This window comes from Equus asinus, chromosome 2 (assembly GCF_041296235.1).
Source record: "Equus asinus isolate D_3611 breed Donkey chromosome 2, EquAss-T2T_v2, whole genome shotgun sequence".
Classification (NCBI taxonomy): domain Eukaryota; kingdom Metazoa; phylum Chordata; class Mammalia; order Perissodactyla; family Equidae; genus Equus; species Equus asinus.
The window spans coordinates 116,984,587-117,111,925 of NC_091791.1; the positions used below are offsets into that span (position 1 = coordinate 116,984,587).

At 36.7% G+C, this 127,339-nt stretch overlaps 2 protein-coding genes, 1 long non-coding RNA gene and 2 other non-coding genes across 7 annotated transcripts; all 5 read left to right on the top strand.

Annotated features, from left to right (window-relative positions):
* The first annotated feature begins 71,671 nt into the window (after positions 1-71,671).
* Positions 71,672-82,109, top strand: SNURF (SNRPN upstream open reading frame). The gene is made up of 3 exons (XM_044763246.2): positions 71,672-71,815; positions 77,748-77,843; positions 81,974-82,109. The coding sequence occupies exons 1-3, from the start codon at positions 71,802-71,804 to the stop codon at positions 82,077-82,079; spliced, it is 216 nt and encodes a 71-aa protein (XP_044619181.1). The 5' UTR covers positions 71,672-71,801; the 3' UTR covers positions 82,080-82,109.
* A 5,319-nt stretch (positions 82,110-87,428) lies between these two features.
* On the top strand, positions 87,429-93,635 carry SNRPN (small nuclear ribonucleoprotein polypeptide N). The gene is made up of 7 exons (XM_014844412.3): positions 87,429-87,568; positions 88,782-88,933; positions 91,015-91,126; positions 91,590-91,742; positions 92,336-92,474; positions 93,256-93,381; positions 93,469-93,635. The coding sequence occupies exons 1-7, from the start codon at positions 87,566-87,568 to the stop codon at positions 93,504-93,506; spliced, it is 723 nt and encodes a 240-aa protein (XP_014699898.1). The 5' UTR covers positions 87,429-87,565; the 3' UTR covers positions 93,507-93,635.
* A 3,223-nt stretch (positions 93,636-96,858) lies between these two features.
* Positions 96,859-116,078, top strand: LOC139041955 (uncharacterized). 3 transcript variants are annotated; one of them, XR_011498019.1, is made up of 5 exons: positions 96,860-97,320; positions 102,511-110,174; positions 110,616-110,731; positions 111,305-111,451; positions 113,194-116,078. It is a non-coding gene; the product is annotated as an uncharacterized lncRNA (long non-coding RNA). The 3 variants fall into 3 exon arrangements; XR_011498021.1 differs by having other exon boundaries at positions 102,511-102,862; XR_011498020.1 differs by lacking the exon at positions 102,511-110,174 and having other exon boundaries at positions 96,859-97,320.
* Positions 96,860-96,933, top strand: LOC123283654 (small nucleolar RNA SNORD107). Its single transcript, XR_006524330.1, has one exon. It is a non-coding gene; the product is annotated as a small nucleolar RNA SNORD107 (small nucleolar RNA).
* LOC123283653 (small nucleolar RNA SNORD108) lies at positions 98,758-98,829 on the top strand. The gene has a single exon (XR_006524329.1). It is a non-coding gene; the product is annotated as a small nucleolar RNA SNORD108 (small nucleolar RNA).
* Positions 116,079-127,339: the final 11,261 nt, after the last annotated feature.

Here is a 127,339-nt window from a genome sequence, read left to right on the forward strand (position 1 = left end):
ATTTTGAATTTCCTGGAAACAATGTCAGTTCAGAGATCTTATTCAGTGGTACCTGAAATTCTCATCATTTTCTTTCCACCAATGCACAGTTACCTGGGGAAAGGCCACAAGGCACTTTAAGGAAGTCTGGAGAAAGATTAATAGTATAAACTTTTGGTAACGTGTTGGTACCCTTCCTCAAGGGGATCTGGTCTCTCCTTCATTTGAGGTGTTCTGTGTCTATAAATTGATTCAATTCTGGGAATTTGTTGATGGGCTGTGACTCTCATTTTTATAATACAAGTTAGACTATTGTTCACTTGTCCCACATATCAAGTAAGAACTTGGTAGGCTTTCTATCTCTTTCACTTCTAGGAATACCATGATTAACCAGCAAAGGTCACAGGTCCGTGCAAATCAGACTATTATGATTGCTGCTTTGACTCTGAATTCTATTACAGTAACTATGCTTACTTTGCCTTCAGCAGATAAACACAGCCACTTTGCCCCTGCCATGCAGTGATCCAATTACTTGCATCACATTCAGATTTTCCAATTGAGTGGCTGTGGTTTCCACTGCAAATTCTGGCCTAAAGAGAAGAGAATCATGGAACTCTCCAAGGATCATGGAGCTCCAATCACAAACTTAGTTCTCGAAGTATTGGTGAAATATACGTCTTCTAGACTCTCTTGTTGTGGGTAAGTAGGTATTAGATCACAAATCCGCTGCAACATTCCAATGTTCTAAGCTTTTGAATATCTTCCTCTATATTTCATCCATCCTCCAACCCCCTTCCCCTCTATTAGCCACCAATCTGTTCTCTGTATCCATGAGCTTCTTTTTGTTTTATTTTTTCATTCTTTTTGTTTTTTAGATTCCACATATCAGTGAAATTATGCATTATTTCTCTTTCCTGTCTGACTTATTTCACTTAGTGTAATACCCTCAAGGTCCATCCATGTTGTCGTAAATAGAATATTTCATTCCTCTTTATGGTTGAGTAGCATTCTATTGCATATCTATATATACACCACATCTTGTTTATCACTTTATCTATCAGTGGACACTTGGGTTGTTTGCATATCTTGGCTATTGTAAATAATGCTTCAATGAACACAAGAGTGCACAAGTCTTTGCAAATTAGTGTTTTTCTCTTCTTTGGATAAATACCCAGAAGTTGAATAGCTGGATCATATGGAAGACCTCTTAATTTTTGGAGGAATCTACATACTGTTTTACATAGTGGCTGCACCAATTACATTCCCACCAGCAGTGTACCATGATTCCCTTTTCTCTACATCCTCTCTAACGTTTGCTATTTCTTATCTTTTTGATAATATCTGTTTTAATAGGTGTGAAGGAATACCTCATTGTGGTTTTGATTTGCATTTTCCTGATAATTAATGATGTTGCATATTTTTTCAGGTACCTATTGGTCATCTGTATATCTTCTTTAGAAAAATGTCTATTCATATCCTCTGACCAGTTTTTAACCAAGCTGTTTGTGGAGTTTTTTTTTAGTTTTATGAGTTCTTTATAAATTTTGGATATTAACACCTTATCAGATATATTATTTGCAAATATCTTCTTCCACTAAGTAGGTTGCCTTTTTGTTTTGGTAATACTTTCCTCCACTGTGCAGAAGCATTTTACTTTTTTTATTTTTTAATTTTTTCGGATGTACATCATATTTCGAATTCTGTGTACATTACGTCATGTTCACCACTCAAACACTAATTACAGTCCATCCCCTCACATGTGAGCCTAATCACCCTTTTTGCCCTCCCCCCTTCCCCCATGGTAACCACAGGTCCAATCTCCAATGCTGTGGTTTTTTTGTCATTGTTTTTATCTGCTACTTATGATTGAGATCACATGGTATTTGACTTTCTCCCTCTGACTTATTTCACTCAGCATAATACCCTCAATGTCTATCCATGTTGTCACAAATGGCCGGATTTTGTCATTTCTTATGGCTGAGTAGAAGTCCATCATGTATAAATACCACATCTTCTTTACCCATTCGTCCCTTGATGGGCACCTAGGTTGCTTCCATGTCTTGGCTATTGTGTAAAATGTGGCAATGAATGTAGGGGTGCAAGTATCTTTATGCCTTTGTGTTTTCAAGTTCTTTGGATAAAGACCCAGCAGTGGGATAGCTGGATCATATGATAGATCTGTCCTTAATTTCCTGAGGATACTCCAAACTGCTTTCCATAGTGGCTGCACCAGTTTGCACTGCCACCAGCAGTGAACAAGGGTTCCCTTCTCTCCACACCCTCTCCAACACTTCTTGTCTCCTGTCTTGTTAATTATAGCCATTCTGATGGGAGTGAGGTGATACCTCATTGTAGTTTTGCTTTGCATTTCCCTGATAGCTAATGATGTTGAGCATCTTTTCATGTGCCTGTTGGCCATGTGTATATCTTCTTTAGAGAAATCTCTGTACAGATCTTTTGCCCATTTTCTAATTGGATTGTTGGTTTTTTTGTTGTTGAGCTGTATGAGCTCTTTGTATACTTTGGGTATTTACCCCTTATCTGACATATGGTTTGAGAATATATTCTCCCAACTGTTAAGTTGTCTTTTCGTTTTGTTGATGGTTTCCTTTGCTGTGCAGAAGCTTTTTAGTTTGATGTAGTCCCATTTGTTCATTTTTTCTTTTGTTTCCATGCCCAGTCAGACATGGGACTTGAAAATATGCTGCTCAGACCAATGTCACAGAGCGTACTGCCTATGTTTTCTTCTAGAGGTCTCATGGTTTTGGGTCTTCCATTCAAGTCTTTAATCCATTTTGAGTTGATTTTTGTGCATGGTGTAAGGGAATGGTCTCCTTTCATTCTTTTGCATGTTGCTGTCCAGTTTTCCCAACACCATTTATTGAAGAGACTCTCCTTTCTCCATCGTATGCTCTTGGCTCCCTTGTCGAATATTAGGTGTCCATAAATGCATGGGTTTACTTCTGGGCTCTCAGTTCTGTTCCATTGATCTGTGTGTCTGTTTTTGTGCCACTACCATGCTGTCTTGGTTACTATGGCTTTGTAGTATATTTTGAAATCAGGGAGTGTGATACCTCCAGCTTTGTTCTTTTGTCTCAGGAATCCTTTGGCTTTTTGGGGTCTTTTGTTGTTCCATATAAATTTTAGGGTTCTTTGTTCTAATTCTGTAAACAATGTTGCTGGAACTTTGATAGGGATTGTGTTGAATCTATAGATTGCTTTAGGAAGTATGGACATTTTAACTATGTTAATTCTTCCAATCCAAGAGCACGGAATATCTTTCCATTTCTTTGGGTCTTCTTCGATTTCTTTCAACAACGTTTTGTAGTTTTCAGTGTACAGATCTTTCACCTCTTTGGTTAAGTATATTTCTCGGTATTTCATTCTTTTTGTTGCAATTGTAAATGGGATTGTATTCTTAATTTCGCTTTCTGCTACTTCGTTGTTAGTGTATACAAACGCAACCGATTTTTGTACATTGATTTTGTATCCTGCAACTTGTCTGTATTCCTTTATTATTTCTAAAAGTTTTTTAGTGGACTCTTTAGGGTTTTCTAGATATAAAATCATGTCATCTGCAAAGAGTGACAGTTTCACTTCTTTTCCAATGTGTATCCCTTTTAATTCTTTTTCTTGCATGATTGCTCTGGCTAGGACTTACAACACTATGTTAAATAAGATGGTGACAGTGGGTATCCTTGTCTGGTTCCTGTTCTTAAAGGGATAGCTTTCAGTTTTTCTCCACTGAGAATTATATTTGCTGTGGGTTTGTCATATATGGCCTTTATGATGTTGAGGTATTTTCCTTCTATACCCATTTTATTTAGAGTTTTTTTATCATAAATGGAGGCTGTATCTTGTCAAATGCTTTCTCTGCATCTGTTGGGATGATCATGTGATTTTTATTCTTCATTTTGTTAATGTGGTGTATCACGTTGATAGATTTGCAGATATTGAACCATCCCTGCATCCCTGGAATGAAACTCACTTGTTTATGATATACGATCTTTTTAATGTATTGTTATATTTGATTTGCTGGCATTCTGTTGGGGATTTTTGCATCAATGTTCATCAGTGATATTGGCCTGTAATTTTCTTTATTTATGTTGTTCTTTTCTGATTTTGGTATCAGATTAATGTTGGCTTCATAGAAGAAGTTAGGAAGCCTCCCCTCCTCTCCAATTTTTTGTAAGAGTTTGACAAGGATAGGTATTAGGTCTTCTTTGAATGTTTGGTAGAATTAACCAGGGAAGCCACCTGTTTCTGGACTTTTATTTTTTGGGAGGTTTTTTGATTGCTGTTTCGATCTCTTTACTGGTGATTGTTCTACCCAAATTTTCTACATCTTCTTGGTCCAGTTTTGGAACGTTGTATGTTTCTAAGAATTTATCCATTTCTTCTAGATTATCCAATTTGTTGGCGTATAGCTTTTCATTGTATTCTCTTATTATCTTTTGTATTTCTGAGGTGACCGTTGTAATCTCTCCTCTTTCATTTCTGATTTTATGTATTTGAGCGTCCTCTCGTTTTTTCTTGGTGAGTCTACCTAAGGGTTTGTCAATTTTGTTTATCTTTTCAAAGAACCAGCTCTTGGTTTCATTATTTTTTCTATTTTTTTTAGTCTCTATGTCATTTATTTCTGTTCTGATTTTTATTATTTCCTTGCTTCTGCTGATTTGGGGGTTTGTTCGTTGTTCTTTTTCCAGTACCTTAAATGTGCTTTTAGATTGCCTATTTGGGATTTTTCTTTGTTGAGGTAGGCCTGAATTGCTGTAAACTTCCCCTCAGAACCACTTTTGCTGTATCCCACAGATTTTGGCATCTCGTGTTTTCATTTTCATTTGTCTCCAGGAAATTTTTTATTTCTTCTTTGATTTCTTCATTGACCCAATCATTGTTCAGTAGCATTTTGTTCAATCTCCACATTTTTATGGCTTTTTTGGTTTTCTTTCGGTAGTTGATTTCCAGTTTCATACCTTTGTGTTCAGAAAAGATGCATGGTATGATTTTGATCTTCTTAATTTTATTGAGACTTGTTTTGTGGCCTAATATGTGATCCATCCTGGAGAATGTTCCATGGGCATTTGAAAAGAATGTGTATTCTATGGTTTTTGGATGGAATGTTCTGTATATATCTACTAAGTCCATCTGGTCTAATGTGTCCTTTAAGGCCAGTGTTTCCTTATTGATATTCTGTTTGGATGATGTATCCATTGGTGTAAGTGGAGTGTTAAATTCCCCTACTATTATTGTGTTACTGTGTATTTCTCCTCTTATGTCTGTTAATGATCGCTTTATATATATATGTGCACCTATGTTGGGTGTGTAGATATTTACAAGTGTTATATTTTCTTGTTGGATTGTTCCCTTTATCATTATGTGATGCCCGTCTTTGTCTCTTATTATAGGTTTTGATTTAAAGTCTATTTTGCCTGATATAAGTATTGCTACCTCCACTTTATTTTCTTTGCCATTTGCATGGAATATCTTTTTCCATCATTTCACTTTCAGTTTGTGAGTGTCTGTAGGTCTGAATTGTGTCTCTTGTATGCAGCATATAATTGGGTCTTGTTTTCTTATCCAATTGGCCACCTTATGGCATTGATTGGAGCATTTAGTCCATTGACATTTAAAGTAGCTATTGATAAATATGTATTTATTGCCATTTTGTCACTTTTTCTTTTTTCTGGGTGTTTTAGTAGTTCTTCTCTGTTCCTTTCTTTTTCTCTTGCTCTCTTCCCTTGTGGTTTGATGTCTATCTTTAGTAATATGTTTATTTCTTTTGTCTTACTTTTTTTCCTGCTTGTTATAGGTTTCTGATTTGTGGTTAACATGAGGATCCTATTTAATATACTATGCATATAACAGTCTATATTGAGTAGATAGACTCTTTAGCTTGACCTCTTTCTAAAAGCTCTACTTTTTCACTCCCCTCCTCCTACATTATATGTTTTTCACATCATATATAGTCTTTTGTTTAGTGTGTGTCTATCCATAACCCTCTTATCATTGAAATAGGTGCTTTTAGTACATTTGTCTTCTAACCTACATATTATCTTCACAGTTAGTTGATCTGCTGTCTTTACTATATTTTTACCTTACAAGTGATTTTATTGCCTGTTTTTTGTTGTTGTTGTTTTGTTTTTTTGATATTTTTTCCTCTATTTGTGATCATTGCTTTTGTACTTAAATAAGTCCCTTCAGCATTTCTTACAGAACTGGTTTCTTGGTGATCAACTCCTTTAATTTTTGCTGGTCTGGGAAGGTTTTTATCTCTCCTTCCATCCTGAATGACAACCTTGATGGATAGAGTATTCTTCGCTGTAGGTTGTTTCCTTTTAGCACTTTAAGTATGTCGTGCCATTCTCTTCTCGCCTGTAGGGTCTCGACTGAGAAGTCTGCTGATAGCCTGATGGGCTTCCCCTTATATGTCACTTGTGGTCTTTCTCTTGCTGCTTTTAGGATTCTCTCTTTGTCTTTAATTTTAGAAATTTTCATTATAATATGTCTTGGTGTGGGCCTCTTTGGGCTTCTCTTGTTTGGAGGTCTCTGTGCTTCCTGAACTTAGATGTCTGTTTCCTTCCTCAGGTTAGGAAAATTTTCCTCTATTATGTCTACAAATAAATTTTCTGCCCCTTTATCTCTCTCTTCTCCTTCTGGGACCCCTAAAATCCAAATGTTAGCATGCTTGATATTGTCCCAGAGTTCCCTTACACTGTTCTTATTCTGTCTAATTCTTTTTTCTCTTTTCTGTTCTGCTTGGGTGATTTCCTCCTGTCTTTTGTCTAGCTCACTGTTCCGTTCTTCTGCTTCCTCTACTCTGCTATTGAGTCCCTCTAGTGAATTCTCATTTCCAATATTGTATTCTTCATTTCTGATCATTTTTTTTTATATCTTCCACCTCTGCTGATGTGCTCACTGTGTTTATCTATTCTTCTCCCCTTATCTGTGAGCATCCTCATGATATTTTGTTTGAATTCTTTGTCGAGTAGGTCGCTTGTTTCTGTTTCACTTAGTTCTTTTTCTGGAGTTTTGTACTGTTCCCTTGCTTGGAAAGTATTCCTTTGTCTCCTCATTAGGCCTCTTTCTCTGTGTTATTTTCTTTGTATTAGGTGAGTCGGCTATGTCTCCTCATCTTGGAGAAGTGGTCTTATGTAAGAGATGCCTTATGAGGCCCAACAGTGTGCTTCCCTCTAGTCATCAGTCCATAAGAACCAGGAGTGACCTCTTTGTGGGCTACTTGTGTCCTTCTGCTATGGCAGGGGTGTTCCCACTGCAGGTACCCAGGGAGTCTGATCTTTCCTTCCCTTGTCAGCTGTTTGTAAATCCGGTTTAGGGAGCCTCAGCACTGTTGTCTACAAAGTCTATCAGCACACTCTTATTACAGTTGTCCTTTTAATTGGGTTGGTACCCAGTGTAGCTGGTTGCTAGGCTGAGGGGCGTACAGTTGTGATAGGCCTCAGGTCTACAAGTCTGTTGTCAGTTCTCTTAGGAGTGCAGCTGAGTGGGGCTAGCCCTTGGTATGGGGGCACTCAACTGTTTCAGGCTTTGGAAGTTGGGGCTGATCCATTTTATGGCTATTTGTGAAGCACAAGTCTTCTGTGCTGATAAGCCTCACCCCCCACAGGACCACATACACTGTCAACACATTCCTGGTCCATGCACACTTCTCAACCCCCTGGAGCATACCCCCACGCCACACTACAGAGGCCCCCACTTCTCCCCCAATGCCCCCACAGTTCACCTGGTCCTCACACAGGCCCTTCCCCACAGAGGCAGACACCCTTGAGTGCCTGTAGAGGATCAAGGCACCCAGTCAATGCAGGCTGAAAAGTAGTCTGAGGGCTTGCTGTTAGGTGGGGTCAGTCCCTAGAGTGGGTTGCCTGCCCTGGCTGAACTGGAGTATATCTGTGCTCTAGTGGGTGTGGCAGACCCCTGGGCAAACAGTCCAAGGGATGCACCTCAATGGCCCCCACCAGTGTCCATATCAGTGTGCCTGGACCACCTCAGAACAATGGCCCCCACCAATGTCTCAGTCTCCAGAGAGGGCCCTCCTCTCACCAAGATGCCCCCAGAGCCCACCAGGTGAGTCTCGTCTCACCAAAGGACTGTCACCCTTCTCTCTGGTGATTTTAGGTTGCTGCAATGAGTGAGTTTGTGCATGGGCCCTTTAAGACCTGGGTCTTTTTGGCTTTAGGCGATAGCTTTTCTAGGGGTGTCCTCACTGCAGTTAATAGCCAGCCAAGCCAGACAGTAATACCCCTGTCCCAGTTGGGCTGAGTCCTAAGGATGCTTATAGCAGTATCGCCACTGCTCTGGACCTCACTCCTCCGGGGAGGGCTCCGTACCTTAGGGTGGCTCCTGCCTGGCCAGCTGAGAAGATCTGCTGCTCCCAAAGGTGGCTTTTTTCCTCTCCAGCAGGAATTACTGCCTCTTCTGCCTTCGTCAGGACTGTCCCTTTTTTTTATCCAGTTTTCAGCTTTCAATCCACGGTAATTCTTCCAAAAATTGTTGTAACCTGGTTGTGTTCGTGGGAGGAGGCGAGTTCAACGTCTGCTCACACCACCATCTTGAAGAGATCTCCCTCGCAGAAGCATTTTAGTTTCATGTATTCTCATTTATTTATTTTTGCTTTTGTTTCACTTGTCTTTGGAGTCAGATCCACAAAATTTTGGAAAAACTAATGTTAAAGAGCCTCCTGCCTAAGTTTTCTTCTAGGAATTGTATGATTTCAGGTCTTACATTAAAGTCTTTAATCCATTTTGATTTAATTTTTGTGTATGATGTAATATATTAGTCTAGTTTCACTCTTTTGCATGTGGCTCTCCTGTTTTCCCAGTGCCATTTATTGAAGAGATTATCCTTTCTTCATTATATGTTCTTGGCTACTTTGGCATAAATTAATTGTCCATATATATACAGGATTATTTCTGGGCTCTAAATTTTGTTTCATTAATCTGTGTGTCTGTTTCCATGTCAATACTACACTGTTTTGATTACTATGGCTTTGTAGCATAGTCTGAAATCAGGGACTATCATACTTCCAGCTTTGTCCTTTTTTCTCCAGATGGCTTTGGCTATTCAGGATCACTTCGTTCTATACAAATTTTAGAATTATTGTCCAAGTTCTGTGAAAAATGCTGCTGGAATTTTGATAGGAATTGCAAGAAATCTGTAGCTTGCTTTGAGTAGTAAGGACATTTTAACACTATTAATTCTTCCAATCCATGAGCAGGGAATATCTTTCATTTATTTCTGTCTTCTTTGATTTCTTTCATCAGCGTCTTACAATTTTCAATATACAGGTCTTTCACCTCTTTGGTTAAATTTATTCCTAGGTATTTTCCTTTTTGATACAATTGTAAATGAGATTGTTTTCTTACTTTCTATTTTTGATAGTTTGTAATTAGTGTACAAAAAACACCACAGATTTCCATATACTAATTTTGTATCCTGCAACTTAACTGAATTTATTTATTAGTTCTAACAGCTTTTCAATGAACTCTTTAGGGTTTTCTATATACAGTATCACAGCATCTGAAAATATTGACAGTTTACTTTGTCCTTTCTGATTTAGATGTCTTTTATTTACTCTTCTTGTCTAATTGCTGTGGCCAAGCCTTCCTATACAACGTTGAATAGAAGTGGCAAGAGTGAACAATCTTGCCTTGTTCCTGATCATAGAGGAAAAGCTTTCATCTTTTAACCATTGAGTATGATGTTAGCTATGAGTTTGTTATATATGGCCTTTATTATGTTGAGATGCATTCCCTCCAAACAGTCAGGCACAGCATAAAATTTCAGTCAATGATGGACTGCATGTATGATGATGGTCCCATAAGATTATAATGGAGCTGAAAAATTCCTATCACCTAGTGACATTGTAGCCATTGTAATATAGTAGGGCAATGCATTGCTCACATGTCTGTGCTAATGCTGATGTAAATAAACATACTGTGTTGCTAGTTGTATAAAAGTATATTACATATATACAATAAATAATACTTGATATTTATCTTTATTTTAGAATGCACCATTTCTACTTATTAAAAAAATTGCTTTGAAACTGTATGTCATGTTGTGCTAGCAGTAGCCTCATACATCTCATGTTTACTGCATCTCTAGATTGCATCATTTTCTCTTCTGCTTGATTTAATCTTGTCTTATTATGTTCACCATGGCCCCTAAGCATACAAATTCTATGGATAATGTTGCTAGTAAGAGGCCACATCAAGTGATTAACCTGGAAACAAAATTAAATGTGATCTAAAGACTACAAAGGTAGAAAATCAGTGGTGGTTATTGCTCACAAGTCAGTCATGTCCCATTTCACCAGAACCACAGTCTTGAAAAACAAGAACAAAGTGACTGACGCTATTAAAGGATCTGCTACATTGAAGACAATAAAACTAACAAAAATTAGAAAAGGACCTACAGTCATGTGTTGCTTAACAATGGGACTATGTGTCATTAGGCAATTTTGTAATTGTGTGAACATTATAGAGTGTACAGAGGGAAGCAAAATTTGCCAGATCCAAATTTATCTCTTTAACATGAGAATTATTTAGGCCTATTATTTTTAAGAAAAAAAAAAGATTCAGAAACTGTTTCTTGTTACCTCCCCTTTAACTGCCTAAAACAAATCAGATTAAAAAACCTGTCTCAGGAACTGACAGTAACTTTACTATAACATGAACTATGTAGACAGAAAAGAACCTAGAAAAACCTGTTTCTTGGGCTCCCTTCTGTGTTCTGATTCTGTGTGGCCAAACATTTATTTTCCAAATGTTTGCTCTTTTTCACCAACTTGTAAATTGCCTCTCCCCCCTTTGAAGTCCCTGACTTTCCCCACCCCCAACATCTCCTTTGCCTTTAGCTGAAGATGGTATTTAATGTAATGGCTTTAGCCATTTTGGTGAGTTACTCCATTTTCCTAGGTTTCTCCCATGTATACATGGTATTAAACTTTTGTTTGTTTTTCTCCTATTAATCTGTCTCATGTCAATTTAATTCTTAGAACAGCCAGAAGAACCTAGAAGGGTATACAAAAATTTCTTTCTCATCTACGGTACTTAAACAAACCTAGATGGTATGGCCTGGTACACATCTAGGCTATGAGGTACCAATCTTACGAGACAAACATGGTATATGTGTTCTGTCGTCGACTGAAATGTCATTATGTGGTGCATAACTGTGTATCAGACATAGAGAAACTTCTAATGACCAGAACTGAAGACTAGACAACAAAGCGTATCCTTTCCAGCTCTATAATAATCACAGCAAAGCAAAAGGTTTGTTTCTAACGTTGAAAGAAAGGGCTGGACCTGACTACAGTGTTGAATTTACCGCTAGCTCTAGATGGTTTAAATGATTCAAGAATAATTATTTATTACATAATTTGAAAGTGAGTGGTAAGTCTATAAGTGCTGATGTGAAGGCAGCCGAAGAATTTTTGGAAACTCTAGATAAGCTGATTGTTGAGAAAAAATTACTTCAAAAGAGCAAATATTAAAAATGGATGAAACCTCCCTATTCTGGGAACTAATGTCTGAAAGGACTTTCATCCAAAAGGAGGCCAAGTCAATGCTGGGTTTCAAGGCTTTTAAGAACAGAATAATTGTCTTGCTTGGAGGCAATATTGCAGGCTACAAATTGAAACCCTCTGTGATCTGGCACTGTGAGACCCTCAGGGAACTTCAAGCATATGAATAAGCATGCACTACCAGTGTTCTACGGGAGGAATAGGAAGTCATGGACGACCCAGCCCCTTTTCCAAGATGCCTTCCTGAATCGCTATGCCGGCAAAATGGAGAAGTACTATTTGGAGAATAATCTACCTTTCAAGGTTTTGCTTATTATTGATAATACTCCCAGACTTCCTTCTTTTATTGGTGATCCTCATGCTAATATAAAAGTGGTGTTTTAGTCTCCAAACACCAACCCTTATATCCAATCAAAGGATCAAGGAGTTATAGTAGCTTTTAAGGCCTACTATCTGAGGAAGACCTTTGCCCTGGCTATGGCTGCAACTGAGAAGATACTGATACAATTCTGGAATGATTGAAACATCACCCTTGCTTGAGCATGGGGTGATGTCACCAAGGAGTATATGAATGGCATCTGGAAGAAGACACTTAAGAGGTTCATCTATGTCTTCAAAGTATTTGCCAAGGATGAGGAGGTTGCAAAAATAAACAAGGCTATACTTGAAATGGTATGCAAATTTAAGCTGGGTGTGGATAAGGATGGCATTGACGAACTCCTAGAGGTGGTTCCTGAAAAATTGATCAATGAGGAGCTGTTGTAACTGGAAGAGGAATACATTGCTGAAGAATAGGCAAGAGAAAAGGAAACTGCAGAAGAATAAAAGGAAGAAGAATCCTCAAGAAAATTCACTTTGAAGGGTTTAGCAGAAGCGTTTGCAGACCCCTCAACAAGCTCCTTAAAAATTTTGAAAATATAGATCCTAACATCAAAAGGTTTTCATTAATAGAGAGGAATGTTCATGTTGCATTGTCTGCTTACAAGCAAATCTATGGTTTAAAAAAAAGAAGCAGACCACCATGGACATATTTCTGAAAAGAGCGACACTTACTAAAGATGAGCCTCAGACAGGTCCTTCAGGAGTTATTTCAGAAGAAGGCATTGTTATCACAGGAGATGACAGCTCCATGCAGTGCTACTGATGAACTTCTAGCAGCACAAGATGTGAAGGTAAAAGACAGTGATATTGATGGCTCTGACCCTCTGTAGGCCTGGGCTAATGTGTGCATTGGTGTCTTCATTTTTAACAAAAAAGCTTAAAAAGTTAAAAGATTAAAAATAGAAAAAACTTAAAGAAAAACAATAGTTTTGTACAGCTGTACAATGTGTTCTAAGCTGTAATTAAAAGATAGTCAAAAAGTTTTAAAAAATTAAAAGTTTATAAAGTACAAAAGTTACAATAAGCTAAGGTTTATTTATTATTGAAAAAATATTTTTTAAATAAATTTAGTGCACCCTAAGTGTACAGTGCTTATAAAGTCTACAGTAGTATAATGTCCTATACCTTCACATTCACTCACCACTCTATCATTGATTCACCCAGAGCAACTTCTAATCCTGCAGTCTCAATCCGTGCTAAGTGCCCTATCCAGGTATACCATTTTTTATCTTTTATATCATATTTTTACTGTACTTTTTCTTTTAGATATGTTTAGATACACATTTAGATATGTTTAAATACACAAATACCTAACATGTGTTACAGTGGTTTACAGTATTCAGCACAGTAACATCCTGCACAGGTTTGTAGCCTGGGAGCAATAGGCTATACCATATAGACTCAGTGTGTAGTAGGCTATACCATCTAGGTTTGTGTAAGTACACTCTACGATGTTTGCACAATGACAATATTACCTAATGATGCATTTCTCAGAATGTATCCCCTTTGTTAAGCAACCCACTTTGTTGAGACATTTTATCATAAATGGATGTTGAATTTTGTCAAATGCTTTTTTTAAATATTTATTGAGATTATCTTATGATTTTTATCCTTCATTTTGTTAATGTGGTGTATCACAATGATTGATTTACAGACCTTGAACCATCCTTGTATCCCTGGAATAGACCCCATTTGATTATGGTGTATGATCACATTAATGTATTGTTGAATTCAGTTTTCTAACTTTTTTTAGAATATTTGCATCTATGTTCATCAAGGATATTGGCCTATAATTTCCTTTTTTGTGGTGTCCTTATCTGGTTTTGGTATCAGGGTAGTGCTGGCTTTGTAGAATGAATTTGGAAGCTTTCCCTCCTCTTCAATTTTTGTAAGAGTTTGAGGATATGTATTAAATCTTCTTTGAATGTTTACTAGAATTTACCAATGAAGCCATCTGGCCCTGGACTTTTGTTTGTGGGAGGTTTTTGATTACTGATTTAATCCCCTTACAACTAAGGAATCTATTCAGACTTTATATTTCTTCATAATTCAGTTTCAGAAGATTGTGTTTCTAGGAATTTATCCATTTACTCTAGGTTGTCCAATTTGTTGGCATATTATTGTTCTTAGTAGTTTCTTATGATCCTTTGTATTTCTATGGTATCAGTTTTAACTTCTCTTACACTTCTGATTTTGTTTATTTGAGCCCTCTCTCCTTTTTTGGTTAGTCTAGCTAAACATTTGTCAAGTTCATTTTCTTTCCAAAGAACCAACTCTTTGTTTCATCAATCTTTCCTATTCTCTTTTTAGTTTCTATTTCATTTTCCATTCACATCTTTATTATTCCCTTCCTTCTACTAAATTTGAGCTTCACTTTTTCTTCTTTTTCTGCTTCCTTTAGGTGTAAAGTTAGATTATTTATTTAAGATTTTTCTTATCTCTGGATGTAGGCCTGTATTGCTATGAACTTCCCTCTTGAAATGCTTTTGTTTCATCCCATAGATTTTGATATGTTGTATTTGTTTTCATTTTTCTCTAGGTATTTTTTTAGTTCTCTTTTGATTTCTTCAGTGACTCACTGGTTGCTCAGTAGCATGTTGTTTAATCTCCACACTTCTGTGGTTTTTTTCCAGTTTTCTTCTTGTAACTGATTTTTAGTTTTATACCAATGTCATAGGAAAAAATGCTTCATATGATTTCAATCTTCTTGAATTTATTGAGACTTGCTTTGTGGCCTAAGATGTGACCCACCCTGAAGAATGTTCCATGTGCACCTGAGAAGAATGTGTATCCCATTGTTTTTGGATGGAATGTTTTATGTACATCTATTAAGTCCATCTGGTCTATTGTGTCATTTAAACCAATGTTTATTAATTTTTTGTCTGGATGATGTATTCATTTATGTATGTAGGGTTTTAAAGCCCCCTACTATTATTGTATTGGTGTAAATTTTTCCCTTTAGCTCCATTAATATTTTTGTTTTATATATGTTGGTGCTCCTATGTTGGGTGATATGTATTTATAAATGTCATATATTCTTGCTTATTTGAGCCCTTCATCATTAGGTAATGCTCTTTTTTGCTTTTTATTACAATCTTTGTTTTAAAATCTGTTTAGTCTGATATGAGTATAGCTATACCAGTTATATTTTCACTTTCATTTGCATGGAATATCTTTATGTATCCCTTCAATTTCAGGCTGCCTGTGTCCTTACTTCTGAAGTGAGTCTCTTGTGTGTAGCACATAGATGAGTTTTGTTTTTTTGTTATTATTGTTATCCATTAAGCCATTGTATGTTTTTTGATTAGAGAATTTAGTCCGTTTACATTTTAAGTAATTATTGGTAGCTATATACTTAAAGAAATTTTATTGTTTTCTGGCTGTTTTTGCACTTCTTCTCTGTTTCTTCCTTCTTCTCTTTCTCTCTTCCCTTGTGGTTTGATGGCTTTCTTTAGTGTTATGTTTAGATTCCTTTCTCATTTTATTTTGTGTATTGACTATACATTTTTGCTTTGTGGTTATCATGAGATTCATATATAACATCCTATGTATATAATGGTCTGTTTTAAGTTGAAAAGATCTTAAATTTGAACATATTCCAAACCTTTATATTTCCCCCCATGTTTTATATTTTTGATGTCACATTTACATCTTTTTCTTTTATGCATCCCTTAACTAATTACTGTAGTTTTAGTTAATTTTGTTTTTTAACTTTTATACTTGCTTTATAAGTGGTCAATCAACTATCTATACTACAATTTACCTTTTCTAGTTAAATTTTTATTTTTCATGTTTCTTGTTGTTAATTAATGTCAAGTCTTTTCAGCTTAAAGAAGTACCTTTGACATCTCTTGTAATACCAGTTTAGTGATGATGAACTCCTTTAGTTTTTGTTTATCTGGAAAACTGCTAATCTCTACTTCAATTCTGACTGATAATCTTGCTTGGTAGAGAATTCTTGGTTGGAAGGTTTTTTCTTTCAGAACTTAGAATATGTCATATCACTCCCTGCTGGCATGCAAATTTTCTGCTAAAAAATCTTCTGATAGCATAATGGGATTTCCCTTGTATGTAACAAATTGCTTTTAAGATTCTTTATCTTTAACTTTTACCATTTTAATAATAATGTGTCTTGGAGTGGATCTCTTTCAGTTCACCTTAGAACTGTCTGGGTTTCCTAGACCTGGATATGTGTTTTCTTCCACAGATTAGGGAGGTTTTCAGTCATTATTTCTAGAAATATGTTTTCTGCTCCTTTCTGTCTCTCTTCTTCTGCAACCCATATAATGACAATGTTATTCTGCTTGATGTTGTCTCAAAGATCCCTTGAGGTATTTTCACTTTTTTCAATTCCTTATTCTTTTTGCCTCTCTGTCTGGGTGAGTTCCATTGCTTTGTCTTACAAATCACTGATCTGTTCTTCTGCTTCATTCAATCTGCCATTGAACTCTTCTAGTGTATTTTTCAGTTCAGTTATTATATTCCTCTGCTCTGTAACTTCTATTTGGTAGTTTCTTATTTTTCTTTCTCATTGTTGAAGTTTTCACTGTGTTCATTTATTTTTCTCCAGGGTTTGGTAAGCATCCTTATGACCATTACTTTGAACTATTTATCAGGTAGATTACTTATCTCTGTTTCACTGAAGTCTTTTTCTGGGGTTTTGTCTTCTTCTTTCAGTTGGAACATATTCCTCTATATCCTTTTAGCCTGACTCTCTGTGTTTGTTTTTCTGTATTAGATAAATCACCTACCTCTTCTAGTCCTGAAGGAGTGGTCTTGTGTAGGAGATGTCTCATGGGGCCCAGAGTACAATCCCCTCTTGCCACCAGAGATAGGTGCTCAAGGGGCATCCCATGTGTGAGCTGCATATTTCCACCTGCTGTAGTAGGGCCACAGCTGTGTCATGGGTGTGAGTGAGGTTTTCACTCAGCCTAGCTTTGGTGCATGGCTGTGGTATGGGCATCGGCAGGGCTCTCGGTGGGGCATCCCCACAGGTGCTAACAAGTTAGAGGGAGAGTTCCAAACTGGTACCTTTCCATCACATATGGCCTAGGTGCTTTTCAAAATGTTTTGTTCTGCTAGGTCTTTGGACGAGTAAGTCTGCACACAGGACTTTTAATAGTGGATTCTCCATTCCCTATAATTCTATGGTTTTCCTGAACATAATCTGCACTGGTTTTCAGACCCAGGTGTTTTGGAGGCTCATCTCTCATGTGCAGGATCTAAGGATTGGAGTGCCTGACATGGAGCACAATTCCTTTGCTCCTCAGAGAAAAGTTCTGTATTTTTAGATCCTTCCCAATTGCAGATCACTGCATCCAGGGTGGGTATTTTTGGGTGAGACCTTGACTCTGCCTCTCATTTCTGTCTTGATGATACCCTTTTATCTTTTATTGTGGAGGCTCTGTTTATCCAGTTTTCAGATCTTTTGCAGATGAAATTATTCCATATCTATATAGATATATGTGTTGTGTCCATGGGGGGAGATAAGTTTAGGATGGTTCTATGCTACCATTTTGACACTTCCAGGATGTTTTTTCTAAAGGGAAAAGGAATAATTTTGTTTTAAAGTGAATGAATGGCTATTCCAGAATGAAAAAGAAGACACAAGCAAGACAAATACTGAATAGATATAAGGGGGGGAAAGCTGTACAAAGATTGCGGAAAATAAGTTGTGGGAAAGTAATCTTATTTTGCATACTAAGACCTGGCTAAGATTGGGATTGATTTATCTGTAAGATTTTTAAAAATTAATCTTAGAATAAACAGTACAGTGATATAAAACTAGATTTGATTCTCCTCTCTGCTACAAAACCAAAGTTTTCTTAGATTATTGGTCTGTTCTTAGTAAGAAATTGTAAATAAATAAATAAATAAATAAATAAATAAATAAATAAAAATTCCTATACCTATTAAGATTCTGCATGGGAAACCAAGATTTTGTGATTTAATTTCCTGTGCTTCATGGTATCTTTGTCACAATATTGATTACTTAAGAAAACTATCTTCTCAGTATTAAAAGAAGTAGATATTTTACAACTATATAACTTTCTGTATTTCCCTTTGAGATCTGTTAATTGTCACTTTCTTTAAATGGATAACTAAGCATAGTTGCACAGTGACCTGTGATCCTATTTAGTCAAGTGTTCAAACTTTCAACCTTTTGACAACTCCCCAAAATCAAATTCTAAGTGTAGTCTTTTTCATCTCAAATTAACTTTGAGATTTCCCACAGTACCTCTGGAGAATCTCGAAGGGTTTATCTCTTACCTTATAAAAGGGATATGCTAAACTAATTAGATTTATTTGGTATGTTAAATTACATGGGAAACATTGTCAAATAAGAAGTGAAAATAAGGCTTCTTAAGTTACATAAATACAGATTGTATATTACAGATATAAAGATATTACAGATAATACAGAAATTGTATGAATTCATGGAAATTTGTGAATATCTTTTTGTCCAGTTATTATGCTTAAATGTTGTATGCCACAGAAAGAAATAATTTTTCTTGTCAAATTAATTCTCATCAGAAGTTTAACAATGGCCTTTTAAAGTCATTTGTCATTCACATATAGTCATTGTTTTTTGCTTTGATTCTTCTCTGTAATTGGTTGCAATCAGTTATGGGCATGAATGTTTCATAATGAAATAACTGTAATAGCTTTGAGACCATGCTTCTGTACTGAGTAAGAATTTCAAGAAGTAATGAAGAAGCTGACCTACTAACTAAAGTAACTAACCTAAGATCTAGCAGAAAAATAATTAATAACATAGGACTTAATGAACCGATGTGAACAATTACATTTTTTTTATAATTTTGCTTAAACATTGCTGTTTGTTTAATGCTTTGTTTACTATATAGAAATAAAACTTTTTCTCTTAAGTTGCATGTAACTTACAGCAATTTGGTAAAGTATAACTTTGTGAACAAAGATGAAACAATTCCTTTTTCTCCCTAATTCATACCTTCAGAATTTGAAAATTCTTAGTGAGCATTATTTTTATGGGAATATAGGTCTTTGCATAAGTTCAATAAGCCTCTGTTTTCTTCATAACAGCTCCCAATTAGAAACATTAACTATATTACCAAGTCTTTGAATGGAATGTCATATTTGAGAATGAAGCGCATGGGATGAGATGTGAGTAGACAGCTTTAGGAGCTAAGGTTGATTTTAAGGAGCCAATGCTTATACCCACTCTTGGAAAAACTAGCCTGAACCCATCTTATATGGTTTCCTACTATAAAAGTCAGTAAGGAAGTTCACTTCCTGGTATGACTAGGAATCTCAAGATAATAATTTGATCATTGGAAGAGAGGCATTTACCTAAATCTATAGGCATTGCAGGCAACATCTGGTGGCAAGTTCTTGACTTGGCTTCCTAGCTCTGAGATACTGAAAAATCCAATCTGATAATTCTTATGAAAAGTTCCAAAAATGCAAACTCAACAGACCTATATGGTTAGACACTACCCTTGCTGCACTTATGTAAATAATCACACTAAGTTTAATGAGTGCAGATGCATTTTTCAAGATGACTACTGTTATTTTGATTATCTCTGCTTGAATGATGATGACTATAGAGAGACAAATTATATTTCAATGGAAAACTGCAATGTAACTTGTGGGTTCTGTCTTGCACATTTTCCAATCCTTGACAAATCCTTAAGTCTTCCACTTTCTTCCTATGTCTGGTTACAAATTTCCAAACATGGTTTTATTTTTTTCTCCCATCTGACTTGGAATCATTGAGAATTAAAACTTTTCTTTTCCCAAAAGCTGAAGCTGAAGGACTTGATGTAAACTTCAAGGAAATCACCACAATAAATCACATATTGGCAAAAATCCTGCTTGTTCCTGTGTGGGTCACTCAGGAAATTCACCCAAATAGCTAACGTCATCATCACAGACAATCAAACTCCAAATCAGGAAATCCATTGATTGCCACTTCTGTATGCATCCATCTAAAGAAGCTTTGAGCCCAACATCTAGAAATCACAAAAGCTGACCTCTGGGATCTTTTAATATCAATCTCTGTCTTTGTTTTATTTTCATAGAAACTCTTCTTTATGAAATACCTCATGGCTTGCACTATACCACATATCCTCTACTATCAAGTCTTAACAGATGATTAGGCTGGTCCTTAGTAAAAAAAAAAAAGAAACGTGATGGAACAATAAATGGGCTTATATTGTATACAATATAAGGGACTGACAAAGATTCTTCAGATGACCAAACTTTAGTAAGGCTCCTGAAACTTCTCATAGACCCATTTATACAATTCCTTATAAAATCCTCAGCAAGAATCACGCTAAGTTAGTACAGGAAACATCTTACATCTTCCCGTATCTTCTCACACTTGATATTTAATCAAGTTTCTCATTCTCTGTCATTTTCCAGGTTATGTCTGGTAAGCCTGACCTGTCTTCAGCAATAATCCTGTGAGGTCTGTTTAGCCAAAATTTTCTTACCATTCAAGTTTCATCTTAGTAATTTTCAATCGGCTGACTTCCTTCAGGGTCTGTGGCTATAAATAACTACTTGCCCATGCTGTATTCAGAATTAACTCCAGTTAAACACTGAGAACTATTTTACCCCACTACACTAATCCTCAACAAATCTGTTTTTACCACTTTATCTATTGTCCAGCTATGAATTTTCTCTGACAGTAGTCACAATCACCCTAGCCTCACTCAAACTCCCTCTCTTGCATGTTGATTCAGAGGTATGAGGAGATCAATGTGGCCAGGTTGAAGTCTTAAACTTCATCCATGGGAATGACTGTTTTATCTCCTGGTAGAGCATTTCTTCCTCTGGAACTAAGACCTCTAGATCAGCTGATCATAAAATTATAGGAAGAAGCAGCAAAAATTGTGCCACTCCCATTTTCACCACTTGATTCCTGGACCTGAATATAAAGGAAACAGCACCATATATTGGAAGCTGATTCAGAGAATACACAGCCTCCTGGAGAACTCTGCTCCAGTGCTGCAATGTATTTCCACCTAACTGGCTTTGTAACTGAGTCTTCTAAAGGCCTTTATACTATTCTATCAAACCAGCTGCTCCAAAATTGTGTAGAACATGGTAGGACCAGTGAATTCCATAAGCATAGGCCTATTGCTGCAGTTCTTTTGCTGTGAAGCGAGTTCCTTGACCTAAAACAATGCTGTCTGCAATACTATACCAATGGAAAAGGCACTCCATAAGTACACAGATGGTAGTTTTGGTTCAAGTACTACATGCAGAGAAGGCAAATCCATATCCAGAGGAAAGGTATCTTCCAGTAAAGACAAAATGCTTCTTTTTCTATGATGGAAGCAGACTAATATAATTAACCTACTGGCAGGTAGCAGCCTGAACACCTCAGGTAATCATGCTATATTAGGAACTTAGTGCAGCTGTCTGTTGCTGGTAGATTGCACACTTAGCCTTGATGAGTGTACATGAGTATTGTTGAATCCATGCATAACCTCTATCCTTGCCACAATGGCCTCTTTGTTCACAAGCCTATTGGGCAATGACAGAGGTGGCTGGGTTATGAGGCTGACTGTTATCCACTGAATATATTATGCTATACATTTGATTATTGAAATCTTCCTCTGCTGAGGTCACACTTCGGGGAGCTTCCACGTGAGATAAATTTCATTGTTAACAGTTTCTCAATCATGTTCCTTTCAACTCCCTGGCCATAAAGCCATACCATTTGCCACAACCCATGAATCAGTATATAACTGCACATCTGGTCATTTCTTCTTTCAAGCAAAGGAAACAATCAGGTGCACTCCCTGATGTCCTGCCGCTAGGACGATTTTCCTTCACCACTGTCCTTCAGAGATGTTTGAGAGATGGGCTTTAGTGCTTCAGCTCTTCACTTTTAAGTGGTGTCTGCATGTGGTGCAGAACCATCTGTAAAACAGTCTGCATCTTTTCTTCCTCTGTCAGCTGATCATAGGGAACTCTCCACTATGAGATTGGTGTAGAGTAGGAGAGAGCAGGAAGTGTAGCAGGATTAAGGGCCGTGTGCATTTGGCCATTTTATGTAATTATTTGTGAGGAATACATTTTGCTCAAAATCCAAATAGGCCCACTAGGCTTTGTCCCTCTTTCTTGGTTGTAGGAGGACCCAGATGCAAAAACTCACCCTTCACCTTAAAAGGGATACCTGGGCATGCCCCACATCTCTCAACTCTTAGAAATTTCACTGAGGTAGAGGTCTCGGAATTTTAGTCAAATTTATTTCATATTCTCTTACATGCAAATGTGTTACCAGTAAATGTAGAGAAGTTGCAATTCCTGCTCACTAAGTTCTATCTGCATAATGTCATTAATATGATGGACCAATGATGTATCTCTTGGAAGAGAAAAGTGATCAAGATCCCTAATATCTGAATTGACACATAGGGATAGAGAGCTCACATTCCACTGAGGGAGGACTTTGAAAGTGTGTTTCTGGCCTTTCCAGTTGAAAGAAAAATGCTTCTGATAGGTCTTAGGGATAGGTATGGAGAAAAATGCATTTGCGAGATCATTAGTTGAATACCAGGTAGCAGGGTGTTTCTGAGTATGCTCAAGCAATAAAATTGCATTTGGTATAGCAGCTGAAAATAGAGTCACTACTTGGTTAACTTTGTAATAATTCATTACCTTTCTCCAAAACTTATCTGCCTTCTCTGTAGGCAAATTGAAGAGTTTAATGAGAATGTGGTGGGAATCAACCCCCTTGCATCTTGCAAGTTATTGTGGTGGCATAAATCTTTGAAATCCCTCCAAGAAAGCAATATTCCTTCTGATTTACTATTTTCGTAGGTACAGTCAATTCTAATGGCTTACATTTGGCCTTTTCTACCATAATTACCCTCACTCCACAGGTCACAAAACCAATATGAGGATTGTGTCAGCTGCTAAGTATTTCTATTCCAATTACGCATTCTAAAACTGAGGGAAGAACCACAGCATGAGTTCAGAGACCCACTGAATACACTGTGAGATTAATTTTTACTAAAACTTTATTTATATCTTGAAGCCCATAAGTCCATAATCTGACTGGAGGGCTACAGTAATGTTTTAGTTATCCTGGAAACAATATCAATTCAGAGTAACATCCAATAGTCTCTGAATGGTATTATTTCCTTTCCCGCCATGCACATTTACCCTGGTAAAAAGCCATAGCCCTCTTTGAGGAAGGGTAAGAGAAAGAATAATAGTACAAATTTTTGTTAGTGGTCTGAGGCCTTTCCTCAAAAGGTCATGATCTCTTTTTCATTCAGGAGTTCTGGGTCTGTAACTGGCTCAAATAGAAAAATTGATTGAGAAGCTGTGACTCACTATTTTAATGGTTCAAGTTAGACTTTTGTTCACTTAATGTAGAACTTATCTTCTGGTACACATCAGGTAAGAAATTAGTAGACTTCTAATCATTTTCACTTCTAGGAACACTGTGAAAAGCTAGTTAACACCATACTTCTGTTCCAGTAACCCCACCTAGATCACTGCTTTGACTATTCTGTCCATTAGAGTAAAAACACCAACCTTTCTTCTGGCTGTTGAGTAAAGCCACTTGGCCCCTGCTATTCTGGGACCCAATTACTCACACTGTATTTACATTTTCCAGTTGAGTGTCCGCAGTTCCCACTACAAAGTCTGGCCTACAGAGAAGAACAATCACAGGGCTTCTTCAAAGATACTAGAGCTCAATTCCCAAATTTGTTTCACAAAATATTGGAGAAAAGTGTGTGTTCTGGACCCTCCCAGTGTGAGTAAGTAGGTCTGCCATGATGAAAACACTCTAACATTCCAATCTCCCTAAGCTTTTGAATCCCTTCCTCTACAGTAAACCAAATGGTGATCAGGCATTTCCATTTCACTCATGTTGGGATATCTTTTGATTTATGTTTATAAATCAAACATCCCTACAAAATCATAGAGTCCTTTCTAACTATCTATGTATCAACATTAAATGCAGAATCTATGCTTATTTGGCTCAAATCAATAAATTCAGCTGATCTAACTCTATGTTTCTTACACAATTATCCCACATGCTTACTATCCATTCCCACACTATTTCCAAGATTTATGTTTGCATAAATTAGAAAACTCAAGTAGTTATTTTGAGGTAGACCACACAATTTCATGGTGACATTTTGTACTTCACCTTTTGGAGCCTGCTAGTATTTGAGTCTAGTCAAGGTGGCAATTGCATCAGAGGAGGCCATTCCCATTCTCACCCTTGTATGCCCCATCCTGCACTTTTGTAAATCCTTGGCAAATTTTGAATTATTCTAGATTCTACCAATATCTTGTTACAACTCTCCAAATCAACCTTTCAATTTTTTCTCCCTCCTGACTTGGGATCATTGAGAACTAAAGCTACCCTTTTCCCAGAGCACTTCAAGCTGAAGCTGGATGACTTGATATAAACTTCAAGGATATCAATCACCACAACAAATCACGAATGAGCAAAATTCATGCCTGCTGCTGTGTGAACCACTTGGAAAGTTTTTGGAACATCTATGCCATCACCACAGACATTCAAACTGCAAACTAGGAAATCTATCAGATTGCCACTGCTGTCTTGATTCCACCATCTAATGATAGTTTAGCCCAACATCTATAAATCAACTTGACCGACTACCCTCTGGAACCTGAAACTTATTTTTTAACTATTAGTCTTTGTTTTTCTTTTCTTTTTTTAGAAACTCCCTTTCATTAAACGTTTGAAGGTTAACACCATAGAGCATATCCTCTACTATTCATTCCCAACAGATGGTTCACCAGGTCCTTAATGAACAAAAGATAACTGAACAAAAATTGACTTATAATGTTTAAAGAAAAGAAGAATGTCTCTTCTTTTCCTGAACAAGAGAGGGACTGACAAAGATTCTTTGCTTTACCAAACTTTAGTTAAGCTCCTGATCCTTCTCCTAGGCTCAGCTGCGCACTTCCTTGTAAAATCCTTAGCAAGAATCCTAGTTAAGCTTGTTCAGTTTAACAAGAGTCCCTCATCATCCATATCTATTAATTTTTATATCTAATTGTGTTTCTCACCCACCACCATTCACTAGGTATCTGATCAGCCTAGCTTGTCTTCAGCAAGAATCCTGTTAGAAATCCTGTTAGATCACTGTAGCAAAATTCCCATTACCTTTGATGTTTCCACTTACTATTACCACTTCCACTGACCTCCACTAAGCTCTTTGGTTATAAATTCCAACATGCCCATACTGCATTCAAAACTGAGCAAAGTTCTAAACTGAGCTGTATTTCCTTCTATTACAATAAGCCTGTTTTTTCAGCTTTAACTACTTTCCAGCTATGATTGCTTCTTTGATAATACTTAGAAAATTTACTCCAGCCAGAAAAATAATTTCTCTCTTTGTCTGTTGATTCAGAGGCATGATGAGCTCAGTGTGGCTTGGCAGCAATCTTAAGATCCAGTTTGTCTCCTGTTAGAAGCCATCCTTCCTCTGGAACTAAGATCTCTAGGTCAGCAGAACTTAAAGTCATGGGAACAAGAAGCAAAAACATTGTTAGTGGATGAAAGGGATAATATTGAGTGGTACCCTTCTCATTTCCACCCCTTGATTCCTGGACCTGTGAATCATGGCAATCTTAGAAACAGTACTATATATTGGACACTGATTCAGAGCACATGCAGCCTCCTGGAGAACATTGCCCCAGCCCTGAAACATACTGCCACTTGGCTACTGCTGGAACTGAGCCTTAAAATGTCCTTCCTTCATTCTATCTAGCCAGTTGCTTCAGGATGCTGGGGACACGCTGAGACCTATTAATTCCATTAGCATGGGCCTATTGCTACACTTCTCTTGATATAAAATGAGGTCCTTAAACCCAAGGAACACTGTGTGAAAATCCATGAGAGTGGATAAGGCATTCTGCAACTCCACAGATGGTAGTTTTGACATAAGCATTGCATACAGGAAAGGCAAATCTGTATCAAGAGGAAGTGTGTATTCCAGTAAGGGCAAATGTTGCCCCTTCCATGATGGATGAGTGCCGATGCAATCAACTTGCTACTAGGTAGCTGACTGAACACCTGAGGAATGATACCGTATCAGTGACTCAATGTTTGTGTTCACTGCTGACAGAACTAGAACTGGGCCTTGGTAAGTGGAAGTTCATGTTTCTGAGCCCATGTATAACCTCCATTCTACCATTATGGCCAACTGGTTCATGAACCCATTGGGCAATGAATGGGGTGACTGGGCAAATAAATCGACTGGTGCACACTGAAAATGTCTTTTTATACACTCAATTTTTGAAATCCTCCTCTGCACTTGTCACCCTTTGGTGATTACACACATGCAACACAAATATGTTTCTGAATTTTTGTCCATTGAGAGAGCTCTAGCCACATACCTATTCATCAAATTTTATTGTCAAAAATTTTCCAATCATGTTACTTTTAAGCCCTTGACCATCAAGTCTGACCATTGTCCACAGCTGATGAATCAGTATATAATTCAATGTCTGGTCAGTTCTCCTTCCAAACAATGTGAACATCTTGGTTCAATGAACGAAGTTCTGCCCACTGGGAGGATTTTCCTTCATCACTGTCCTTCAGGGATGTCCTAGAGAGGGGGTGTAGTGCTGCAGCTCTCGACGTTCAAGTGGTGCCTGCATATCATGCAGAACCATCTAAAATCCAGGCTTGCAACTCTTATGCCTCCATCAACTGATCTTAGGGCGTTCCACTAAGGAGTCATGGGTGTGGGTTAAGAAAGAGAAGGCAAAGCAGCGGAAGTATGGATCATTGACATTTAGGCCACTTCTTCACAAAACTTACTTGTGCCTTCAGTGTCTGCCCAAACCCAATCCTGTATAGAATCATATTTCATTTTATTTTTTTGCTTTTTTGTGCTTTGCAGATACTATGTTTTTTACAAATTGAAGGTTTTGCTCAACCCTGTATCAGGCAAGTCTATCAATGCCATTTTTCCAACAGCATTTGCTCACTTTGTGTCTCTGTGTTACATTTTAGTAATTCTCACAATATTTCAAACTTTTTCATTATTATTATATTTTTTATGGTGATCTGTGTTCAGTGATCTTTGATGTTACTATTGTAATTGCTTTGGGGCACCACAGACCATACCCATTTAAGACAGCAAACTTAATTAATAAATAGTGTGTGTGTTTTGACTATTCTTCCAACCAGTCATTCCACTGTCTCTCTCCCTATCCTCAGGCATCCTTATTCACTGAGACCCAAAAATATTGAAATTAGCCTAATTAATAATCCCATAACGGCCTCTAAGTGTTCAAGTGAAAGGAAGAGTTGCACACTGCTCATTTTAAGTAAAAATCTAGAAGTGATTAAGCTTAGTGAGGAAAGCATGTTGAAAGTTGAGCTAGGCCAAAAGCTAGATCTCTTGTACCAAATGATTAGCCAAGGTGTGAATGCAAAGGAAAAGTTCTTGAAGGAAATTAAAAGTGCTATTTCAGTGAACATACAAGTGATAAGAAAGCAAAACAGCCTTATTGCTTATATAGAGAAAATTTTAGTGGTCTGTATAGAAGATAAAGCCAGGAAGGGGTAAGCCAGGAGAGGTAAGGAAGCAGAACAAAAGTTTGAAGCTAGCAAAGGTTGGTTCATGAGGTTTAAGGAAAGAAGTCATCTCCATAACATAAAAGTGAAAGGTGAAGAAGCAAGTGCTCATGTGGAAGCTGCAGCAAGGTACTCATAAGATCTAGCTAACAAAATTAAAGAAGGTGGCTACACTAAACAACAGATTTTCAATGTAGACGAAACAGCCTTATATGAGAAGAAGATGCCATCTAGGACTTTGATAGCTAGAGAGAAGTCAATGCTAGGCTTCAAAGATTCAAAATACAAGTTGACTCTCTTGTTAGGGATTAATTCAGCTGGTGCCTTTCAGTTGAAGCCAATGCTCATTTACTATTCCAAAAATCCTACAGCCCTTAAAAATTATGCTAAATCTATGCTTCCTATGCTGTATAAATGGGGGGTTAAAAAGCCCGGATGACAGCACACCTTTATACAACATGGTCCATTGAATATTTTAAGCCCACTGTTGAGAACTACTGCTCATAAAAAAGATTCCTTTTGAAATAGTACTGCTCATTGACAATGCGCTTGGTCACCCAAGAGCTCTGATGGAGATGTACAATGAGATTAATGCTGTTTTCATGTCTGCTAACACAACATCCATTCTGCAGTCCATGGATCAAAGAGCACTTTCAACTTTCAAATCTTACTATTTAAGAAATACATTTTTTAAAGCTATAGCTGCCATAGATAGTGATTCTTCTGATGAACCTGAGAAAAATAAATTGAAAACCTTCTGGAAAAGATTAACCATTCCAGATGACATTAAGAACACTTGTATTTCACGGGAAGAGGTCAAAATATGAACATTAACGGGAGTTTGCAAGAAGTGATTCCAACCCACGTGGATGACTTTGATGGCTTAACACTTCAGCAAAGGAAGTAACTGCAGATGTGGTGGAAATAGCAAGAGAACTAGAGTTAGAAGTAGGACCTGAGATGTGACTGAATTGCTGCAATCTTATGATAAAACATCAATGGATGAAGACTTGCTTCCTATGGATGAGTAAAGAAAGTGGTTTCTTGAGATGAAATCTACTCCTGGTGAAGATGCTGTGAGGATTGTTGAAATGACAACAAAGGATTTAGGATATTACATAAACTTACTTGATAAAGCAGTGGCAGGGGTGGAGAGGATTGACTCCAATTTCGAAAGACATTCTACTGTGAGTAAAATGCTATCAAATAGCATCATATGCTACAGAGAAATTTTTCATGAAGAAAAATCAATCGATGCAGCACACTTAATTTTTGTCTTATTTTAAGAAACTGTCAGGCACCCCAACCTTCAGCAACCACCAACCTGATCTGTCAGCAGCCACCAAAATCAAGCAAAACCCACCACCAGCAAAAAGAATACAACTTCCTGAATGCTCAGATGATGGTTATCATTTTTTAGCAATAAAGTATTTCGTGTGTGTGTGTGTGTAAGGAAGATTGGCCCTGAGCTAACATCTGTTGCCAATATTCCTCTTTTTGCTTGAACAAGATGGTCCCTGAGCTAACGTCCCTGGGACACTACCACAGCATGGCTTGAAGAGCAGTATGTGTATTCACACCCAGGATCCAAACCTGTGCACCCTGGGCTGCCGAAGCAGAGTGTACAAACTTAACCACTTTGCCACCAGGCTGGCACCAGCAATAAGGTATTTTTTGATTAAGGTATGTACATTTTTTTAGACATAATGCTATTGCTAACTTTATAGACTACAGTATAGTGTAAACAAAACTTGATATGCACTGAGAAACCAAAAAAGTCAAGTAACTCACTTTATTGCAATATTCAGTTTATTGTGGTGGTCTGGAACCAAACCCACAATATTTCTGAGATATGCCTGTATGCCACTTCCAATTCATGATGTAGTATTGCTGTGAATGTCCATCTTTATGGTTTGGTTGGTCAGATAACATCCAGTTCACGATGTTAACTCAGGTCACTTGATATCTCGGTGGTCCATGATGAAGCATTCAGTCTCTGCTAAGGCCTGGTAGCAGGCTAAAGTTTGTTCTTATAAGTAGAGTTGTTACCTGTGAATGATAACAGGGCCTTGTTCCAGAAATCTAAATTCCTGTACCGTGATTCAACCATAGGGGCTGCCAGGAGCTCCTAACAGCACCCCTATCTGCCAATTAAACTCCAGTAACTATTGGGTCTGTTGGAATATATGGCTCACATTGTAACGCATCTATAATAACAGCCTGGACTTGTTAAAGAACCTTCTCGCATTCTGGGGCCCACTCAAAACTAGCAGCTTTTCAGGTCACTGCATAAATGGGTTGGAGTCACACACCCAAATACAAGTATGTTTTATCAAAAATCCAAAAGAGGCCCACAAAGAATTATGTCTCCTACGTTGCAGGAGGGTCCAGACGCAACAACTTATTCTAAATCTTAAAAGGAATATCTACACATCCTCCCTACCACTGGACTCCTAGAAATTTCTCTTAAGTAGAATTCCCCTGAATTTTAGTTTGATTAATTCCTCATCCACAGACATGTAAATGTCTTGCCATTAAGTCTAGTTATTATTCCTGCTCACTAGGGCCATGCAGCATAATATCATCAATGTAATGGACTAGTGATATCTTATGTAAGGGAAGAGCAATCAATATCACCACAAGCTAACTTTTAACACATGGGTAGAGAGTTGATATATCCCTAGTTGGACAGTGAAGGTGTACAGCTGGTATTGCCACCTGAAAGGAAACTGCTTCTGGTGGAGCTTATAGAGAGAGATGGAGAAAAAGGCATTTGCCAGATCAATAGCTGCTTATTAAATACCAGGGGATGTGTAAATTTGCTCAAACAATGATAACACATTTGCCACAGAGCAGCAGTTAGTGTCATATTTGGTAAGATATTCTTAATCCACTGTTGTTCTCCAAGAGCCATCTGTCTTCTGCACAGGCCAAATAGAGTTTTGAGGGGTGTGGTGTGAATCACCACCCCTTCATCTTTCAGTTTCTTGATGGTAGCACAAACTCTGCAATTACTCCAGGAATGCAATATTGCTTTTCATTTACTATTTTACTAGGTAGAGGCAGTTCAAATGGATTCCATATAGCCTTTAGCACTATAATAGCCCTCACTCTGCATATTAGGGAACCAAAGAGGGAATTCTATCAGCTGTTAAGTATTTCTATTTCAATTATGCATTCCAGATCTGGGAAATAACCACAGGGTGGGCTCAGGAAAACTCTGGACCGACTGCAAGACAGAGCTCAGGTAAAAACCCATTGATCCTTTGACCCCCATAAGCCCCTCCTCTGACTGGAAGGCCATTGTGATGTTTTGGGTCTCTTGGAAACAATGTCTGTTCAGAACCAATGTCCAAGTAGTCCCTGAAAGTTCTAATTATATCTTTTCACCCAATGCAGTTACTCTGGTAAAGGCCATATTTCCCTTTTGGAAAGTCTGGGAGAAATTTTAACAGTAGTATAATGGTGTCCTTCCTCAAGGAGACCTGGTCTCCCCTGAATTTAAGGGGTTCTAGGTCTGTAAACTGTCGCAAGTCAGAGAATTGATTGGTAGGTTGTGACTATTTTTATGATTCAAGTTAACTTTTTATTCATTTGACCTAGAACTTTCCTGCTTATACAGATCAAGTAAGAATTTAGTAGGCTCTCTATCTCTCTCACTTCTAGGAACATCATAAAAAACAGTCAACACCATAGGGTTGTGCCAGTCAGACTATTCTGATTGCTGCTTTGTCTCTGCTGTCCATTAGGGTAACTACACTTACCTTGTCCATGGTGATTGAGTGATGTCATTGGCCACTGCCACCCTGGAATCCAATTGCTCCCATGCATTTAGATTTTCCAAATGAGTGGTTGTTGTTCCCACTGTAATATCTGGCCTCAAGAGAAGATAAATCATAAGGCTTATCAACAATGCTGGGGCTCCCCTCTCAAATTTATTTCTCAAAGTACTGGTGAAAGGTATGCTTTCTACACCCTCCCAGTGTGAGTGAGTAGGTCTTAAAAGACAAATCCACTCTAACGTTTCAATCTCCCTAAGCTTAAAATGCCTTTATCTACATTAAAACAAGAGAGATGCAGCATTTCCACTTCACTTACAGTGAGCCACCTTTTGAACCATGTCTCAGCCAATGAACCCAACAAACTGTTAGTGCCCTTTCTCATTCCCCAAGCTGCAACATTAAATGTGCGATCTCTGCTTAGTGGGCCTATATCAAGAAATTCAGCTGATCCACTTTGTGTTATTTCCATATTATCTTACACCCTTAATATCCATTCCCACAAATACTCTCAAGATTTATGCTTGTATAAATCATAAAAATCAAGTAGTTATTTTGGTGTGTAGTGCACCTCCTTTTGGGTCACACTTTGTACCTTACCTTTAGGGGCCTGCTAGGACATGAGTCTCATCATAGGTGGGAACTGTTTCACTGTGGGTCAGTCCCATTTTCTTAGGCAATGTGATATTAATCCCCTCAGACTGAGGTAGAAAGGCTGATACTTTATGAATTGGGAAGCTGCCATCACTTGGAGTGGGGATGTTGCTGGTACTAGGGAAGGGGAGAGTACTTCCATTCACAAATAAGATGTCACAATCTAGTGAGTTGATATCCTCAGCTTCATCAGCATTTTCCCACATGAAATCCCAACATACAGGATACTACTCTTTCACAATCAGTGCCCTGGATTTAACAGTAGACACCCTAGGATTTTGGAATTCAACTTTTTGAAATTTATCCAATCAAAGTTTTATTTGTAGCAGTTTCAGTCCTTACAGGAGGTAAGACTATTCCTCAGATCACACTTTGTAATTCTTAGGTCATTGTTGCAATGTTTGAGGTGAGAATTCAGATCTCTAAGTTCATCATTTTCGTTCACCACTTTGTCCAGTGACATTAAAAGGAATGAACAGGGGGCCAGCCCCAAGACCATAAGGGGGTAAGTTTGGTGTGCTCTGCTTCGGTGGCCCAGCTTCAGTTCCTTGGCACGGACCTACACCACTTGTCAATGGCTATGCTGTGGTGGTGACCCACATACAAAACAGAAGAAGACTGGGACAGAAGTTAGCTCAGGGAAAATCCTCCTCAAGCAAAAAAAGGGAAAGATTGGCAACAGATGTTAGCTTAGGGAAAATCTTCCTGAGGATGAAAACAGAGAGGAATGAAAAAATTTCACTATATATCTTATTTTCCCAAAAATGTCTAAAGGTATCATATACAAAGTTATTTAGCTCCTTGATGCTTATAAGTGGTTGATTAGGAATAGCTAATGCAGATTTTTGTGTATCACTATAAATAGTTCATACCATGGACAAATAGTGCTTTGTTTCCTCCTGGAAAGTGAGTCATTAGCATCTTTAAATCTAGTCAAATTGCAATTCCAGAAACCACAGAAGCACGTCATAAAACTCATTTAAATTCTGTTCCCTGGAACCACTCTCAATTCCAAAACCTATATTAGGGTTCTCCAGAAAAAGAATAGTACTTATAGAATAAATAGACAAATAGATAGAGCTAGACAGATAGCTAGATAGACAGACATATAGATAGATTTATTATAGAAGAGATTTATTATAGAAATTTGCTCAGGAGATTATGGAGGACAGAACTCCCACATTATGCCATCTGCTACCTAGACAACCAGGAAATCCAGTGGTATAATTTAGTCTGAGTCCAAAGGCCTGGGAAACAGGGGAACCAATGGTGTAACTCCTACTTCCAAGCCAAAGGCCTGGGAACAAGGGGGACATAGGTGTAAGTCCCAGAATTTAAAGACCCTAGAAGCAGGAGCTCTGATGTACAAGGGCAGGAAAAAACGGATGTCTCAGGTGTAAGAAAGGAAAAGGAATTTGTCCTTCCTTTGTCTTTTTGTTTTATTGGGAACCTCTATTCTGACTGGATGATGCTCTACTTTATTGGTGAGGGCATGAACCTTTATGCAGTCTACTAAATCAATGCTAAGCCCTTCCAGAAACACTGTCACAGGCACACTTAGAAATAAGGCTTTACCAGCTATATGGACTTCCCTTAACCTGGTCAAGTTGACACAAAATTAACCATCACAACTCCACTCCTTGTCAACTTGACACCTATAAGCATCACCTTCAACCAAACTTAATCTTCAAATAAAGACAATAACAAAGTCATAATTCTGCCTAACATACTATAGAAGTATCCTGTTGTACAACCAAAAATACACTAACCCCTTCCACAGAAAAGGGAGTAAAGTTCTTAAGTGAAGCTTACTCTTCCCCTAGATATTCCTTTAAAAAGAGTACAATGTAAAATTAACACTTAAATACTATGATATAAAGTGAATATGTCTCCATATTACATGATAAGGGACAAAAGAAGATAGAAAACAAAGACATTTGCTTAGTATATGTATATATACACACAAAGGTACTCATAACAAAATAAGGAGGAAACACTCATGACAATTAGAGTATTCATTGCTATAACTATAACATATCTATAGCTGGATGCATAACTACCTTCTTTTACTACACATTCTGTATCCCCTTTGCCTCAGCAGCATTTCAGCTAGTCCTGGTTCTTTATCTGGTGAGGTGAGCCAAACTATTATTTCTGAAGCATCTGTGCCATCACTAGTCCTGCTTGGATTGGGTTGTTGTAGTTTTCCATTGCCCTTAATCACAGGACATGGTAATACTAAGAGAAACCATAAGGGATATTCTGTATTCAGACAAACTCTTCCTTACCTTTATTGCAGACTAGTTGTACAATTTCTCCTTGACAGTGACACACATTATTTTCTTCACCAAACTTTGGTCAAGTTCCTGAACCTTCTCCTAGGCCTATCTGTGCAGTTCCCTGTAAAAACATTAGCAAGAACCTTGCTAATTCAGGTTTTCAAGAGTCTCTCATCATCCATATCTGATCAACCTGAATATCTAATTGAGTTTATCATCCTCTACCGTCTGTCAGGTGAAGTCTGATCAGCCTGGCCTTGCTTTAACAAGAAACCTGTTAGGTCAGTTTAGCCAAAATCCCCCTTACATTTCTCTGTGTCTGCTTAGTAATTTTCCATCCACTGACCCCAATAGGCTCCCTTGCAGTAATTTCTCACTTGCTCATGCTGTATTTATTTTGAAAGTGTTTCAATACTGAGGTCTCTTTTCCCGTATTGCAATAGTCCTGAACAAATTCTGGTTTTACCCTTTAAAACTCTGTTTTTTCTTTCATAGTTTAAATGCCACAATTTGGATAGATCAGTATTATCATTGGAGCCCCAGAGCACTCACCCAGGACCTAAGTGTGCACCCTTGAGATTTTTTCTTCACTCCTGACTAATTGTTGTGAGATACTTTGGCAAATCTGACTCCTAAACCATTTGTCTAGACAAATGTACCTTGATTCTGGTAGGGACATATTTTAATTCACAAGATTTTGAAAATATTCTAGAAGCTTTGTTAGTGTACCAGAGAAAGAGAGGAGGGTTAGAGTCCTAGGATTCTCTCTAAGAAGCCAAGTTAAAGTCACAGGCAAGCGCAAGCTCTGTTAGAGTCCCAAGTTTCTCTCTTCATAAGTATTAGGTACCACTAGTTAAGAAGATGGGAACCTCTCAATGGACTTCTTGCACTCCTGCTGACTATATGCTCCACTGAATCCATCTGCTTCCTTTCTTGTTGATGATTTTACTAAGGATGATAGGAACTTCAACGGCCTCTTTGGAAAACTTATGCTCTTTCCAAACTGGCTCTTCTAAAATCTCTCCCTTCCCATCACCTCTGTTCCTGCTTTCTCCTTTTACTTTTTTGGATTGGTTTCCTTGAATCATCTGATACATCCTCCTTCAAATTCTTACCTCCTCTATCCCTCCATCCACTCTGATGGACTCTCCCCTTCTTACTTCAGCCCCTCACCTCCCACAGTCATTGGTACTTTAGGCCCCGTATCCTTCATTGAGGGTTCTCAAGGGATTAAGGACCCACAAAAGAAACCACCTAGGGCTAAAAAAAGAGAAAAATCTTATTAGGAAACAGAACTGGATGTGTTGTCAACTTAGATATGTTGTAGAGCCATCCAGACAACTACCAGATGTCTCCTCAGTACTGCAAAAATTTACTCCACAGCCTCCAACAGATTACCAATCAGGGCAAAGAAAATCTTAAACTTTCTCCCACAAAATTGGTAAATAAGTAACCATAACTTGCCCATTTCCCAGAAACACAATTCAGATAAAAAATATAAAGGGTTATTAAATCAGTGATATTGTATTATTCTGTTTTACTGAGTGAGAGCTAAAATTTTAGAATGAAAGGTATAAGATCTTTGTTTATATCTGTCTGTAAGTCTATGTAGGTTATGTATATGTGACATTTTCTACCTCTGGATGATATTACTAAATTAATTCATAAAATCCCTGAAGGAATTCTATTCAAATTTGCTTAGAGGTAAATGAGTGCTTCTACAAATTAAGTACTTCTAAAATTCTCAGAAATATTCAGAAACTAATCCAATTTTTAATATTTCCTTCACCTGTAGTAATTTTTGATAAATAAAACTAGTTTTTAAAATTGTTGGAAAAATAAAAGCAGGTATGTCTTCAGAGTTGTCAGCATTACATATAATGCACACATAAAATTTTTTTCTACCTAGGTATGTTACTTAACCTGTGTTATCTCTACCAGGTGCTTAAGACTATAGAACTATAAATACAACCTAAGGAAAAAATGTACATTAAAAATTAGTTGCTTGATGCATGTCAAGCACAGTAGTTAAGTTAAAAAGAAAAAGAAGGAAAAAAAGGAAGGAAAAACTATATGTTTAACTTTTTAAATTCTTTGCTTCTGAGATTTTTTTGATATTTGCCTAATTTGTCAACAAGAAATATAACTTAGGATTATGGCTAGATTTGTTTCTTTAGCTCACAAGTTTTCATGATAATTTCAAACCTAATTTTTAAGAACAAGTGAATTAAGTAAATGTGCATTGGATAAAAGTTTATAAACGAACTTTTAAATAATCATAATGCTTTCCAATATGTCTTCTTAAAAATAGCTCACAAACCTTTTTGGTAATTTAAAAGCTCAAAGCTATACCATGTTAATGTTATTGACACAAATAATCAACAAGCAATCTATATATAAGAAAGATATGGTGATAATTACTGAGCCTAATATAAGGACTAGTCTATAAGTGCTCCTTTTCCCAAGGAAGATTATACACCATTTAAGAACAAAGAACATACATCAAGCATGACAGAAATACATTGTTTCCCAAAGTCACGAGGAGATATTTTGCCACAGTTTAGCATATACACAGCGGGCCAAGTTGACCTTGATTCCTGGGAAGAAAAGCTTATCTTCAAAGCAGTACTGGTATCAGCATCAGAGAGTGGGAGACATTACATTCCTATCTTTAAAGAGTACATTCTTGGATTTGGGAAAATGTTTGAGCAGATGTACAATGTATGCTCAATGGGCCATAAGTCAGGCGGCTCTGGAAAAAACAAGTTTTAGGCTGAAGCTGATTTAAACCAGAACAGCTTTCCCATATACCTTGTTATGTGAAAACTTCTTATTATTCTTATTATTTTCATCAAGGTAAATAATGGGTATCCATTGAATATGTAGATATTTTCATGCAGCATTATTCACAATCACTAAGACTTTGAAACAACCAAAGTGCCCATAACAACGGAAAAAGAAAATGTGGTATGTATATATACACAATGGAATACTACTCAGCCATAAAAAGATGAACTCTGCCATTTACGTCAACATGGATGGACCTTGAGGGTATTATGCTAAGAAATATAAGTCCGATGGAGAAAGCCAAATACCATATGATTTCACTCATATGTGGAAGATAAAAAAAACAACAACCAAACAAACACCAAGACTTAGAGATTATATTGTTGGCTACCGGAGGGGAATGGGGTAGGAGAGAGGGCAAAAGGTGTAAAAGGGCACATGCTTACAGTGACAGTGGTAATCAGTCTTTTGGTGGTGAACATGATGTAGTCTACACAGAAATTAAAATATAATGATGTACACTTGAAACTTACATAATGTTATAAGCCAATGTTACTGTAATAAAAAGGTAAAAAAAGAAGTCATGATAAACCTCCATCCATACACATGCATATGGATATATGTTACTAACAAAGTATTGCAGATATTGTATGAACTTCATAGAAACTGCTTAATACACTTGTGGTCTGTTTATTGTGTTGAAATGTTTTCTGCCCAGAAATAACTAATTTTCCTAATCAAATAAACTCTCATCAGACTTTAACCATGGCCATTTAAAGTCATTTGTCATTCACAGCCAGTTATTGTTTGACATTGATCCTTCTCTTGGTAAATTTCAAGTATACAATACAGTATTACTAACTATAGTCAACATTCTGTACATTAGATCTCCAGAACTTATTCATCTTATAACCGGAATTTTGTATCCTTTGAGCAGCATATTCCAATTCCACCCACTCCCCAGCCCCTGGCAACTACAAATTTACTCTCTGTTTCTATGAGTCACCTTTTTTAGCTTCCGCATATAAGTGACATCATAAGTCATTTTTCTTTCTGTGTCTGGCTTATTTCAAGCATAATGTCCTCCAATTTCATCCATGATGTTGGAACTCACAGCATTTCCTTCTTTTTTATGTTTAAATGAAAAAGTATAACACACCCTTGTGGATAATTAGCTGCTAATCCTGTTCATTGTATTTGAAGTTTTATTATCTATCTGTATATAGAACTGTGTCCTGCCATCTTACACATTTTGTTAGCCCTTTCCAAATCCTCAATTCTTCTAATTTCCTTCAATATCTGGCAATAGCTCTCTAAGTGAACATTTTCCATTTTTCTCCCTCCCTCCTGGCTTGGCATTACTGAGAACTAAAACCTGACTGCTTATTCTTACTTAGATTCTTATTGTGACTCATGCAGTCTTGCAGCTGCCCTTTCCCCTCAGCCTATGAAAAAGTCCTGCAAGCAGAAGCTGGACATCTTGATATAAACTTCAAATAACTAATCACCACAACAATCATGCATTTATAACCTTCCTACCTGGAACTGCTGCTACATGGACCACTCAAAAAGTCCACTTGAACTCCTACATCTTCGATAACCCCATTAGATGCTTGACCACTCACACCACCAAGCAAATATCTTCTACTACCAAGTGTTAAAATATGGTTCAGCTGGTCAAAAGGTGATTAAATGGGAAATAGACTTATATTGTTCAGAAGTTGTTTCCTTCATTAAGCAGGGGCTACTGACAAAGACTTTCTCCTTGACCAAACACTACACAGGCACCTCTGGACTCTATTCTCTGCTAAGCCTTAACTTTGGCCTATAAAAACTTGAACAAACACTAAAGTATTTCCCAACAGCTCAAGGCCACATCCTTAGGACCCTAAACCCCCTTAAAGTGCCTGCCTGAGAAAACCCAAAGCTGCCAAAAGAATTTACTGTTTGTTCCATCCAACTCCTGAAGATAGAGTCCCTGTATGCCAGTCTCTGTGGGAATGTAGGAGCCTAACTTTGATAAGCGCTAGTTATCAAAGCGTGAAACCCAGATGGGTTTCACGTGGAACAACCCCCTTCCCAGTTTTTGTAATTTGTCATCTCCCTAACTCTACTGAGCCCTGACTCACTCCTGTTTCTTAAAACACCCAGTCACCTCTGAGTAGATCCAAGTTGAATTGGACTCTTTGCCTATTGCAATGGTCTATTTCTGATTAAAATCTGCCCTGAACAGTTTTACTAGTGTCTGACTTTGTTTATATTTGATACATCTTAGCTACCTTTCTACAGGTAGCAACTTCTTGGAGTGTTACTGTTTCATGTATCAAGTTTGGATGTTTATCTTCTGGAAATCGGGTTTTGTATTGTCATAACTAGTTTTTAAAATTAAAGTTGTTTTATATTTTAATTTGTTTTTAAATTTTTCCAATATTATGAAAGTATTTAAATTGTTGTGATATCAATTTTTTTTCTTTTAGAGTAATAAAATTTATGTAAGCTTGAGAAACTACTCCCTAAGCAATTGAGCACACAGGAAATGGATATTTAAAAACACACATTTTAATTTTTCACACTTAGCTACTTACTTACTGTTTTGTACTTTATGTGCAAGGATATAATATCCCCCTTTCCAATTAGGTCATTATAACACCTTTTATTATACAATCTGCTCTTTGTCATTTGAGAAGAGATTGCAGGAACTACAATGAAAACCTAAATAGATAGATATAGATATAGATATAGATATAGATATAGATATATCCTAAATATAGATATATATATATGTCCTAATCTTTATAATAGTAAATTTGGCATCATGACATTTCTCTCTTGTTTAGCCAGCACATGCAAAACAATAAGTATATTCTCTTGTAACCACAATACCTTGACCACACTAATAAAAATGATGAAGGGGATTTATTGAGATTATCTAATTTCTTTTCTACTTTCAGATTTCTCCAGTTCTTGGGTTCCAATTAGGGTGCAATCAAGGATTGCACATTGCAGTTGACACTTGTTTCTCTAATGTCCTTGTGAATCTTAGGCAATTCTTGCTGACAGCATTTCTCATTTTAATTTTTTTAGTACATTCTTAATGGATTTTAGTCGACGGCACTCCTCTTCTTTTTCTTTCCCTGGTTGCTACAGCCTGAGGGACATCTCTATCCTGTGGGCATCCAGCATGCCTTCATATTAAGTTGTAGGACAGTAGAGAAAGTAAGAGGCAAGCATAACATAATCCTAACAATGTAAAATAAATATTAAATACTCTGTCATTAGTGAATGTACTTAATGCCACTGAACTGTACACTTAAAAATCATTAAAATGGTAAATTTTGTATGATATATATTTTACCTCAATAAAAATATTAAATCAGAATATTAGAAACTTTAAACTATACTTTCATAACATAATATATATGAATATTCATACATATTCTCAGTTTTGTAATGGTATTTTTGTTTTGTTTTGTAATTTTTATTTTCATCATAACAGAGGAAGTGCTTTGTTTCACAGTGTAAGAATACAGAAGTAATTATTGGTACTTTTATCAACCTTAACAAGGGAGGGACTTTATTTTCCTAGATGTCACTGCATTTGGTCTGTTCCTCATTATAGTGTGGTAAAAGCAACAATAATACCAGGAAGTAATTGTATAAATGCAGAAGAGCAGTTGAACCAGCAGAATAGCCAACGCACAGTCAATAGCACTATGATTCTTCTTGATTGATTATTGTATTACAGGCTGATACCATTAACCTTGGTTTCCCTGTGTATACACTAACAACCTTATACCCCCAAACAATGTAAGTAGACACAGGCTTTTGTAGTTCTGAGAAGCGGCAAACTTCTTCCCCATTTACTGAGACTCTTTAGATTTTGATGTTGGTGCAAGTAGTGGAGCTAATCTTTTACTAGTTTATCTTTGTTTCCATGAGGATTTTGTTATACTAGAAGAAAAAGAAAACCTATTTAATTTATTTTAAAGTACGATGGTTTAATCTTTAGCAGAACCACATGAAATCTTTGGAGAGGCAGACCAGGGCTGGGATGATGGGTCAACTGTGAGAGCAAAGACCCAGATTCCTACTGGATTCCATTTCCTCCATACTTCATGCGCAGCCCTTCACCTTCATGACTTGTTGTTTCATGGGTGGCAAATTGGATCTATCTTTTATGCTGTCAGGAGTAAGTGCAATATGTGAAGAAAATAGAGAAAATGGCTTTTTATTCAGCTTTGCCATTTTCTACTATAAGCAAAAGCTTCCTAAGGTACTTCTACTTTTTTTCAACATTCACAAAACTGGCATCGATTCTTCCTTTATAAAGGAACTGGGAGTATGCCAGTTGTGGAGACAAACTTTATTTGTTTCTCTTTTTTCAGTTGTGCTTTGCTGTGAGGAACATAAACACGTACCTGATTTATCTTAACATGGAGAGATTCATCAGTCACATGAAACAACTAATCCTAGGAGAGACAGGAAAAGACTGATACAGTAGCTCAGCAGCGTTATCAAGGACTTACCCTTTTCAGGATTCCATTGCTTCCAGTCTCAATGTCTAGTTCTTCACCCTGGGTCTTGTTGAGTCACATTGCAATAAAGCAGTGGTAAGTAGAGACTTCTGTCTTTTTGCAGTCTGGAGTAAGATGACAGTGTGAAGGACCAAGGTCAAAAGCTTTTTCCTTATGCAGCTTTGCCTTCTCCTGGAAAGAAAATCAACTAAGAGACTTCTACCTACTTCCAATGCCTCATTGGAACAATTGTCTTGTTGTTGTCTTATTGTGTCAGTTGTCTTATTGTCTCCTTCCTAACACTATACTTGGACTAGGGCTTCTCAGAACTCAACTAACTTACTGTATCAATCATACTCCCTGCTTCTGCAGGGAGAGGTTGGCAGTGCCTTGACTCCAGTGTTGCTTTAGTTGTAATTATACTATGGCTAGTGTAGAGAAGCTGGAGATGAGCACACCTAATTAGCTCATTGTAAGGTCTTCTCAGATCCATATTTACCAGATCTAGGGCCACTTGTTTAATCCATCCCCATTACTTATGCTTCATTTCCTTATCTGTTATATGGAGATAATAAATTGATTACTTCATAGGAATCTTTGGGGAATCAAATACGTTAAGAAATCTAAAGAGTGAACATTTTTTGGAGCATTATACATGCTTGATAAATAATTGCTGTTATTTTCCTAACCTGACATCTGAGGAGAGGGTTTTTCTACACAAGCAGCAGTACAGAAAGAAAAAAGAAAAAAACAATGAGGACATTGTATCTTCTATGACTATCTGAAACTAGTTAACCTCAAGCATTTAATTCTGGGGGATAGGTCAGGAAGAGAATTCAAATGGCCATAAAATTCCTTATCAGGTTAAAACATAATATTTAATTATTGGAAATTGTTGGCTGCTGGTCATTTAACATCCATGCCTCAGTTACTTATCTGTTTCACTGCAATAAAATGAAAACACTTTTAGCTGTTATTTGCATGCATTTTCACCTTTAAACCTCAAGAAATTATACGAGGAATGTACTCAGTTGAGCAATGTGAGTCTCAGTGAGGTTAAGAAACTTCCTAAACGTAATAGCATTCTTCGGCTTGAAAACTGTGATAACCTCATCTAGGTTAGATGCCATTAAATGGGATGCCCTTACTCTTCAAGTCCCACCTCAAATAATTCCATTTTGTTCTAGATCCACATTAAAAAGAAAACCACAGGCCCCAAATGGCATCACTCTTGCCAAAAGCCCATGATACCAAACCTAGATTTAATACCAGACCTTACTGTAGTTTTAATCTCTGCCAGAAATGTAATCTTAATTGGCCAGTCTGGAATTTTCTAGTCAAGTAATCTGTCACAAGGGCCCTCTCCATGGGCCAGAGGAAGAAGAGGCAATTTGCACGATATAACCTCTGCCAGTTCCTTTCCCCAGAAAAGAAGGTGTCCTGGCCCAAAATAACCCTTTCCTTTTTCTGTTAATGACTTTCTTGCCCCACCCTTCTTCCTATAAAAACCTTCCATTTTATACAATCCCTTGGCACACCCTTCTAGTTGCTAGAGGGGATGCTGCCCAATTCATGAATCACTTAAAAAGCCAATGAGATCTTCAAATTTACTCAGTTGAATTTTTTATTTGTTTGTTTTTTGGTGAGGAAGATTGGCCATAAGCTAACATCTGTTGCCAATCTTCCTCCAGTCTTCCTCTATTTTGTATGTGGGATACCGCCACAGCATGGCTTGATGAACAGCGTGTAGGTCCACACTGGGATCTGAACATGCCATCCCTGGGCCACTGAAGCAGAGCACTCGAACTTCACTACTATGCCACCAGGCTGGCCCCTGAATTTTGCTTTTTAACACTCATAACTACTGTCAATTATCAGCATGATCCCAGGGGACAAGTATACACCATTACCCAGGAGGAAATAGCTATATGCCAAAAGAAGTGCAACATACATTAGCAGAAACCTGGGGAATATGTTTAGAAGTGGATGCTAAGTTTGTTATACCAAAGAGGGCAAAATATAACATCTGATTGGCTTGAATTCATGATATCAGAGCAATTATCTTGGATTCAAGATTTATTATGTTATCTCATGTAGCTGGCAATAGCTCAAACAGTTGGTTCATGAGAGCACTTAACTGAGAAAGAGATTGTATATGATTTACCATAACGGCCAGCAGGCATATACCAATAATTGTTACGTTTTGGCGCACATGTATCTTTGTGGTAGCTAACTTATCAGAGGGTCCCTAGAACTAAATAGATGGGAAGCATACTGATGTATTATTTGATTTATATAAAAAGAAAAGCTAAAAATGCAACAGATTCCCACCTAGCTTCCACAACTAAGTCAATTCAGAGACTCAGAATGGCATTAAATAGACTATGAATAGGATACTTATTTACAGTCTGAGAGCTGAAAGAAAAAAGAGAGATCATTGCTTTGTTTGACTTTAGCTGGGAACATGTTCCCAAAGGGTGACTCAATTTTTTTGCCGCTCTTCACTTTTCTGCAAATGACAGTGTCACAAGTATTGATTTTGGAGTTATAAATAAATTTTAGAGAGTATGCGGATTTGCAAATACTGAGTCTATAACTAATGAGGATCAACTGTATCTTAAAACAACATGAGGTGTAAACATCAGTTTCTGAAGTAATATAACAAGCAAATTAATTCTTAGAAGGTGAATATATTTTTCAAGTGCACAGAATTTAGGAAAGAAAGGACATGCAAACAGACAGGAAAATGTGCAAGTATAAGGAAGCAAGAAGGAGCGTGGCACATTGACAAATTACAAAGGAATCAGAATGGCCCCTTCACAGAGTTGTAAATGGAGGTCTGGAGGAAGAGATGCAAACAAACAGGTAGGAAGGACTGATGTCATTTTTTCTCTATACAATTAGGAGAAACTGAGGGATCATAATGTGGGCAAAGGTCTAATAACATTTTTGCCCTTTAAGGTGATGCTACTTAAATGCTAAATTTTGCCGAAGTTGGGGACAGGAAGATGCATATAAGGAAATTGCTGCACATATGCAAACAAAATTTGAGTGACAATGATGTGACATGTACTTTATTAAATGCAGTGGATGGACTGGTGAACGAAAATACAGCTTTCCTCCTGTAGTTGACATCAATGGATTGGGAATTCACATACATGAAGAGGCAATTATATTTTGGGTAGTCACAGTGTCCAAGAGACACTACCCCAAAATATGGCAGTTTGGCATATTAAGTATATTAAGCTGAAGGAATTTGGGAAAGGGAAAGTGTTGAAGGACTCTTTGACCTTTTTCCCTGAAGCAGGTGGTAAGAGGTTCATGTGAGAGGTGCCCTCCCTATAGTCTGAGGAAAGGAGCATCCTTATCTCTGAAGACAGAGGGACACCAAGAGGAATCTGAATGAACAGGCCTTGCTAACTTTCCTCCAGTTCACTATACATGGCTCATACCCTTTTCTCCTATCATATTTTTCCATGTCATCAAATCTTGTATAAAAACACTCAAGTTTAACTGTTTCTATGGGTCCTCATTTCTTTATGAAGGTTCTCATATCTTGTAAAACTTAAATAAATTTGTATGCTTTTCTCTTGTTAATCTATCTTTTATTACAGAGCCCCAGCTGAAAACCTAGAAGGGTAGAAAGAAAAAGATTTTTTTTCCCTCCCTTAAAGTAGAAATGCTGTGAATAGGATTGTGCACAACACTAGAGTATTTCAGAGAATGTATGGGCATATACTCTAAATATAAGTTGTCAGGGAAGTCTCCTTGCAGGAAGCAAATTGTGACTAGAGACATAAAGGGTGAGCAGTAGAAACTCAAGGACAATAGAGCAGGGAGTACAAAAATAGGATTTTTGTTCCAGGTAGGAAATAACATATAAACAGAGGACAAAATATTTGACGAACCATAGGTAGAGAGTACTTCATCCCCCTGAATCAAGTTGAATACTCTATGCTGGGGCTAGATTTTGAGGTATTTAATCACATTTCAATTATTTCATTGTATGCTGTTCTTTTCTTATACGTTCATTAGCTACATTTGACATCTTCCTAATAGGAATACCACTGGTGTCACTGTAAATTGAAAACTTTTGTTTCTTAGTGTCTGAAAAGTTGCTAATGCAAACCCTTGGTTTTAGAGAAAGCGTCTGCGCAGGCAAAAGGGTAGAGGGTTTGGCAGATAAAAAAAGCTCTTAAAGCCTAAGGGAGAGGTCACGGGAACTATGGCTTACAGCTTGCACAATTCTCTTCATCCACTTAGACTTTCCTGTGCAGGATCCCAAATCAGCCCATGAATATTTCATGCACAAGCTACTTTCAAGCCTTCATCACTCATGTTTCAGGAATGGAAACTTCACTTGATTTATAGTATTTAGGACTGCAGCGCCATCTGGCATCAAGAAAATGAGAGGCCAAAGTCAGCCTCATTAAAAAGCTCACAGAATTTTATCAACAGCTGCTGGGGATAATATAATACTGAGTTGTGATGGGAGAGATAAAGTCTCAGAAGGCTGAAAGGAGAAAAAGTCAGAGCAAGAAAAAGATGGGTCCAAGAAGCAAAATTAACTGCTTTCATTTGAGCAGGAATCTTTTTAAAAAAAAAAAAATCTTTATTTCAAAACTGAAACATAATGCCATGTTTTGCTTCTAGGGAAAAACATAACTCAGAATTATTCACAGTAAAAATGCAGGGAAGCCTGGCTCCATATCTACTTTTTACACCACTTTCCATAGTTAACTGTTGAGAAGATTGGCGTGAACCCTGTTACGCTGATTTCATTTACAAACGTGGACGGACAGGAGTATGTTTCCATGGACACACATAAATAGGTCATATTTTATTATAAAACCTGTTCAGTTGTTTGTCTTATGACAAATTCATCCTAACATAAGTGTGTGTATGTATGTAGGTCATTTTCCCCATTGGTTGCAAGATAGTTCATAAGATGAATGAAATTTCATAGTCTAAATCCTTGGTAGGTTGTTCTTCAAAACTTTTCCAATCTGAGAAAAAAAACTATCATTTTATTTTCACCTTGTAGAGGTTTCTCTAAGTCAATATATTCTCGTGTTTTGTTCTTTTCCTAATTTTTCATTGGAAGGAGTCCAGTCACTATTTTAACAAGTGAAGTTTTCTTAGCATATTTTTTTTAGGTGGGTGATCTCTTTTCTCTATCAATTTATTTTCCATAGCTTTTTGAAATCTGTTATCGTCAAAATTATCAGATTTCCTGTCATGCTGGAATACCTACTCTTAAGTTAGAAAATAAGATATCTTCTTTGTATTGAAATTATAACATTCGATTTAACTTAGCTATTTTATTCTCTCGGAAGTCAGTCTTGGGTTCTTCCCATCGCAACCAATTAGCCTATTACGCCGAGATTTAGTTGAAGTTTTAATTAAAATCTTTTAATTTTATGTCAACTTACAAAGCATTTGAAAACTTAGCACAAAACCATCTTGAAATCTGTCATTTCTTTTTAGCATGTTGGTACATACTGTGTTTTAATTTATAATGCTTTTCCGGAAGATTAAATTTTATGTTATGTCGATTTTGAATTTTCTGTCTTAATTTGAAATTCTTATTTCTGGACGATTTGCAGGACGGCGAACAGTGGAAACTAGAAACTATGCGGCCTCTGTCCTGAAGCCTAGGGGCCCTTAGCTGTCGCATCAGGTTCCAGCAGCGCACCTAGCTTACTACCGTGGCCAAAAGGAACAGCGCCACGTTCTGTTCGCTGAATCGCTGAGCAGCGTGCCGCCGCTAGTCACGTGAATGGCAGAGAGGACGGTGGCCCGCAAGGGACGAACCTTATGCTTCTGCATGGCGTCGCGGGGTGTGGCCAGGTGCGGCCTTCCTCTGCCTCCTGGCCTCTGTCTTTTTAGCTTCTGTGGGATGCTTCCGTTTGGGGAATTTTCATCAGTGGTTTGCTCCAGGGAGTCGGAGACCACCCATAGTGCTCAACTACTCCGCTACAGATTCCCTCTGGGGAGGTGGAGGTTGGGGGTGGGGGGGATTCTTGTGTTTTGATTTTAGAATTTCAGAATATAGAGAAATTAGCTTTTACTCAAAGTGGTTATAGAACTATTGTCTTGTAGAAGTAGCTTATAAGCTTATTCATAATATTGTTCTTATTTTTCTTTTATCTTATTTCATTGCTCTGAATTTCACATATTTTAAACAGTGTGTTGAAGCTATTATGCTTCATTCGCTTAAATAGGAATGCCATTTTAATAAATTTAAATTGTAGATTTGTCTTGTGTTCTTGGTAATTTCCTTTTTAAAAAAAAAAAATGCATCTAACTCAAGAACAGTGGCTTGAGAGGGACAAAATTTCACCCAAGCTTCAAGATTTAGTTTAAAAATAATTTTTACTTTTAAAAATGTTCTTACTTTGATAATTTGTGTTTTGCAAACTTTGGTAATAAGTCTCAGAATTGTTTTCTAAGTATCTATTGAACTTCGTTTATTCTCACCCCTACTGTCCTACTTCTCCCTTTCCTCTCCCTGGCCAGCTCGCACTGGAGCTCACTTTTCTACCTCAACGTTATTGTCCAGTGGACCGGTTTCCCCAGTACTGGCCTCCTCCTGGCTTCGTTGTATGTTACAGAAATATAGCAGAAACATATGTGTTCCATTCCACAACGTAAGCAAGTCAATACTCTACTGCAAAAATTATGAATCTCTTTCCCTTTTCCTTGTCGTTGTTAATTATTTGGAAGATGACATTTACAATTTCTTATATAATGATAGAAAGTATTAGGACTATAGAAAAGTTAAGCGGGAGGCAGGGAATAATCCAAACACTAGAAAACTCCTAGTATCATATTTACGAATGATCTTCAACTATTTTCAGTCTTTTTTGTTTTTTTAAAAATCACAGATACATGCCTATATATATTTTTTTTCCACGTTGACTTTATTTTTTAAGGAGGAATGTGTGCTTATATTATAAATTGAGAGGATAACCAATACAAAAATAAGGAAATAAAAGTCCACTGCAGCCTTCTGAATTGGCAGTTACACTTTGCAACATATGCATTTGGTTTCTTTCTATTCAGATCTACACTTAAGAAATAACTTCATTGTATATGTGTGTATGTATTGTATAGATCATACAATGGTAACAGTATTAAATTTAGCCGGCAGCAGCATGTAATTTGTTCAGGATGTAGGATGCGCCAAGTTTGAAATTCTAATTAACCAGTTTTCGAAGGTCACAAATTTCCTGGTAATAGGCATATAACTAAAGAAAAAATTTCCTTTGAAATACAGGGTATTTTTTTCCGTCAATGATTAAATTCCTTCTGAATCAAGCACTTTTTAAAAGGAAGTTTTATGGTGGTGTCCTAATTCTTTAAAACTCGTATTTTTGGACTATCCTGAGGTAATGAATTTAACTAGTAATTCCGAAGTACTTTCTCTGGTCAGTGTAGCCTATTTTGAAAACTGAAATTATTATATCAGGTATTCACTTGAGATTCCGCGCGCTGACTAATCTCTTGCAGTCCCGGCTGTTATCAGCGGACTCTCCTGCCGAGGAACCCGGAGGAAACGCGCCATTACCCAGCGCAGCCGCGTCAACCGCGGGTCATCCTGGGAAGGTGACGTGAAGGGGCAGGGTGGACGGTGGCCCACAGGGGCCGATATTGCTTGTGTCTGCGGAGCAGGGTGCAGCGCGAAAGTGGGCGCCGCTACCCATCCCTGTTTCCATCTCTGTGGCCTTGGGAAACCTGTTTCGTATTTGGGTTTTTTGGTACTTTTTCGTTATTCTGTTTAAGATTTAGTTTTTTAAAACACGGATTTGCATCTACACTTTTAGAAAGGTGCCCTGTATAATACAGATTTTAAAGGATGTGATTTTCCCTATTTATCTTTTACTTTTTTCCTTTATTTCTGTGTTTACAAATGTGGCCTACAGAGAGCTTTGGATTTTATAAAGAACAATATGAAAATATTTTTGCATTAATTCTTTGGCTATGGAAATCATCTATAAGCAAATTTGTTTTTGTGTCTTTTAAAATATTATTTTGTATTTTTATTTGTCACAATGTTTGAACTATTTTTAGGTAAGTTTGGCGGTAGAGTTCATTCTTCAGTTTTTATTTTAATGAGTCCTTTTATTTAAAAAAATAGTATTCATAGTTTTGATTCTGTCACTTTTCACGGAAATATCCTTATTCACATAGGGCAGAGACAAGGGCTTCTTAGAGCACATTTGCCATAGTGCCGCTTGCTTTATTTTAAAAGATTATGTGAGTTTTGCACAACATATAAGTATATAGTTGTTTCAGTGTCATGTGAGTGTGCAGGAAATCAAATTTTTATAAAATGTTTCCTCTCTCCCATCTTTATCTCCCTTTCCAAAGGATGCAAAGCACATTTTTATGTTACTTTCAGATTTGTACACTTGTGTTTTGAACAACCTGATAGAGCTTTTCTGTTTGTAATTGTCAACTTCAACGTACATAAGCTGAACTTAGAAGTCGGAATTTCCTCTACAGATTTTGATGCCCATTGTACCAGTCACTGAAGGTACTTTCTCTTATATAAGTAGAAATCTTGCTATCTAATCTCTCACTCTTTACCCTCTATTTGCATACCCACCCTGTCTAGTCCACCGTATTCTCTGTTATAGATGCTTAGAAAACTTTTCTTAATATCAGAAACATTTTTCATACTGCTAAAGTGATTTATTTCAATTACAATTTAATTCTATAATTTAGCCCTTTCCTTATTTTGGGGTATTTGCTTTTCTGCAATGGTTCTGCTTGGCTCTTCTGTATCCCTCTGGCTAAGGCAGTGATTCCCCCACTTGAGTGTACATCAGCATCAGCTGAGGGCTTGTTAAAACACGAGTGCAACCCCTCACCCCTAGTTTCTAATTCACTAGGTCTGGTTTAGGGGCTGAGAATTTATATTTCTAACAAGTGCCAGGGTTGATCTGAGGGCCACACTTTGAGAGAAGTGATAGCCTAACCAGTGGCACTGGGGTTCCCTAACCTGGGGTAGAGAGAATCACTGCAGTGCACTAAATGTGAGAGTGCAGAGCTAAAGCACACTTTAATATGTAAATAAGTGCTGTCCATACTCAAACTCCCTCAAAGTAAATGGAGGAGTGGTTGTTACTCATAAACTCAACTCTGGAGGGAAAGGACTTGTTCAAGCAGTTTAGTTGACAGCAGTTTAGTTAAAATTAGGATTCTATCTAGATATGTCTCCCTGACAAGTACACCTCTAAGCAGTGTGCTAGACCTCTGTTACTCAGAGTGAGATTTGTGAACCAGCAGCATTGGCATCACCTGGGGTCCTATTAGAAACCAAATCTTAGCTCCCACCCAAGGTGTACTGAATCAGAATCCAAATGGTAAGATCTCCAGGGAGTCCTTTGCTCCTTATAGTTTGAAAAGCACTGAACTAGACTCCCTACCAAATCTCAAGTGCCAGAAGCAGAGTTCAGCTCAGAGAGCATTTGGATGGCTAATGCTCTGTGGTTATGTTCTAAGTCAGCTGCTGTTTAAGATTTGTTTTGGAGAGTTACCCAGGTGTGGTACCCTTCCAAATAGGCAGGGATTTAAAGGGCATGCCCTAGAGGTAAACTATCTTACCTCACCACCTCAGAACAGCTTCTAATTGTCAGGGCAGAGACATCCCATGATTTGCCTGGTGGGGACACTCACAAGTTCTAGGAGTGGCATAGATCCAAAGACAGTTACAAGAGTCCAACTGTGTAAGGCTCTTCTGACAGGATCGCATTAATGCAGAACAGGATTTGACCCAAAGTCAGTGGAAGTAGAACTGCAAGTTCAGCTTTGTGAAGGCTTATGAAGCAACCATGTTTAAGAAGATTGACATTAAGCAGGTGAATAGAGTTAGCCCTGAGGCTTATTCAGGGAATTAGTAAGGAAGCAGGTGCATGCTTTTATATGCTTGAAAAACATAGGCTCTTGAGGAGTTGTAGCCCCTGCCAGGAAATATTGCTGCAGAGTGAGCTGGGAATCATGTCTGTTTAGACTCGAGAAGAATTTTCCTTCTATTAGTCTAAGGAGAGCCGAACTGATTTTCCAGGTAAGGAAGTGGGAGAAACTATGATGCCAAAATCTAAGGATTTGGGGTTGGTTGTAATTCAGGCAACATGCAGGAGCAATTTCTCCAAGTCATCCTGTGGTTAAAAGGCTCCAGCCAGAGGAGTGAGCTGAACACCAAGGAAATTGAGTTGCCCAGGATTTGGTAAACAACCTTTATAGTCTGCCCTGGGCCTGAGATCATATCAGAAGTGAGGCTCAGGACTGCATCTTGCTTTGCATTTTCCAGTCAAGTGTCCAGTGCTGAAAAGGAAGGCAGAGCTCTCCAGACCAACTCACCATGGTCTTCCTTGGCCCATTAAAACAACTGTGCTTTTGAGCAGACCTTGGGATGTTGGGGGTTGAATATAACAGAGGATGTGAATGTAACCAGTATCAGCCAGCATCTATTGACTACTTGTTCTGCGTTGGCCACTGGTCTTGCTTTCCATGGAATGTTACATTTTAGAGATTATAAAAATATCATACAAAGAGGCTAAGTGGCTTATTCAAGCCAGACTCACACCCAAGTGAAGAAAAGAAGATCCCTGGCTCTCCCCCAAACTACTGGGTGTCCTTTCCCAATCTCGACCTCTTCCAACAGAGATGAATCTTTAATGCTGCTTGTTACAGTTGTATCCCTTATGATTACATATTTTATCTATAGGAATATACTTTATACAGTTTTGCCTGCTCTTAACTGTTTTATCTTTTTTCACTTAGTATTATGTTTTCAGTATTTATCCATGTTTTATGTAGCTCCAGATAGTATGTATTCATACTATCAAATGTATGTATACACATGTAGTATGTATACGTACATACAAATGTATTCATTTCCAGATAGTATCCTATCATTATCTCTCTATATCTATTACCACTAAATCTATATCTAATACTACTGTATATGTATACATGTGCCTAATACATATATGTATAGATATATACTTAAGCATATTTGGGATATATAGGGATGTTAAATATATGTATATATGTATGAATGCTATCATTATAGCTACATCTATCCCACAGTAGATGCATCCCTTCTATACCTGACAACTGTTTGGGTCATTGTAGTCTGCAGTTATCACGAACGCTGCTGCTGTGAACATCTAAGTATGCGTATCCTTAGACCCTTACATTTAAATGTAAGAGTAGACAAAAATCCTTACACTTAGCAATGTGAAAACTGACAAGTGATGATTGTCAATAGATAACTGGCATGTCTAGCAGGAGGTTTGGGTGGGGATTGAAGGACTGAGGCCTCTGGTTTAGCTGTGGTGATTTTCTGTCTACTTAAATCCAAATTCATTAGCTTGTTCCTATCTTTATTGGACTGTGAACACAATACAGGCAAATGCATATGGGTGTCTTCTTTATTGACAAATAGAATTGTGTATGAAGGCTTATACTGAAGTTATTCAGGGTTAGCAATAGGAAAAGCTAAAATTTCAGCCTCTGTGTTTTTCTTTTAGCCTATGCCTCCAAGTGTATGGTACACGTATTAGTTAGTAGTTTATAAAGGGCTCCTGGGAGAAAGAACATTTGCAGTGTTTTATGTCAATCACAGAAAAAGAATCTGTGTGCCTAAGAGTTTGTAATTCTTTGATTCTCAAAATTAGGATTGCTAGCCTCCCCTTGTGCACACTTCACACTCCACTGCCTCCACACACCCCTTCCTCTGCTACCATTTCTGCCAATGTCATACTCCATGAATTTTCCATATCGTCCTCTTGGAGTCTTCCTTTTGTGTATTAATTTTTCCAAATCACTTAGGAGAGTTTAGAGAGGAGGGGGCTGGAAACTGTAATCCAGGTGAAGGTAATGGTGTCTCAGAACATGATAAACCAAGTGTGACAGAATATTTAATATTAATGAATCCGGGTAAAGTGCAAATGAGAATTCTTTTTAATATTCTTGCAATTTCTATATGCTTAAGCCTGTATCAAAATAAAAGTTAAATAAAAGTGGCATGGATAGACCCATTTGTTGAAAAATGTTTGAATAGAATTTGTTTGTATTTACTTATATATGCATAAAATTCCCCCAGAAGTCTACACAAACACTGGTAACATTGGTGCCTCTGTATGTCTTTGGGTGGCAGTGTGGTGAAAGAACAGGGATCTAAGTAGAGTTTATAATTTATCATCCAAACTAGCATACTTCTGAGAGAAAGAAGGGGCTATTCATAATTATGACAGGACAATAGTTATAAACTGAGTCTTTACCAGGCAAATGGGGTATATGGTGATCAGGGGTTGAAAGTAGACTTCACTGTTTGTCATTCTGTATATTTTGATTTTTAACTATGAACATATTAGCTATTCAAATACATAAATAAAAACATAATTAAAGAACAACTTAAGTATTCAGAAATATCATAAACACTGGAAACTGGCTGAATTATTAGAATCTCCTTACAGTAGAATATAAAATAGCTATTCAAAGAATTGGGTAGATCTATTCTATGAGTACCACCAAAAGTATAAAGCTAAATATACTTGTTTTAGAATCCAACCTTTTCTCACAATAAAAGACTTTTATACATTTGTAAGTAAATACATAGATTCTATTTTTAAATTTTTAAACAAATGGGTGTAGTGCTCACTTTCGCATCACATATACTAAACAAATGAGTGTATCCATGCTATTTTTATTTAACTTTTATTTTGAAACAAATTTAAATGTATAGAAGTTGTAAGAATATTCAAAAGAACTCTCATTTACCCTTTACCCAGATTCACTAATCTTAAATATTTTGCCACATTTTGGTTTGTCATTTCCCCCTCTCCCTCTATGTGTAAACTTTCTTGTTTGTTTGTTCTGAGCAATTTCAGAGAAGTTTGCCATGCATGTATTTCCTAAGAACAGGGATACATATTTAGATAACAAGAGTGCAGTTATTAATTCAAGAAATTTAACATTTATGCAATTCCTTCAGCTAATCTATATTACATATTCCAATTTCTTCAGTTGTCCCAGTAATGTTCTACATAGCATTTCTTTTCTGTTGAAGATCTAGTTCAGGTCTACAGATTCTATCAAGCTGCAATGCCTTTTTAAAATCATCTTTAATCTGGAATGGCTCCTTAGTCTTCTTTGCCGTTCATGTGTTTATTATTTTTGAAGCATACAGGCCGGTTATTTTATAGAATGCCCTCCACATGAATCTGTCTGAAATGTCCTCAAGACTGTTTTAAGATGATGCCTTTTTGGTTGGCACAACACAATTTTTTTTACTCTTCTGGTCAAAAATGAAGTTTTATAACTACATTCCTTCAGTATTTTGTAGTTGTCAGTTTATCATAAGAAAGGACTCTTTTCCTCTTGCCCCCACATCATTTCACTCCCACTCATTCCTTATAATTGGGAAGGAAATTCCAGTATCTGTTGCTGTTCATCTAACCATTGTTATTCTGTTTCCAGGTCTTCCTGTAACTTTCCATTCTTTGACTGAATAGTAGAAAGTGCCATTTCAAGATCATATCTCAGTTTTTGGAACTCTCCTTTTCCTAACGCTACCAGAACATGTTCATTCAGTGGAATTATTTCAGGAGTTTCTTTCTACCATTAACTGAATTCGGTGGTCAGATATTTTACTTGCAGAGTTAACAATGATAACTGAGCATTTGAATCAGTGAGTGTCTCAGTTCCAAGAAGAGATAATTGATTCTGACATTCTTCCATATCGTTCCATGTTTCTTTACATTCTTTCGTGAGTTCTTCTTCAACAACTTAACATCTTCCGCATCTGTAGTACTGTCTGGATAGATATCTTGCTGATTCACTGAACTGTGCTTGTGATTTTCTTAGCCTTATGATAAAAAAAGATATGGAACTTTTGGCAAGTCACTTAAACCATCTGTGCATCAGTTTCCTTATCACTCTTTTCAGAGAACATACTAGAGAGCCATTCATTACACAGGCGTGATTGATTAAATCATTGACCATTGGAGATTGATTCAATCTCCAGCCGTTTTTCTCTCTGCAGAGGTCAGGGGGATAGGGCTGAAAGTTCCAACTTTCTGACAGCTTGGTTCTCCTGGCAAGCAAACTATCCCCCATCCTTCGATGACTTCTAATGTCACCTCATCAACATAACAAAAGATGCCTTTATCGTTCTGATTACAGAAAATTTCAACGGTTTTAGGAGATCTATGGCAGAAAGGGGGATGAAGACCAAGTGTGTGTGTATATATATATATTTTTTTTTTTTGCATGTTCTCTTTTCTTTAGGCCAAGTTAGTAGTGTTTTATTATTATTATTATTATTTTAATTTTTCCTCCTTCTCCCCAAAGACCCCCAGTACATAGGTGTATGTTTCAGTTGTGGGTCCTTCTAGTTGTGGCGTGTGGAACCCTGCCTCAGCATGGCTTGATGAACAGTGCTAGGGCCATGCCCAGGATCTGAACTGGCAAAACCCTGGGCCACTGAAGCAGAGCCTGTGAACTTAACCACTCAGCCACTGGGCCAGCCCCAATATATATTTCTTATATATCACAATATCACAAGAATCCAGTTCCCCAGAAGTAAGGGCCTCACCTTCAGGACTGGAGCTCCATATCCTGTGAACTTCCAGCAGTCCCAGTGGCAAGTTTCAGCCTTTGTGACACTCTGCAGCCCATCTCTTACCACCACAGAGCCACTGCCTCTTCTGTTTTTTAGTTTTGCCTGGTGGTGCTCCCCTTCTAAGCCACTGTCTATACTAGCAATGATGCCAGATATATTAAATGATTTCCAGTTTATTTCAGTTTTCTTCTTTCTTAATTATAATGTATCTCCCAGCAGTGAGTCATTGGTTCTGTAATTTTGATTGAAAGTTCACTTTTTTGGCAAAAAGCCCATTTGTGAAACTGTTGGCAAAACAGCTATGGCTCTTGTGGGGAGCTGATGTGGAAAAGAGAGGGAAAGCGATCAGACAATCTGCTGTCTATGAGAGGATGATGAGTTAAGTATCCTGTGTTTAGGAGCCTTGAGAAGGGTAGCCAGGAAGGGATTCTTAAGGAAGACAATGAATGGGTTGGAACTCAGGGGTGAGCCCAGGATAGAGAAGTGGAGGGATTTGATGGAACTTCACAGACAAGGAACATGAGCACATCAGAGTTACTGCCAAAAAGGCAATGGGGCCAGCCCGGTGGCACAGCGGTTAAGTGTGCACGTTCTGCTTTGGCAGCCTGGGGTCCGCCTGTTTGGATCTCGGGTGTGGACATGGCACCACTTGGCATGCCATGCTGTGGTAGGCGTCCCACATATAAAGTAGAGGAACATGGGCATGGATGTTAGCTCAGGGCTAGGCTTCCTCAGCAAAAAGAGGAGGATTGGCAGCAGTTAGCTCAGGGCTAATCTTCCTCAAAAAAAAAAAAAAAAAAGGCAAAAGGCCTGCCTCACAAATATATGGGGAGAGAAAGGAGAGGCAAGATATGGGGTTTAACAAGTATACAGGCCCTATAGAATGGAAGATGCATGGCATACATTGAAGGATTTTCATCAGGGTGGTCCTCTGGTAAGCTATGGAGAATTCTGTAGGATAATTGGAAAAAGAGAAAGAATGAGATCATAGAGACACATTTGGGACTGATTCAAACTGTATTCTTTTATACTGGGGGTTAACAAAGGACAACCTATTGCCAAATCCCGACTGCTCCCTGTATGTATATGGCTTGTGAGCTGAAATTGATTTTTATGTTTTTAAGTAGTTGAAAATAATCAAAAGAAAAGAACTATTTCTTTAAATTTCAGTGTCCATAAGTAAAGTTGTATTGGACTACAGTCATGCCCATTCAGTTACACATTGTGTATCACCGCTTTTACACTACATCAGCAAAGTTGAGTAGTTGCAACAGAGACCTGTGGCTCTTAAAGGTTAAAATATTTACTATCTGGCTCTTTACAGAAAAGGGTTGCTCACCTCTGATTTATACAATTAAACAATTTTTGCTGAAAGCCCATATGAAGGCAGGCACTGAGTTACTTGTGTGTATGTTATGGGAGATCACAAATTTATCTTAGAGGTTTCATTCTGGCGGAAGATAGATTTTGTTTAATTGATAGGTTTATTTGAAATCTAGATAGAAGTACTGGCATGGGGAATGTGTTTTATATTAAAGTGTCTCTGCCTCCAAAAACCTCCTGAGAGGCTTCTTGAATGTTGTGCTGTCCCAGCTGAGACAAGCATGGAGAGAAAAATGTTCTAGGCTGCAGGCAAGAGTCTGAACTTAGATTTGAATGTGAAAGGACCATGGAGGAATGGGGAGTATCTCTTGTCTTGAGCATGAAGTGAAGTGGGAAGCATTTTGGGGAAAAAGCAGGGAAGAGGGGGCAGGAAATGTTCCAAGGGGAGTGACCCACACTGTCACTGAATTGGAGATCACTTTGTTCTGAATATGTCACCTCCAGTTTGTGTGGCCTGTGTGGAGCGAATGCAATCCCGGGAAGTTTTAAACAGGAGGGCTTTCAGACTAATGGAATCTCAAAAGTTGCCCCAAATTAAGGTTAGGCATTAGAAGGTCCTTCCTGTTTTTGGGAAAAGTGAACTGCGGGTGTTTGCTTTTTGGGACAAGGCAGAGAAATATTATGAATTGTGTTGTTTATAGTCTTTCTCCCTTTTGCACTCTTTCTTCTCCTTCCCACTGAAGATTCCCATGAGTGTCCTGTGAATTGTGTAATTAATGAACCTCCTGCTAAAAGATACACTTATTTATATTCCATAATTTTGAGTAAAATTTGTCTCTAAGAATCAGGGACAGCTTAACATGCCCTTTGTCATCAAGAGTTGGAAGGAAGCTTGGTGCCATAACTTTCAGGGAACCAGATTTCTGATATCTGGTAAAATGGTGGTGGGTACTGAACTGTGAGGGAGTTGAGAACCAGAATCTTGGTGGGAGGGGAGTTGGACTTGAGCACATTGCATGTTTGGACCAATGGACTAATGATGGTTGAGGACAGGAAAGTGGGGCTAACAACATATTTTACTTATTTTTAATTCTCAACAGAACTCATTGTTGATAAAATATATATATATATATATATATATATATTTTACCAATAACTTATAAAGCTATTAACAGAACCAAAATAAATTTCCTGGAAATGTTTAATATACTGACACTTTTTAGTATTTTAAAAATTTGCATCTGGACTTGCATTTTATGAGTCTAATAATTTCCTCATTCATCATAATTGTTTGCACTATTTTTTTATTGTGCTAAAGTACATATTACAAAAAATTTACCATCTTAACAATTCTTAAGTGTACAGCTCAGCGGCATTAAGTGTGTCATATTGTTCTGCAATCATCAACTATATATCTCCAGAACTCTTTTCATCTTGCAAAACTGAAACTCTGTACCTATTAAATAACAATTCCCCATTTGTCCCTATCCCTAGCCCCTGGCAATGACTATTCTACTTTCTGTCTCTATGAATTTAACTATTTTAGGTATCTCATATATGTGGAATAATTCATTATTTGTACTTTGCTCTCTGAAATATTTTACTCACATAATGTCCTCAAGGTTCCATGTTGTAGCCATGTGTCAGAATCCATTCCTTTGTAAGGCCGAGTAATATTCTATTGTATGTATATACTATATATACATACCACATATGATAAACCTATTTTTACTTTTTTTGGAAACAACATACAATGTACTCATAGCTGAAGCAGCATTTTACATTCCCAATAGCAAGGCACAAGATTTTAATTTGTCTACATCCTTGCCAATGTTTATTTTCTGTTTTTCATTTTTAACATAATAGCCATCCTAATGGGTGTAACGTGGTATCTCATTGTATACTGATTTTTACTGATTGGTATATCTTTTTTTGGAGAAATGTATATTCAAGTCTTTTGCCCATTTCTTAATAAGGTTCTTTTTGTTGTTGAGTTGTAGGAACTCTTCATATATTTTTGATATTAACCTCTTATATGCTATGATTTGGAATATTTTCTCCCACCCTGTGCATTGCTTTTTCACTTTGATTTGATGCACCAGAAGATTTTAATTTTGATGTACTCCTATTCAAAGATTTTTCTTTTATTTCCTGTACTTTTGATGTCATATCCAAGAAATCATTGCCAAATATAGTGTCCTGAAGCATTCCCTAATGTTTTCTAAGAAATGTATAGTTTTAGTTCTTAAATTTAGGTCTGTGACCCATTGCAAGTTAATTTTCTGTATTATGTAAAGGGTTCTACTTCATTTCTTTTGCATGCGGATATCCAATTTTCCCAACACCATGTGTTGAAAACACTGTCCTTTCCCCATGAATGGCCTTTGCACCCTTTTTGAAATTATTTGACCTATATGCAAACATTTATTTCTGGTCTCTCTATTCCTTTGGTCTATATGTTTTGCATTCTTTTTTAAAAATATTTTTTAGGCTTTACATTTCAAAATAAGCATTTTTAGTATGGCACATAGGAATAAATACAATGAAGAAGATTGTTAATCACACTATTATGACCAGGAATCCCTGACAAATTTGTGATATAGGCTAAGTGACTAGGGTAGAGATCAGCAAACTTTTTCTCTGACAGGCCAGTTTACTACAGGTCTACTGATTTAAATGTTAATCTTATCAAAAAAACACCTTCACAGCCACATCCAGGCTGATGTTTAACTAAATATATGGGCACTGTGGCCTAGCCATGTTGTCACATAAAATGACCATCACATGGTAATTTTCACACTTTGTCAACTTGGCACCCATATACATCTCCTTAATCCATGCTTCATTTCCAAATAAAGACACTAGCAATGTCATACTTCTGCCTAACATGATACAACTGTCTAGCGTAAAACTAAAAACTCACTCACCCCTTCCCCAGAAGAGAATAGAATGCAGTCTTTGAGTGATGTTCATTCTTTTCCTTGGTATCCTGAAATTGAAATAATATAAAGTTAACAATACTGAAATACTATGATAAAAAGTTACTACATCTTATTTTATATGATAAGGAGATAGGAGAGGGAAGAAAACAAAGATATATATGAACATACACCCACACAAACTTAGTCATACCAAAATAAGGAAGAAATACTTATCACTATTACAGTCCTCCTTTCTGTAACTATCACATGGTTGGAGATGGCATTTATAACTTCTTCCACTACGCATTCTGTATCCCCTTTGCCCTCAGCAAGCACCTCAGCTGGTTGTTGTTCTTTATGTGGTGGGGTGACCAAAGCTTCATTCCTAAAGGGTCTGGGCTATTTGTAGTCTTGCCTGGTTATTGGAGTTTTCCATTGGCTTTAATTACAGGGTATAGTAATACCATGAGATGCCCTAAGCGGTCTCCTATATTTCAGACATACTCTTCAGTACCTCTACTGTGGCATCGTAGTCCAATTTCCCATTGGTAATTAGGATCAGTCACTCCAGCCAGCAGAGTAGCTCCTTGCTTTGTTGACTCAGAGACATGAGGAACCCAAAGTAGCTAGATGGAAGTCTCAACTTCCAGTTCAGTGGAATCATTGTTGTGTCTTCTGTTTGAAGTATCCTTCCCTTTGGAACTAAGATCACTAGGCAGGTAGAGCATAGGTCGTGTGGACAGGAAGTAAAAATTTTGCTAGTGGGTCACCAGGGTTAATAGTGAATGGTGCCACTCTCATCTCTACCCTTTGATTCCTGGACCTGTGAATCCTGGCTATCAGAGAAACTGAATCATATAATGAATGCTGATTCATATCATGTACAGCCTCCCAGAGAACCTTGCCACAGCCTTGCAAGGTATTGCCACTAGCTGGCAATGCATCAGCACCCTTCTACCAAGCCAGCTGATTTAGGATGGTGGGGAACATGATAAAATGAGTGAATTCCATGAACATGGGTCAATTGCTGCACGTCATTTGCTATTGTAGGGGAGGAAAAAGTTTTCTTTGACCTTCTTAGGGTCCCTGGCTGGGTCTGACAATTAAAATGATAAAGGCAGAGTAACAGAAGAAAAGCATGCAAATTTTTTTAATATAAGTTTTATGTGACACAGAAGCCTTAATAAAGAAATGAAGACTCACATCCCACAACTGGAAGGACCTGCAACTAAGATATACAACTATGTACGGCTTGGGGGTGGGGGGGGGTTGGGGAGATAAGGCAGGAAAAAAAAAAAAAAAAGAAATGAAGACTTAAAGAAAGTTAGACCTGAGGATATTTATGCTAGGTTTGTTGAAGTGTGGGCAGTCATGGAGGAGTATGATAGGTTAAGGAGTATGAGGTAATTGCAGTAAACTGGGGAAAATTTAGAAAGGCTTGCTTGTTCAGATTTTTCTCAGTGTCCCTTTGTCTTTGGAGATGAGGATGCTCCATTCCTCCAGATATAGGGAAGGCATCTCTCACATGAGGGTTTTATGGCCTGTTTCAGGGAAGATGGGTGAGGTGCAGGTGAGGTAAGTATGACCTTCCTGCTTCTGTTGTTTTGTCAAACTTCTTCAGATTAAAATATTTAATATGCCAAGATGCCATATTTGGGGATAGAATGTCCTGAACCCCATCACTTTGAAGTGAGTTCTTTAATCAGAAACGATGCTATGTGGAATACCATGACAATGGATACAGCATTCTGTGAGTTCACGGATGGTAGTTTTGGCAGAAGTATTGCATGCAGGGAAGGCAAATCTGTATCCAGAGTAAACATCTACTCCAATAAGGATAAAATGCTTCCCCTTCCATGATGGAAGTAGTCCAATGTAATTAACCTGCTACCAGGTACCTGACTGATCACCCCCAGGAATGGTGCCATATCAGGGACTCAGTGTTAATTTCTGCTGCTGGCAGATTGGAGTCTCAGCAGTGGCTGTAGCCACCTTGGTGAGTGGAAGCCTGTGCTGCTGAGCCCACATATAATCTCCATCCCTGGCACCATGGCCTCTTTGTTCATGAGTCTGTTGGGCAATGACGTTGGTGGCTGGGGAAAGAAGTTGACTAGTATCCACGGAATGAATCATACTGTTCCTTTGATTATTAAAATTCTCTGCTGAGATGATCCTTTGGTAAACATTCACATGGAACACAAATATCTTCACGTTGTTTGCCCGTTCAGAGCATTCTATTTATATACCTCTTTGGTAGGCCTCCTTGTCACCAGTTTTCCCATCATGTTCCTTGTAATTCCTTACCCATCCAGCCAAACCATGGCTACAGCTTGCCCAATCAGTATATAATCACATGTCTGGCCATTTCTTCTAAGCAAAGTGAACAATTAGGTGCACTTCTGGAAGTTCTGCCCACTGGAAGGATTTCCTTTTACCACTCTCCTTGAGGAACATCCCAGAAAGGGACCATAGTCCTGGAGCTGTCTACTTTCAGGTGGTGTCTGCATATCATGCAGGCCTGAGTTTTCTCTTCCTCTGTTATATGATCATAGGGCATCTCTATGAGGCCATATAATCAGCTAATCTCATTTCAGCTGTTAATATGAGAAAAATGTTTTGAGGGTATCATATCCGTGGTCATCCAGAACCTTGTTTCTTGTAAGTATGTGATTGGGGTATCCAAAGGTGATATTTTGCATATCTCTATTGCTACATCATACTGTGGACTATCAATGCTCTCTTTACTACTGGATATAGAGTTATTAATGTCTTTAAATCTAATCAGATTAAAGGACCAATTGCAGAAACCTCAGAACCAATTCAGAAAATTCATCCTTAAGATTCTGTTCCTTTAGAACCACTCTCAGTACTAAAATCTGTATTAGTCAGAGTTCTCCTGAGAAACAGAACCAATAGGGTATGTATATAGCGTTGATCTCTCTCTCTTTTTATTTTGAGAGAGCTATTTTGAAAGAGAGAAAGATTGAGATTTACTCTAAGGAACTGATTCATGTTATTTTAGAGGCTGGCAAGTCCAAAATCCCATAGGGTAGGCTTGCAGGATGGAGACCCAGGGAAGGGTTGATGTTGCAGCTTGATTCCAAAACCAGTCTGTTGGCAGAATTCTATCTTTCTTAGAGGGACCTCAGTCAATTTTCTCTTAAGACCTTCAATTGATTGAATGAGGCTCATTGACATGATGGAGAATAATCTGCTTTATTCTAAGTCTACTGATTTAAATGTTAATCCCATATAAAAAATATCTTCACAGGAACATACAAATTGGTTTTTGACCAAATATATTGGTACTGTGGCCTAGTCAATTTGACACAAAAAATTATCATCACAGCCAGATAGTATATATTTTTGTCTTTGTGGACCATATGGTTTCTACTGTGTCAGGGAGGAAAAAGTTTTCCTCAACTTTCTTAAGATCTCTGACTGGGTCAGAAAATTAAACTGATAAGGTCATGCAAATTTATTTGATAAGTTTTATGTGACATGGGAGCCTTCATTTTTAAGGAAATGAAGACCCAAATAAACACTTAGGCTTGACTGTTTTTATGCTAGCTTTGATGAAGTGAGCAGTCATGTAGAAATATGATAGGTCAAAGAGTATGAGGTTAGAGTAGTAAACAGGGGGAAATTTAGCAAGGCTTGTTTGTTCAGATTTTTCTTGGCTTCCCTTTGTCTTTGGAAATAAGGATGCTCTTTCCCTCCAGGTATAGGGAGGGCACCTCTCACAAGAGATTTATATGACCTATTTCAGAAGAGAAGAGTAGAGGGAAGATCAAAGTGACCTTCCTGCTTCTGCCATTTTCTCAAACCCTTCAGCTTAAAATATTCAATATGCCAAAGTGCCATATTTTGGGGTAGTGGGTCCTGAATGCCATCAGTTATAACTGTTCAACCGTCCACTTGAGTTGTAGCCATAGATGATATGTAAACAAATGGGCATGGCTGTAGTGAGATAATAGAAAATACATATATTGGTCTTTGCTCGCAGTTCCTGGCACAGACCTCCTAAGACCCTTGTAATTTCCTAAGTGGTAAGAACATTAGGAGCATCTCCTGTTCTAATATTTGGTCTTTGAGTCCTGTCCCTCTCACAGGGCTCCTAAAAGCTTAGTAAATTCCTAAGTGATAAGAGCACTAGGAACATCTTTTCTTCCAATGAGGTAACTGCGAGTGGGCTCCTCGATGGGGGCTGGTCACCAGAAAGACCAAGCCATGATTAGAAGCTTGGAATTTTCAGTCCCACCTCTCATCTTTCAGAGAGGGGAGAGGGGCTGGAAATGGACTTAATAATTGATCATGCCTATGTGAGGAAGCCTCCATAAAAATTCCAAATGTATGGGGTTCAGAGAGCTTCCAGGTTGGCAAACACATCCTAGTACTGGGAAGATGATGCGCCCAACTCCACGGGGACAGAAGGTCTAGTGCTTGGAACGCTTCCAGACCTTACTGTATGTATCTCTTCATCTGGCTGTTCATCTGTATCCTTTATCACATCCTTTAACAAACTGATAAATGTTTCCCTGAATTCTGGGATCTGCTCTAGCAAATTAATAGAACCCAAGGGAGGAAGAGATGGACATGGGAACCTCCAATTTGTAGCCAAGTCAAAAAGAAGTTGTGGGTAACCTGGGGCTCTACTACTTGTGATTGGCATCTGAAGGGGGGGGCAGTCTCATTGGACTGAGCCCTCCACCTATGGGATCTGATGCTATATCCATGTAGATAGTATCAGAGTTAAGTTGTAGGACATCCAGTCTTGGAGAATTGCTTGGTTCGGAGAAAATCCCCTCACATTTGGTGATAGAAGTGTTAGAAATGAAGTAGTCTGCGTGACTGGTAGTAGTGTGAGATTAAAGGAGAAACACACAGGAGGTGGAGAACTGGATTTTTGCCTACTCATGAGGGAGACTGAATTTTTCTATTCAGCTGTGTTCGAATTACACTTTATTTATAGACACTGAAATTTGAACTTAATATAATTTTCATATGTCACAAAATAATCTTTCTTTTGATTCCCTGTCTACCATTTAAAAAACGTACGGGCAGTAGATGGGATCTAGCATAGTTTTTTGCCATCTAGGGTGTTCTTATCTAAAGCCTGGACACAGTGAGAATGTGTGCAAATGTAGTGAGTAAGAGTGTCTTTTTTGTTTGAGCATTCTCAAGAGGAGTGGGAACTCTTTTTCCTTTGCTCAGCCTCTTCTATAACTGTTCCTTAGATTTTTCCAAGAAGGCTGCTGCTATTAGGAGAATCTTCCTCCTGTTATTCCCCAGACTTGGAGAGGGAGCCTATGGCAAAGATTTCTCTCTCCTGGTCAGCTTTCTTGTGAACCAGTTATGCACATAGTAAAAGGCTGCCACCAGTGCCTTGAGAAAGGAGCCTTTCAGGGCAGCTTTTGGGCTTTCCTGCTGAAAGTATGTATGTCCTGTTTTGTTTTTTCACCCAGCTTTCTTCTTGGACTTTAGGTTCATATATATGGATTTGTGCAAACCTTTGTGGAATAAAAATTATAATGAAGAAAGTCATTACCCTTAGTAGACTGTAATCACAGCATAGGGTAGTGGTTAAGAGCAGGGTCATGGGAACCAGAGTGCTAGGCTTCAATTTGGGTTCATCTACGTGTGAGCTGTGTGAATTTTTTTGTGGTTCTTCACCTCTCTGGGCCTCAGTTTCCTAATGTGTAAAAGGGATGGAATAGGAAATAACTCATATAGTTGTTATTTGGACTAATGTTAAAGTGCCTGTAAAATCACCTGGTGCATAGAAAGCAGAATATGTATTTGTAAAGTAAATAAAAATAGCTGCTCACATAGAATGCAAACTTCAAACTGTGTAGTCTTTACAGTTTTATTGCCTTAAATTTCTGGTTCTGAATTTTTATTTTATTTATTATTTTTTTAAAGATTGGCACCTCAGCTAACAACTGTTGCCAACCTTTTTTTTTTTCCTTCTTCTTCTCCCCAAAGCCCCCCAGAACATAGTTGTATATTCTAGTTATGAGTTCCTCTGGTTATGCTACATGGGACGCTGCCTCAGCATGGCCTGATGAGTGGTGCCATGTCCGCGCCCAGGATCTGAATCGGCAAAACCCTGGGCCACCAAAGCAGAGCACGCGAACTTAACCACTTGGCCACGAGGCTGGTCCCCCTTCATATCTTATTTTCATGTCTGGGCATGACTGTATACTTGCCTCAAATTCAGGAAATACAAAACAATTTACATGAGTCAAAACATCTCAACCTACCACTCTCTTTTCTACAAGAATGTTTTAATGTTTTATCAGTATTTCACCATTTAACAACAACCTCAAAATAGAAATTACCTTCAAAACAAAACATTCTCTTTGCTCCTCCCTGCCCACAAACTTTTTCACTAAGATTGATCCAGTTACCTCAGAAAACACCGTCTGTGTATTTGAAATTATCACTGTTTATTTGGACTGTTTGAAAAATCAAGAAAACTAAAAATAATGCTGTTGGGATTTGTGCAGATCTTGTCCAAGCAGCAGATTTTCTAGGGACCACAAAGTGTGTGTTTGAAATCCAAAGACTTCATGGTTAGAATGTAACATTTTGTCCTGCTGATTCTCAACATCTTCCAGTATTCACCTGTTCACCTGCCTGCCCCGCTCTCTTCCCGATGGTGGGCTGGGGTTTGATAGTGAAGGAGGGATGGGCTCCACTGCCAGGGAGTAAGCCTGGTGTTCTTTGTTTTTCACCTGCTACAGGACTGCTAAAGCCAGAGGTGGGGAGTCCACATGCTGTGTCAAAAGCACAAAGTAGGAAGGACCACCCAGCTAGAGAGAGCTGCAATAGGTGCAGAGTGGAGCAATCACAAAGACCAAACACTTCAGAATGACTGTGCATCCTTGCACTTTTTCTTTCAAATTCCCTTTTCCTTATTGATTTCTATGAATTCCTGATGTAGCCAATAGATATTAATTTATTATCTAAGTATATTGCAAATAGGTACTCCTATCTCTTTTCTTTTAACCTTGTTTATTGTGTCTTTTTGCCAGACAAGTTTCCTTGAATGACTTTTTCTGTACTGTTTGCTTGTTTGCTTTTTATTTGGTACAATTCATAAATTCAAATGACAGAAATTTTTTTAAAAATTAGAGTTACTGAGATTCTTCAGTGGGACATCACTCTTCTACCCTTGTCTGCCAGGCTTCTTCTCCTTAGTCAGTGACTAAATTAGGACATTTTTGTATATCCTTTCTTGATCAGTTTTTTTCCCTTAATTAACTTATTTCAGAACAGTTTTAAATTTACATAATATTTCAAAGAAATTACAGAGTTCCTTTATTCCTCATACATATATTCCCCTGTTATCAACATCTTACATTAGTATGGTGCATTTGTTACAAAATAATGAACAAATATTGGTTCATTATTATTAACTGAAGGTCATATTTTATTCAGATGTCCTCAGTTTCTCCCTAATGTCCTTTTTCTGTTCCAGGATCTCATCCAGGATAACACATTACATTTACTACTCCTATCTCAGTGATCTTCTTGGTTGTGAAAAGACTCAGAAAGTTTCTCAGACTTCTTTGTTTTTGATGCCCTTGACAGTTTTGGGATTACTAGTCAGGTATTTTATAGAATGTCCCTCAACTGAGTTAAAAAAACTGATTTATAATGCAGTATCATAAAATCTACCTTTTCAAAATTGCACAATTCAGTGCTTTTTAGTATATTCACAGTTTTACAATCATCCCAAACATCCCCTATCTAATTTCAGAACATTTAAGCATCCTATAAAGAAACTCCCTAACATTTAGTAGTCACTCCCCATCACCCCTCCCCCATTCCCTGACAATCACTAATCAGCTTTCTGTCTCTATGGATTTGCCTATTCTGAACATTTCATATAAATGGACTCATACAAAATGTGGCCTTTTGTGTTCAGATTCTTTCACTTAGCATATTTTCAGGGTTCGTCTATTTTATAGCATGAATCAATACTTCCTTCCCTTTTATGGTCAAATGATATTCCATTGTATAAGATGTGCCATACCACATCATATTTTGTTCATTCATTCATCAGTTTATAGACATTTGGGATGTTTCCAATTTTCAACTATTATAATAAAGCTGCTATGAAAATTCATGTACAAGTTTTTTTGTAGATGTATATTTTCACTTCTTTTGGGATAGAATTGTGGGTCATAGGGTAACTTTATGGTTAAATTTTTAGGTACCCTCAAACTCTTTTCCAAAGTGGCTGCATTATTCTACATTCTTATCAGTGATTTATGAGGGTTCCAATTTCTTCACATCCTCCATAACACTTGTTATTGTCTTTCTGATTATAGCCCTCCTAGAGAGTGTGAAGTGCTATCTCATTGAGTTATTCATTTGCATTTTCCTGATGACTGATGATGTTAAGCATCTTTTCATGTGCTGATTGGCCATTTGTTTATCATTTTTTGGTTAGTTGTCTATTCAAATCCTTTGCCCATTTAAAGTTTTTTTTTTTTGTCTTTCTTTTGTTGAGTTGTAAGACTTCCTATATAAGCCATATCATTTGAAACTATTTTCTACCATTCTGCTGGGTTTTTCTTCATTTTCTTAATAGTGTCCCTGAAGCAAAACCTTTTATATAATTGTGATGAAGTCCAATTTATCTATTTTTTCCTGTTGCTTTTGCATTAGGTATCATAAGAAAATATTGTGTAAGTCAAAGTCACACAGTTTTACACCTATGTTTTCTCCTAAGAAATTTATATTTTGAACTCTTACATTTATTCCTTTGATCCACTTTGAGTTTATTTTTGTATATGGTGTGATGTATGAGTTCTGATCAGTTTTTGCAGATCGTCCAGCTCTAGTTGTATAGATAGCATTTTTAATCCAGACTTGGTATCCTGTAAGCTCCTATCCTTGAGTGTTTTACTCAGGGATAAGTCTAGACTTCGGAAAAAATGGAATGGTTGGGAGACACATCAAGGTCTAGTGGCACGGTCCTTATAGCCAAGTTTACTGATGAAGTCTCCTTTTCTGTATATTTACTTCTCAACTGCAGGATATGCTCAGTCAGGCTTATAAACTGATAAAATTGTCCTCAAGTAGATGAGTGAGCCAAAATGGAAGCTCTCTGGGTTGTCTGTAAGGCACAGAAAGCCCATCATGCCTTCTCTGGCATCCAAAGCCAGCTTCATAATGCGGTAGAGCAGCCAGGAAGTTATGAGGAGAGTGGTCTGAGTTCTCAAAAACAGCAGGCTACAAAGAGTGTATGATGGGTCAAGAAACTAGACAATCAAGTACATTAGAGTTGAGAACGAAGTATAATTTTGTTTTATCATAATACTGAATTTTAAATTTTAAAAGTACTTAATGATCACTGCAAAAAGTATAAACATGGTAAAAAGTAAAAAACAAAACCAAAAAATTGCCCAAATTGTCATAGCCAAGTGGAGACTAAAGAGACATGACTACTGAACATAATACATGTGGTATCTTGCAACAAGAAAAGGACGTTAGGAAAAACCTGAGGAAATCTGAATAAGGTGTGGAATTTAGTTTACAATAAAAAATATATACCAAATTCCAATCCCCTGGGAGTACTGCTTCCAGGTGGAAATACCACAGTAATATTTGGAGCAATTCTAAGAGCTAACACTTCTATAGAGCTTTTAGTCTGTATCAGACCCTATTCTAAATATGTATATTAACTCATTTAGTTGTCAAATCATCATATAAGTACAATTCCCCTGTGTTTTACAGATTTGGAAAATAAGGCACTGAAAGTTAGATAACTTGTCCAAGGTAACATTGCTGTCAAACGTCAAAGCTAGACTTTGAATCAAATGAGTCTGAGTTCAAGGGCACGGTTTTCATCACTGAACTATAGTGGTGTGTGTTCTTTCATACTTTTTTCAATGCATGTAAATATATTTACATAAGATATCCACATATAATTCATCATTATATTTTGCTATGCACTCCTATGATTAGAGTTGACTTTCTAAGTATAGTGGATTAACTCAATATAGTCAATATGCCAGAGCGGCATATTTTGAGGTGGCATGTTCTGATCTCCTTCCTATGTTACTTCCCATGAATATGTAAAAATGCACTATTATAAGTTGTAAGTTTTGTAGGTCAAACACTGTTAGATATTAATTTCACATGGTTCAGTCTAATACTTCTTTATATCACCCAACTTGTATTTTATTGATATATACATTAATTTATTTAGATTGTCTTTCATGATGCACATTACATAGTTTTCAACTTTTTATTATGATAGAGATGTACATTAATATGTCTCTTCACACTTGTTTGCATATAAGATCATTGGGAAAAGAGCTGGAGCTTAGGGAGAAGGGGAGGAGATTTTAGCCATTTAGTCACTTTTACCCTCAGTCCTTTGATATGGACAATTGAGAAAAGGGAAAAGCTATGTAAAAAGCTATGCAAATACAGCTTCAGGATTATTTCCTTAGCTTCCACTTCTCTGCATTGTCTTTTTCCATGCTATGCATATGTAGAAATTTTGGAGTTACTGAAGTGTCCATTATACCTGTAGACATGGTATTATTAGTGAAAAAATCTTGTATCTGTTTATTAGTATTGCATGAAAGTGCTATTTCCTCCACTTCGGATATCACTGATTATGGGTAAAAATTTAAATTTAGCCAAGTAAAGGTTCTTGTGTTCTGTAGGGATCCAAGTTCATTTTTTTGTTTTACAAGAAATGAATAGCCAATATTCCCAATGTAATGATCTATCCATCCTGTACTGGAGAGTTTACATTATAATTTGTTTGGCATAATTTTCATAATTTACAAAAAAAATTGCAGAAAGGAGAAAAAGGGGAAAAATGCCCACCAAATTTGAACAATACAACATCTTCCTAGAGTTATATTTTCTTCTAGACAGGCCTTCAGGTATCTAGCATATTTGCATTCACTGTGGTTTTGCATCAGTTTAACTCTTCCAAACCAGCATTTTCGGTACCGCATATAGAAAAACATGAGAGTGATAATCAATCAGGATTGTTTGGCTAGTGGGGCCAGCAAAGACTTGTTGGGGAATTAAGTATTATTTCTTGAACATTTTACACATATTTAAAAACAGGGGGACGTTGCCATTAACCTCAGGATGGCGGTGGACCCAGTATTCCCCGTCTCAGGGCGCGAGCACCTTGGCCTCTTGCGCTACAGTACACACCATGCCCCGTTGCTCGAGTCAAGCAAGGCACTAGCGCCCCCGCATTGCGGCAAGAACTCGGCTCTGCAGCGAATGGACGCGCATGCGTGGTCAAGGACTGAGGGGGCCGAGTTGTTGCGCATGCGTAGGCGGAGCTGCTGCAATTAGTTGACGCTGTGGTGGTGACTCCGGCGCAGATTCGAGCGGCCGCCAGAGATGCCTGATGCTCTCTTCTGAGGAGCGGCCAGCGTCGCAATGGAGCGGCCCAGGTCAGCCGTGCAGGTGTCTTCCCTCAGAGACAGCCTGGGGGACATTTTTGTTTGTTTGATGTTTCAGGTGTGCAGAATTTGGAGTACTGTCTTGGGAATCCGGGCCCTAAAGTTCTTTGTTCTGGAGAACCGGATGGGAAACCTTTGGAGGCTTGGGGCTTGGCTCTACCTCACTGGACCGTGTCCTGCCCTCATCGTGTCTCTCTTGGCCCATCTGCATCATCCTATTGCGTCCCGTTAGATCCTTTCTAGTGGGGCCCTTTGCCCTTGAGATGTGAGGGCGTGACCGCAGGTGCGGAGGGGTACGTGGTGTTGGCCGTGGTGCGTAGAAGGGGGGAAGGGCACGACAGGGAGGGGTCAGTGGGGGGGGGGTCCGCAGAGATGGGGGGCAGTGACACGGTAGGGTGTCTATGGTTTTGGAGACAGTGGTGTTTGCAGGGGTGCCTACCATTGTGGTGGCAGGTGGAATACTAGTGGGCATCCATGGTGGTGGTGGCGGGTGGGATACTTGTGGGCGTCCCTGGTGGCGGTGACGGTGTGTGGCCACCATGGCAGTGGTGGGAGGGGTGGAGGATGGGATGTTCACAGTGGTGGTAGTAGTGAGGGAGTGGCCGCAGTATCCATGCCGGTGGTTTGGGGTCAGTGGGGTGCTCACCATGGCGGTGATACAGAAGGGATGGCAGGGGGACCGCGGTGGCCATGGTGCGAGGGGACAGTGGGGTGGCCACGGTGGCAGTGGTAGGGAAGAGGTAGGGAGATGGTTACCGTGGCGGTGATACAGAGGGAGTGGCGGGGTGACCACCGCAGCATTGATAGAGTGGGCGGCAGTAGGGACGGTGGTGTGTGGGAGGGGCTTAGCGGAGTGGCTGCCATGGTGGTGGTGGAGCGATGGCGGTGGGCAGGGCGTCTGAGGTGGCGTCAGATGGAGAGGGTGGTATCTGGTGTACAGCCATTGGTTTGAAGGGAGTACGTTAAATATTCTGAGACCTGTGGCCGTCCTAGAGTTTGCGTATTGTGGGGAACCTGTTGGCCCACATTCAGCTGATGGGATGGCTGCGGAAATGTTCACGTCTTTATATATTTTACTTATTGATAATCATTGGCTTTTGTGCTTTTGGTGTAAGATTGGGGATATCGTGTGCAGAACTTACTTTACGCATCTCGTGAGAGACTTGCCAGGTTCTGGGATGTGACACCGCCGGGACGTCTTCCTCGCACTGATTTTCCTTGCGTTCTGAACACAGTTCTCAAAGACAGGCGGTTGTTAAAGGCAGGCTCAGGCACGCAAAGGTCCTAAGCCGCGTCACAGCCATTGTGCGGCTCTCAAAGATGGCTGCCGCTGCAGATGCACGACTCTGCGCCTGCGCCAGAGCTTGGAGGTGGCCACCCTCTCCCCGCCCCAGTGCTGCAGTGGGGGAGGGGCAGTTGTGCCGCTTCTGCAGGGAAGGAATTTCGGCTGCGCCTTCCCCAAAGTGCATTGCTGAGGGGAGGAGGCGGGCCTGAGTGGGCGGCTGCCCCTCTTCAAAGTGCCGCAGCTTGGAAGCAGGCGGGGTGCGCAGGCGCAGCAGAGATGACATCACCTCCGTCCAGCAGTAGGGCAGGCAACTGGGGAGGGGGTTTACGCATCCTGTCCCTGGAGGTGGTGGTGGCCACCTTCTTCACCTGTCTACTGCAGTTGATCCTTCCTTGCTGTGCTGCAGTGGAGGGAGGAAGAAAGAAGGGCACAGGTTTGCTCAGCCTCTGCCTTGCGGCCGCCCCCACTATATAAGAACGCAGTGGAGGGGGGAGGGCATTGAGGCTGGGGATTTTACTGGGAGGCGATTTGTACATTCGACATCTTCTTATGGCTGGCGTACTGCTGCTTTTCTGCTGTGAAGTAGGACAGGTGTGGGGGCTTTGGATGCCAAAAAAGGCGAGGCCTTCCCAGGATCCACCGTTCTACTTAAGGCAGGCTTCGTCACTTGTGCTGGAGATTTTAAATGTTTCCTGAGTCTAGAAAGGCATACCTTTTCATTTTTGTTCTCCCTAGGATGTTTTGTGCGCAATCTTAATTGTTCTCCATGTTCAAAGAGCGTTCATTAGCTCGTAAGGCAACTCCCCTTCGTATAACCTTTGATTTCTAAGTGCATTCACCTTTGAGAGTTTGTCATATTTCTTAATCTCTGGATATTCTATTTGTGATGCATCCTTTAGAGATGATTTCCTTAAATCGGAGGATGAAGGCTCCTAGGAGCTAGAGCTGTAAGCTGTTTGCTCACAGAGAAGAGAGGAGAGAATCAGAGAACTAGTAGGCTACAGGGCTGTGGGTGTACCTGGAATTAAGGAATTATAGCCCTTAGTGGGATTTTTAGATTAATGCTTTTTGAACTATCATTTTTGAAGTTGAAGGTCTTATGTAAATTTCGTGAGAAAGGATAATTAACATAACTTTTCTTGTATTCCATATTCTACTAGATTTTTTCCCTGACTTTTTTAAGGAATTCATTTTCCTTTGCAGGATTTTGATGTGCTTGCATTTTTTCTTCTCTGTTTTCATTCATCATAACCAGTGTGTGTGTCTGTGCTGAGTTGGAATGTCATTATGGGAAATAAATCCAGAAGCTTGAAAGCTTTGTTCTGGAATTGTTTCTTTTCGAGTAGTTGGAAAAACAGCAGGAGTCTGGAACTTTGTGATACTTAGGATTTGCCCATTTTTCCTGCTTGTATGAAGATAATTGCTTCAAATATTTATATTTTGGTTTAACTTATCATTTGACTTTCTGCGCGATGAGCGAGTTATCCTGGTCCGCCATTTTGTAGTCTTTTACTCAGGTTCAGGATCTCAATATGGCGGATCCCTTTGGAAAGACCTCTGAAGCTGTAGGGCGTCTTTTCTGCGCAGTGAATGTTTGGCTTAGTACCAAGGCTTTTTGAAAATCAGGAGGGAATGTGAGCCCATCCTGTGATTTAGACCAAGGAAACTTAGTCGAGGTACTGTTTTGTTGCTCTCTAAGGCAAGATACTATCTGGTTTGGCTTTATTCAGTTTGTTTTCTATTATCTTGGTTTCCCAGTGTTCTGTCTGGTGTTTCATTACTGAAATATTTTACCTGTATGTGGTTACACTACATCTTTATTCCTCTGTTTCCCTCTTGCTTTTCTTAATGTGATTAGATTTGTTTTTAACAAATGTCACATGTAAGATATAAGGCCTCTAAATTAATCTCTTAACTTTGACACTTCACTTTGCTACTTAGCTGTTTTTAGGAAGAATCTGTAAGCAGGGTATAAGTGCTGCCTCAACGTGACAGGAGACAGTGAGGTTTTTAATCCTCTTTCAGTATACATTAGAACTTTATTGCTAGTCTTGTCTGTCCCCTCCACTTTTGGGGACCAGAGCCAGGAAGCTTGAGTAAGAGTTTTGGATGGTTAAGGCAGCCTGCTTCACTAATAAAGATTGGGCGTGGAAATTATTTATTTTGTCTGGAGTTTCGGAATTCTGGCTGGTCCAGAATTCTTTTTTGATGATTCCACAGGTTTTGTTATGAAGCACTGATTTTCTTGTTTGTGGAAAGATCTGAAGACTGGGATCATCTCACATTATCTTCTTAATTTTTATTTTACATTTTTGATATCTTAGTTGAGTTTTTAAGGTCTTTTGGCGGGAGTGTAAGGCATATTAAATATTTGATAACATATTAGGCACTTTGGGAAAACACTCATCACTTTTTGCTTTTCAGTGTATTTCCAAATTAGTATCTTTTTTTTATGAAAGTGATTTTGGAGCAAAAAATTAACATTGTGTACATATAACAACATTTTTTTCCGTTAAATGCTTAATTTTCTGAAATACTGGTTTCTGGTTTGGGAAAGCAGTTAGGAACATTTTAAATGCGTGTGTGTGGGGGGGCTTATGTAGAACAAACCACTATTTTAGAAATGAAGCTACTCATAAAGGATTTTGCATGTAGCTTTGAAAAATTGATTTGGGTAATTGAATAGAACAGTTTTGTACACTGGTTCTTTTCTCAGTTGAACTCAGACCTTTTCATACTGAGGCAACTGATGAAGGCATAAAGAAACTGAATTTTTTTTTTTTTTTGGTAATGGGGTGTTCTCAGTTACACTATTAATTGTCATCAGTGGTCTGTGACACAGGAGAGGCATATGATATGGTCTCTTGTTGTGTTAGATTAATATAATATTGTATTACATTAATAAATATATTTGGGAAACTACTGTGTGGTTTCATGAGTCAAGTACTTCATTCCTTTTTATCTCTGAATGGCATTCCATTGTGTGGATATACCATATGACGTTGTATTTTGTTTATCATTCATCAATAGTTGTACTTTGAGTTGTTTCCACTTTTTGGTTATTATGATTAATGCTGGTAGGTACATTCATGCTCAAGTGTCTGTGTTTTTACTTTACTCCATTAAGGAGTGGAATTACTAGATCAAATGATAACTACATTGTTAACATTTTTAGGAAATGCCGGAGGCTGTACCATTTTACATTCCCACTAACAAGTGTACACAAATCCTCCTCTATTCCTGTGGTATATATTCATGGTTTTGATTTGCATTTCTCTAATGACTGTAATGATACTGATCATCATTTCTAGTGCTGATGGAGATTTGTATATCTTTGGAAAGCAGCCTGTCAAATCCTTTACTCATTTTTAAGTTGAATTTTTAAATTTTATTATCGAGTTGGAAGAGTTCTTTACATATTCTGGATACTACATTTTCCTTAGTTATGTGATTTGCAAATATTATCTCCTATTCTGTTAGTTATTTCTTCACTTTCTTAATAGTGTCCTTTGAAGCAAAGACATTTTTTATTTTTGGTGAAATTGACTTTATGGATTCCTCTCTCATTAATTACTCTAGGTATCACATGCTTTGCTAAGCAAAGGTCAAGGAGATTGGCAAAGTGTATACTTTTATCATTTAGAAGTCTGGTATGTACATGACTGATTTTTTTCCAAGTGATCTTTTTCTCTTGCTTGTTTAGAACATTAGGTTTTTGCAGCAATAAAACAAGTTGGGATTATTGGTAAGCTATTTGGGTTACTTTGCGTAGTCTAACATGAATTTTAAAATAAGGTTCAGGGAATTAGCTTTTGGGATATGTGCTTTGAATTCTGCCTTTGAAATACTACGTTGCATGACTTTTGTAAAATATCTTTCATTCTGTCCTTTCTGGTTTAACATTCTTTGATTTTAGGTTTATGATTACTTCCTCTAGTTTCTAATATGGATGACCCAAGTGGAAGATTTCATGCGTAGATCCCTTGAGTAGCCATTTTGTAAATTGCTCTGCAGCTCAGAATACGGCAGAAGCAATGTTTTTATTTTTATTTTTTTTTGTTCAAGCAGCCCTTTTGTTTCCTGTTATGAAAATCCTAAGCAAGCAGCAATGTGTAGGAGGTTGCTTAAGTAGGCATTTTGTAATTTAAACTTAATGCTTTTTCCACCATACAAAAGGATCTATCTGTTCTAAATATATTTTAAACCGTTTTTGGAATCAACATTGCTATTGGGGGGCGGAGATATGGGTCATATGTCCATGTAACTAAATATAGCTCTGTAAGTGTGTAGTTTTATATCTGTATGTGTGACAGTAAGGAGAAATAAATATTTTATTTTTGCTTAATTGGTATTTTCCCCCAGCTTTTCTGATGTGAAGGGACTTCTAAAGGGAGAAAGTGGTTTTTGGTCAGATCCTGACTATTGGAGAATAAAGAACTTCTAATAATTTAATTATACATTGCCCCCCTGTTTTATTGAGATATAGTTAACATACATTACTGTACTTTGTTTTAGTTAGATTATGGGCACTTTAAAGACTCCAGACACGTTAAAAATAGCTCTAAAACTAACCTTTAAATAAATGATTATTTCAGGAATTCATGAAACCTATCAAACAAATCCATCTTTTCGTTTCAGGGACCGCTTACACCTGAGACGGACTACGGAACAGCACGTACCAGAGGTTGAAGTGCAAGTCAAACGTAGAAGGACGGCCTCACTGAGCAATCAAGAGTGAGTACAGTCTGGGTTGAGAACCAATTTAATTAGAATCCTTTATCAAATTGGAACAAAGTATCATGCAATGATGGGATTGAAATGAGGTTAATTAATAAAAGATACACATGACTGTAATCCAGAAGAAGGAGCAAAAAAGCAATGAAATCATCCTTAACCATGTAGTCCTAACTTAACTCAATTTCTGTTAAAATTTTAGTAAAATATATTTCCTTTTTTTCCATACGTGTGTTATGTGGGTTTTATCTTTATAAAATTCTACATCTGTCAACATATTTATATTTAAATTATTTCTGCTTTATTTTTGATGTTGTTACTAAATCACTTTTTATATGCTTGCAAAATGTTCTGTGTACTAAAGGGATGTTAATTTATGCATTCATGGTTGCTCTGCAATATTTAGATTTTTATTTGGTTAGTGCATTTATCCAGTTAAAAATTTGAACTACATACGTTTTTCCCTCTCCTTATTTGGGATACATACACATATACACACACACTTTTAAATTTAGGTTTCCAGAAGGGTGTTTTAATTAAAAACGTGAACATTTTTAATGACCTGGTAGCTATTGAGTATACATTGAATCTGTTGCATTTTGTCATTACCACAAATCTTGGCAGTGTCAGTGGGCAGCATTTCTTTTTTCTTTCCTAAATCGGTTTTATTAGATTACCTTTCAAGATGACAAGTATTAATAGTATATGAATGTAGTTTTTTTGTAAAACATAATTTTGAGATAAAAAGTAGGTATTTTCAAGTCACACCAGTCCAGTCCCTTTTCTTCCCCAGAGGTAATACTCAGGTACTTTGATCTCTGTCCTTTCTGCCCTTTTCTTATGCATTCATGTGTATATACACACACGCACCTATGGAGGGGAGCGGGAGAGAGTCATATTTGTGATTTGTTTGTTTACATACATGAGATTTGTTCTATAACAATATGCCTTGGGCATCTTTCCATGTAAGTGCATATGAGTCTACTTTATTTTACAAACTGCAGAGTTTGGTGGTGGAATAACAATTTATCATTTGCTTACTGATGGATATTCAGGTTGTTTGCATTTGTTAGCTATTATAAACAAAGAACATAAGAGCAGTCAATCTGAAAATTAATATTAGTTATTACTATTTGCGTTTTATCTCCTCAAATCTAAAGCTTTTAAAAACTTGTTTTAAACATTGAGTAGCATTTTGTCTTATTTTTGTTATTTTCTCATTTTGCACATGAAAAATTGCAATATATGTATGTGTTAAATTACTGGTGAGGCTAAAGATTTCACCATTTTTCCCTGTTTATTTTGTTTACTCTTTTGAGTTCATTCTTTATTAAATTTTTATTTTGAAAATTACTTTGAAAAGGAGTATTTTATGAATGAACATTTTATATAATTTGTCTTTTATAATAGGATGTTTGCCTATTATTTTTCTTTTATATGGTAATTTATTTTTTCTCTTCGGTCTTTTGTAACTCTAGGGATTTTAAAAGTGCCATTTTTTCCCCAGAATCTCTAGAAATATCTTGAGGTACTTTAGAGACTGTGTTTGAGGTATAGGTAGGAGGGATTTCTTGGGGGAGGATCTTTTGTTAGTGAATGAAGGTTCTATCATATTTGTTATATTTTGTTAGTTTTTATCCTATGCAGCATCAGCTTGGATCAGAATGACAGGTGATCTCATGCTTGTCTTGTTTAAGTCTTCTTTAGGTGTCATTTTCTTGTCTATATCTATGGAAACATTTTGTAGCTTTCAAAGAAGCAATAACTTCATTTTTCTGACCTCTGCTGTAAAAGCTATGTATAAATACTACAGGGTGCTAAATTAGGGGAGGGATCTGAGAGAAGTTTTGGGTTAGGGAAATAGTGTAATTTCCCTAGTCATCTGTCTCTGCTTTCAGAGTAAGTAGATTATAAGAATGGCTAAGCACTATGGATAGTCTCTAAGCCGTGCTTTAATGATACATATGCTCAGGATTCTCTCAGAATTAGGACATTTAATAGTTAGAATCTCAGTGTTCATTTTAATAATAATCCATCAGCCCACCTTTTCCCAAGCCGTAAGTACCAGGAGTCAGTATTCCTAAGGAATTGTGTGGGTACCAGTTCTAAAGACCAATAAAGGATTGCTATTACTATCCATCCAAAAAATACAAAACAAAGTTGAGTAAAAACCCAAACAAGATGCAGACAAAACATCCCACAAACCCTACATTAAGTATTAATAAAGGTTCATTGATTTGCATTCCCGAATTGATGGTTATTCTGTCTTTTAGTGGATCATCAAATCAGCTCTTGTTCTTTTGGACCAAAGAATGTTTTCCTCATTTCTTGATGTATTTGAGTTTGGGAGAAATTGGAGATTGGGTCTGGAGAGTCCCCTGAATCTCTTTCATGCACCTTTTCAACTGTCTTTCTAAAGTTATATTCTGCATTTTTTGAAGTAAATGCTGTGTACTGCATCTTATTTTCTCAGTCTTACCTTAGTCTTCAGTTGGGTTTCAGGTTAAACCCAAGAAGGGCACTGCTATAGGAGTTAGAAGAAGGGAAAAGAAAGGGTTTTTTTGGAGGGCTGAAACACTTTTTTGAGAACCTTGTTATGTCAGAGCAAGCAGGCAACCTTTTTGCCGTTTGGTAACAGAAGGATTGGAACTGAGAATGCCCAAGTAAAGATTTTAATTATTCAGTCATTGGAATGGGAAAATCTAAAGGAATGAGCAATGCAATTCTGACCCTTACTACCTAGAGTTAGGGCAGACTTGACAGGTTAAAGGCACAGTCTCTCGAGAGTATCTCAATTTAGATACCAACTTCAAGTCCAAGGTTTCTAGGCTACCTGTACATCTCAACAGGAAGATACAGATTCTAGGTTTTCACTATTCCCTCAGGTTCCATAATTTGTTAGAATGACTCACAGAGCTCAAGAAAGCACTATACTTACTATTAATTTTATTATAGAGGATACAGATTGGGATATGCCAGTGAGGAGACCCATAGGGAAAGATCTGAAGCTTCCATGTCATCAGGCTGTGATAATCTCTCAGCATATCAATGTATATCATCACCCAAGCAAGGTCACCAGAACTTTGCATGTCTCTAGTTTTTATTAGTGTTTCGTTATTTAGATGTGATTGATTGAGTCACTGGCTCATGATTGAACTCCACCTCACTCAATTTCCATCTCCAGTCCTTTCCCAGGAGGTCAGGCTCTACGCCCCAACCCTCTATTCAAGAGGTGCCAGCCCCAATCCCATTATCTTTTCAGCGTTAACTCAGGTGTGATCCAAGGCACCCACCGTGAATAACAGAATACACTCCTGTCACTTGATAACCTCTAAAATCCCTGAATTTATCTTCCAGGAACAATGGACAAAGTCCAGCCTCATTCTTTATTATATAGCACAATGATAAAGATGTTATTTAAAAACTACGGAAAGTAGTGGAAAACCTTTTATCACAGTCCCATTTCCAAATCCAACTGCTGTTGAATATTTTCATATATATAATGCTTGTCAACAAGGGCAGGATTGCTGGGGATTTATTTTCTCTTGCTTGTCTTTTTAACCAGCAATCTGAGATTCACACCAGATTACTGATCCATGTGGATATACTGAGGGCTTTTTTCCAGAACTTCCTCCTAACAGATAGTTGGTTTATGAGATTTGAGAGCCTAAACAGCCTGAGTCCTGGACTTTTTTTGTTTCAGGTAGTGTTTTCTCAGGAGGATCAGTATGGATGACAGCCTTAATGTCTCAATGGAAATGCCTAAGCAAGTGTACCACCGTCTTACTAGCGGTTAGAGAGTGGTTTTGAGATAGGATGATTGGAAAGTGAGTAATGGATATGGTACTGATGGCATTTCCACAGGGCTTTTTAAACCAAAAGAGCTTTTTTTTTTTTAGTTACGTGGTAGTATCCCCAAAGTGGGTAAGTATACCTCAGTTCCTTGTACATTCCTGTATGCAGAGAGAGACTGCTGTTTCCTGTTTTATGATTTCTTCATGAGGTAGTGGCATGCTCTGACCCAAATGAGAATCTCTTTGAATGTCGTAAGAATCTCTACGTTTTCTTCTATATTGTTATCTATATAGTCAAAAGACTTTTCATTTATATGTATTGTGCTCTTGTCATAGGTGTCAGCTGTACCCGAGGCGATCTCAGCAACAGCAAATACCTCTGCTGGATTTCCAGGCAGAACTGAGACAGGCATTCTTAGCTGAGACACCAAGAGGTGGTTAAAACAGTATTGGAACATCCAGGTAGCTGATTGTAAGTGAAAAACCTGGTTAGAGCTGATGAAGTCATGATTGGTAATAAAGAAATAATTAAAGAATAGAGTGTTTGGAGGTCACTTAATTATATAGGATATTTTAAAGACAATTTTTTTCCTTAAGAGCTTCTTACAATAAAAACATTGCAGCAAGTTTAAAAAAGTAAAAGCAGGACTTTAAGGCTCTTGCTCTTAGACTTTATAATGTTTCTATATTACTGTCCAGTCATTGTCATGCATGCTTTTTAGGTGGTTTTATTCACATTTAACTTGTATTGATTTTCAACTTTATATGAAAAGTGTTTCATTACAAATGGCTGCTGAATATTCTGTTAATGAATGTTTTATAGTTCCCTTTTGTGAGACTTCATTTTTTTTTTTTGCTGGTAGTTTGAATAAAGCTTCAATGAATTGCTTTGCATAAAACATTAGATAGGATCCTTTCCTCAAATATGCAGATATGAAAATAAATTGAGTCAAGGACTATAAACTTTAAGATACATTTTCTAAATTGTATTGCAAGGTATTATATTAGTCTCTATTGCCTTGAAAAAATAGTGCCAGTTACAATAGACTTTTACCTACATTGGTTATTTTGATTACATATCATTTGTCTTTATTGAATTATAAATAACACATCACATTCATTGGGAGATAAGCTTAATTTCCCCATACTTATTTACTAATTATTCTTGTTTCTCTTTTTCTCACTTTTTTGTTTGAATCAGCTGACAGTTTAATAAAGCTGTTATCCATGATTTTTTAATGTGATGTAGATTTATTTAGTCTCTTATGTTGGTTGTTTACATTTTTAAGAAAAAGCTATTCAGAAGTTGATTTTGATTTAGTACTTTGTTTCTTTTTTGTGACTTTTTTTTAATTTTAAGATTTGAAGGACCTCAATCCCAAGAGTTTAATATATGCTTTTTAGAAACTAAGAGATGAAGGGGGTTTATAGATGAGTTTTCTTCTAGATTTTCTTTATTTCTGTTTTGAAATATTACCCCTCAACTCAAATGATTTAGGTCTGTTTCCGGCCACCATTTTGAGTTTCAGAGCAATGGATTAAAAATAAGTTATCTGAGAAAAACCCTCCCTTGCTGAATCCTGTCCCCAGCATTCTGTAGTAATTGCCTGAACTTGATTGTAAGACAATGGAATCTGATTCTTGTCCCCAGCACTTGTTCCCCAGAGTAAGGAAATTTTTAAATGAGCAAGTAGGAAAAATTGAATTTTTTTTTAACCAGGAATTTTTTGGCTCCTCAATGCAGTTCACATACTTGAGTAAGTCCCTAAGTTTACTATTTGAAACAAATATTATGATGTATAAGTAGGACTATCTCATTTTTTGGTATTATATTTTATTCTAGTCTCCAGTACTAGTTTTATGTAAATAATTGCTAGTTACTAGGATTACTTTAGAGCAGGGGTTGGTAAAGTATCTGACCCACTCAATGCCTGCTTTTCTGAATAAAATTTTATGGGTACACAACCATGTCCAATTATTTTTTACATATGGTCTATTGCTGTATTGACTCTACAATGGCAGATTAAAGTAGTTGTGACAGATTGAATGGCAGGCGGAGCCTAAAATATGAAGTAAGCATTACAGGGTAGAGAACTAGATGAATTTCCGGAGCAAGGGTCAGGTCTAAGAATCATGTTATAGTCAGCTATACATGCAGATGAGTAGTTTTTAAAGACATTTTAACAATTGATATGTTCCTTTTTCATTATAAAAATAAAAATCTAAAGCATGTGAGTGATAGCCAAGAAAAATGAGAAAGTAAACCAAAGACATCCTATACCTATGTTTCAACCACAGCATGAGGTTGATTTTTTTTCCCATTTTCCCCATTTGTTATTCTTTTGAAAATATAGTTAGTTGGAATCATGCTTTTAAACTAATTTAATATCATTAATGTTTCGCCATTTTATTACATAGCCCACATAATTATCATTTTTAATGAATAAAAGATAGTCCATTCGTGATTTACTTTCTCTTGTACTTGTGTGTTTTTTTTTTCTAGTTTGCTATGCTATGATGAATGTTGTATGTTTTTGAAGCTATATTCAGTACCTTAAATTTATTGGATAAGGATCCACTTATGAGCTACATAAATATTAGTATGGGTATAAATACTAGTATGACTCTTAAATATTTTGTTATGTTACTTTCTAACAGCATTATGTAAGCAGTGTTGATTGCCATCAAGAATAATTACTAGAGTGTTAGTTTCTCAGTACCACCTTTGGTATCTTTTTTGATAAGTAATTCCAGAAAAGGAAAATTATTTTCTCGTAGTTTTAGCTGGCAGTGCTTTGTGAACGCATATTTTCCATTTAGTTATGTTTTCTCCTGTTACTTGTTAAACTTTTTTGTGCATTTTTCTGTGAAGGGTTTGTTATTTTACCAGCTTTGAGTGAGCGCTAATGTGTTACCGTTATTCCTTGATTTCTCATTTGTTGTATGTGCCTTGGTTGAGTTCTCACCATCTTATCTTTTGACTTAAAGAAGCTTCACATTCTTATGCAGTTTAATCATTTGAAAGTCCACACTTAACCAAAAGTTTGATAACTTGATGTGAAAGATCTGAGGATGTTTGAGTCAGGGACTCATGACCATTTATTTGCTTATGAGCCCTTTGATGTAAGGAGATGTACCGTAACTTGTAATTCATCAAGTCAGTGTGATGTTGCTGCTCCTCTTCTCCTCTGTCTCTTGAGGCATTTTGTTCTCCTTTGCTGTGGATATAAATTTGATCATTCTACAAATGATCTCCTTTTCTTTATAAGGGTTCATGATTATGGTTTGCTAAGTTTAGGGACAGGAGATAACTGTTCCTAAAATTTAAGTCCGTCTCACTAAGGCAAGGAAATCTTGTTTGAATTTGTTGATTTCTTCCAGCTAAACTGTATGAACTAGGGCTGGACGCTATGTGTTCACTGAAATGCCAAGTGGGATAGAACATTTGAAACTGATCCAGATGGGGAAATCTGTACTCTAAATCTTTTTGGCACCTGAAGATAAAGCTTTGTCTCTGAATTTCAAACTTTTACTGGAGAAGTGACTTAGTACAAATTCCTACCTTAAAAGCACATTTCATGCTGGTCCCATTACATTAATTTTACACAAGAAATTGTATTGTGATTACATTTTATTCCTTTGAATGAAATCTTGAAAAGCTGCATCCACCGCTACTGTTTTTTCTTTTGTTTTTTTCCAAATAATCGCTGTCTTGTTGTTCATTGTCTGGTAGTATGTCTCAGTTGTTGGTAAGGGAGTGTGTTCCAGTAATAGTGTTTTGTTGAATGGTTAGCTGTTCTATTTTTGCACCAATGACAATACAAAAAGTAATCTTAGGAACTTTATACTGTATTTGAAGGTCCTGACATTTTATTTTTTTAGCTTTATTGATGTACAGTTTGTATACCATAAAATTTAACCGTGTATAGGTCAGCGATTTTTTTTTTTTTAAGTAGATTTATAGAATTTCTTAACCTTTGCCACAGGGTACTTTTAGGACTTTGCATTACCGAAGTCAGACCCCTAGTAACCATTAACATTCATTCTCTATTTTCACCCTGTAGTTCAGGCACCACTTAATTTACTTCCTGTCTTCATGGATTGCTGAAGATCCTAAATCTATAAAAATGAAAATTGCTAATGATTCAAACATGTGCCAGGTATTCCTGGATTTAGACACTGTTTTATAGAGAATTCTGAACATGTAAATGATAGGTCTTAAACTTACTCAAGTGGGTTTAGGTCAGAAACTACATTTATTGGGCAAGGAGGTGTTAGTCTGCTGATTTGAATAGATCTTTTGAGATCTTTACTTATCAGTTTTTTGTAAAACATTAATTCCTGTATTGCAAATATTGAATGCCAGACATGGAGCTAGCCCTGATGTCATTCTTGTATCTTTGAGGACTAAGTTGGGTAGGTAGGAGAAGGGACAAGTACATAGATAGTAGAATCAGTTATGATGAGTGTTCAGAGGAGTGTTGACACTGTGTTGAGGGTATACATAGATCATCTTCGAGGAAAAACTGCACAAAGGATGCATAGCAGTTTGCATATGGAGAACAAAGTTTGGGAGATATTCAGAGTATTGCTCAAATTTATTTTTTAGATAATCTGATATCCTCAAAGTTCTCATAGAAGATTTATTTAACTGCTGTCAACTTTTGGTAGTTATAGAGAAGCATCCCTTCATCTTACCACCCTTACTGAATCATTTCTTTCATCCCGTTTTGTTCTCTTCTGATCAAGTGTCATACAGTTCCACATGGAAAATGGTGTCCTCAAAACATGTCTTTTACTTTATTATTCTGATGTTGGTTTAGTTCTTAACCACCATTTAAATAATTTCATTTTCACATCCTGAAATAGAGGATTCAGAATTTACTTAAGTTTACTTTGCCGGTTGCAAATTTTCTCTATTGAAAACAGTGGAGAACAATCTTACTGGAAATATTTGCACTGTTAAAAGTGAATTGGATTTGTTTATGATACTGGGCTACTTTTAGGCATAAAGCCAACTTCCCATTCAAAAGTAATTTGTTTCCTTTTTTAATGAATATAATCAGTAGTTTGAGACTGTTTACCATTTTTAGCTAGATTTCGTTGCCGTACATAATAAAAGCATTTTATTTAGTATATTTGGGAAAATGACAATATTATTATAATACATGTTCGTTTGATCACTAAGAAGATTGCCCATAGTATCCCATATAAGCATTCAGTAGTTGTTATGTCAGCTTTTAACATAGGAAGTCTTAAGTAGGTACATGATGAAATCTTAAGCAGGTACATGTTAATACATTTGGTTGTTGGTGAAGAAAGATTACCTAGCTTTATTGTGAAGGGACTTCATGTGTGTGGGAACACTGAGGTTGAAAATGTTTAGTGGGTTCAGCCAAGAAGCAAAAAACTAACTCAGGAGTAATTCAGATGAAGAAACGGAAGCATATCAAAATGTTGAAGTTGAGATAATTGGTGCTAACTTGAGGCTAGAGAATGAAGCGCTACCTTAAATAAGGATGGAAAGAGAACCATTTTGAGAATGGAAATGAAGTTTATTTTTGAAACCTTTAAGAATTTTTGTGTAAAACTTTGTTAATCTTAGGTGCATAAAATGTAGGTGTTAAGGTGAGGGAATAGTGAAATTTGTTGTTTACTTGGTGGGTGTGGGAACATGGGGGAGATCTTTTTGAATATGTCTGTTATAGTGATTTCATGAAAAAGTGTCTGCCTGTTTTAAAATATGGTAGATTGCAGTGCTGCAAGATCATGCTTTCCTCTGCAGGCTCCATCTACTGTTTGAAGCTTCTGCCCCAGCTTGCGTTGTTTGTAAGAGAACCTGCATCATCCCTTTATCTGTAGCCTTCCCTTAGGTCTTAAGGATCCTGACACTTTACTGCGGACGTTGGATTTGGAGAAACAGCAATCATGGTAAGATGTATATTAGGGTAGGGGCATGAGAAGCTACTGTAAGGGCCCGACACAATGGTTTGACAGAACGTGGGGTGATTTGGAGTTCTTAATGTTAGAAATAAGGTATCTATAGAGATGGTATCTCATTGCATGGAATAACAACTAGAGAAGAGCTATGTCTATTATCCTGTTACAGTGATACATGGTTTGGAGGACATTTTTACAGTGATCTTATAATGTGATAAAATACAGAAGAGAGTTTTTGGTGATAATTACAGTAGTAAGGGACCATTCTGCAGGTGGGAGATTCAGGTCAGGTTACAATAGACATAAAGTCTACTTAGGAAATGGAAGTGTTTGGGGCTTTGGGGCGTCATTGTTATAAAGGAAAGCAGTCTGTAAAGAAGGAGACAGCATCCTAATCAATTTGGTGGTTCTGTTAAATTTTGGAAAATCTAGAGGATGTATTTTCAATGGGAAGGATATCCTAAGGAGACGAAAATTGGTTCTTGAGGAGATTTTCTTGAGAAAAGTCTTTGATTTTACTATGGTTTGTGGCCTTCCAAAGGGTCAGAATATGTAGAGAGATAGCATATGAGCATATTAAAATTTCAGTGGAGTGGGTGATTGGGATAAAAATGTTTTAAAAAGGTGCCTTAGTAGGACAAAAATGAAAGAGAAAATTTGAGAAGCACTGATAAAAGTTCTAAATGATATGGGATGTGGGTTGTGATGGAACTAGGGCAGAGGCCTTTGGGGAACTAAAAATTTGTGCACTGTATTTGCATTGGGTTGATGGGAGTTTTTGGAGGTGGGAATTTCCCATTGTTTGGCTAGTGTCTGGGGGGAAAAATAGTCCACAGGGTCAACTGTTCCATAGCAGGGTTGGATTTGGGATTATAATTGGGAGAGGAGGATTGGAATGATGGAATACTAAAGGGGAACTGGCTTGGGAATCTCAGTTGGGGAGTAAATATATTTAGGATGATGGGAAACTGCATAGGGAGAGATTCTGAGAAGTAGAGAGATCCATTGAGGAGTATATTGGTCCTGGGTCCAAATTTTGTCCCGGATCTTGAAAAGGTGGGGAGGAATGTTGGAGAAAATGTGGAAGGGGGGATGTGTTAGGGAAACCAGATTTGGATTGGTATAGGAGTGAGGAAGAAATGGGGTAGGATTAGAAAATAGCTGCAGATAAGCTGATGACTGACTCTTCTCTTACCCCTTCCAGACTGTAGGAAAGAGCAGTAAGATGCTGCAGCACATTGACTATAGAATGAGATGTATCCTACAGGATGGCCGAATCTTCATTGGTACCTTTAAGGCTTTTGACAAGCATATGAACTTGATCCTCTGTGATTGTGATGAGTTCAGGAAGATCAAGTAAGACCACTTTGGGTTTGGGTAATGGAAGGTTGAGGGAAAGGCACAATATAGGGGTAAGGGCTTATACAGGATAACTGAAGGAGGCAGGGAAAATGTGGCAAGGCTGGTGTATTGTCTGACCACCTGGCCTCTTCTCTGAATTGAATCAGTCTCCCTGTCTTAAAGTTACTGTATCAACACTACTTGTTTTAAGTTTCCAAATACAATCATGAACTTAACTGAGAATAAAACTGTACAGTGCAATCAAAATATCAAGTTATGTTTATCATAAAAATTGAGGAATGTTCTTAATTGGTCGGCTTCTGCAGCATTCCTTCAGACTGAAGGAATCTTAAGAACAACAATTTCTTTTCATGATTCAGGACTTGGGATGTGATTAGAGTACTCCGTGCCACGTCTAGCACTTTTCATCCAGCCTCTTCTCATGCCCCTTTTTTTGGTCTGAATCATGTTCATTGTTGGTTTGCTGTCAGTCTCTCCTTTTGCTTATTTATTTGTCTTTGTGATTTACCCATTTCATTTATTCATGACTAACCTCTGTGTGCTTGAACCTTATCACATGAGGCCACTCTCTTTGTACCTGTGATTGGGGAGCTTCCTTTAACAGGGTGCTGTTGGACTACATGCAACAAGAGCATAGAACTCGGCATCCTACTTTCACTCAGTTGACATTTTATTTGGAGTATTTGGGTCGGTGCTTGTAATATCTCTGTATTTCCAAGATGACTGTGTTTCCGACTCTTATATTGGGGCAGAACTTAACAATGGATCACCTTGACCCTTGGCTTGATTTCCTCTATTCCCACAGTTAATGATACAGTGTTCAGAAATTTAATTTGCCCACTTCACTTAGGATTATTAAATATAAAGAAAAAGGTGATATTCAACATTGCCTGCCTGCTGTAGTCTTAAGTCTTTTCTTAGTCAAATTTGAATAGAATTCATAGCATAGTCCTTGTCTTTCCCTTTTTATTTCTTCTTTTTTTTTTTTTTTTTTTTTTAAGATTGGCACCTGAGCGTGACATTTGTTGCCAGGCTTTTTTTTTCTTCTTTTTTTCCCCAAAGCCCTCCAGTACATAGTTGTCTATTCTAGTTGTAAATCCTTCTGGTGTGCTATGTGGGATGCTTCAGCATGGCCTGATGAGTACTGCCATGTCTGTGCCCAGGATCCAAACTGGTGAAACCCTGGGCCACTGAAGTGGAGTGCACGAACTTAACCACTCGGGTGGCCCCTCATTTATTCTTAATCTCCTTCCTGTACACCAAGTTTGATAATTCCAGAAATTCTGGATGGTGGATGCTTCAGTGTTAATCTTTTTTTGTTTAAATATTCCACTTCTTTACTGGAAATAATAATAAGCCTTATGATGTTGATAAACACTAAAGGCATTTGATGAAAGCTTGGCATATTCTTAATTTTTCTGTTTCACTCTTAAGTTACAGGGATAATTTCATCAAAATAATGCTTTAAGGTCATGCATTTTTGTCTGGTAGTACTCACTGGGGTTTGTTGAATGGCATTGTGTCACTTGCTTTTACACATGATATAATCGTCATGCATGTATGGTGTTTGCTGCTGACAGTGGAAGAAACTAGAATCACAGAGGTTTTTATTTTTTTTTTATTTTTCATGGTTATATAGTAAGTGGTAAGGCCAGAAATACACTTGCCTCTTACTTTTCCCATTTCTTTAGTTGTCTGCCATCAAGATTTACTTATTAGGTAAAAAATTATTTTGAAAGATTTACTTTGCATCTTAACATATGAAAACTGAGGTTTCAGTTTTGTCTTTCTTGAGTCTTAGCCATGCCATTTGCATCTGTGTTTCACAAAGAGGAAATGTTTTGCTATAGTAGAACATTGAGGGAATATTCTGGAGGATTAAAGTTTGACAGGAAAAGAGCTTTACCATTCACCTTTATCATTTGAGTCTAGATTTTTGGTCACAACTCAGTAACTGTTTGAGCCTGAGCATCTTGGCATCTGTTATTATCTTAATTGATACCTAATGATCTGTAAATATTTTAGAGTAGAATAATCCCTAACTTATCTTACTGAAGTTTACTTCTGATTTATAGGCCAAAGAATGCGAAGCAGCCAGAGCGTGAAGAAAAGCGAGTTTTGGGTCTGGTGTTGCTGCGTGGGGAGAACTTGGTTTCCATGACTGTGGAGGGACCACCCCCTAAAGATGTAAGGAAGGTGTAGGGCAGGACAGAACATTAATGTGGAAGGGCATCACGTTACTTGAGATGTTTGCTAAAGCAGAGTACAACAGAGGCACAGTATTATGTACCTTTGTCAAGTAAAGTGTACCCAGCACTCGATGTCAGTTCTTGCTTGTCTATACTTGAGGATTAAGGGTTTTCTGATGAATGCTTTTATGTGCTGGGTACTACCTAGATAAGGGAAGGAGCTTCTGATTTATTTTTTATTGGTAGGGTCATAAAAATATATATACTCATAATTTGATGAATGTGCATTTAATCTGCAGAATGCCTCCATGGTGCACTTCTCCATTTATTCCTTTGAATACAGAACTAATTTGAGATAGGTCGTGTGGGAAAATGGTGGGAAGGAGTGATCTTTTAGGAATAAGATTAATGATAAGCTTGGTAAATCATTTGATTTCAAGCTATAATTTTTCTTGTTTCAGACTGGCATTGCTCGAGTACCACTTGCTGGAGCTGCAGGAGGCCCTGGCGTTGGCAGGGCAGCTGGCAGAGGTGTTCCAGCTGGTGTTCCAATACCCCAGGCTCCTGCTGGGTTAGCAGGCCCTGTTCGAGGGGTTGGGGGGCCATCCCAACAGGTGAGGAACCAGGAGAAGGTTTTATATTATTGGGAGAAAGTGTCTAGAACTCGAGGCTGAGGAGATTTAAAAGCCTGAGTGTATACCCTCTACTGTGTAAGCAGCATATGCTATAGAGAGAACTGAGACACAAATACACATTAAGAAGGGAATAGATTAAAGCCATCTTGATATGAGCAATTTACCACTATTGGTGAGTAAAGAGAAATATGGGTGGATAAAACAGACTTGAGGAAATGCAAAAGGACTTATTAAATTAGAGGCATATTCAATTTAAAAGGGAATGCGTTAGTGAGCCAAGATTTTTTAAATGAGAATAATGGGGGAAGTGCAAAATTGCTGTAACGATTTCATATTTAATTAGGTCATGGACCACCAGTTATTTTCTGTGTTTGAGTAACGTGAGGATGTGTCTTACCTTTAATGTTTTTCTTTTTAAATTTTTTGTAAAATTGAGAGTCATAATAGTTTACATCATTGTGAAATTTCAGTTGTGCATTATTTCTTGTCTGTCACCACATAGGTGCTCCCCTTCACCCCTTATGCCCACCCTCCACCCCACCTTTAATGTTTTTCTGACCATGCCTTCTCAGGTAATGACTCCACAGGGAAGAGGCACTGTAGCAGCTGCTGCAGTTGCTGCTACTGCCAGCATTGCTGGAGCCCCAACTCAGTATCCACCAGGACGGGGGACTCCACCCACACCTGTGGGCCGAGCAACCCCACCTCCAGGTAAGGAATTGATGAACAGGAAGTAAAAGAATTTGGTTACGAGATATAGGTAGGGGTCTGTGAAGAGATTGTATCATCTTGAGGAAGTGATGACTAAGGATAACTCTCACTAAGAAGATACTGAATTAAGTAAACAATCCAATATTGTTAACTATAGTCCCGTGCTGTACATTAGATCCCTGGAGCTTAATTATCTTATGGCTGAAAATTTGTACCCTTTAGTCTACGTCTCTGCCTTTCCTCCACTCCTCAGTGACTGGCATCCACCATTCTACTCTCCGTTTACATGAGTTCAGTGTTTTGAGATTCCACATATAAATGAGATTATACGGTATTTGTTTTCATTTGATTTGTAATTATGTGAGCTGAAGAATGTGTTAACCAACCTTATTGTGGTAAATATCTCTCAATATATGTGTGCATCAGATCATCACATTGTACATCTTAAACTTACACAGTGTTATATGTCAATTATATCTCAATAAAGCTGGGGGAAAATATTTTTTCATCTATTCAAAAAAAAAATGCTGAATTCAGACTCATCCTAAGTACCTAACTAGTTGCTTGGGATATGTTTCCCATTTCTGAATAGTGGTTTTTAATGAAAGGCTATGGACTCTTGAGTTGGGGATGACTTAACATGGTGATGGTCAAGGAGAAATGATTCAACTCTCTACTTGGTAACTGGGCCTGTTTCTTTAAATATTATCTTGTGTTTAATTCTGTCATCTTAGTTTAGCTGATTTATGAGGCTTTTATTGCTGCCATTTTTCTTTTCTAGGCATTATGGCTCCTCCACCTGGTATGAGACCACCCATGGGCCCACCAATTGGACTTCCTCCTGCTCGAGGGACGCCAATAGGCATGCCCCCTCCAGGCATGAGACCCCCTCCACCAGGAATTAGAGGTGAATGGATACACTTGTGCTCAGTGCTGCCAGCCAGGGCCCTGAATGTTTATGTGTTCTTTTCTAATTTTACTTTTTCTTTTCCAGGTCCACCTCCCCCAGGAATGCGTCCACCAAGACCCTAGGATACTATTGATTCTTCTTAGTCACTTTTCTCCTGCAGTGTGTCTTGTGAAACTGTGTAGAGTGATTGTGAGCTTTTGTCCCCTCTTTGCTGAATTAATATTAGCTAATAAATGCATAGAGCAATTAAACTGTGAGGTACTTGTACATTTTTTGGCCCATTCGTTTGTTGAGGTCAGAGTGATGACTGGGATTTTTCTGGTCTTGACATTATTGTGGATGAGGTGAATCCTGTTCAGCAACTCATATAATTTTCTCTTTAATTGTTATGACAAAATGGTTGTGCTTCTTGTTTGTTTCCTAACTTTCACTTTGTGCAGTGACTGGTGTCATTTAATATCTTTTACACATAAGGAACCTCTTGACCCAGGGGGGTTAAGTGGTTGAACTAAGACTCACACGTGGCCTCTTGCACTTTACTATGCTGTACATAACTGAAGGGATGGGATGAAAGACCACCTATAAAAGGAAATTGTGGTACTGAATCAGACTTTGTTCATTAAATCAAGCATTTGGAATAGGAGGTACTCTTTTTTCCTTGAAAGGTTACCTCAGTTAATGAGCTTTTACAGGTCCCTTGGGCCTTCTGTGATCAGAGTAGATGACATGATCCTGGAATAGTCATCATTCCCTACCAGTGAGTAAGTATTCACTTATAAATTTTTGAATTACGGCAGAGCCTGTGTATAGGGAGCCAGGGAGGTTATGTATTTGAGGTAAGCTATGTTACTTAAAATAAAGATAACTTACACCCTAAAATATAGTTGACTCTAAACTACAGATTATCATCAACTGCATTACTTAGTGATTTACTGAAAGTATTCAGAGGAGCAGAGAGTCTTTTCCAGTAGTTAAGGAGTGTCCAAGTATCTAGTTCTCTTTGAGTTCGTTATGAAGCAATGAAATCACTTTTAAAAGGAAGAGGGAGGAGGATTTTAGGTTTTACGGCTAAGGTTTCAACTAGGCAATGAGTGAATCCTTATTGATTGTAGGAGTTAGCTTATAAAATACTGCAGTTAGAGATTGGTATTAAGCCTTAATAACCTAAGATGGGTAGACTGATTGTGTCTTTTAATTTTATCAGCAGACGTTGTATGTATGCCACCTTTTCCATCTTTTAATTCATGGCCTTTCAAGAAATAGTCTCCCAAGGAAAAGGGACCTTAAAAATGATTACCGTTGTCATCACCAACTTTATATATTTTATTATATACTTTATGTAGTCTGATCTCTCCCACAGTAGTTTCCAGGATTGATGGTCACTTTCAAGTAAGGAACATAATGTAGCCACGCCTTCCTTGGTTTAGGAGATTTATGTGATACAGATGATACTTTTTTCAGAATTCATCAATGTTAAGAAACTTTCTGGCTACCGGAGCTGTAGGAAAAGTTCTTTATCTAGATCTCTGGAGGCAAAGCTGATATATGACAGCTACTTTTGTTCTAAAAATTATGTAGGTGGCATGTGAAGAGCCTTGTTTTCTAAGAAGTCTGTTCTGTGGACCAATTTCGAATAATTTGTGGTACTTTTTCTAGTTTTGGAAGGAAAACGTCCCTCTACATAGAACTGCTGGCATGGATGGCCCTTTGATTTTGGCATGAGCGATCGTGCAGCATGTTTGAAGAGAACCTGTTCTCTCATATTTCCTTAACTAAAGATGGCCTCTTTAGCAAGTTAGAGGTGAGTGACAGGAATTCAAGATTCTACAAGATGCTTCTAGTGGCTTTTTGGGTTTGGTGGTGGTAATATTCTTCTCTGCCTAGAGCTTCCTTGGATTTTTTTGAGAACTCTGACTGTGGGACATAGACTAAAAGACAACTCGGGAGACATATTTATATAATTGCACATAGGATGTAAAATAAGTGTGTGGCTCTTTTGTTACACGTTGATAGATCTGTGCTTTTGCAGGGTTCCCGTGGGCACACATAACAACATACTAGCTTTCAAATATTCGTTTTGCTCTAAATGAATTGTATTCTAAACATTTTAAAAGCAGTAAGTGCTTTCTGTCCCTTAGGATTTTTCCTACATTCCTGCATTCAAGTAAGTACGTGTTTCATCCAAAACACAGTTGGACAGTGATTTCCTGGTCACATTTATTAACTGTGACTCCATAAGTATATACACATTGCATTATCAATATAGTTTTTATTGTGGTTTACAGACAGTTTCAAATAGAATTCTGGGATTTAATAGTTACACTACCTTAAACCTTTATGTTTTTTGTTATTTGCGGTGGTCTGTGTTTATTTGGTAGGTTAACTGGACTTGGTATAAATGCATGTCAAAAGTGATGTAGATCCCTTCATAAATTCATTGGTCCTCAATCATGTGATCATGTCAAAATTTAGAAGTCCCATGATTTTTTTCCAGCTTCGTCAATATATAATTGATAAAAACCATCTAATTTTAAGATGTACAGCATGATGATTTGATATATATTGTGAAACGATTACCACAATAAATCTAGTTAACTCCTCTATCACTTCACATAGTTCACCATTGTATTTTTGTGGTGAGAACATTTAAGATCTACTGTCTTAACAAATTTTAAGTGTACAATACAATATTGTTAACAATAATCAGTATGCTATACGTTAGATCCCTAGAAGTTACTCATCTTATAATTGAAAGTTTATACCTTTTGACCAACATCTCCCCGTTTCCCCCAACCATAAGTTCCTGGCAACCACTATTCTACTGTTTCTATGAGTTCACCTTTTTTAGATTCCATATATGAGTGAGATCAGAAATCTTGTAATTTTTGTAATAAAACATTTTACTTCTTGTAGGTCTTTACTTGTAATAGAACAATTCAAGTATTTTATGGAATTAGGTGATAATACTTGTCTAGAGTTTTCATAATCTCATTTGAAAGATCAGAAAAACATACTGTGTTCATTTCAAATAAAACTTTTATTGATTTCAGCAAGTATTCATAGCCTCTGGTATATTATATGAAATTTTCAAATACATCTTATCCAGTTGATAATACATTGCTAGATTCTGTCTTAGTCATCTTTGCATTCCAATTCCTTTGAGACTGGCCATACATATAAAAATGCGCAGTACTTGAATTTTATTAAATAAGTAAAGCAAGGCATGTTATCATGGGTTTTTTGTGTTGCAGCTTTTTCAGTCTTAAGCAGTGCCTTTTTGCCCGCTTAGTTGATGACTGAAAGGAAGAGAGAATTTGATCACTGAATTTTCTGACCTGTCATTGTGGAGCCGACCAAGTAGTGTTGCAACAAGGCTGAAAATCGGATTAGCTGCATTTAGAAGAGAAACTTAAACCACTCCAGGTAAAATAACCTTGTAAAGAAAAAAGTAAGAGTATTTCAGAGGCCTTGGCTAGGTTCATGATGATACAGGACCTTGTCTGAACAAAGTGATTTCAAAATTTGAGCTTAAAATGACACCCTGAAATCCAGTCAATGTGCCTCATTACTTTTCAGAGAACATTATTCTTGAGAGAATGTTGGCTTGACATGTGAAAACTTTGAATACTTAGAAATGGCAGGTGTAGTAGTACACTTTGCCAGTTACTCAGTTACCCTTTTTTATTTTCATAGATATTCTGGGATAATTCCTTTTTTTTTTTTTTTTTACTGTATATATGTGCATGCTGATGAAAGCAAAAAAGAAAGCACATCCTTGGATCTGAGAAGGCACGCGTGTGGTGAGATGGAAGGAAGGACACGCAAAAAGGAAATTTAGCACCTCTTGGATCAAACCTTGAATGCCACAGTGCTAGGTGTTTAACTGATGTCCAGGAAGGAGAGAAACTAATATTATGATGAAATACAATGAATGTGGTAAGTACCTTCACACGGATGCTGTTGGTGTTTGTGCTAAAGTTTACTGATTGCATGTTCCCAACCTTTATGAACCAGCTCCAGTTACCACATGAATGAAAAAGTGCTAGTTGTTGAGACCCAGCTTTGGTCTAAGATGAGACTTATATTTTTAGACGAATGATTAAGTTACATTCAGAGAGATTACTCTAATCCTTAATAAATCACCACTTTAATTATCTTGGCCAGACACAGATGGAGCTTTAGAAGTTTTGACTCTTTGTGAGTCAGGGGAATGAAATCAGCTTTTTGTACTTGTCAGTGCTGAATCCTGGAGAGAGGAACTGTTTGATAAATAGTATGCATTTCTTTGAATCAGGTTTTCAATAACACAGTGTTTAATATTTATCTTCACTTGTATAGGTAATGGATCTTTTATTATCTGTGAGCGGCATTCTATGATTAGGTGCTTGTGCTTTGCTTATACTAGCTGTTAGGTGGTTAAGTAGTAAGGAAACAGATACTTTAGGAAAACCTATATAAAAAAAGGTACTGTGGACAGTTGAATATATCAAGATCTTATCTTTAAACAGTCATCTTAAATTTAAGAGGTGTGTGTGTATATATGAATAAATGATGTGGGTGTTGATACTATAACAAGTGAGTAGTTTATAGGGAAAAAGTATTGGGGTTCAGAAGAATACATTCTTTTTTAAATTTGTTTTGGTGAGGTAGATTTCACCCAGAGCTAGCATCCATTGTCAGTGTTCCTCCTTTTTAGCTTGGGGAGGATTACCCTTGAGCTAACATCTGTGCCAGTCTTCCTCTATTTTGTGTGTGGGATGCCTCCACAGCATGGCCTTATGAGTGGAGTAGGTCTACACCAGGATCTGAACCCGTGAACCTGGGCTGCCAAAGCAGAGGGTGTGGAACTTTCAATTATTCTGCCACAGGACAGGCCCAGAATACATTCTTTTCAAAGCGAGGTAGACACATTTTTTCACAATTATTTTCCTTATCAAGTCCCTGTTTTCCTGCCAGAAAATTTAGTATATTTATAACCTCTCAGATTTGTTTCATTTCTCTTAGTGTTCCTGATCCTAATCCTGGCTGGTAGGGATATGCCGGATGAATTGAGAGAAGTGAGCTACCTTGCTACTAACTGAATTAGATTAGAAGCATACAGTTGAGTGAGAAAGGAAAGAAATGATTTTGGGGTCTGTTGAGGTGTAGTGTTTGTCATAGGGTTATCTGACTTCGGATTTTTGGTGCAATCCAGAGTGGTCAGTTATTCTGGGAGACTGGATACAGTGGTAGTTGCTGGTTTAGCCCCATCCAAATAATCCCATTCTTGGGATGATGCTTCTTTAGAAGTGAAATAAAGAAAATTCCTTTTAAATATGAATCCCTGGAAGAGGATCAATTTTTGGGTTTTTCTTTTGGAGGAAGGGAGGATTAGCTTTATGATCAGACTCATTGTTTCTTGAGCCTAATGACAGCTTTCATTCTTGCAAAGGGAAATCTGAGGTCCAGCCAATCTAATTTATGATGGGTGCAATTTGGTGAGAGAGTAATGGAAGGAATGAGTTAGCAGTAGACACAGAATGCAGTGGTAGATGAAAGGAAGAGAAAAAGGAAAAAAACAAGGTTTAAAGTGATTGTAGCATGTCCTTGTCTTGTTCAAGTGAGAAGGGAGACATGTAGATTCAGAGCAGTATCTGGATTGTTTTGATTGTTTCCATTGTTGGCAGTAGGAAAGCTCCCCTGTTTGACTACTGGAACAGTTGGGGTAACTTAGGAGTCAGAATTACCATTTACCTGCTATATTCTGTTCAACTTCAGTGTGTGGGTCTCAGGCTGCTTTGTCATGGTAGGTTCTGTGTCCTTTCTTGTTGACTGTTGGCAATATTGTGTCTTCTGTTGAGATGATTGTGATGAGCAAGATTTGCTCAAATGTCTGTTCCTGCAGTGGTTAGTTAAATGGATAAAGAGTTGTACATTTCTAGGCAGCTTCGATTAAATCAAACTTTTGTACGTATGGGAGTCATTTCAAGGTCTTGTACAGTTTGAGTCAGAGTTTCTGATTCAGTAGGTCTAGGTCTGACAGATGCTGCTGGTTTAGGTACCACATATGGAGAACAACTGAATTTTATTCAGAATTAAATATGTATTTTCTGAAAGTGCTATTATGATTGCTAATTTATATGGATAACATAAGTAAATATGTTATAGAACAGTTATAAGTATGAAAATAAGCAGGGAATTTTAAAGGAAAAGTAGTTGTCTTATAATCAATTTCAGTGCAAAATACTGTATTTTTTTCTTGCAAGATAATAACAAAATAGAAGTGACTAATAAGAGTCATTGGGGTCAAATGTGTGATAGGGGAGACAATCCTACAATTTATTTGAGAATATGAATCTATGTATCTTATAACAAAATGCCAATGTACTTTAAATTATGTACCTCATTTGAGGAAACCTATTTTTGCTAATTTTCTTAATAATCAACTATACATTTCCATTAAGTTTATGTTGGATAAAAATGACCAATAAACACAAATTTCCAAAAAAAAGTAGATATTTTTTAAAGCTTTCTTTTTAAAAGATTGTCACCTGAGCTAACATCTGTTGCCATTCTTTTTTCCTTCTTCTCCTCCTCCCCAAAGCCCCCCAATACATAGTTGTATATTCTAATTGTGAGTGCCTCTGGTTATGGTATGTGGGGTGCCACCTCATCATGGCTTGATGAGTGGTGCCATGTCTGCACCCAGGATCTAAACTGGCAAAACCCTGGGCTGCTGAAGCAGAGTGCACAAAGCTATCCACTCTGCCATGGGATTGGACATTTTTAAGAGTAGTGGCCGGCCCCATGGCCGAGTGGTTAAGTTCTCCTGCTCTGCTTCGGTGGGCCAGGGTTTCACTGGTTTGGATCCTGGGCGTGGACGTGGCATGGCTCATCAAGCCATGTTGAGGCAGCGTCCCATATAGCAAAACCAGAGACACTCACAACTAGAATATACAACTATGTACTGGGAGGCTTTGGGGAGGAGGAGAAGAAAAAAAAAAGATTGGCAACAGATGTTAGTGCAGATGCCAATCTTTAAAAAAAAAAGAGTAGATACGATCTTAGTGAATAGTGTGTTGATTTCTTAGACATAGTAATTTCTGCCTAATGCACTTTCGGGGTAAGGTTTATCCAGTTTTTCTTCTATGTTAGTCATAGAACTATGCATAATTTGAATTACTTGGCATATAGGCGTATGTTTTGTTTTATTTTAAGCATCCACTTCTAAATCATTGTAAGTGGGCCATAAACTGGCAATACCAGTGGATTTCTGGGTGTTGAGTTTGAGAAATACTGTTTTCTTAGGAAATGTCAACATATGTTATTGTTTGGCTGCAGATACTCCAGTGGCTATATTTAGTTATTGAAATCTGATATTCTAATGATGCTTCTCTATGGGAATAGTGTTATAATGGACTGTCCACTTATAAATTTTGAAAATTAGCCACTTTATTTGGGATTCCTCCAGGTTTGAAAGTGCTGAAGAATGTAGATACATAGATATAGAGGAAGTCAGAGTCACTCCCCATCCTATTGCAACTGAAGAAGGAACCTAGGCTTTAAACAAGGAGACTTCTTTTCTGTGGCTTGGACTGAAAAGAATAAGAAATTACACAGGATTTTAAAAAAATTATAATTTAAGATTTCTGTGAGAATAAATTATTGCAGTGATACTGATTTTATTATTTTTGTAGCATGGAAAATTTGGGGCATGGTATTTTTCTCATTATCCTTTGCATAATGTGTAGCCCTCTCTAGTCTTGGCTGGAGACTGTGGCTTTGAATTTAGATAGATTGGTTGTTTTCTTGGCTGAGTGAAGTATGACCCCACGTGATGTCAAAATAGCAATAGAAATATCCCATCCCTCAAAAATTGCTGAAGTCACAAGGAAGAAACTTTCATGAAAGTCTCGACTTAGTGAATAATAATTTTGTTTGTGTAAGGTTTTAATATGGCAAGATTTGGAAAAATGCTTACAAGAAGACATAGACCGACTTTTCTGGTATTCTTTCTTTATGAGAGGAACAAAACATTAATGGTTCACTAGAGGCTTTGGTAGCATTTATTACTGTTCTCTAAGGCCCAGCATAATAATTAGCATCTAGTAGGTGTTTGATGGATAGTTAATAATTTCATTATATTGGTGTATTATTATAGTTATTGGTAGAATCAATGCATGAATGAACAAAAAGTACAAGAAATTTGCGTTATAGGCAAAATTTGGCTTCCAGTTTAACCCTTGATTTTCTCATTCTTTGTAAGGGTTTGAGTCAAGAAATGAGTGCATTTTATTGTGCCGTGTTTCTGGGAATGGAATTGGGTGATAGTATCTTACACCCAATTTGCCTCTTCCATCAATTAGAGAAATACTTAAATGGAATGCCAAATTTTGATTTGAGGCTTTGGTGGAAAGAGAAAAGGGTGTTTCTTAAGGTTGTCTACTCTTTTTATTGCATGCCTCCACCTGTTTCAGACTAGCTCACTGGAGAAGAAATCTTCCATGTTATAAAAGAAAAGAAAACCCACATGTTCATTTGAACTTATCCCTTGTACAAATCTCTTAAAAATCAAGAGGACATCGTTGTTGAAGATTATATGACAGTTGATTTGTTAGTGGGTAGTGTAGTACTTGACCGCATAAAAATATGTGAAAATGTATCATATTATTTACCTTGGCATAATATATTGGTTATTTATTCCCTTGGTATTTGTAATGTTTAACATAAACATCTTCTGCAGCTCAGTGTAAAAGACCTGAACCAGTTGTTTCTAAAATGACAAAAATGTAGTGATAATTCAAAGAAGAAAATAATAGCAAAATAATAGCAAGTAAACATGAAATATCTCAAACTCACTTAAACATCCTTTTAAAATCATTCTATGATACATTTGACTGTCAATTTTACAAAGATGTAAAAAGGTGATGCAAACTAGGAGGTGAGGATGTGGCTGTCTTACATGGACTTGAATGGACTTTAGGAAAGATGGACAAGGATTTCATCCAGAAACTTAGGAAATTTATTGCACAATAGATACTGTTTAGACTTCTTTAGATGGCTGCTCTATTTGAGCTACCTTTCTATTTGAGAGTTTTGTTGTCTTTTAACTGTATTAAAACTTCTAACTGGTCGCTTTACTTCTAGCCTCAGATTCTCTAATTCATCTATCTGCCAAAGCAGTCTTTTGGAAAGATGACCACCACATCATGTTTCTTCATCAGTCTGCAGTTGACATGTTTCAGGAGTATTAGAAATAAGCAATAATCAGAGGACAAGGATTATATAAACTGATAATATTTACAGCCTCTTTTGCCACTTCAAAACTGGAAATTTTCCACTTTTAGTCACTGAACTTTTGGATTCTTAAATTTTTAGACATTCTTTCACACTTAGCCTCTGCATAAGAATCTTTAGAAGTTTGTACAGCAGGAAGCAACGTGACTGCAACCCAGGAAGATTTAGAGTAGATTTGCAAATCTTTTTTCCATTAACATAGGTAAGTAAGCAGGAGAGACTAGCCTGAGTGACTGCTCCTGCATTCATAAAACTGTAGTTTTCAAATTCTTCTGGAGTATTCTGAGCAATTTTACTTACAGACTGCTATCGAAGTTTAAACCTCATGCTGATTTAAGGGGTCTTTGGTCAGGGCACCTGTGTAGAGCCACTCTCTTGATCCTCGACTCTGCTCATTTGCCTGGTCCAACAGCATCAGGACAGCATCTCATTCCGCATTCCTCCCAAAAATGGAAGTGTGTGAGGGGGTATTTACTGAATTGAAAATTATTTCAAGTGGATAAAATGAGAGTAGTATTGGGCTAGTCTGGACAATGTCAAGTACACACAAGCCAACCTTGCAGGAATATGTGGATAGAAAGGGAAGAACAGCACATCTTGAATTCAGCTAGAAACTTCACCAGCTACATCATCACAGACAAAATAAAAATAGATTTATACTCTTCTGAACTTCATCTTGCCTTTCAAATGTTTACATTTGGATTTGAGGGGGGAAAAACTGTGTCTTGCTTGCTATGGAGTATCAACTTGCCTTCAAAAGATTTACCAGTAAAAGCCTTGCATATGTGACATTTGTATGTGTATGTGATAAACAGATCTTAGTGTGGGCCTCTCCCCCCCGACACCCCTGCTGGAGCTAGCATTTTAAAACAGCTTGGAATCTGATCCTATTAACTACTGGACATATATAGCATAAGAATTTATTGAAATACTTCGGAAAATTGTGTTTGGGTAATATTATTGAAATGGAAATATAACATACTAAGTGAATGATGAATATATATGAACTGTATATTGCATATTAGGAAATGAAGAGAATGAAAATTTCAACATGGGATAGTTTTATTGTATTCTCTTTTAGCTTAGTTTTTCTTGGACCCTAATACTGAAGCATAGAGACTTACATTTATAAACATGAATCTACTATTTTTAGATACTTTTTAAATCGTTGCTGTGATAATAGAGCTGGTTTCCCAGGGAAGTTTCTAAAAATGTGTTTGGTAAAATCGTATCTCAAAAAGATTTTTGGAAGGAATTCTGTGGACATTTTGTAAAGCTATACATAATTCTCTATTCATTGTTTGAGCGTTTATGGATAGGAGAAAAGAAATGGGCATGGTGAGTGTCTAATACGTTAATCAGGAAAAAAGTTAAGGCACTAGTTATTCATGTGCATTTTGAGAATGCTTTGTATGAAATAACTGAATATAATTGCTTTGTGACATTTCTTAGAGTATTGTGATTGCTAACAAAGAGTTTGCTAAAATACATAGAAATATTTTAATAGATGATTATAGAAATAGAATAATTAGAATACCTCTGAATGATGTGTATTTATAATCATTTGATCGGATTATTGCTGTGGGTTTTCTGCGGGGAGTAGGATTGTTCTGCATACAACTGTCTGTAAGAAATTTTGTTAAGGCTGCTTTATGTGGATGTAGATGTTATTCTGTAAATGGTCTTTATATGTTAGAATTTGTATGGCATTAGATTTTATTCTCAAAATGAGATTGTTGCACAAGAGGCCATCCTCAATGAACACTTTGCCTGTTCAGGGTTGAGTGGGCTTTTTATTGCTCTGTATACACATGAAAAAAGTACTGTTATATCATCTTATCAAGCATAGAAGTGGCTGACATTTTGGTCATTTCAGTTGTTAAAATATAATTTTGTTGCTTGCTGAGAGGTGTTTCTAGACTGCTTTGTAAAAGAGCTGAATTCAGGAGATAGAGAATAAGACGTTTTGGAGGGCTGTGTATGTATATATGCATGCATATATACAAGGAGAGTTCTTGAACAGCCTCCAGGCGTTACTCCATGCTCAGATGTTGGTAATCTACATATGTTTTGTAAAATATTCTAATGTTAAAGAGAGGTAGACTTTTCCCCTTCCACCACTGCAATTGTTTAAATTGCCTCTGAACATTAATTCATTTCTGGTAGATATTGTTATACATTTTGTTATAAACTGTTATTAATGTTAGATATTTTTGTTTAACATCTAGTTTTCTACATGTATAGACATCATTGTAAATTCATTTGAACTTATAAGGGTAGAACCATTTTTGTTTGCCAAAAGAGATGGTTAGATCTAACCTCTGTGTTCATTGAATCAGTAGGTTCTATTTTTAGGTTGTGGTAAATATAATGTGTAGTATCTCATCTAACATGTCATTGTTTTATGACAAGATTCATCATGGTGGAAATGTCCTTGTAACTGGTGGTCTGCCTTTGCTTATTGGTTTTAGAAACGTTTGCATACAAATAACACAGTCCTTTGTATAACATAGAGAAACCTCTACTTGTGGTAAAATAGCATAGGTTACAAAAGTTTTCAGTTGCCGGTGAAATTTAACTTTTAATAATAGTGAATTGTTATTTTAAAGTACTTAGTTGATTAAGCAATTTATAAGATTTTATGGGAAATGTTAGCAATGGCGTATCAAATCTGAGTTCATTAAATCATGAGCTGATCAAAAGAATGTTTATGTATTATGTGTATATAATGGACATAGTTATTTTTTAAAGGATAAGAATACTATATCTGCATGTTTCATAAGTATATTAATTGTAGAATGAAAACTTACCCAAATGGTTGTCACATTGTCTCTATGAGTAAATAATTGGGCAGCTGAAGGGGTTTTTGTTAGATAGTTGTGTGTAAAAAGTTAGAATATGTAATAGTTTTGCTTTAAACTTTCAGTTCTTGATTTATAGGGATTGCTTACTTATACATATGGGGGTGTGTGTATGTGTATATATATACACATGCATGCACATATGTACATATATGTGTATGAAACAAGTGTTTCTTAAAATTCAGAAAATAGAAACATCATTTTTTGGCCAAATAATTGTCATTCGGGCTTTAGTCTATGTTCTTTGGGTTGTTTGAGGGTAGATGATATAGGAAGTTTTAGTTTTTGAACTTTATTTAGTACCTGGAGGATACTGTGAGGCTGCTAGATATATGGTAGACAAATGTTAGTCTTTGTTTTATAACATCTGCATAGGATTTGCTAATAGGCATACATTTTTGAAGATCAAACCGATATAGACAAAGGTGAAAACACTTTATTTTGGTAAATTGAATTCCTATACTGAGTCCATTTGGGATGTATTTGGTTGATGGGGATTATATTTTTACTTTGATTCATGTATCGAAGATAAATGTCATTTTATAAAACATTTTTGAATATGTAACTTCTGTCAATTTTGAAAATATGTTTTTATTGAAATGTTAAAGGTAGAATTACTGTTTGAACATAGGTGCAGTAGAATGAGCATATTCATGAGTTTGGCTTGATTTTAAGGGTTTTTGTTTATTTTTGTGTTTTGAGTTTTTTAATTAGATCTTTTTTGTTAGTCTATGTCATTGCCATTCATATTTTTAAATATGTAACTTGTATGATTTTTCTTATCTAATTTTTTGATTGATAAATGTTGGGACAGAGCAGGGAAGCATTTGACTGCTGTATATATGATAGACAAGCTTCTTGTATAACATCTTAACTTCCTAGGCATGTAGAAACATCCTCTTCATATGCAGGCACATGCACACACACATGAACACACACACACACTCTAAATATATTCATGTTGAACTATAGTTATCTTTAAAACACCTATTCTTTCTAGAAATGTAGACATTGCTGATAGAATATACTTTTAAATATCAGGAACTTTTTTATCAGTATAGTAATTAGCTTTTTTTGCATGTTCAGTGGTTTGTGGTGACGGATATGGACAAGGGTGTTGGATGTTTTCTGATCTCATGTCTGTAGTATATGATGCTTTAGCTTTATTCTTTTTGCTTTATAGAGATTGTGGACATCGTATGTTTCAGTCATGCGGTTTTAAACTGTATGGTTGAAACGCTTAACTTTTGCAAATGTTTTTAGAAACTATATGGCTTGGTCTTTTTTTTTTTAAATAACTGAGTTTATAATAGTTGCTTTATAACGTTTTGAGTGTGAATGTATAGAACTGTTGATAAACGGAATGATAGAGGTTAGAACCAGTTTCTTTTGATGATATTTTTAGTTCACCCTTATGGAGTCTTCATTGGACTGCTGGGATCCTTAAAGACAAATTACCATAATTGAGTTAAAACTCTCTGAGCTATATTCTTGTTCCTTATGTATATATTATCATGTTAGGGAGAAGATCGTGACATTTAAAAGTTCTTTTACATCATATTTTCATTTAAAAGAAAAATTAGATTATAAACATTAAATTGTTTCCATTTTATATAAAAATATCTGTCAGTTTCAGGAACATGTAGGTATATCTTATTTTCCAGGTGTACTGAAGTTAATTATGCAATTCAGTTTTCTAAAGAACATTTTATAAAATCTCTGAGTTATGTACTTCTTTGTTTATCTGTTACATGGCAATAACCAAGATAATTTTGTAAATAATGGCAAGTAAGATAGTTAATTTTAAATATCTAGTATTTCTACATGTATTGAGAGTCTCACAAAGTATAATTTTGTAAATATTCATTGTAAATTTGTTCTCTTGTCTTCTAAAATTAACGTGGCAATGAAACTGATTGTTGATAAACAGACTCTTGGGGTTATACAAAATTAATCGTATATTAATTTGGTCGTTAGAAGGAATTGACAGGATTTTGCATTTACCTCATTCTCATATAGAAGAATAGTTTCTATTGTATCAAATATGAATTGTATATTAAACTTAGACAATGTAAATTTATGTGGTATTTCTGGATGTAGTGAACTTCCTCACTTATTTCTTTAATGTTGCTTAATTTTTTTAGAACAGTTTTAGGTTCACAGCAAAATTGAAGGGAAGGTACAGAGATTTCCCTTAGACCTTTTACCCCAACACATCTGTAATCATCCCCTTTATCAGCATTCTCCAACAGAGTAATACATTTGTTACAATTGGTGAACCTACATTGATACATTGCAATCACTCAAAACTCATAGTTTATGTTATGGTTTACTGTTGGTGTTGTACATTCTATGGGTTTGGACAAATCTGTGATAACTTGGATCCATCACTGCCCCGAAAGTCCTCCGTGCTCTGCCTATTCATACCTCCCCATATATTTTTTTTCTTTTGTTTTTAACATTCAGCATATAAATGACTTTATCAAGGAGATTTTCTACTACCTCTTGGAACTATACACGGTTCTGTATGTGTTCCCTTGGTTGCATGACAATATTCAAGACAACTTTGTAAATAATAGGATGTAAATTTTTAATTTTTAACATCTAGTTTTTCTAGATGTATAGAGTCTCACAAAGTATAATTTTGTAAATAATTCATTGTAAAATATCATGGTTTCATTATTTTCTTTCCAATGTCGTAGTGAAATTGATATCTAAGTCATAATTTTGTAGTTGTACTGCTTGATATTGGGCATTATGTACTTTAAACATAGGAAATGTTATATAAGAAATTTTGTTTTCCCTCTTTGAATGATAGTTTTGTATTTCAACTGCATGACAACATTCAAGACAACTTTGTAAATAACAGATGTATTATTTTGAAAGAATGTGGTTTTTCTAGATGAACGGAGTTTCACAAACATAAATCTGTAAATATTTCATTGTAAAATATCATAAATTGGCTCAGGTAAATGTTTTGGCTGTGTAATTAATAATCGGCCTCTTAGGGCTGTTTAACATTTTGGTGTTTGTTCACTGAGTTTTGGGAAGAGAGATAGACACATCCCCTCAGATTGTTAAGCTTTCATGTAGAAGAAAACATTAGATTGTATACTTAGAACAAACAAAGAAAAATACCCCTGGATGTATTTTTAATTTTAGGAAGAAAAAGGAAGACATGAGAAGGAATCATCATTTTAAATCACAGATTCACAGGAGATTCTCACATTGCTAAAGTAATTGTCACTTTGCTATACTATATAAATTTACTCTTTACAAATTTATATATGTATATGCATAGATATAAAGGTATATATACACATATACAGGTAAAATTACTTTTAGGGATATAGATTTGATAATACTCTCTTTTGTCATTTGTTAGCTTATTGCTTCACATTTTTTTTTGAAAACAATGGAGATAGTATTTTAATTCTAAGCTTAAACATTTCTAGAGGCCCACTTCATGTTATAGCTACATGTATGTTAATTTTTATATAAAATGATTAAGTAGCTCTGTATCTGTTTCCTAGTCTGCTTCCATATATACACATATATGTGAACAGAATTCCTCTGATAATGAATATTTTTAAAAATTTGAGGACCTTTAAAATTTTCCAGTGAATAGTTATATTTGATATGTGATAGTCAGAAACAAATGTCAAAAGTCTTTCATCTCAGTTGCCTCTAATATAAATTATGAAAATTTCTTAGATTCTATTCAGTGTTCATCAAAGTATAAATCAGTGTACCTTTTTAAACAGTTTGGCACTGACGATCATAATTGAGTATGTAAAACTTTTAAAATGGTATAACTTGCTCTTGATTTTATCTATTGCAACTCTCAAAGAAGAAAGTATGTTTTGTAGATTGAGATGACAAATAATTTGAACATCTGAAATCCTCGTCAATAAAAGGTCGTAGTGATTACAGCTTATTGGTCACATGAATGTAATTCAAATACTGAAAAAAAAATTCTCGTATGGAAGGCTGTTTTTAGGTCATATTTAAAATTGTCATTTTTGAACAAACATCAATTAATTGTGTTTACAATGGTGTCTATATGCCTCTAGTTTTTCAAACTGAAGTGTTAATGGTTACTATTCCTGGGGAATGGGATTATCCTGGCATGATTATCGTGTTAAGTAATGCTTACTGGTCAGTGTTATTTTAATGGTGATTATTTTACCATTTTTTGAAATTTTTGTACATGTATAATTTAAATAGTAAAACATTGTTTATGTATTTGTATGTTGCTACATGACAATCTAAAATGAATATATGAATTATTAAATAAAAATATATCTGGAAGGACGTATGAAAAAGTTTTAACATAACTGTATAGAGATAGAGGAATAGAAGGACTGCTTCTACTTTCTGCATTTGAAATTTTAAAGCTATTTCAAAAGGAACATTTAAACAGAGGGAATTTTAAAGATACAAGCAGTTTGTGCCTGTCTTCGTCCTTGCCTCTCGACATCTTGGGATTTGGGGCTGTTGTATCCAACTTTGTATTCTCAGTGGCCATTATGAGTGGTTTTTGAGTGGTCATGAAGAGCATGTGATTTAGAGACTTGTGCAGCAGAGAGTTTTACAGAGTGAACAGAGTGTATTGGATCACCCAAGGAAAGAAGGGAGAAGATGGGATTTGAGGTAGGTACTAAACAATTCTATTTGGGTTGACAAAAAAGATGAGGGATGAAAATAGTCCTTGAAATTTTCTTTAAAGGGTAAATTTGCATAAGGCAATGCCATATTTATGGTTACTAACTATATCAAGTTGTTGGAGGAAGAGGTTCTTGGGATGAGGTAGTTAATGGAAGAAATTGGGGAATAGATTAAAGTAGGTCTTAAATTTTTTAGATTGTTCAGAATTAGCATGGACAATGTTTCAATATTCTCTACATTTGTGCTGAAGATGGTTTGAAAAGATGAGAAAGTAAAAAGGTTCTCTCTGGGCAGTCATATTTGCTGGGTGTTTAATTATCTCCATTTACTGTTCCTGACCATTCTAAAGCCATCTTAATTTGTACGTCCTGGTTTATCATTTGTATCTAACCTTGGCTATATTGCATTTGTATACTTACTTTGCAGTTGGATATGGTGGAAGAAAAACATTTGCAGATAATCTGAGTACAGCTGTGACATCATCAGGAACATTCCTCTTTTATGGAGTTCCTTAATTCATAAGTCTTAACCGTGAATCAAAGGTAAGAAGGTTCTGGATCAAGAAGTCCTGTGAAGGATGAGGTTTTGGCTAGGCTCAGGAAAATAATGCTGGTACAGACTTTCTTCTTTTTGGCAATTTGGGATTTTCACCCATGCCAGAAAATTAGTGAGTAAATTCATTATTTAAAAAGATATGTTTAACTCATTAAAGCTGTAGAGTATATGCAGAGTGTAAGAGATTGAGTTTTGTTTCAATTAATTTACTTATTTATGACCAAATATGGCAACGTAACTAATGGTATAAAGGAAACGATCAGTTGTCTAAGAATTGGAAATTATGAAATAGACAAACTCATTTTGCAATTATAGTTTTGTAGTGTGATAAAGGGAGAAGTTTATAGAAACCTAAAAAAGGTGCTGATATTGAAAAGTACTAGTAGTAAAGTCATGGATGACATTGGAGAATTGAATCAGCTAGAGGGTTTATTGATGAGGAATATTTTGTGTTAAATCTGTAACAAAGTTCAGCATGAACCTCCACTTAACTCGTTCTTTAGCTATTCCATCAGACTGGTGTGGACCTTACATTACGATGTTCTTTTTTTCCCCATCAGGAGATGATAATTCCGAGAAAAGATACTTTACCAAGTTCATTTTTAATCCCAAGAATCGGTGCCACTGGATCTCTATTGCAATATTCCTCATTCAGGTGTTCGTCACTGCCATCTCTGGTCCTAGGAGTACCCCTTGGCGATATGATTGTAAGGACAGTTGAGTGCTCATTTGATGGGGAGGGGGTAGGGGGGACTTTGGTTAGACAAGAGTTGATATTCTCTTTAAGTTAATGAACTTTTTGTGGCAGCTAGTGGGTATTGAGATCTTTTCAGGTTATGTATTGCTGAGTAAAAAATTATCCTGAAATTTAGTGGCATAAAATATTGTGTTAATTCCGTAGATTCTGTGGGTGAAGATTTCTGACAGTGCCAGAATGTATATAGGATCAACTGGGAAGGACCCAGTGGTTGAGAGAGATTCAGACATCTACTACTTCATTCGCATATCTGGCACTTGGTTTGTGGTGATGTGGAAGGCTGGGCTTACTGGAGGCTTTCAACTAGAGTACTTTCACACAGCCAGGTTCACAGAGGAAGCATCGTAAGAATGAGTGTTAGAAGAGAGCCTTGTGAAAGTGGTGTGGCCTTTCTGATAGCTTCAGAAGTCATGTAGCATCACTTCCGCCATATTCTGTTGGCCAGCAGTGTCATATGACCAGCCCAAATTCCAGCAGAGATTCCATCTTATAGTGAGAGAGTGCCAAGGTAACTGGAGACCCAGACTACATGTAGGACTGGATGAAAGAAGGCATAGTAGTTAAGAGCTGTGGAGCTTCAGTATTTTCTTTTACATTTTTGGGTCCTTTCACAATGTTCTCATCAAATCATGTATCCTTATTAAATCAATTATTAAATTGATTTTCAGAATATCACTTCTCACACAGACCGAATTTCTCGTGGATAGTTTTGAACAAAAACCTTATTCACTGTGGGAATTGAATAAAGTCTTGCTGACTTGTTTTATGACTTTGGGAGTAAATTAGGCAAAAGATAAGGGGTGGAGAAAGGAAAAAAAATTACAAGATTTTTGAGATAAAGTCAGTTTGGGGAATGCAAAAGAGAGAAGAACCAGGTGCAATACGCTCGCTGATGCTGAAATGTGTAATATAACTACTAAAGCTGTGAAACTGTCAAAAGAGTGAGAGGGGCAGTTGTTAATGAAACCATGATCTTATAGAAAAATAGTGAATGCTAGCTCCTGACACACCATGATTTTTGTGCTTCTCATTTTTCCTTCATTCCCCATCGTGTCCTTTAGGAAGGTAATTCATGGGATGTACTGCCAATAGTGAATGATGACAAATTTCTTAAACATTCTTTCTCAGAGAGTGTTATTGCCTATCTGTTATCCGTGGAATAACCTTGAAAGTGAAGGTTTTAATCAGAAAATGTTTTTTCTTAGGATAAATCATAGCTAAATTGAAGATTAATGACTTTTGAGGAAGTACCTACCCAGCAGTTTTGATAGCCAGCTAGAATACTGGGTTAGGAGCTAAATCTTTTTCTAAGTTACGTTGTAGCTTCCATAGCTTTAATGCAGTTAATTTTTTCTCCTTTTGTTATTTTCACTATGGTGGTTAGGCACTCTTGTTGCTTGTATAGGAAGAAATGCATGTAGATTGCGTGAAATAATTTTCTATTTGAACGAGAGTGATCTAGTGATATAAGCAACCAAATGCGTAATTGAAAAGAGGCACAGACAACATGAGGAGGTATGTCCATTTAGCAAGGTGTAAGAAGAAAGAGTAACAGTATCTGGCCTTCTTACTATTATAAAATTCAAACAACAATTTTGATCCACCTGTTATTTCTTCATAGAATGCCTGTTGCATTTCTTGTACATAGAAATTTTATTAGTTCCTACTGATGATCCCACTGTGTCCTCTCAGGTGATGACTGAATAGGAAACTGATGCCATTTCTTCTGACACCATCTTCATCAAACCAAAAGATGGTCTTCATAATGTATGGAGACTCTTTCGTGTGTTGCAGTGGACACTCCTTGCAGATCAGAAAAACCGGACTGAGAAAGCTCATGTTTTAAAGTAATCTAAAGAGTGTAATTGGAGAGAATTGTAACCAGGCCTGTTGACAGTTTTCATTGTTGCCATTGGACTAAATCTCAGGAGCTTGAATGCCAGAGACGTTATTACACAGAATCTCAGGATGGTGTAATTGCAAGGCTTCATTTCAGTGCTCCCATAAGTATTAAGTGCATGTATTTATAATTTTCACTTATCACAGGATCAACTTAAAATTATTTCATAAAAAATCATCTTGTTCAAGATTTTAAAGGTATAGAAATTTGTGAAGTATGGTATTTTTAACTCATGCCCTTTTCCCCTCATAATTCTATTCTCCAGCGTTATCTACTGTCAGTGTAGTTTTGTGCACATCTTTTTGGGGTGTGTTGATAAACAGATTGATATGCAACTCTCTTTTTGGCCCATATTATGTCTATAAATTTTCTATGCCGTAAAAAGGCATACAGATAAATTATTTTGATAATTTCAGAGAATTGGAACTGCTAGGACTAGGGATGTCCAAAAATTTATGTTTTGAGTCAAAACTACAGCTTTCCCCCTAATCATAGAGAGTCTTCATCAATATTGTCTCCCAGTGTTTGTTCATGAGAGTTCTGTTTCCTAAAATGGTACACATGTTAGATGTCAGTGTTTTAATCGTTAACAATGCGATATTACGAAGAAATTGCTTTTTTTCTTCTCTTGTTTGTCTCCATCATCTTCGTATATCCTTAATCCTTACTTGTCATTTGTGTTATTTCATTTTCCTCTGCTTTTTGTTTTTTTCCATTTCCCTTGGAGTATGAGTGTCTGTGTTGCTCATTTCTAAAAACTCATTTATAACTAAAGATGTTAACCATATGTCATGCATTGCAAGTGAAATACCATGTTTTCTTTTCGGCATCATTTTACTGTGGTGTTTTATTTTTTGGTTGTACAAAAGTTATGTATTGAAATACAATAATGTTCTGTTTTATGCCTTTTGAGTTTTGTGTTTTTCTTTTAAAAACATGTTTGCATTAGTATCATACATTTCTTTCTCTGTATTTTCTAATACTTTTCATTTTGTCCTTTTATTTTTCCATTAATCATTACCATGGTATTTAAAGTATTACATACTCAAATTGTTTCCCTTGACTTAAGCAATTACTGCTTAATTTAAATTCTGTAATGATATGGAAATTCCCACATAATTGGCTACATTTCTATTTATTTGCTTTATCTTATATTGATACTTTAAAATTACCGATGGTTTCTAGTCTTAGCTATTCCATTGAATTCTCTCATTTCTCATAATTTTTCAGAATATTCCCTGTCTACATTCAAATTTTTTCCCTCAGTTGACGCTTAAAATTATTTTCCAAGTTGGAAAAAAATGCAATTTTAATTTCATTTGCACCAAATTTAATAGAGTAATTAGGAGAGAATTAGATCTCTTTAACTCAGCCTTCCTATCCAACTGCAAGGTATGTGTTTCTATTTTTAATTAAATTATGTGGGAATATTGCTAGTGTAGTTTTATTTTCTTATTTTTTGATTAATCCCAACTCATCTCATACTTTTGTCAGTGTAGCGATGGGGATCATACACTCAGTTTTTCTTATTAATATGTGAAAGCCATTTCATGTACTTTTCTAGTGACGTTTAATTGAAATACCAACATTATGGTTTTCTTTTTTCACAATTCATAGGTGGTTTCAGAATGTATGAAAGCAGAAAGTGCCCTTGGTTATTTCATTATTAATACTAATCCTGTTAAAGGTTTACTTATGAGTCATTTTAGGAAACAGCTTCCTTCCTTTCATTGAGGATTTTCCACTAAATTTGATGACAAGTTTAATAAAATGTCTTGTGTTTTACAGTTGATCATACTTGCCATTATAATTATTGACTAGGGTAAAAATTAACTTTTTCTAAAAGTGAACATTCTTGCATCCAGTGAATGAATGAACTTAATTGTGTATATGTGTAATTATATATATAAATATATATGTATGTAAATACACACTTCCCTATTATAATCATTATAATTTTGTTTGCGATTTCTGAAAAAAATCTTAAACAACTTTATTTTGTTTTGGTCAGGGTTTTGTGTTTGGTTAACTGGCTCTACTGAAAGTGTTTTGTGTATTTTTGATATAGACTGGAAAGAAGTATTGCCATTATTGCTTTAATTTTTATTTTGAAATAATTTTTGACACACAAAACTATTGCAAAAGTAGTACGTAGTTTGTAAAAATATTCTTTAGATTCCTCTTACGTTAGCAAGTTTCATATGCATGATACAATTATCTAAACCAGGACATTACCATTGACGTACTGTTGTTAACTGATCCTTTTTATAGGTCCAGGAGTTAACGTGAATGTTTGACCATGCTTTCAAGTTTGAAATGTTTGACCATGCTTTCAGTTTCCATGAGTCACAGTCATGGGATTTCTTAAAATACATCCCAAATAGAATCTGATAAGGCACTTCTATTTTCCCATCTCCCATGCAAGAAATAACAACTTAAGACTTAGTTTTCTCTTATAATTTATTCCGAATGTATTTTGTTATATCTCAGTATTTGGGGCACCAGTATTTTTGAAACACAATCATCAAACTACCTGTTGAAAAGTATAAAATGCAATAATAATTCCTTATATTGTTAATCACAATGAATAATCAGTACCACCTATGAAATGCTTTTTGGTAAAAAAGTCTTATTCCAATTTGTCTTATGTGTTTAATTAAAAGTTATGTTTAAATCAGCTCTTGTAGAATCATGCATTCCATTCCATTTGGTTTGTTAATCTGTGGTTCTTTGAATCTGCAACAGTCCTTGGTATTTAATTTGTTTCTTGCCATTTACTTTTGGAGGAAATCAGCTATTCTGTCCTTTAGAACTACTTTTTTCCTTTTTCTTGAGGAGGATTCACCCTGAGCTGACGTTTGTGCCAGTCTTTCTCTATTTTTAGTATGTGGGTCGACAGCACAGCTTGGCCGCTAACAGAGTGGTGTAGCTCCACACCCAGGAACTGAACCCAGGAGTGCGCTGAAGTGAGACACACTAGTCAACCCTGGCTGCCCCTGACCTTTAGAACATTCACATTTGTACATTCTGGACATGGTAGATGCCATCACTGTGGTAGTGTTTAATGTTTTCCTCAATTTCTCTTATTTCTTAATATCTATTAATTTTTTCTTAGATTAGCCTTGAGCTAACATGTGTTGACAGTCTTACTGTGTTTCTTTTTCCTTTTTCTCCCCAAAGGCCCCCAGTACATAGTTGTATATTATAGTTGTAGGTCCTTCTAGCTGAGCTCTGTGGGATGCCGCCTCAGCATGGCCTGATGAGCGGTGCTAGGTCTGCACCCAGGATGTAAACTGGTAAAACCCTGGGCTGCCGAAGCATGGCATATGAACTTAACCACGTAGCCACAGGGGCAGCCCAACATTTATTAATTCTTTAGTCATTTATTATGAAATGTTTCTAGTTGGATGACATCATAATTCCTTTATTATAAGAACACTACTTAATTATATCACATCATAATGTTTGTGTTTTTTCTACATTGCATATTTCTACAATGTAGAGAATCATTGAGTATTTAATTTTGGCATCACCTTTTCACCTGAAAAATCATGGCATCTTCGTTATCACATTAGTAGTCACACATTTGCTTAAAAGTAAATTACTCTCAATGATGAGCAATTTCTTCGTTTAAATAAGAACTATTTTCAGCTATTTAAAGTTTTTAATTCAAAAGAAAATGTCGCATGAATTTTGATTCTTTCCCTTAACATTTATAGAATAATGAATTTGATATCCTGTCAGTCTCCAAAAGGTAGTAGTATAAATTCATATAATGTAGTCTAAAGACAGAAAGAACTGCAAAGAAACTTGAGTATTTAGCAATGGTATTGCTAATATAACGCTAAAATTGCAATTATAAGATTAATGCACATACATATAAATAGTAGGATAAAATATAGATAATACCTATTTTACTTTTTCTAACCAATTTATTCCAATATATATTCAATTTATATGATTGACTTTTACAGCTTGTAGTTAGGATATGTTCTTTTTTCTCAGCTTTTGTAAAATTAATTTTATTTCATTCATATATAGAGCAAATAATGTTTAGTTTTTATTTACTTTTTATATATCTCTTGTTTACCTTTTCATGTTTTCTGTCTCTTCCTTTTAAAAAATCATGTTTCCATTTGTTACTTTGACTTATTTTCCCTACATTGTTTTGGAAAGGTGCACAATATTTCCTCTACAAGTTACAATTTAAAAGATACAACTTTTAAAATAGTCTTAAGTACATATATATAACTTTTGAGCAGTTTGTGAATGTTTTACTTTTGACATTTTTGTTGAAAGTTGAAGACATGTTCTATCTCCATATATGTAAATATTAGTAATCAATATGATTATAATAGTCAACATTGAGTTCTTAAACATAAGTGACGTGGTCTATGTTTTACAGTTTCGTAAGTCACTTATGAGATAGGTATTTTAATTTTACTCCTGTTATAGATGTGTCTCAAGTTTCCTCACCAGTAAAGTGAGGACAAACAGTGTTTGTCTCAAAGAGTTCTGAAGCATTAAGTGAATTATACAGAAACAGGTACGAAATGGGCCTGACTCATCATAGTGCCCTTTTTCCTGCATGTAGTAATACTGATATGATAGTAATACCAGTAATATGTTGTTAAGAAGTGAATCACGATCGGAAACTGAAACTTGATGCATCTCATTTGAAGTCCTGGTCCCATAACTTTAATGCTGTACTGCTATGTACTCATGAGCAATACTTGGTTTCTGCCCGAGAGTATGTATTCAATGTATCCACTTTCATTAACTTAGTGTATCAATTGGATTAATTTTGTGGTAATAGAAGCATAGTTAAGAGGTAGTTCATATTTAACAGGTTTGCTGTTAGTTTCTTATCCCATGACAAGAGATTATTAACAGAGTACACTATTAAAGTGGTCAGTTATTGGGTTTCTTACTCTACCTGGATATATTCTAAAAGTAGAAGGATGCATTCCTCAAAGATCACTTGGAACTATGTCACAGTCTACTCATTGTCTGCTTTATAATAAATACAAAAGCTTATTATCAATTAGTTGTATGTTTTTAAGGCTTCTCACAACTTCCAGCATAAAACAAACCTCATATAAAGAGAAATGCATGCTAGTAGAGGACTGGAGATTCCATGAATGCGTTAGTTTTCAAATGTCTAAGAGAGGGAGTGCATTAGCAAATAAAATTGAAGATAACATGTATAAGAATCAATTGAAGATATGAGTATGTTTTTAGTGAATCTGATTCATTTTGTAGAAACAATTTGTTGAATTATTTTGTGATAAAACTAGTCTTTAAGAACAGTTAAGGAAATTATTATTCTTTTGTTTCATTCTATGAGTTTTATTGTCTGTTGGGAAAAACATGAACCTGGAGGTCTATTCGTAAATTTTCTTTGGTTAGCTTTTTAAATAAGTATCAATGCTATTTCTTTGCATATTTTTTCCCTCTTATCTGCTTGTCTCACCTCTGTCACTTGGCTGGTGATCATCAAAGCCAAATTTTTTATATTAAGGTGAGATGTAAGATAGAAGCGTTATTAATGAGGTTTCACTATAGCGTAGTAGTACTTCAAATAAAAGCCTATTTCTGGGCTAAGGATGGCTATTATGTTTATGAAAATGTGTACAAATATCAGGCTGTCTCATTCTTCTAGGGTGATTCAGATATTTACATGTGCAATAAGGATGACAAAGAAGAATCTTCTTGATACATCTGTTCCTCGTGTCTCTCAGTGCAAAAACGTAGTACGTACTTAATATTTTTGAGAGCCAGATTCTTAAAATTGGCAGTGATAGTTGACACTAAGTTTATCTTCACTTAAGATTCAAGATCATAAGTCAGTTATTTATAAGTTAATTTAAAATATAATTATTTTTAAAAAAATCACTTTCTAGGCATTTTTTGATTATAGATTTGAGGAATAAACCTATAAGAATAGGAAAAGTTTGTATAGAGTAGGAATGGAAGATGAGTTAACTAGTGATCCCAGATGTTACAACAAAACATGTAATTAGTCACATGTTTTTGGCATATGAATATGCAGAGTTATGTAATAGTATAGAAAATCCAGAATTTAATCTTGCACGAGAAAAAGAAAATAGCAATAAAATTATCTGCACTCCTTGAAGTAAATTGGTAGCCAAATGGAGAAAGACAAAATTTGATCCATTCTTTCCCTCCCACCTTAGATCTGTATATTTTCTTTTTTTTATTGCAGTAACATTGGATTATAACATTATATAACTTTCAGGTGTAGCTCGTAATATATTTCAAATTCTGTGTAGATTACATGATGTTCAACATCCAAAGACTAATTGCAGTCCAGTCCATCACAGCATGTGTGCCTAATCACCCCTTTTGCCCTCCTTCCGCCTTCCCCTCTAGTAACCACAAATCCAGTCTCTCTTGCTATGTGTTTGTCATTGTTTTTATCTTATGAGTGAAATCATATGGTATTTCACTTTCTCCCTCTGACTTATTTCACTTGGCATAATACCTTCAAGGTCCATCCATATTGTCACAAATGACTGGATTTCACCATTTTCTTTTTTTATGTCTGAGTGGTATTCCTTTGGGTATATATACCACATCTTCTTTATCCATTCGTCCCTTGATGGGCACCTAGGTTGCCTCCAAGTCTTGGCTGTTGTGAATAAGGCTGCAATGAAGATAGGGGTGCATGTACCTTTATGACTTTGTGTTTTCAAGTACTTTGGATAAATATCCAGCAGTGGAATAGCTGGATCATATGGTAGATCTATTCTTAATTTTCTTAGGAAAATCAATACTGTTTTCTGTAGTGGCTGCACCAGTTTTCACTCCTGCCAGCAGTGTACAAGGGTTTCCTTCTCTCCACATCCTCTCCAACACTTGTTTCCTGTTTTGTTAATTATAGCCATTCTGACAGGAGTGAGGGGATATCTCATTGTAGTTTGATTTGAATTTTCCTGATAGTGATGTTGAACATGTTTTCATGCACCGGTTGGCCATCCAGATATCTTTGAGGAAATGTCTGTTCAGATCCTTTGCCCAATTTTAAATTGGGTTGTTTTTTTGTTGTGTTCTTTCTCCATTGTATGCTCTTGGCTTCCTTATCAAAAATTGGCTGTCCATATGTGTGTGGGTTTATTTCTGGGCTCTTGATTCTGTTCCATTGATCTATGTCAATTTTCTGTACCACTACTATGCTGTTTTGTTTACTATAGCTTTGTAGTATATTTTGAAATCCAAGAGTATGATACCTCCAGCTGTGTTCTTTTTCCTCAGGATTCCTTTGGCTATTCGGGGTCTTTGTTCCATATAAATTTTAGGATTCTTTGCTCTATTTCTGTGAAAAATGTTGTTGGAACTTTGATAGGGATTGCTTTGAATCTATAGATTGCTTTAAGAAGTATGGACATTTTAACTATCCAATCCAACAGCATGGAATATCTTTCCATTTCTTTGCATCATCTTCAATTTGTTTCAACAATGCTTTATAGTTTTCAGTGTACAGATCTTTCACCTCTTCGGTTAAGTATATTCCTAGATATTTTATTCTTTTTTTTTGCAATTGTAAATGGGATTGTATTCTTAAGTTCTTTTTTTGACTTCGTTGTTAGGGTATAGAAACACAACTGATTTTTGTATGTTGATTTTGTATCCTGAGACTTGACTGTATTCATTTATTATTTCTAAAAGGTTTTTAGTGGATACTTTAGGGTTTTCTATTTATAAAATAATGTTGTTTGCGAATAGTGACAGTTTCATTTCTTTTCCAATGTGGATCCCTTTTATTTCGTTTTCTTGCCTGATTGCTCTGGGCAGGACTTCCAATACTATTGGTTTGTCATATATGGTCTTTATTATGTTGAGGTATTTTCCTCCTATAATCATTTTATTTAGAGTTTTTAGCATAAATGTATGCTGTATCTTGTCAAATGCTTTCTCTGTGTCTATTGAGATGATCATGTGATTTTTTATTTTTCATTTTGTTAATGTGGTGCATCACGTTTATTGATTTGCGAATGTTGAATCATCCCTGCATCCCTGGAATAAAACCCACTTGATCATGATGTATGATCTTTTTGATGTATAACAATACAGTGTATTCTGTTTGCTAGTATTTTCCTGAGCATTTTTGCATCGATGTACATCAGTGATATTAGCCTGTAATTTTGTTTTTTTGTGTTGTCCTTCTGGTTTTGGTATCAGGATAATGTTGGCTTTGTAGAATGAGTTAGGAAACGTCCCGTCCTCTTCAATGTTTTGGAAGAGTTTGAGAAGGATAGGTATTAAGTTTTCTTTGAATGTTTGGTAGAATTCACCGGGGAAGCCATCTGATCCTGGACTTTTATTTTTTGGGAGGTTTTTGATTACTCTTTTGATCTCCTTATTGGTGACTGGTCTATTCAGATTCTCTACTTCTTGACCAAGTTTTGGAAGGTTGTATGATTCTAATAATTTATCCATTTCTTCTAGGTTAACCGCCTTTACTGTATCCCATAGCCTTTGGCATGTCATATGTTCATTTTCTTTTGTCTCCAGGTACATTTTGCTTTCTCCTTTGATTTCCTCATTCACCCAGTCATTGTTCAGTGGCACTTTGCTTAATCTCCACATTTTTATGGCTCTTCTGATTTTCTTCCTGCAGTTAATTTCTAGTTTCATAATTTTGTGGTCAGAAAAGATGCTTGGTATTATTTTGATGTTTTTAAATTTATTGAGACTTGTTTTGTGGCCTAATATGTGATCCATCCTGGAGAATGTTCCATGTGCATTTGAAAAGAATGTGTATTCTGTGGTTTTTGGATGGAATGTTCTGTATATATCTACTAAGTGCATCAGGTCTAATGTGTCATTTAAGGTCACTGTTTCCCAATTGATCTTCTGTTTGGATGATCTATCCATTGATGTAAGTGAAGTGTTAAAGTCCCCTGCCATTATTGTGTTACTGTCTATATCACCTTTTATGTCTGTGAATAATTGCTTTATATATTTAGGTGGTCCTATGTTGGGTGTATAGATATTTACAAGTCTTATATCCTCTTGTTGGATTGTTCCCTTTATCATTATTTAGTGCCCTTCTTTGTCTCTTGGTAGAGTTTTTATGTGATAGAAGTCTATTTTGTGTGATAGAAGTATTGCCACTGCTGCTTTCTTTTCTTTGCCATTTGCGTGGAGTATCTTTTCCATCCTTTCACTTTCAGTTTGTGAGTATCTTTAGGTCTAAAATGTGTCTCTTGTGTGCAGCATATATATGTGGGTCTTATTTTTATCCTGTTGGCCACTCTATTCTTTTTGATTGAAGCATTAAATCCATTGACATTGAAGTAGCTACTGATAAATATTTATTGTGATTTTGTTACTTTGTTTATTCTGTGTGTTTTAGTAGTTCTTTGTTCTTTTCTTGCTCTATCCCCTTGTGGTTTGATGGCTTTCTTTAGTACTGTGATTGATTTATTTCCTGTTACTTATTTGTTTACTGCTTATAGGTTTCTGATTTGTGATTACCATGAGGTTGCTTTTATAAATATCCTACCTATATAGCAATGCATATTAAGTTGATAGTCTCTTTAGCTTGACCTCTTTCTAAAAGCTCCACTATTTTACTCCCATCCTCCCAAACTTTCCGTTTTTGAAATCTTATCTCTTGTTTTGTGTGTTGTCAATTACCCTCTTATCATTGAAATAGGTAATTTTAGTACTTTTGTCTTTTAACTTGCATATTATTTTTATAGGTGGATGATCTGCTACCTTTATTATATTTTTACATTTAGCAGTGATTTTATTGCCTGGTTTGTTTTTTAGTTTTTGATAATTTTTTCATCCCTATTTGTGGTCTTCTCTTTCCTACTTAAATAAGTCCCTTCAGCATGTCTTTTAGAACTGTTTTCTTGGTGATAAACTCCTTTAATTTTTGTTGTCTAGTAAACTCCTTCTCTCTCCTTCCATTCTGAATGATAACCTTGCTGGATAGAGTATTCTTGCCTGTAGGGTTTTTCTTTCCAGCACTTTAAATATGTCATGCCACTCTTCTAGTCTGTAGAGTTTTGACTGAGAAGTCCACTGATAGGCTTATGGGCATTCCTTTATATGTCACTTATTGCCTTTCTCTTGCAGCTTTTAGGATTCTCTCTTATCTAATTTTCGACATTTTAATTATAATGTGTTGTGATGTGGGCGTCTTGGTGTTCATCTTGTTTGGTGCTCTCTGTGCTTCCAGTATTTGGATGTCTGCTTCCTTCTTTAGGTTAGGAGTTTTCAGCTATTATTTCTTCAAATAGATCCTCTGCACCTTTGTCTCTCTTCTTCTGTGACACCTATAATATGAATGTTAGTGTGCTTGATAATGTCCCAGAGTTCCCTTAGACTGTTCTCATTCTGTCCAATTCTTCTTTTTTTCAATGTAATTTTTATTGAGTTAATGATAGGTTACAATCTTGTGAAATTTCATTTGTACATTATTGTTTGTCAGTCATGTTGTAAGTGCATCCCTTCACCCTCTCTGTCCACCCCACAACCCCACCTTTCACCCAGTAGCCACTAATCTGTTCTCTTTGTCTGCATTTTTAAAATCCTCATATTAGTGGAGTCATACAGAGATTTTCTTTATCTGGCTTATTTCACTTAACATAATTCTCTCAAGGTCCATCCATGTTGCTGCAAATAGGACAACTTTGTTCTTTTTTACTGCTGAGGAGTATTCCATTGCACATATGTACGACATCTTTTTTATACAATCATCTGTTGATGAGCAATTAGGTTGCTTCAGCGTCTTGGCTATTGTAAATAATGCTATGAATTGGGGTGCATGGGACTTTTGGAATTACTGACTTCAAGATCTTTGGACAGATACCCAGTAGTGGGATAGCTGGATCATATGGTAGTTGCATTTTTAATTTTTTGAAGAAATCTCCATACTGTTTTCCATAGTGGCTGCACCAGTTTGCATTCCCACCAGCAGTGTACTTTTTCTCCACAACCTCTGCAACATTTATTACTATTTGTTTTAGTTATTTTTTTCTCATTCTAATAGGTGTAAGGTGATACCTTAGTGTAGTTTTGATTTGCATTTCCCTGATCAGTGATGATGAACATCTTTCCATGTGCCTATTGGCCATCTGTATATCTTCTTTGGAGAAATGTCTGTTCATGTCTCCTGCCCATTTTTTGATCAGGTTGTTTGATTTTTTGTTGTTGAATTGTGTGAGTTCTTTATATGTTATGGAGATTAAGCCTTTGTTGGATGTATAACTTGCAAGTGTTTTTTCCAAGTTAGTGGGTTGTTTTTTTGTTTCAATCCTGCTTTCATTTGCCTTGAAGAAGCTCTTTAGTCTGATGAAGTCCCATGAGTTTATTCTTTCTATTGTTTCCAATGTCTGAGAAGATATGGTGTCGGAAAAGATCCTTTTAATACTGATGTCAAAGAGTGTGCTGCCTAAATTTTCTTCTAGAAGCCTTATGGTTTCAGGTCTTACCTTTAGGTCTTTGATCCATTTTTGGTTTATTTTGGTGAATGGTTAAAGATAATGGTAAATTTTCATTCTTTTACAGGTGTCTTTCCAGTTTTCCCAGCACCATTTGTTGAAAAGACTTTTTTTCTCCATTGTATGTCCTCAGTTCCTTTGTCAAAGATTATCTGTCCGTAGACATGTGGTTTCATTTCTGGGCTTTAAATTCTGTTCCATTGGTGTTTGCATCTGTTTTTCTACCAGTACCATGCTGTTTTGATTACTTTAGCTTTGTAGTATGTTTTGAAGTCAGGGATTGTGATGACTCCAGCTATGTTCTTTTTTCTCAGGATTGCTTTAGCAATTTGGGGTCTTTTGTTGCCCCATATGAATTTTAGGATTCTTTGTTCTATTTCTGTGAAGAATGTCATTGGGCTTCTGATTGGGATGGTATTGAATTTGTAGATTGCTTTAGGTAGAATGGGCATTTTAACCATGTTTATTTTTCCAATCCATGTACATGGAATGTTTTTCCATCTCTTTATGTTGCCATCCATTTCTTTCAGAAAAACCTTGTAATTTTCGTCATATAGGTCTTTCATTTCCTTGGTTAAATTCACCCCAAGATATTTTATTCTTTTTGTTGCGATTGTGAATGGTATTGTGTTCTTGAGTTATTTTTATGTTAGTTCGTTATTCAAGTATAGAAGTGCTGCTGATTTATGTAAATTCATTTTATACCCTGCAACTTTAGTGTACTTGTTGATTACTTTAAAAAGTTTTCCAATGGATTCCTTGGGATTTTCTTTATATAAGATCATATTGTCTGCAAGCAGCGACAGTTTCACTTCGTCCCTCCGTATGTGGATTCCTTTTATTCCTTTTTCTTGCCTAATTGCTCTGGCCAAAACCTCCAGTAATATGTTAAGAGTGGTGATAGAGAGCATCTTTGTCTTGTTCCTGTTTTCAGGGGGATGGCACTAAGTCTTTGCCCATTGAGTATGATGTTGGCTGTGGGTTTGTCATATATGGCCTTTATTATGTTGAGGTAGTTCCATTCTATCCCCATTTTGTTCAGAGTTTTTATCATAAATGGCTGTTGGATCTTGTCAAATGCTTTCTCTGCATCTATTGAGATGATCATGTGGTTTGTATTCCTCAGTTTGTTAGTGTGCTGTATCACGTTGATTGATTTGCGGATGTTGAACCATCCCTGTGTCCCTGGTATGAATCCCACTTGAACATGTCTATGATCTTTTTGATGAATTGCTGAATTTGGTTTGCCAAAATTTTGTTGAGAATTTTTGCATCTATGTTCATCAGCAATATCAGCTTGTAGTTCTCCTTTTTCCTGCTGTCTTTGTCAGGCTTTTGTATCAGTGTGATGTTGACCTTGTAGAATGTGTCAGGAAGTGTTCCATCCTGCCTAATTTTTTGGAATAGCTTGAAAAGGATACATATTAAATCCTCTCTACAAGTTTGGTAGAATTCCCCGGGAAAGCCATCTCTTCCTGGGGTTTTATTCTTTGGGATGCTTTTGATTGCTGTTTCAGTCTCTTTCCTTGTGATTGGTCTGTTCAGATTGTCTGTCTCTTCTTGATTGTAGGAGTCCAAGAATTTATCCATTTCCTCTAGGTTATCCATTTTGGCATATAGTTTTTCGTAGTATTCTCTTAGAATCCATTGTATTTCTGCAGAGTCTGTTGTTACTTCTCCTCTTTCATTTCTGATTTTGTTTATTTGAGATTTCTCTCTTTTCTTCTTTCTAAGTCTGGCTAGGGGTTTGTCAATTTTATTTATCTTCTCAAAGAAACAGCATTTATTTCTGCTCTGATTTTTATTATTTCTCTCCTGCTGACTTTGGGCTTTGTTTATTCTTCTTTCTCTAATTCAGTTAGGTGTGGTTTAAGGTTGCTTATTTGGGATTTTTCTTGTTTGTTAAGATGTGTGTGTATTGTGATGAATTTTCCTCTTACTACAGGTTTTGCTGTATTCCCTATGAGTTGGTATGGCATGGTATCATTTTCATGTGTCTCCAGGTATTTTTTTATTTCTTAATTTCTTCAGTGATCCATTGCTTGGTTCAGTGGCATATTGTTTAGTCTCCACATCCTTGTGCCTTTCTCAGTTTTTTTCTTGTAATTAACTTCTAACTTTGTAGCATTATAATCAGAGAAGATGCTTGTTATTATTTCAATTTTTTTTTTAATTTGTAGATGCTTGCCTTGTTTCCCAACATATGGGCTATCCTCGAGAATGTTCCATGCGTGCTTGAGAAGAATGTGTATTCTGCTGTTTTCGGATGGAGTGTTCTATATATGTCTATTAATTCCAACTCTTTTAGCTTTTCATTTATCTCCACTGTTCCCTTGTTGATTTTCTCTCTGAATGATCTGTCCATTGGTGTGAGTTGGGTGTTACAGTCCCCTACTATTATTGTTGTTTTTGATATCTTCTTTTAGGTTTGTTAATAGTTCCTTTATGAACTTTGGTGCTC

Excerpts from the sequence above, each read along its gene's own strand:
- SNURF (XM_044763246.2), top strand. Across the intron at positions 77,844-81,973 it reads GCCTCACTGAGCAATCAAGA|GTGTCAGCTGTACCCGAGGC; the intron begins GTGAGTACAGTC and ends CTCTTGTCATAG.
- SNRPN (XM_014844412.3), top strand. Across the intron at positions 88,934-91,014 it reads GATGAGTTCAGGAAGATCAA|GCCAAAGAATGCGAAGCAGC; the intron begins GTAAGACCACTT and ends TCTGATTTATAG. Across the intron at positions 93,382-93,468 it reads CCCTCCACCAGGAATTAGAG|GTCCACCTCCCCCAGGAATG; the intron begins GTGAATGGATAC and ends TTTCTTTTCCAG.